We start from the raw sequence: 140,410 nt of genomic DNA on the forward strand, positions 1-140,410 counted from the left end.
TGGTTCATGGAGCATGAAACATAATTTTCACATATGGATTGGCCTCCACAGAGTTCAGACCTTAACCCCACTGAGAATCTTTGGGATGTGCTGGAGACTTTGCACAGCGGTCCGACTCTCCCATCATCAAAACAAGATCTTGGTGAAAAATTAATGCAACTCTGGACGAGAATAAATGTTGAGACACTGCAGAAGCTTATTGAAATGATGCCACAGTTCATTCTTCTTTGTAATACAGATGGTATATGCACTTTTTAGAGAAATAAGCATTGATCTTTACAAATCTAACCAGTAGACAGATTAGACCCCATCCTGTATAATGAAGAAACCATTTATGATCAGCACCTGTCTGTCATTCAACATTCTCCTATGAGCTGACGTCAAAAATGATCATCAGCATAGTTTTCTAATGCTGGAACAAACAAGACTGTGCTGGAAAGAACTGGCAGTTCTATAAAAGCTAATCTGGCACTGCTGCTATGCCATTGATCTTTTGGCTCCTTCAGACAAATGAGTCAATACATTATTCAGTGCATTGAGACTTCTACAAAACCTGTGACACTAGAGAAAACCAGAAGCTTCCACTGCCTTGTTACCTAAAAATATCTTAAAATGATCATGAAAGGAGCCACATACAGTATTTAGACTGGCCTCTATTTAAACTGTATTTTTGTTGTTTGTGGCTTTGCAGACGTGTTAGGAGTGCCTGTGGTGTAAATGCAGCTCCACGTGTTTGACGATTTAACACAAGGTTGCACTGCTAGTTAGAAGACGGGCTTATTGTATGATGACAACAAGACGTATAATGACAAAACTAGTTAATTGACACATTTATCAGTTTAACAGCTCTTATGTTCTCCACTAGTATTAATTTAAGCTTCTTTTGTGGTCACGGGGATCTTGTTTTTTTGCCTTTGTGGCCTGACAAAATTGTTACTGAAATGTTACTGAAGCGTGTCTGTGAAAAAGCTGCAACAAATGCTTGACAGGAAGTGTTTCAGGATTTGTTTGGTGTTGGAGCCCAATTAGGACTAACAATAAGTCCATTTGCACATTCAGAATTATTTTGAAACTGCCTGTCAAATGTGTGGGTTTATATATATATATATATAGATATATATATAAATATTTAAGAAGTCAAAATAAACCTTAGACTTCTTTAAAAGCACACCATACTGTATATTAAGGAGAAGAACTTTAAGTCAGTGTAAAAACTGAAAGCTGGTTCATTTAAGTGATGTGAGATATTATTAATCTAGTTTAGCTGAATTGCCTTTTATGTAGGTCCAGCAATTAATTTACACAATCCATCCTGTCCAACTGTGGACACAGAAAATACCACAATTAAGAAAATTTAAGCAAAGCTCACTTGACCAGGAAAAGCAGGCAACTGCCCTTGATCCAGACCTCCAGAAGCCTGAACCGCCCCAGGTTCAGAGTGTGTCCATTGTTTGCATATTTGTTTGGGAATTTGCAAGTATTATCTGGGTTTTGCATAAGTGATCTTGTGGCCTTGTCTTGTATACTGTAGGATATCAAAATCTAATTCCTAATAATTAGTTTTGGTTTATATTGGGCCCAAATGGTGCAGAGCCCATAGGAGTGTTACAGCGGTTGGTTTTGGGCTCTCTGTGCAAAGCATAACAAAGCTGCAGTATAGTATGTTCAGACAAGTTAATGCAGCTGTGCACATAAGACTGAACAGAGATTAACACTAATAATTTAATAGCGTTTATTGTTCTTTAATATTTATTGTGCTCCTGTGGTCATTTTGTAATCGACTGTTAATTATTACAACATTATGGTGTGAGAATGGACCTTTGTTATGTATATTTCATATAAAGTACTTATTCTTATTAAAGGTCTAATGAATATATCTGTATATACAGTGAGTAAAGGTGATCCATTGTTTGTTGTTGATCTTTTACCAAATTTGGTTGTTTAAATTAGCATTTAAAAATCATTAAAAATAAAAACAAGACTTCAGTGTTCAGTGTAGAGCATCCATTTATGTAGGAATCCACCTTTTCAGCGCTTCTCTTTCATGATTCAAGATGCCCCTTAACTGTAATGCCTTAAAGAATCAACAGGTGGTAGTCTCTCCTCCCCCATTTCCGAGTACTTCAAAGTACAAAAGCACCTCAGACTCCTGAAATGTGCTTTTGTTCTCACAGGTGATGTTTTTAATGTCGACACCAAAGTTGAAAAGTGAGCTGGTTGCTCATTTTGGGATTTAGCAGCACAGTTGGGGGCAGGTATAATAAAATCCAATAAGTGTATTTTTAGTTTGTGAGGTTGTCCATCCCAGCAGACCATGGAAAACAACTCTGTCTCAGCCTCTGAAGCAATGAGATGTACTCGACTCACATAAACTCTGGTATGACTGTGTGATTGCACCACTCGTTTTTGTAATTACTCTGACAGCAGCTGCATGATACACAGACAGTCCATCAGGTCTATTATTCAGATTTAAGTGGGTGGAGTGACACCACTTGTTCAAATAACGCACAAGGAGACTCCGTTTCCTATAGTATTATCACATGGCAACCACTCCCCACTCCAGGCAATTTGTCATCATATATACATAAATCCTATTAATAGTGTGATACCGTGTGATACTGTGTGATAAGTGCTGTGTAAATAGGTTTAATATGCAGAGAAATGTGTTTAGACTTTTTCCTGTTACTCACTTTAATGTTAGCTCCAATGTGGCACAGTGTAATGGTCATTTTCAACCACACATTGTTTTTTACTTCACCTGTGAGAAAGGTGGTATAGTGAGATGAGATATGTGTGGCTGTTGTGTCAGCACATGCCCACACTGTGAACCTTTGCAAGGTCTGTTCCTGTAAGGCACAGATTGCAATCTACTACTGTTTAATAGAGCATAGAGCACAGCTTTGAATTCAGAGTTGTGCTGCTTTTAGTGCTTTTGGAAAGGTTTCTTAGACAGACAAACATACTGATATTACTTAATGCATCAAACTACTCGAGCAAAATACACATAATGACGCTCAGAATGGGTTACTGGATAAAGTCAGAGTATGCAAACTGCTAAGATTCCTGACCATGAACTGGCTTTTTGCAGGATCATCATGGCAATTAACAGCAACAGTGGCAACAACCAGCAGTACAGGACTGAGCTACACTTTGAGTAAAAGCTTTACAAAACCCCTGAAGGGAAAATAAAGGAGGTGGGCAAGATGTGCCCGAGCAACGTACTGTTACGACGGAGAAGTCGCTCTCGGCAGGCTTGCTCCATCTTGTCTGCATTCCACAGCAAACTCAGGGAAGCGGTTCATGGAAAATTCCACCTTTGTGCCATTTAGAAGAAAAGATGGGAAGAAAAAGAGCAGGATCATAGTTTCTGTAAATGTGTTACTTTAGCATACGTTTTGGAAAACTAACACTTCGAATTTTATCATTACAGTAACACACTGATGTCACTGATATTCCTGCACAGTAAATATGAAGACAGCAGCGAGCGAGCTTAGCTTAGTGTAAAGGTAACAAAATCCATCTACTAGCGCCACTAAAGCTCACTGATTAACACATTATACCTGTTTTGGTTTATCCCTACCAAACCCAAAGCATTAATATGATAAGTGTGGTTTTGCAAGTGGTATAGTTGACTCCAGGAAGTCTCTGCACGTAGCTGAGTCCAGCAAACACACACACCCATTTTTGTACAGATTTCCTGATATAGTATGTTAAATTTCCAATAGTGTCCTATACACTACTGAGCTGTTTTTAGGTGAGAAACTATGTGTAGCTTTATGTCACACTGTTTGAATGTTGCATCATATTGTGAATATCACAGGGATTTTTTAACTGGGGGGGGTAGGAGTGCAGTTTTCCCTTTGGCACAACTCTCAGACAACTTATTCAAAATATAAAAAGAACCATTTGGAGCAGACACAGTTTCACTCTCATTCCTGAAGTTTTATTTAACTTTCAAACCCCCAGTATGAGCCCTGCTGTGTTAACTGCCTTTTAACCACAATCATTTAAAGAGATTAGCATCTGGGTGCTGGGCTTATCCATTCACACAGCACTCAGAGTGAATCAGCTTCCCTGAGGGACTCTGGGTTGGCTCATCAAAGGATAAATCTCTGCAAACTGACACGTCACCGAACCCCTTTCCTTCTTGATATACGTTTATTACTGTCTTGAAATGTATCTTTTATTTTGTAAAAAGAATTCTTGATCTCTGTAAGACTACCTGAATAAAGATAAATCAAAAACTAATTCCCCACTGAGTAATAAATTACGAGCTTGAAAGAATACTGATATATCACATGCTGATGGTTGGTTCACGTTAAGGCAGGTATGACAACGTTTCCACGCTTGTTCGTACAGTTTGCTTGTGCGAACTCAGCGACCCAACCTTTTGTAGTCCACTGTTTATTCTCTTCTATTCCTTGTTCATTACAGTGTGATATTCTGCTGGAGAGGAAGCAGTACATCTTGAATGTCTTTCAAGTCTCGGCACAGCAGTGCATATCTTACCTGAAGTTGCAGCAGGCTGCTGCCCCGGGGCCTCAGAGCCTGAACCCCACCCCCACCCTCTCTTCAGTGTGGTCCATGGACTCACTGATACACTGAAAACTGCCAAGATTATACTGAAATAGTAGTGGTACAGTCGTAGTTCTGCAGTACTATTCATGCTTATTTGCGATGTGAGTTCTCATCTCCGCCTTTATGTAATATTTACTTTCTTGCTGATTTTGACTTTACACTGAATTAAATTGCAGTTTATTCATAAATTAAACTGATTGCAGATTAGATCTATAGGAACAGTTTCATATTTTGCTCTTTGCTGTTGCAGGGCGTGCGTTAAGACGATTCACACCACTCTTATAACTTGGATAGTAATTATGAATTTACAGCCAGTTAGCTTAGCACAAAGGCTGGAAATAAGGCAAATCCTGGAAAGCCTGGCTTCGTCTCTCACATAACTACAACTTTTGTTTTTACAGTTTTACAGTTACAGGTTTTTGTAATAATCAAAGGAAAAATAAGTAGGACTGAGTTGAAGAGTGGAGATGACAAGTCTACTAGTGTTTACAAGTGTTTAGCTGCTCAGGTAATCTCTGCATATGCAGTGTCTGGTGTTTGCAAATTATCAACCAGCAGATATGGATATCACATTATTCTATCTACGTTTGCTTGATGCATGGCTGATTATACCCGTAGCAGTTTCCAACTCTCCAAACTTAGGGTATGTTTAGGCCTACCTGGACTCGGAGTGGTTTCATATCTGGCAACTTGTGGTGTCCACATGTTTCTGGGTAAATGTACGGTGGACAGGATCACACAGGTCCAAACAGAAACACACATTCCAGTCCGGCAACAAACAATTTGAACGAGAGTTGACAGCCTGTAGCTTTGTCTCAAAAGCTGGTATTTCCACTTAGCGTGCTTGTTTAATCTCAAATTACATGTAGTAGTTATTTTAATGTCTAGTATATTAAATATGTTACATGTTGTTCCTTTAAACAAAATATGACTTGTTAATTAGTGAGTGAGTTGTACCGATAGGTAAGCTGTTGTCAAAATATGCTAACTGGCTCCTCTTTTTTATGCTAAGCTAGGCTAACAAGGTGTAAGAGCTATAATTATATTACCCACATTAAAGTAGAATCAATCTTCTCATTTAACTCTCTACAAGAAGTAATTAAGCATATTTACCTAAATATCTCTTTATGTATTGAGTAAAATCTACATTTACAAATATTAAATCGGGCATCTCAGTCTTTTCTAGAAGATTAGTGATAATCTGCATAAATCACGTAGTATAGCTGCGTTCGTTGAGACAGAACATGCTAAACTTTCACCTCGGCTGCGTAAATTTTCTTCTCACCATCTCTGCTCTTTTCTTTCATGCAGCGCAGCATTCCAGGCGAGTTGAAACACGACTGTGTGTGTTCCCTGTCTCAAGGAATCAGTTAAACTGGGTGGATGCAAGGAAATGGGTCACACACATACAAGTCTGTAACTAAAGACTGCAAAAACTAAAGTATAAATTATATGAAACTCAGGTCACCTCCTGGCAGGTATTTTAAGGTTGAGTGTAGAGAGCAAGGCTTGTGCCTAATTTCAATATTTTCTTTATTTGAGCCCAGAAGAGCACCAAATGGGCGCTGCTCTGAATTAAATCTGCTTCTGAGATGGATTTTTCTGCAGCCATGCACTTTAAAAAGTACTAAATGAGTAGATTTACATAAAAGTACATTTTTATGGCATTCTCCATCAGCAGCTTCACTCAAACACGGAATAAATCCTCTAAACAACATGCCTAAAGAAACAGCCCTTTGAAGGAAATTCAAAGACGGTATCAGCGAACTTTAAAAGGGCTTATTACGTCTGTCATTTCCATAAAATTTGGGATTTGAAACTACCGCAGGATGCGTTTATTACGGAGTCATTTTTACCACAGTAATAAACCTTAAAGTTCCCGAATGCCATAGTCAGAACTCTTTTTACCTGATAAGAAAGATTTTCAAAGGTATAGTTTTATCCAGCTCATAAAATTCAAGGATACTGAAATAAATGGATTATTTAAAAGTACATAACGTGATGATGCTTTTGTTGTCAAATTACTTTGAATAATGTGTTGCTGAATTATGCTTGTTGCCACTTTTTTTTTTTTTACCATATTAGTCAGTTTGCACCTGCATCAGTTCACACAGGAACAAATTCCTGCATGTTGCGCACAGCGATTGTTGTGATTCAGATCCTGATGTTTGTGTAATTCAAGACGTTTTCTGCGGGGGAGGAGATGGCTGTGGTTTAACATTCATTTCCCCAAGTGAAAAAAGGCCTATATTAGGGTGTGGACTGACTTAAAAGGAGGTAAGGGGCAAGGTTTTCCTGTGCTCTTGCTTTGCCATTGGTGGACAGGGGGGACAAAAATGCCAGTACCTGCTGCAGGTAAACAGACTGACATCAGGCACAGCAGTGGTGGAACAGCTGGCAGGATTTACTGCAACCACTGGAAAACTTCACACTTTTTGTTTTTGAGCAGGTTTGTGTTGTGTACTTTGTGTAACTACAAACAAAGAAAGAATTAGCATTTGCAGCTTTATTTCTCTTTTTAAATCTACCATTACTCTGTGATATTTTTACAGATCGCTTGTGCATTTCACAAATCTTGACTTGTCAAGCAGGTTGAGTTGAGGCTTCAAGTACATTTATCAGCCATTGCAAGTTCAGTTCCATATGCAGAATTAAGTTTTGGTGGGGAAATGCATGAGCTGGAGGTTTTTGGTGACTTAAGAGAGAGGCACTAATGGGGGGTTTCATTTCTGTGGGTTTGGTCTCTACATGTTTAACAGCACCTTACATTCGCTAGGCTCAAAATACTCCAGAAGGATGGAAGACAGTGAAGGCAGGTCCTGTCTTGTGCAGGGAGAGGCCTGCCTGGCACACCCTTCACACACTCACACTCACACATAGCAGGAGACATGAGCTTACACACAGATGGAACCTGTTTTTCACGTGTTTGTTCCTTGTTTTAACCAATCTGCTACTTCTTTCCCAACAGAAACAGAGAGAATGACATCACTGGCAGCGCTGAGGGTAATCAGCCATGTCAACTGTTTTGGATGAGTCCTCAGGGGCGGCGAAGGCTCCAGCACTCTCCCCGTTCGAGTGTCATCCATGTATTTTATCCTTCATTCCACCGGAGTCTGTGTAAAGTGCCAATCAGATTTCAGTGGTTTGAAGAGTAAGACACATGGAATTTGTCATCTGGGGAGCGGAGACCAAAAATATAATCACATTAAGGAGATTTTTAATGGTTGCAACTTTTACAATAAATAGTGAATGCTGCTCTGTGACAATATATATATATATATGTGTGTGTGTGTGTGTGTGTGTGTGTGTGTGTGTGTGTGTGTGTGTGTGTGTGTGTGTGTGTGTGTGTGTGTGTGCGCCATTATCCTTTGATGTTAAACTGGTTTTGAAGGCAACAGTTGCACAAGCACAGAAGAAGGACGTCTCCTCTTCCACCTTACCTGCATTGTCACAGAAGTTGAATTGCACTGATTGCACTTTAGAGTTATTGCAGGATCACAGAGTGCTGGCAGCCCCACTTTATGTCTTTTAGACTGTCACTCACAGAGGTTGTTATGTCCCCACAGTGTCTCTTTGCCCTTGCTTCTCTGAGACATAGCAATTACATAATGAGTTCTAAATTCCCACGTTTCCTCATCCACGGCAAACCCTTCAGGGCTTCTGCCAAGACTTAGCTTTGTGCCCATAAAGTCTCTTCATCTTATAACTGCACTAGTAGAAGTCAGCCATACATTGTCAACACTGAATTGATTAATTCAGCATTGAGTAATAAACATCTTTTTTTTTTTTCCTTTCTAAAGATTAAAGTTTTCCCATCAGATTTTACCCTGTTCTCTATGGGATGATTACCTGTCTCTATTTAGAGTCTTAATTATGACTAAATGGATAGTTGACAGCTACACTGAGCCCTGTGTCACCCACCTATAATTCTTCCAACCAATTAAGACACAGGGAACATAACCGATAAACAAACAAAGCAACACGGGACCAGATAAGTGGAGATAACAGGGTTGTTATAGCACTTTCTCTCATTAATTTTAGACAGTAAGACAATAAGCTTCCCCTTCTCCAGGAACAGCATCTCATCCAAAAGACACAGGTGCCAAAATCCCCCAAACTATTTTACAGTATGACTGAAAAGTCTCATATTTTTATTCATACAAGAAAAAAAGCAACATTATTATGAATTCACAACAAGTGAAATTGCCACAGATGAAAGAATAGTCTAGCCTTGACACATCCTTACAAAGACAGAGTGGCCCATGCATGACTCAGACTCTACAGCTCGGCTTCTCCGCAGCGCTGTGAGTAACCAGCCATCGCAGCGGGCCTCACATAGTAGATAGACTCGTGACTTTCTCCTGAGCAGACTTCTTCTGCACTACACACCTCAGCCTGCTGTTCACCTTCCTGTTAGATGCAATGATGACCAAAGGGCTTACTGCTGCATAGAGTGAGGAGAAGAATACACGCAGATCAGTTACTAGCGGGGAACTCATTGTCTTCCTCACAGTGAGCGTGTACACCCAAAGCCCATTATCTACCCCGTAAAGGATCACATACAAAGTCACAAGCGCTACCACCGATTTGGCAGCTCGTTGCTCAGCCCCTCCAACACCTCCACTGCTACCACCACTACTACGGAGTCCCTTCACTCTCTGGCTGTTCTTGTGAAGAAAGACTAGGATGATTACACTTGCTAGGGTCATGAGGGCCATGGGCACCACATCTCTTGTCAATTGAACTGCCCCATTGATGTCTTTGGACAGTTTTGAGGGGTAGAGCACATAACAGAATTCTAAATTGAAGCCATCGTTTGTCAGGCTAGAGTTATTCTGGCTGCCAAAAGAGAACGTTATAGATGCTGAGCTCATGCATGTGTTAAGCACCCAAAGAAAGAGGAACACCAAGCCCAAATAGTGTGCCACCAAGGCACGGACAGAGGCCCAGCATGACCCAGGAGGCGCAATGCTCAGGCACTGGTAGGCACTCAGGATGAAGGTGAGCCAGATTGAAAAGCCACGGAAAGTTCTGTAGATGAAAATAACAGCTTTGCAGCTTATGTCCCCAAATATGTTTGCCAGACGAAATAAGGCCAGGGCCACCAGCAGACAGCGAACACCCACAACCAGCAGGTTGGTGCAAGCCAGGTGCAGGACAATGGCATCAGCTGGGAGGAGCCGGTTCTCCTGGTAAAGCAGGAGGAGGAGTGCCAGGATGACAGCAATGTTACTCGGGACTCCAACAACAGTGAGGGACAGGTAGAGAAACCCACGAGCTAACTCCTCTGATGGCATACCTGCAGCTGACAGAAGGAGTGTAAACTGTAAGAAATCAATCAAATCACCTGCATCGTAAAGATGTTCTTTGTAATGCTTTTCTGTGAAGCGTTTAAATTAAATCACTCAGAAAAATCGTTGTACAAGGTCACACTCCTACCTGAGAACAGTCAGACCTGAAGGTTTGAAGCGAATCTCGTCCCTCTCTCCTGAAGTAGTGGAGTTGTTTGTGGTCTTATACTTGCAAACAGGTTGTTGGGTCTGTTTTGCATGGTCCATTGACTTCTCTTCCCTCAGCCCCCAATTACTTGAGATCAATTCAGATGACTGCCTCTGTCCCCTCAATGGGTTTTAGACAGACACAATAACACAGGGAAAGCAGTGTTTGGATGCTACAAACATCTAACAAAGACAGAGAAAATGGTGTTAATGAAAGGATAATATCTACTAGCCTCATGTTTATACGCAAAAAGATTAAAATCATTTCTCACTGTCACAGTTTCACTGATTATTGAATACTGTTTTAATTACAGCTCCTATATTTAGATGTCCTTATTAGACCTTCCATTGTGCTTTTGTGTTTTTCTTTTCTGCAGTCAATTTTAAAACCTACTACTTCTAAAGGAGATCTTTCTCTTGTTGGTTAGTCACCAAGAGACTAACCAACACCACAGCATCCTCCAGTGGAGAAAGATGAAACAAAGTAAAAGCCAGAGGACGTTCCACTCAGTCTGCATGATGGATCACCGACAGTTTTATTTGTAGTCCGCGATCTATAGCATCCAATTTATGACTATGTGATTCATCCAAAGCAATAAAACATCTGAAAAACGAATTAAAGCCAAATTGTGAGGATGTTATAAGGGCAAATCAGTGTGAATGGGCTGCATAATTTAACTGCAACATGTCCCGCAGCAGGGAATTTAATAATGAATGTTAAACTTATTTCTCATAAGAACATGATGAGGCATGTCCTTGATTCAAATGAAAAGACATTACTATAAATATCAATCAAATTAATATTTTGATTACTACATACTGCATTGATATGAGCATTTGCTACTGACACTGATCTCAATTTACTTTCCCCTTATTTTGCACATTAAAAAGTAAAAACAACTAAATGATAATACGTTGTCTCAGTGTTGTGAAACAGTCGTGAAAGGTCACTGTTTTGCATCTTCCCCTTAAATGCAAACAAGCATTCAGAGCCCCATCTATATCAGTGAGAGGCTGCTATAAGCCAAAAGCTTCTTAAACCACAGTTTTGCTGTGGGACAGATTTAACTGGCACAGTGAGGAGTGTACTGAATGTTCCCTCCTCACCAGCTAAAGATGTTGCCCTCTCGAGCAGACTTACAGGAGCAAAAGGTTAAAAAAGTGAAATTTCTCTGAACTAACTTCAGTTGTTGTTAAAAAAAAACTAACTTAAAAGAAACATGGACTGTTTTATTCTGTTTGTATACAAGAGTTGAATCTGATCTCGCGTTTTCAACAGTACGCCAGGAAGTTTCAAGTAAGACGTATTATAAATGTCAACAGTTATTATGACACACACAAAATCAGTAACTCATATTTTACAGTGGCCACTTTATTAATTACACATGTCTACAGCTCTACTGGACATGAAGAAACCATCATGTCCACTGTATGAGTCCAGGCCAGCAGGCCTTTGTTGCATGTCATACACCTATAAAGAGATTGTGTTTATTAAATGTGTTTATCAAATTAAATATGTGTTTTTTACTAAGATCACTGAGAGATTTCCTTCCCAATGCGGTCTTGTGTCAAAAATTCAACATTACAATAATCATAAAAGAATATTATTGCATCCACTGATAAAATACTCCAGTATTCCAGGACAAACGTTGATTTAATAATTTCATAATAATAATATATATAATTTAATAATCTCACGTTACCTACATTACTCTAAATGTGAATGTCAACTCTAAGGGTATTATTTTAATTGCATCAGTTATTGTAGAATTACCAATTAAATTAGTGTAATGGGAAAAAACTATTTACATCAACCACAAACAAAAAACAATCAAAACTTGCTTTTAAAAACTTCGGTAAGGTACATGATGAAATCCCCTGAGAAGGACATGCTTGAACTTGCCATTTTAATTAGCTATCTGAACATGTAAACATGTTAAAAACACCCAGGGAAATAACACATCTTCTGATGCTTTCTTCCAAAGCCCACTCCCAGGGGGAAACATGCTTCTCAAACAGAACAGTTTCAGCACACAATATGAATTTAGCAGCTGAGGAAACAATGACACATAGCTGCAGAACAGACAAGAGCACTTTTAAGCTAAGAAACATCTTCCATTCACTGTTTAAATACAGTAGATAGTACTTGGATGCATATTACAGACTTCAGTTGTAGCATATGTCAGCATTGAGAGTTATAATCATAAATTAATAAGAGCTGGTTGTCCCTATGCCCCCAATTAGTACAGACATGAATTTTTATATGGCTAATTGTCTTGCTCCTCTGTGTCTTTTAACATGTTCCCAGGACATGAGGGAGGGAAGGTGCACGCACTGAAGCACCAGCTGTGCATGTAAAAGCCTCTTGATGGCTCATTCAAGGCATCATCAGGCTGCTTTTGCATCAACAATAACCACACAGTGTTGTCTCCGTGGGGGTTGTTTAACTCTATTCTTTAGCACCACAGGGAAGTACCGTTATAATATTTCAGAGGATAGACATGTAGTCTTTTTGAAACTGATGTGGAATTTAACAACAGGAAAATACATTGAATTTCAGAATCTATGTGACCTAAGGCAGCTCCGTTACATTTCATGACATTGAATAATTTCCCAACATTAAAGCCAGAATCTAATCTACAGTACTGTGCTGATGTACAGCCTGGAGCACCTCCATTCAATATAAAGGTGATCTGCAGTTTTATGCATGATTTGTGTGAAGTTAAATTTCACTTGAAACCTGCTATCTGCACTCATCTTTCCTGCTAATCTCTTTACAATAAAAGGGATGAGGATGTTGCAGTCAAATCTAAAAGATAAGTTCACATTTTTAAACAATAAGCACAGTCCCATATGTACAGTTTGTGCTGCAATGATTTATCTTGTTCATACAAGATAGACTGTTTGTAAGTAATGAGACACAAAGTCCATTCACTGCTCCATTTATGCAAAATACCTAAATATAACTAAATATTAATTAGTCACATTTACTTGAGAACTGTACTGATGTTTCGATGTACTTATATTATATATATATATTTACTTTGACTCCACTTCATTTCACAATTAAATGATGCATTATATGACAGCCATGGTTATTATTATTAATAGTAATTGTAATACTCTCACACCTACTGTAATTCTAACATTCCTACATAACAAATTTGGATTCATAATATAATAATTAAAATATGATCAACTAATAAATGATGTTCTTATGTTATCTTATCTTATAGGGTGAGATAAGATTGAATTATTTTCCCAGGGAAATTTCACAAACTACTAACTAAATATCATATAACCCAATAATTTAATATACATTATTCTCAACATTTGCCACTCTAATATGACACTGCAGCAGTCTGAATAGTCAGAAATATAAATATTGGCCGGCATTCAGCTCGAACATGATACGTGATATTTATGTGTGGGTGTATGTGTACACACAGGGGTGTGCGTGTCTGTATGCACATGTAAAAGCAATGCGTGTTTAAAATGCAAAATATACCAATGCATATATACATATATTTGTGTATGTTGTGTGTAGGTGGGTATGTGTGGAGTTTTATTATTGCATTGTTTATTTTTAGTTAAGATATATAGTTATTTTTATTCTTCCAAGTTTTAGGTGTATCTAGTTTATTTTATTTTATTTTAGTTGTGTGTGTGTGTTTGTGCTTCTTTATTTTGACAGCACATTGAGTTTCATTGTAATGAAATGTGCTCTACAAATACTTTTGCCTTGCCTCGATAGACAAACCTTTTTTATATAAAATTATCTTTTTATATCAGAGATTATTTCAACGTTCGTGTGACGTTAAGTATTGTTTTAAGTCAGATGTGAAAAAGAGTATCCCTCAGTGGTATTGTATTCTCATGCTGTGCTTTCCCTCTGAGACCATCTCAGATTTAGTTTGATGCTTTATTTGCCAAACTGTGCTCCTTTGCCAATGACGTCAGGGGCCACTGGCCAATATAAATTGTAATTACACGGGCGATTGAGCAACAGCTTAACTTGTCTCCTGAAACTTTAGGTGAGTATCTTTTTCTGCCTCAAAACATGAGGTTTTTATGTAACTTGTTATGAACAACTTGGAAGATGTTTGTTGTGTGTGTGCAGTCTAATTATAAGATATGTGTTATGTGTTTGCTTTGCTAATGATGACTCCTGCAGGCCTTGGTGTCATGGACCTATGTGTGACCATCAAAGGGGTCTCCTTCCTCTTGCAAACAGGTATGGGTATTCTGGGGAACACCTTGGTTCTGCTGGCTTACACCAACATCATTTTTACTGAGCCCAAGCTCCTTCCAGTGGACATGATCCTGTGTCACCTGGCCTTTGCCAACCTGATGCTGCTGTTGACCCGCTGCGTCCCCCAGACTATGACTGTGTTTGGGATGAGGGACCTGCTGAATGATGCTGGCTGTAAGGTGGTGATCTACACCTACCGAATCAGCCGAGCTTTGTCAGTCTGCATCACCTGCATGCTCAGTGTGTTTCAGGCAGTGACTATTGCCCCAGCTGGGCCCCATTTGTCAAGGCTGAAGCCTGCACTTCCCTCCTTGGTCTTCCCAGTCTTTGTAGGACTGTGGCTCCTCAACATGGCCATATGCATTGCAGCCCCCTTCTTCTCTATGGCTCCACGTAATGGCACTGTCCCTGCATTTACCCTTAACCTGGGCTTCTGTCACGTGGACTTCAGAGACAACCTTTCCTATGTGATTAATGGGGTGGCAGTCTCTGGCAGGGATTTCGCCTTTGTCGCCCTGATGGTGGGCTCCAGTGCTTACATCCTGCTGCTTCTCCACCGCCACAGCCGCCAAGTGAGACAGATCCGTCGCTCTCATGGTGGTGGAGCAGAGACCAAGGCTGCCAAAACAGTGGTCACCCTAGTGATTCTGTATGTGGCCTTCTTTGGGATTGATAACGTGATCTGGATCTACATGCTGACAGTAGAAAATGTGTCACCAGTGGTGGCTGATATGAGAGTGTTCTTCTCCTCTTGCTACGCGTCTCTCAGCCCCTTTTTTATCATGTCATCCAACAAGAAGGTCAAGGCAAAGATTGTGTGTGCAGCTGAGCAAGACCAACTGTCTGCAGACACTCAGGAGACAAATGACAAATGACTCTGTCTTTGTCTTGACAGGCTGTCGACTCACCTGCAAGACATCAAGAGTTGTTTTTCAGACCTTATGATTTTGACCATTTGTGCACAAATGACTGTCATTTAGCTAAGTAATGAGCACCCAGCACAATAGTTCCTGAGAATGGAGTCTTGCATTGGTGTTACAGGGTTTTCTTCCATATATATATATATATATATATATATACATACTTTGTTACAGTCTGAGTATGCAGGCGTCTGTACCTGCAGTACCTCTTGTCACATTTTTCTGAGCAAAAACACATTCATTAGAACTAAAATGCTAAAAGTCACTTGGTAAATGAATGCATCAGTTTTGTGAATTGATTATTTGATTTTTGTTTTTTTCAAGGAAATATTTTAAGCAGGTTTTTGTATCACTTGCTTCCTTGCCATTAAACAGTTGTCATGCCTGCAACTGGAAAAAAATACTACACATATAAATTTGAACTCAAAATTATATTAAAAATAATATTTGTTCTTTTTTGTAGTGGTTAGTCAATCATTTCATATGACAAGTGTGGTTGTGCTGGAGATATTTAGGCTTCTGTGGTCAGTATTTCTGAAATCCTGGCCAGAAAGGCGCCACCTTAGGATTTGAAATGTGATTTTTTTTTTATTATTTTTATACTTTTTCCAACACTGTGAAGATCAAATTATTATTTTACGATTATTTGACAACATATCCAGCACAATTATCGACGCTCGCATGTTGTGCTCATTTTCTTGCTGCGCCCTGATTGGCTCAAATGTTAGGAAGTGAAATTGAGTATTTTATCCTCAGTGTCGCTTTTCAGGCAGAACCATCATCTGTTAGAACCCGTCAAACTTTATCAGTCAAGTGTTTGTGTGTGATTCAACATACACATTGGTTATAGAAACATTCTGGTAATGTTATAAGTTTAAATAAAATTATTTTGGACGTCGCCTAAAAGCGCGCACATGGCGCCTGAGAGATTAGGTTCAGGGAAGACAAATCCCAAAGCAAACACAACAAACCCCGGAAAAGAGAAGCGGAAAATGAGGCAAATGTAGCAGGAGGAGTGAGTTAGACAGGTACAAAACACCGAGAGTAAACACATCCATAAACAGCTGTATGTACACGAAGAGGGGGATTTTTAAATCAACACTGAGAGGTCTTTAGTGCCGTGAAGTGGCAGTGGAAGCAAAGCGAACAGTATGCGTAACGGTAGCTACGTGGTAACGTTAGCTTAACGGCAGTTTGACAGTAAGACGCTGCAACAATCCTGAAACTGGGGACAAGAAAGTATTTAAACATCAGTTGTGATGTTTGCTGAAGGTTTCCTTCAATTTGTGCCGAACCTATCCTTGCCGTTTTGTTTCAGGTAAGTAACTTAAGCTACTTACAAGCGGGCGGCTACTGTTAGCTAGCGTTTACTTGCTCACTTGGGTTTAGCTAACGCTCGTTTAACAGATGATTAGCTTCACTAACTTACACGTTAACATTTTAGAGTTCGCTTTAATTTAATGTCTTGTTTTCTGTGCACAGTACTATTCTTACCAGTTCAATAGTGTTGTCTCGTTCAGTGAACACATCTGGATCGATGCCCAGCCCTCCTCTGTGCCCCTGTGCTCTCTGTGAAATGACCTGATGACAATGGCCAGAATAGCCTGGTACCAAGAGAAGGTAAGACCATCACATAATATTCACTACATTTATAAAACACAGAGACAAATGCCTGTGGTCAGGTTTCCAGTCATCCCTCACACCTGAAGGTTTGTGAAGTGTGGTTCATGGTTTGTCTCCTTTCAGGATTTCCCTGAACCCTGATGTTATATTTTGTCTGACAAATACTGCACTGTACAATTTAATGACATTAAAATTCTGCAACATATCGATATCTAAACTAACCAGAGGGATGTCACATTCCCTGTCCGGTTGATTTTGTATTATTGTGATAGTGTAAAGGGTTTAAAAATGAGACTTTGAGTCGAAGCATTGCAAGGTTTCTTTCATATCTTCCTGTCTGTGTATGAGTTTGTACAAACCAAACAAAGCTGTAAAAACTAAGAATGTCAGCAGGTTACCATTGGGCTAACATGTAGAGGCATATTTACAGGCATAAAACTGTCAACGGTGCAAAATTCAGTTCATCTTTTGAGTCTAGCCAGAGTTCATCTGAAGGGGTCAATAAGAATTGTTTAACATATGCGTTGACATGTCTGGAAAGAAGTGGAGATAAGAAAGTGTTTTGTGCTGTTGAACTTTAATCTTATACCAGTTGCAACAATATATATAGCATTGTTATATTAAGTCACACATTTTATAGCCAATTGGTAGTTCATGTAGATCTATTTTAAAACATCCTTTTCATACTCATCTGGATATTTGTGAGACTCTGTTGGTTGTCTTTAAGTACCACATGATCATTTTATTGGGTCATATTAATTTTTAAACGTGTTAATTGTAATTACACAGTTATACAGGTACAAACGATGTATTTATTGCGGCAGTCTGCTCAGCTTTGACTCAGTGTCTGCAAAATCGTGAAAAACTTTCCATTTCAGTATTAAAGTAGAGTCTTTGGCTCTATTGATACATTCTTATATTTTAACTTAGAAAAAGCCTTTAATGTTGTCCTTTAGTAAGTACGGAAACATCAATTGAGCCGATTTAGACTTGGAAAAGAGACAGAGACGGATTGTAAAGGTTCTGTTGTTTCTACAGATTGGGGCCTATGATCAACAAGTCTGGGAGAAATCTCTGGAGAAGGCGGATCTGAATGTAAGAACAATCTCATCTGTTTTTTTCCTTTTTTTTGTTGTGAATTACCACTAAATTAATGTAATGGGTGCCTTTGGTCTAGGATTTGGACAGCAAACCAAAGAAGACGTGTCACATCAAGCCAGACCTTATCGATGTTGACCTAGTAAGAGGTGAGCATCTGTGAAGAGTAGTCATTTAACTTTTGTGCGTTGTATTCTGTTAGAGACATATATTTACATAAACAAATTCAAGAACAACAAAAATGTGTTTGCTTGTGCATGAACTCATGCATAAACCAAATAAGCTGCACACTCTGTTTACCATCTGCAGTGCTCTGTTGTCTCCAGAGTTGGATGTTATCTTGTGTTTACCTCTGTTAAATCACCTCTTGTGCTGTTTATAGCCATATTAGTAAAATGTAGTTTAAATAGGCTGAGTTGGGCTCATTTGTACCTCCAGGATCCACGTTCAGCAAAGCTAAACCAGAGAGTCCATGGACAGCTCTGACTCGAAAGGGTCTGGTCAGAGTGTTGCTTTTCCCATTCTTCTTCCACTGGTGGATCCAGGTCACCTCCAAGTCCATCTCCTCATGTATCCTTGTGCTCTACTTCATGCAAGGTGAGGTGGTCATTGTGATCTAATTTCAGTTCATACTCGTAGTCGTGGTCCAAGTAAAAGACCACTCTGTGACTCTGTGTTGTCTTGATATTCATTTTCACAAAATATTTCAGATCATCTCATTCTTATTTTTTACTGATAATTCATTAAAATGTCAATTGGATCAGATGTTTTGAGGAATAGTAATAGTTTGTCTTTGCTAAAGCATGGAAATACTCTATGTAGTCATTCACTGACATAAATACAAGAATTAGTCTGTTCACATTCACTTTAACACATATTTAGTCAACTATTCCCGCTGCCTAAATTCAGTATATTCATTTGCGACAGTTTACACTCTATTATTTGCAACAGTAAATGTGTTACCCATCACACCTGTGCAACATAGAGAGACCTCATTAGTAAGCATGAATTCTGTTATAATGTCTCCCCTAAGAGACCATTTTGTTTGCTGTTGCCAAATGTTTTGCTCCCCTCAGTGGCAGCAGTGCTGCTGTACTCAGAGATCCCTGGGGCGAGTGCCAGCGAGGTGTTTGGGCCCATGTGTCTGATGCTGCTGCTGGGTACCGTGCACTGCCAGATTGTGTCGACTGAATCCAGCCGGTGGCCCTCGGGCAGTCCAGCTGCCAGCAGCCCTACACGCAGAAGGAGGTGGGTTTTCTCATTGTTAGGCATTGCACATTCATTTTCTTGTACTAACAAACTCTCACCTCTTGACTTATGCATGAACTTACACCTCATGCACACAGATGAGAACTTTTTTGGCCAAGTGTTCTTTCAAATACAAAGAATTTGACTGGTTTCTAGCAGCTTTTTTTATCAGGAAGCTACTCGTGAACAAACAACTATGAACAAAGCAGAACAAAGAAACTGAAAGCAAACACATGACCATTAACTGAGAAAGAACAAAACGTGTGAATGCTTATATAAATGATAGGGAGCTTAATAATTAACTTTATGTACTCACAGTATGACTTGTGTGTGAAATGGTGGTGCAATATATGCATTCTGCTTGTAAATAGGAACACTGCTCTCCATGTACCTTTCACATGCCTACAGATACAGTGCCTGCTGTGTATATACCCTGTCTTCTCATTTTATGTTATTTTAATTTTCTCCTTCAGGCCGAGGAAAGGCCGAGGGCTGAAAAAGTCTGAAGAAAAGAGTGACAGCAGGGACACGGAGCAGCAGGGGCCCTGGCAGTTTGAAGAAAGCCAGCGACTATACAGAAACAAGGAGAGGAGGGTACAGTCACTTATCTCTGTTGACAGTCTTTAGTCAACAACATTTTGCCAGTGACCTGTGGAAGTCAGAGGATTCTTATTCCTAGCTGTACATATGTCTAAATAACAAAACATTGAGTAAATACGAGTTGGCTCAAATTTACTGTAAACAGCATTTGACAGCTGACCAGTGTTAATGTTTAAATGCTAAACTGACTCGTAAGTATTTCCTATTTGCTGTTTCAATACTCTGTCTCTAGAGAGTTTTAGTTTTTTACCTTTTTGTCTTAATATTGACAGATTATATGGTAAAGATTTAAAAATAACTCATGTAGTGTAGCTTCAGTGTTATCAGTGACACTCCACGACCATAAGTAAAGCTCCTAATAAATATTAGATCCTTTTATTAATGTAGTATTAGTAGACTGTGTTGTTTTCTCACTCTAACTACATGTTTTCGAAAACGGACATTCAACTGTGTTCGTGTAGCAACAAATGCATTAAAATGAACATACAGTAAGTGTTCCTCTGTTAGTCTAATGTGTAATGGTTGGATGTATGTAATGTTACAGAAGAAAAGAAGATCAGGGTTTGGGGCATCCGATGAGCTCTCCAGTGAGGAAGAGGAGGGGGTGCAACCGATGGAAGTAATGCGCCCACCACTTCATCAAGACAGACACCACTACAGCACTGCTGCACCTTGTCCAACACCTGCATCTGTGCCTTCTGTTAGGAAGAGAAAGTCCAACCCCAAACCAACACTAAGACCTCAGGTAAAGGTATTATTTGATGCTAAGATGTTTTTAATGCATGCAGTTGATAAACATTTTAGTGCCAAAGGAATAAAACTGGAGTTTGAAAAAGAAGAAGTAGTTAGGATTGAGTAAAGTTAAAGTAAAACAAGTTCTTATATATTTTGTGTTTAATTTGAGAGCAGGAAGAGAGTGAGGCCTCCATCGTGATGAAGCGTCTCAGGCAGAGTGTTGGCTCTCGTCCAGCCTCCGACACGGACGACACGATGTGGGAAGAGCTTCTCCAAGGCCCTGACTCTGCCTCCACGGGTAGTAGTGACAGTGAGGGGAACGGGAGGTACAACGCTGGAATGACACTGCCACAAACCTCTAATCTGAGCAGTGATGATGAGAGCTTACAGCAAGGAATCACTGGAGTAAGATCAAAAGTCCTTATTACTGTGTTAAAATTGTGCTCCACGAATAGATCTAATATGTAATGTGAAAAATTACTAGTAATCCCAGGCATCTTTAAGCTACGGTGTGTGATATCTCCTTTTATCAGAATAAAGCTTTAGGACTGTTATTTTGATTACTGCAATAATATTATTACACATTGAAAATCACCATGTTATTTGCTGTGTTTCATTTTAGAGTCAGCTGTCGTGGCTTCAGGCCTGTCACCCATCCAAGGACCGTGTCAGTGCCATAATATGGGAGCAGGGAGAGTGTAAGAAAGCAGACATGTCGGTATTGGAGATTAGTGGGATCATCCTCACACGGGTACACATTTCCCTATTACATTTTTACACATTCAGTTTACACATTTACATTGCAGTACTATATTTAGTAGTGCAGTGCTGCTTTTGAATATTGAAGCCATTGTCTCTTGACTCTCATTAACAGGTGAAGTTAGTGGAGCAGGGGATGGGTTACCTTGTCCTTGGTGGGCTCATGACTGCCACCCTGGCTCTGCTCCCCTTCGCCTTCCGTTTGGCTCAGCGTCTGGACATGTCGAGCCTCAGCTCACTGTCCCTGAAGGAGCTTGTGAAAATGGCAGTGGGGCCTCCCAATGTGCTGACCTGCACCTTTTTCTTTATCACAACGGTGCAAAGAGTCTGCCTCACAGGACTGTTCTTCTTCATGATGTGTGTGGCTGAGCGAACGTACAAACAGGTGAGTAGTCGCTTTGTGTGTGTAGAGCTTCTTCTCATCACACTGGTCTGTATTTAAACTTTAAAAATCTCTTAAGGTTAAGTACTGGTCTTTAAAGTTATTATAGCTAAATTTAGTTGTTATTTTTTAATCATTGTACTTAAATTCATTCAGGTTGAGCACAACTCGTCTTTTTACTCGCTCATGTTAATCTTTCTCCCCTAGCGGCACTGGGTGGTTGCTACACACAACAGTAGCTGTAGCCTGTTTCTTTCATTGGATTCTAATTTCTGACATTCACAAGTGTATCTCCACATTTCCCTTACAGAGACTCTTATTTGCCAAGTTCTTCAGTCACCTCACTTCAGCTCGCAAGGCCAAGAAATCTGAGATCCCTCATTTCAGGCTGAAGAAAGTTCAGAACATAAAGATGTGGTTGTCACTACGCTCTTTTCTCAGGGTTTGTATTCATCTGCTATAACAACCTGCATGTTTGTTTATCTGTAGCATGTGTAACCTGACTTGCTCGTTCATTGCAGAGACGAGGTCCGCAGCGCTCTGTTGATGTCATCGTCTCCACTATCTTCCTTTTAGCACTTTCTATTTCATTCATCATTTGTGCCCAGGTCAGTTTATTTATTATTTATTTAATGATGTGAAAATATGCAGCCATCTAATCATATTATCTGAGTTCTTATGAGCTTTGAAGTCCAGATAAAAAAATACTTGAATGCTCTGTGTGATGCCAGAGGAATTTCTCAACAGCACAAGGCTGTGTCCTGCTAATATAAACTCTGTCGCTGTTGCTTGAACCCAGCTTCTGCACAGCCACAAGACATTCCTAGAGTCTATGACGAACTGGGAGCTGATGGTGTGGTGTTCCTCCCTCATCCTCTTTCTACTGCGACTGGCAACACTAGGTTCAGAGACCAACTGCAAATACAGCAACTCCTCAGTGCTGCTCACTGAGCAGGTAAAAAGGGATAGCATGTTGGTTCTTAGTGTTTGCAGCCTAGTTATTATGTTTTCATTGTACAATTTACAGTATGTAAACTTTTATTGGTTGCAGATCAATCTGTATCTCAAGATGGAGAAAAAGCCCAATAAGAAAGAAGCTCTTAGTATAGTGAACAACGTTTTAAAACTAGCTACAAAACTGATGAAGGTAAGCATGAAGTAGTTCTGTTTTAAAGCCAGAGTTTCCTATTCATATGAAATGGTTTCAGGATATAGAGATCAACCCCTGAGCCAAACATCTCTTGAACCAATATTTTACTATAACTAAAACTCCTTTGTGAGTATTTGCATGACAGCTGAATCATTTTTCATGCGGCTCACGGGCCAAAAGTCATGAACCTCAACAATACAGTTTAAGTTTGACTCAGGAGCTTTGTTGCATCTCTCATTTGCCGCCCTTTACTGTATCTACTGTTTATTTGCAACAACATAATCACATTTTATGTTAGATCACATTAGGACATCCCTAATAAGGTTTAAATGAGGTGTGAAACTCATTTAAACTTTTTTTAAGTGTTTTATTTCCAATGAAAACCCAGTGGAGCTCCTTTTGTGTCCTCTGATCCTTCACAAACTCTTTGAACCATTCTTTTGCTCAACGTACAGTATGGAGACTCATGTTGTCAGATTCAAATAAGATTGTTTCCCCTCTTGCCTCCACCAGGAGCTGGATACTCCATTCAGACTGCTTGGTCTGACTGTAAACCCTCTGATCTATAACATCACCAAAGTGGTCATCCTGTCTGCTGTGTCCGCTGTGGTCAGTGACCTGCTCGGCTTCAACATCAGAGTTAGTCTCTTTGCTAATTGTTAAAATTGCTGCTTCTTGCTTTCTGTGATAAACCTGGAAGAACACAGTAGATTAAAGCTGCACTCCATCAATCACACACATCAAGTTCAGTTTACTTACTATGAAGCTTGTAAAAAAAACTTTTTAATGTTGTCCATGACGGTATGTAACTTTACTTTCTAAAGTTAGAAGAAAAAACAACAACAACATGCCATAATAAATCACTGGAGTGGCCTTTAAATGCAAATGCACATAAACTGTAGGTGCTGGGGTTGTCATTAGCCTGCAGCAATATCTTCTTAACCATCTGGCATACAAGCTGGCATCGTGCATATTGAGACTTTCACAATGGGACTGACGAGCAGTGAGTGAAGAAAGTGAACTCAGAAGTGCTTTCAAGTGGTTGGAAGACAGTGCCTTAAATTACAAGTACTGAACACCATCAAGCCCTCGATACAGGCAGGAAGCACTTAAAGAAACACTTTGACATTTGGAAAAATACGCTTAATATGTACTGTAATTTATTCCGATGCGAGTTCATGTGTGTTGTTTTGTGAACTGGCTTTGTCTAATTAAAGTTGTTCCTCTTCTGTTTCATTTCCAGCTGTGGAAAATCAAGCCTTAACGTAAAAAACAGCAAACCACTAACAGTCGGACACTGGAGACCACAAAGCTCCTCATCTGCAGAAAGTGTGCGAAACCTACTGACAGTATCTTCATGGTCTGTGCCTTCCAGCTGGGTCTGACTTCCATCAGTCATTCACAAGCCCGAGATGCTCTGACTGCACCACTAACCCAGTGCCTAACGTTTGACCCTTGAATGTTCCTCAGTATGTGGTTAAATATAGTGGTGAGTTCAGGTCTGAGCTCATTCTGCAGCACCAAGCCGTCTAAATGTGTCATGTACAGACAAATGGACAGAAAGTGAACCGTAAATAAGAATCTGTCTATAGTTATTTAGTCTTACTCACTGCTGTTTCTCCTCGTGTTTCAGTATAATTAACTGTAAAAACTGTTTGTTCTTAAGAGAATCAAATCAAAACGGGCCAACCAGATGTATTAAATGAATTTGCATAGGACTGGACTTTGATTTGAGCCTTTTGTACTATTTAAGGAGGAAACGATGTGATTCTAAGTGGGCTTTATTTATTTGGGGTTTTATTTGAATGCTTAAGGTTCTAATGGTACCTGTAAATCATGACTTTGACCACTATCTGCCTTTTGTACTGAGAACTAGTGTTGAATAAAATACCTGCAGCGGGTGTAGTTACACTCTAAGAAACCGTTTAATGAATAAAAGGTTTTGCATCCACACGTTGACATCGTTTGTTGGCGCTTGTGCGCCACCTCCCTCTCCTGGTTCTCGTCCTCTGCACCGAGCTGCTGGGTTTGTTCTCACGGCTTTTGAATTAGTGATAATGGGATGTGCGTTGATACGTACGATCTATTATCAACGTTACGGTAGGAAAAAAAATGACGTAGAGGCACACCTCCAGCTTTGAAGGACACCAGCCGGCCGAGGAGGCACCTTAGCACCGAGGACGGGCCGAGCAGACTGGCTCCTTCGGACGCACACTCCCGGTGCGGCGGATTACGGTTTCTGCTTCATCTTATTTGCACCGAGCAGGTGAATAAAGCTCTGAATATGATGCCGGTAGAGATGCACCGCGTGTTGTTGATGTTCACTGTGGATTATGGTTTAAATGTGGATGTCAGATTTGGTGCAGTTTCCCCACAGCGGGAGCGCAGCGCTATGATCTCGATGCGTTTAGTGGATTTTGTTTAGTTTTTCCTGTGGACAGATGACGTGGCATCGCCTCTTCTCCTCTAGATCTGCTTGTTTCCAAGGATGCATAGATCCACGTCCATGACAGCCTTGTGTGCATGTGATTGTGCTCTGCGTGAGAGGCCGTGCAGATAACACGGTATATTTCTGATCCCTGTGTTTCAGACAGAGCTCCTCTCACAGAGGGAGAGCTGATTTTAGACCTGAGCACAAACCAGATTTCAACATGTCAAGCACTCAGAGAGACAGCAGCTCTACAAACTGTGCAGAAGCCAGAAAAACAGACCTGAAAAAATGCTGTAAGTTCAAGTTCCCCATAATTACATTTGAGCTCCTTTTGCATGAGTCCACAGATGCACTTGTAATAATAAGACCTGGTCCTGGTCCCTCTGGACTCAGTTCACTAATTGTTTCTGTGTCGCCTTCAGGCTCCAATCTACAAAAGTCTTCAACAGAGTGAATGTGAGGAGAAGAATGTGACTTATGAGCAGTGATATTAAAATAGTCTATTGTTCTTAGGAAAAGTACTTCTCTCTCTCTCAGGATGCTTCCTCCTCATTCTTCAGATCCTGCTCCTAATCCAAGTCCACAGATAATATTTGTGTCTGAAGAGACTATTATTTTTGTCCACTTGGCCTAGTTCTTCCACAGTCATAGTCCTAAATTTCTATTTTCATTGGTTATGCTGAAATACAGCCTCTTGTTAAACTGTTTTGTTTAGTTTTATATTTGAGATCATTATTAATGTTCTTTACAACATTGTACCTGTCTCCTCTGTAGCCTGGGCTTCCTACATGACAAATTCCCCAACGGTGATCGTAATGATCGGGCTGCCGGCCAGAGGGAAGACCTACATGTCAAAGAAACTCACACGTTACCTCAACTGGATCGGAGTTCCAACCAAAGGTAGTCTTTAAAATGAGACAAATAAACACTTTATTAATTATAATAGCAGATTATCCATCAGTTTTAAATCTGAATTTATCTGAAGGCCATTCTCAATATCTTGAGTTGTTATAATAAATACAAATTATAAAAAATATTAATTAATTAAACCTAAAGTCAGTGTTGCCAAAATCAAAAACTGACTTCGCTCAGTAGATAAAATCAAGTTAATTAACTAAATTATTAAGTATTCTAAAATCCACAGCATCTCAGAGTATTTTAGAAAGACACAAAGTATAGCATCAAGCCAGTTGTAGTAGCTGGAATTACTTAGAGAAATTACCTTATTGATGACGAGAAGAGCAAAAGAACACACAGTTAATGTCATTTGTCCGTTTTGCAGTGTTTAACCTGGGTGTGTACCGCAGGGAAGCAGTCAGAGCTTATAAATCATATGATTTCTTCCGCCACGACAATGAAGAAGCCATGAAAATCAGGAAGTAAGTTTCACTATTAGCAATGTGCTCATTATGGGCTCTTGCTCCATCGTTATACAGGAAATGAACAGTAAAGGAAGCTGAAGCATCTGGGTTGTCAGGGTATCACATTTCTCCCAGTCATGAGCCTGTTTGGTTTTCTGCAGCCTCACAGTGCTGCATCAGTGACTAAGCTGTTTTTTGGGCTCACAGTCAATATTCTGCTGGGGTCAGCACAGTGTTCGCTCTGCCTTAAACTGAAGATCTCTACTTAAATGTGCACAATTCTCCAACAAATGAATAGAGGATGAAAAGGTCCTGTTCCCTCCTGATCTTACCCAGTTGTAGTAATTGAAACGGGGATTGTGATGCATGACTGTCATGAAAATGTGACAGGCCCCTGACAGCGTCCCAGTGTTGAATTCTGACCTAGATATTAAACAAGCTGCTGCCGCTGTCACTCTGAAGCTGACACAAGCCCTTCGAGGTTTTATGTGGATAACCAACCTGGGTCAAACTGCTGCTGTAAATAATTCTTAGAGTTTGTCTGTTTCCTATTGGAAGTAGCAGCTGGCTGGGTTTAAAGGAGCAATCAGACATGATGTTAAATGAACTTAAATAAGATGAGAAACAGAAGGAAACAGCTACTGGTTCTGTATGAAAGTAACAGTAAATTTACCTGCACACTACTGAGGATGTACTGTTCCCGTGTTCACTCTCTCCCCTGCAGGCAGTGTGCTCTGGTCGCTCTGCAGGATGTGAAGGCGTACCTGACGGGGGAGGGAGGGCAGATCGCGGTGAGTCCTCTCTGCCTTTCTGTCCATCTTGGCTCAAAAAATTTAAAATACACTACAGAACAGAAACACATCTGGAATAAGTCTTAATCTTCCGCTGGCCCACAAACACCTACCGTAGAACATCCACAACATTGATGAGAAACCTCTTCCTTGTATGTTGTGTTAGGTTTTTGATGCGACAAACACAACGAGAGAACGACGAGACCTCATTCAAGCGTTTGTGAAAGAAAATTCATTCAAGGTGAATATTTTGATTCACACAAGGACACATAACATAACTGTTTCTAGTTTCATGCTGCTTCGTTCATTTTGCAGCAATGAACCATAAAATGTAGCCGTGTACCAGGAAATGAAGAGAAGATGAAGACTGACACTTAGCTAATATGGATGCAAATAGTTCAGGCTTTGCACGTGTTTTGTGAGTAAAATGCACTCGGCATGTTTATTAGGTGTTAAAATGCACACAGGGTGTTTCTGATTCCTCAGACACTATTAATCTAATCCAGGAACTGGACAATCATGTTTTGAAGGTGATTCAGTGGAAACTTTAGCACATGTTGATCTCTGAGCTGCTTTTTATTTTTCAAACAGGTGTTCTTTGTTGAGTCAGTGTGTGACGACCCAGAGGTCATTGCTGCTAATATTCTGGTATGTTCTAATGTCACACGTGACTCATTGTCTAGGTCAAACTCATAATCTATTAATACTCAGTGTACCGACAGCGTTAATAACTGCTCTGGTTTCTCTAATTGTTTCCAACCTGTAACAGGAAGTGAAAGTGTCCAGTCCAGACTACCCTGAGAGACACAGAGAGAGAGTAATGGATGACTTTCTTAAGAGAATCGAGTGTTACAAGGTCACTTACCAGCCATTGGATCCAGACGATTACGACAAGTAAATATTCATCTCAGTGAGCAGTTTGCAGTTCAGCAAATAAACACTAGATGGTGACAAACAAACATTTGAGTCACCTGCATGTTTCACCTGCAGGGACCTGTCGTTTATCAAGGTGATGAACGTGGGCCGACGTTTTCTGGTGAACCGGGTGCAGGACTACATCCAGAGTAAGATTGTCTACTACCTCATGAACATCGATGTGCACTCTCACTCCATCTACCTGTGTCGCCACGGAGAGAGCAACCACAACGTTGAAGGCCGCATCGGAGGAGACGCCGAGCTTTCTCCTCGAGGGAAACAGGTGTGATTGCCCTGCTGCTCCTTTTATGAACTGCAAAGCCATTGTCTTCTCAAAACCCTTTATCACATTTAATTTTCTCAGTTTCTCACCATCTTTTCACTGAACATGAATCTAAGAAGAAAAGTGAATTAATAAATGGTAAACAGGCGGATTATTGTAAACCTCTGCTTGTCTGTCCCAGTTCGCCCATGCCCTGCGAGATTTCATTGAGGAGCACAAGCTGTCAGATTTGAAGGTGTGGACGAGCCAGCTGAGAAGGACCATCCAGACCGCGGAGGAGCTGGGAGTGCCGTATGAACAGTGGAAGATACTCAACGAGATTGATGCTGTCAGTACTAAGTTATTAAACCTCTCACGTTTTAAAGAAAAACCAAAGCAAAGAAAGGTAGAAAGTAGACGGCTGTAAATAAAAAGCTGTTATTTAGATTAGTATTTTAATTAAAATACTAATCAACGGAGAGAGCTGTTGCTCTCTGACGTTTAAAGAAAAGAACACATAGGGAAGAGGAACATCTGGACTTGAATAACCTGTTGCCACCACAACTTGATAATGGATGGAAAAAAACAATCAGTGGTGTGGTCAATCTGTTTTTATCATTTCCACCTTGAGTAAAACCCTTTGTGGTACAAAACTAGGTCTGAAAACACTTTAGTTCAACTTTAAAGGCACCTTAAGCTCCTCTGAAATGTGACTGAGCTCTTGGTTTACTTCTGAGTGTCTTTATACAGTTTCTTTTTATTTATATCATGTGCACTTACTCATTACTTGAACCTTTGACATGAGAGCAGATGCTCTGTTGTCGTTCCCAGGGCGTATGTGAGGAGATGACCTATGAGATGATTCAGAATTCTTTCCCAGAGGAGTTTGCTTTGAGGGACCAGGACAAATACCACTACCGTTACCCAGGAGGAGAAGTAACTTCAATTTCATTCCAGCTACTTTATTACTATTCTTACAAATTGTTATTTAAAGATATTGAGTAACCAAACGTGTTTTCTCTAAATGTAGCTCTCTATATTCAGACTAAACTCGTGGTTTATTAGTCCTACCAGGATCTTGTTCAGCGATTGGAACCTGTTATCATGGAATTAGAGAGACAGGGCAACGTGTTGGTCATCTGCCACCAGGCTGTGATGCGCTGTCTGCTCGCTTACTTCCTCGACAAAAGTGCAGGTAAGAAACCCCGACACAGACGTCACTTCAGTACACACACATCACAGGGTTAAGGCTGCAGTGTGACTTTTTCCTCTTCCCTACAGAAGATCTACCATACATGAAGTGTCCGCTCCACACAGTGCTCAAACTTACCCCTGTTGCATATGGTCGGTCTCTTGGATGATGTTGAATTTACCCCTATGATGGTTGTCTGCTTGTTATCTAATTAAAATGTTTTCTGTCTCTTATCTCCCAGGTTGTAAAGTGGAAATGTTTTATCTTAACGTGGAGGCCGTAAACACACATCGAGACCGGCCCCTTGTAAGTCGCCCGGAATCGAGCTGCATCAAAGTGCACTCGGCATCGTCAAATTAAAACCTCACATGTGATCAAACGTGCAAAAAATATTTGTGTGTTGCTTACTTACACAGAAATTTTTGAAACTTAATTAGCTCATCACAGTGTCAGCATCTAATGGGCCCCTGTGTTTTACGCCTGCGACTTCAGTGTGACTGCATTCACACTTCATCCCCTGTATGTGAGACTTTGCTTCCTCGATTCCCTTTCGCATAGCGCTTTTTTGCTGCGTCCCATTTCTTTTTAACCTTAATTAATCAACCCGGCATGAGCTGTGAGCCAGTGAATGTTAAATAAGTTGTTTCTTTGTTACTGAGCCATGGCGAATCATGCTACTTGCTTGGCTGATCTTACTGCTCTGGCAGAGATTATGGACAGTTTTTATAAAGGCTGCTGTATTTGAGCTGTTGATCCCAACATTAAATCTTACTTTGTTTAATAGCTTTACTCTATTTATTAAAAAGGACGCTTGTATGTGTGGTTAGGGTTGTGCTGTGACTGTTCATGAATGTTTTGTGCTAAAATTATTGAAATATTCTGTCAATTAAAGCAGCTGCAGTTACCTGTTGCTGTGGATTCATCTGAAAACGACAGCTAGTTTGCTTGGCCGTGTCTGGTCAGTTGTCCCGTGGTGCTGTGTGTTCACCAGATATGTTCCCCTAACACCTGCGGTATCTCATCTTCTACCAGGGTAATATACCAAGGGACTCAGCTCTCATACATCGGCGGAATAGTTACACTCCCTTATCCAGTCACGACCAGGTCAAGCGTCCCAGGCTCTACAGTGCGGGCAACCAGCCCTGGCTACCGCTCGCCCCCACCCCATCCGCTCTGATGCCCGAGGGACGGCAAAGCCAAGTTAGTGCCATAGTTACCGGCTCCCCCTACAAACCAGTCACCGTTAAATGTAATCAGTCACTTCCCACCCCCAGTTGTAACCCTGTGTTTGGCATTCCCTCACCTCAGTTTTGGATCCTTCCAGTGATTTACTGTCTGTGTTGAAACTGAGGTTCATGGAACCCATCTCTCTATCGACCTTTCTCTCTCAGGGCATGTTTTTGCATCCTGAACAGGTTGCTCTCCTCTTTTATTGTCGTGGCTGTCAGATGTTTGTCTTGCATGACCTCTGCTTCACTACTGGGCTGTCTCTAGCTTTGAATATGCAGAATAGCATGCCTACTCTTTGATGAGGAAGGCTCTTTATGAGTTAGCCACAAAAAAATCTAAGACATTGGATCTGTGTTTGCTTCAAACCACCATAATGTGCACACATAGCACATCACAACACAAATTTAACAAGGTTAACACAAGCAAACATTAGTCTCAGTGTAATATAATACATCGATTCCCATTGAAAAGGAGGTGAAAAACATTAACCTCTTCTCACATAGAAAAAGTGTTGACATTTAAGGATACATATCCATACGTGTACACGTTGTGTATTTGTTGGCCTTGCCTTGTGGGTACAGTGCTTCAGCCCTTCTCCACATCTCTATCTATCTTTCTCTTTCTCCACTTTCTCCAACTGTCTTACAGCCACGGATAGGAAGCGGTTGTCTGTGAGTATTTCAGAGACTTGGTACATGTTGCCAACCTTTCATTTTCTTTCCCATGATTCAGCCGTGTCATTGTAACACCTGTCAATAAATGTTATCACAGTGGTGTGGGTTTTTTTTTATGGTTTTCAGCCTTTGGGTTTCTCTAACTTTCCATCACCTTTGCACAGTACATAGGCTTTGTTTCATCTCAGCGACCTTATCAAGAACACTGTCACTGATTAGTCATGGCTGCAACAATGAAAGCAGCTTTAGTTAAGCACTTTGGTAACAGTATTTACATACAATGAAGTACAGCAAATTATGATTTGGAAACAATTATACACAGTCTAAATGTGATTTATAATTATTAATTTCTTGTTACTGTGCTAGAGAAAGGTTTCCAGTAATGTGCATGTGTTTTACCACAGGAACAGACTGTAACGACCTAATTTTTCACATAGGAACCTAAAAAACAGAGTCACCTGTGAAGGATAGGATTTGAGGATTTGCTGCCCTAAGCTATTATTGTGTGAATGTCAGTGACATTTTCTCTTTCTTGAAGGAGTTCCTGTGTGAAGGAAACGACTTTGACAGCCCCGAAGAAGCTAGTGGCTGTGTCCGCTTCTGAGTGAAGATGAAAACCTGTCCTCTGTGGCACAATGTGGGAGTTTCTAGATTCAGCCATGAAGTAAAAGATGGACAGAAATGTTTTACTTTTTGGGTTCAAAGCCATTATTTTCTTATCTACTGCAACTTCTCTGTTTGCTGTTACTCTGCATGCTGAGGCTTTGAACTGGAGTTAGTATCATTAACACCTCTGCATGTGCACCAAAAATATCAACAAACCAACAGAATATACTGTGTTACACTAATGGCAACTAATCCTCAATGTCAAAAATGCAATGCCTTACTGAACCTTAAGTACTCTGAATGCCACAGAATCTAACAACAGCAAGTCGCAAATTATTGTGAAAATAATTTATGCAAATAGAACATGTTACAAAGCAGATGCAAGATATAAAAATATTTTTCTAATACAAATCCAATTATAGTTTCTGTGCTGCACGAACAATCGGTAGTTGTACTTCTTGTAGTTGTAGGAAATGTATTCCTAAGCTAATCTTCTTTTATGTTTTATGTTCTACATTTAACAGAATGTAATAGGAGCTAAATAAACTTATTTCACAAGCTTGCAGTTGCAAAACTAATGTATTTAGTTGTTGTTATGTCCTAAAACAACAACAACAAAAAAATCCATAGTTTTTTGTGCCTGTGTTCTCATATTATTATACTTGCCAAGAACTTCTTTTAATGGCTTAGTGCAAATGTATATTTCCTCCTTAAACTTTCTTTACATCAGCTGTTAATATTTAGAAATGAACAGTGCCACATCTTTCATTCTAACATTACACTATGCCATACTGTTAGAATTATTGCTCTGCTCACAGAAGCCTTCTTGTGCCTTTTCAGTAGACAATGAAGACACATTTTGTAGTAGTAACAAGTAACCTGTTTTTTTTTTTCCTAAATAAATTATGTAACCTATGCATTATATATTAGGGATGCATATTTGCTACAAGTAATGTATTTAAGAACTTCATTTAACTGTTCCTTGTTTATTGCAAAATTGAATTTACAGTATTGAAAAATTAAACAAAATGTAAAAAAAATGCCTTGGCTGGTAAATATTAGGCCTCAGAGATGAAAATGAAAGGTAGTACAGTTTGTGGTAAGGGCATTGTTTAACTTTCACACAAAAATAGTGAACTGAAAACTGACATACTTAAGTGTTTAAGTCTCTCGTAGCATTTGGAGAAAGCTCACTGTTGACTGTTTTACTTAATGTTTAATATTAAGATCCCACTATTAGAATTGTACATAAATATGTGATAAAGTCATTTCGATGACTATGATTTGATATGGGAGAAGTCTGTTAGCAGTTCCTCTTTAAACGTCTAGCACGGTTTGATTTAATCTAGATGTTTTAAGTTATATTTTGAGAATAATGTGAGATGTTCAAAACACGTTCGGGCACAGAGCATGCGCACATACTGTAAACATTACACCGCGCTGTTTCTTTTAGGCAATTTACGCTACAAGACAGCCTGCGTGATGACGCCATGCAGACGTAAAGTGACGTTCTACACACCAGTCTCTAACTGGATGTTTATTGTTTGAGGCAGGGCTGCAATCAACGGCAGGTAAGACAACTAAATAACTCAGCTCGTTGTCATGTTACTTAATGCACACTAGCATCTTTCTATTTGTTGTTAGTCAAGCAATGAATGTCCCAACTTTCACCCAGATGCGATGTGACAAAGCTGTTCAGTTAGCGCCAAGTTAGCATGCTAACATTAGCAGATGCTAACGTTATATGGTAAAGCTACCGTCGACTAGCTAACCTAACTAGCTAATTTGTGTCTGAGTTCGAGCAGGAATGTTTGTTTAACACATTTCAGGAAAGACTTTACGAATACTTTGACTATTTGAGTTACATGACGACCAACTGTACGTAATGCCGCCTTTGTGCTGCTGTAGTTTGGTCGTAGCTAAACCCGCTGTGTGTTTGAGTTGCTGTTGAGTGAACTCGTCAACGTCGACCACCAGAACAAAGGAGGTAAAACAAAGCAATGTCGTTGTCAGGTGTTTTACTCCTCTGCTGCTGCCCATCAGCAGTTTAATTGTTAGGCCAGGTCTGATGAGAAACCCGTGTGATAATATAACGCTAACTGGGTATTCGACATACTGATGATTGTTGTGCAGCACTAGCTAACAAGTAGTCAATGCGAGCTAACGTTAAAATAGCTTATCGCCAGGCTACATGATGAAGAAGTTAACTTAACATCAAATAAAAATCAGTTCTGAATGAAGTAAACTAGACATCACCAGCTCTACAAGGCTGCATTATGGAGTACAAGTGTGTTTCCTGAAAGAGTAAAATGTTAAAACCACCTCAGTATTGTTTTGGTTACAGACTTTTCAAATTGTAGCCAAAGCTAAAATGTTTGTGAGTCGTAGGTAACACTTATATGTAGAGTTATAGTGATTCTTCATGTCGTCTTTGTGCTTGTGTAAATGCATATTTAAATTTATAAATGAAGGCACTGTTTTGGTCAAAGAGAAAACCTTTTTATTTATTTATTTATTTATTTATTTATTTAACCATGTCCTTAGATGTTTTATAACACAGTTTAGAAAGTAGAAATACAGAAATCAGACAACTGTCTCTATTTTTTTAAGCATATAGCTTATAGTTAGCTCTGTTTTTGGTGATATATTTTTTTTAGGACTGTGACCATATTGTATGGTTCATGATATGCTTCGATCATTTCTCCCCATGATAAGAATGTCATATTGTCTATATAGATTCATGACAACTTGTTTGCATATGTTCGCCAATATCTGCATGGCACATGGTGCTAATTTAATTGGCTGACAAGGAGAGATTTAGACTAATGATAAAATATGCTGTGAAGGAAATACTGCATTCATATTTCATTGTTACCTAATTGGTTTCATTTGTTTAGTTTATTTGATGATCAAGGCTTGTTGTTTTTATCACCGATTGTGTTTGATAGGATGATGACTTAAAAATACAGCTGAATTGTACAATTTTCCCATTTTCACTTATCTTGTTACCACAAAACTACTGTAAAATATTATGATATAGTTTCAACTTTGTATCTCCAACCCCTAATATATTTCCGTTGTACTTCACTCTGAGATGTTTGCCCTTCTGAATGGGTTGAGTGGTTAATTGTACTGCACTGTCAACCTGTAGGTTGTAATGTGGTTCTTCACTGTGTTTAGCACTAGTTCATACCTCACACGCAATCATAATTTTATGGAAACATCATCAGGAGCAATAGGAGAAATTCGTAATATGTGGGGGATACTGATATGGCACGGCCCTAATTTATGTTGAATGCTTTAATGCAAATCCTATCAGCATTGAAACAACAGCACAAGTAAAAAGTTATTTTAAGACAGGTCTTAATTCTTTATTGTTCCAATAATTATAACAAAGTTTGGCTTTTCTGCTCTGAAACAAACAGTAAATAGCTTTATCTAGTCAAGACATAAGAGTTGTCATCAATCAAATGTGATTTAATATTCATCAAATATGATGTCCAGATTACTGTCCTCTTGATAGTTTATTACAGTCTCTAAAATTTACATTTGTTGTTGCATGTCTTTGTAGGCAGGATGTTGCGGCTTCGCTGTAAGACCAAAAATGGGAGCCACATTATGCAAGGTTTGACTCATCAGTCCTGTGTCCAAGAGCTGAAGAGTAAGGTGGAGGAACTGACTGGAATTCCTTGTGATGTGCAAAAAATTATGGTTGGTTACCCACCTTCCAGCCTCGATCTTCGAAATGGAGACGCTCACCTCAAGGATTACCCTATCAAATCAGGCAAGTTGTCCTTCTTTTTTTTTTTTTCCTTTTCTAAAAATGCTCTGAGCAACAAAGTGTGGACCTTCACTGTATTTAGATTTAGGTGGCAGCAGAATGATCTTAAAATTGGGCTTGATCACCGATATATGTCTTTCTCTACAGGAGACACACTCATTGTTGAGGAAGAAAAGAACAAGCCAAAGCCTCAGGATCATCCCACTGTTACTAAAGCGCCACGCTTAGAAGCCTCACCTGTACTAGCACGTCGAGTGGTCCCCGCTGACAACTCCTGCCTCTTCACTAGTGTGTATTATGTGGTGGAAGGTGGTGTATATGACCCTGCTTGTGTCCCTGAGATGCGAGGCCTCATCGCTCAGATTGTGTCAAGTGACCCTGCAGCATACTCCGAAGCGGTGCTGGGAAAGACCAATGAGGAGTACTGCTCCTGGATAAAACGTGAAGATACCTGGGGGGGAGCTATTGAGGTCTCAATCCTGTCCAAGTTTTACCAGTGTGAGATCTGTGTGGTGGACACTCAGACAGTCAGAGTGGATCGATTTGGGGAGGATGCTGGCTACCACAAACGCGTGCTGCTCATCTATGACGGTATCCATTACGACCCACTGCAGAAAGAGACCCCCGGCTCCGACACCCCGCCCCAGACTATTTTCTCCACCACAGATGACATAATCCTGGCCCAGGCCTTGGAGTTGGCAGATGAAGCTCGCCGCAAGCGGCAGTTCACAGACGTTAACCGCTTTGCATTGCGTTGCATGGTGTGCCAAACAGGCCTGGTGGGACAAAAGGAAGCTCGTGAGCATGCCAAGGAGACAGGCCACACCAATTTTGGCGAAGTGTGAACTTTTTTTTTTTTCTTTCACTCTTCTCACAAATACAACAAATACCAACCCCCTGCCCAATGTCTGACAACTGTCTGCTTGTGTGATCCTCTACCTCACGTTGTCCAGCGACATCTACGGCGAAGCTGCAGGCCTCTGACCTGTTCAGTATTACTTTTTAACTGCTGTTAGTTCTCAAAGTCAGAAACACTACTGCAGTGCTCCGATGTCATTAAACCATCGTTCAGTCTGTAAGGGATGGTTTCAGATCTGTTTAACTGGGTCAAATAAACTATGCAAATAATTCTTAGCACATGTTTTAACTAGTTTAAGATTCCTTGATGGGTGGGTTGTACTGAAACAAACCAAAATTTTCAGTTTTTGCCAGCCGGTACTTACTTACTTACTTACTGACTGCACTTCTGTGAAAAAACCCACTATCTGGTTCTATAAAGAGTTTGAAACAACCACTAAGAATTATTTGCACTATGCTGTAATCCTCCTCACTTTTGTCTTAAACACAGCACACCAAGTTTGACTGTTATTTGCCATGTTGGTTATGTAGCATGTTTTTTTTTATTATTATTATTTCTCTTGTAGACTGCCGTTTGTCAGAATAATTTCCAATACATAAAACTGGTAATTTGGTTAACTTTAGTAGTCTGAACTGTTCAACACGGTTCAACGTGGTCAGGCTGTATTAAAGTTAAGCTGCATTCAGTTAAATACAAAAACGCTATTTTGTGACATCTTTGAATTTACTGAGCAGTGGCTAGGGACAATGAATTTTGAGACTGAGGTTTTGCGTTTTGAAATACAATATATTGCTAGTGCCGATCCAAACCTACCTACCCTCTTTTGATGTTGCAACATTGTTTATTGGTGCGCCTATTTTAAATAGATTTAAAAAAATAAAGTCATGGTGCTGAAAAATACTTTCTTACAAGAGCTGTAGAGCTTTGTTTTTCTCCATCGCTATGATTTGCTATGATCTGGAGTGTACTTTTAGTTGTGTGTACTCATGTCATCATGCTGTTCGAAGTCATCCTTTTGAAAATACTTGATTAATATCGCTGAATATGTATTTCAGAACACAAATACTAGTGAGAGGGTACTGTGATAACTGATCTGAAATGAGTGTAAAGATATGTATGAGATCCTGAACACCCAATGCATTTACTGGTCAGGTACAGTCCCTGCATTATGTGCTTTGCTAATCAGGATTAACCATTTACCTCTCATTTTCATGCTAAGAGCAGCTCTAGTCAGGCTGTTTGACAACTAAAGGCTCATTTTGGTTTAATTTCTAGTGCTTGTCTGATAACTGCTACTTTATTCCACTGTATATTTATGCACAACTGGAATACGTTCTCACATTTTTAGCTATAGTCAGGCATTTTGCTTATTCGTTCGACACGAGCATGATCAAGCATCAAGTGTTTCGCATCCACATATCAGTGATGGCAATATTGATACTGATTTGTTGTCAAAATTCACATTTAACAACTGGGGCCTTTCAGAGTTTTTATTGGGAGCGCATCAAAAACTGACAGATTATTTGTTTGTGGGAATGTGAATTGCTACCTTTTCCTTCCCTTTTTGTTACATTAGCTACTTTATTTTAACAGCAATTATGCATAAAAGTGAAACTATGACAAGGCTTTGTTGTATTTTGTATTAACCAAGTTCTCATGACTCTTTAAGGACAATAACAATGAATGTTGCACACAAAGCACTACAGAATAACTGGATTTACTTGATTTTTTCAGTGTTGTGTCAATTAAAAGTTATAGCCGGTGTTGCTGTGTACGAGTCGTTCTGTATAAACAGTTAAATTTTTCTTATTTACAGTCAGACATTGTTACAGTTCAGCTACCTAACAATTATTATAGCATTAATGGTCCCCACATCACCCATTTCAGTAACTCCTATACAATCCAAGGCCACTGGAAATAAACCAAACACCGGAGTGGGATTACACTACTCGCGTCTTATTTTAAGGCACATCTACCCTTTCTTAATAGGATCTAAGATTTGCTCAGTGACTGTTTGGCCAATAGCTATAACTGCTACTACCAAGTAGTGAGGCCATGTGAAAGATAAACGTCAACATGCAGTTAGCGCTCAGGCATGATCTGATACAAAAAAAACATTTTAGAGGCAAAATTATGAATCAGTCAATTGAGAAAATAAAATTAGTTACTGATATAAGTTGTGAGAGATAATACCTTTTTGCCTTCTCTTTGGAGCTGTATTCCAGAGCAAAAGAAGAAGTAATAAGTAATTAACAAGTAAACAATGGTTTCTTCAGAAAGGTCTTAATGTACAGATTGAAATGTATTTCAGAGAATTTAATTTTAATACAAAATTTGAATTTATAAACTTACCAGACCTGCAGAAATAAATGTTCTTCTTAGTTTGGTTAGAAAGTTGAACCTCCCTCTGCTGCCTGGCTGTCACAACACTCCTCCACATAAATAAGGAAAAATATAATATAACAATATGACAAAATATAAAAATACATGGAGAAGTAATAATGAAAACAGGAGTTGTGATTTCGCATTTGCACCGTGAACTGCTATCTTTAAAAAGGCGATGTGAATATAATCCTTTAAATATAGATGAAAAATAATTAGTATGGTGTCGTAAGATTACTTAACAACTGTTACCATAGTAACGGTACACACGCAGCAGCGCAACAACATAGTAACTAAGGCAAGAAACGACAGTACTACGTAACGCAGCATGGGGGTAATCCAATGATCTCCTATCGAGTACAGTAAGTATTAACTTTACTCCCTCACATCAAAGTAACTTTTCCATCTCACCGATCACCGGATTACCGATCACTATGGCCGCCCGCTGCCATGGCGACGCGTCTTAAGGTGAACGCTGCTCTCTGATTGGCTGCAAGCTTAGGGCACAAAGTCCGTGGTGCAGGTAGGTGAGAGCTGCTGCAGGTAGGTGAGAGCTGCTGCAGGTGGGTGAGAGCTGCTGCAGGTGGGTGAGAGCTGCTGCAGGTGGGTGAGAGCTGCTGCAGGTGGGTGAGAGCTGCTGCAGGTGGGTGAGAGCTGCTGCAGGTGGGTGAGAGCTGCTGCAGGTGGGTGAGTCCAGTGAGTCTTCATTAGTCCAGGCAGCAGCATGACTCCGTAACCCGGACATTCAGCAGGTATGTGGTCGACTCAGTTAGTTTACACAAACTTTCATGTTATATATATTTAGTATTAGGCTGTTTCTGACTGTCTGAAGGGTAATTATATAATTGGGGGCTTTTATTTCCTAACAAATCCTGTTTTTAAATTGTTTACCGAACGTTTGATCTATATATATTTGTGTTTGATCTATATATATTTGTGTTTGATCTATATATTTGTGTTTGATCTATATATATATTTGTGTTTGATCTATACGTTTGTATTTTGTATTAAGACCGTATTTGGGTCATATGTTCTTTATTAAAACGGAGATCTAGCCAAATGAATGATTGGAGGTCAAGTTGTGAGGGTTGAAATAAACTGGCAAAAAAGAACAATGATAGTTTCACCTTCTTGCATAATCTCCCTCCAATAATGCATTAACAACAATAAAACCTAGGCAAGTGGCTCCTTTATAGCCACAATCAAAACAAACCTGTGACTGTGTTATTGTGTCAGAGATTAATGTTGTAGGGAGTGTAACATGTGACTTAGATTTATAGCCTCAGCTTCTGCATCACATGGTTTTGTAAGAGCTGAACTTATCCTGGGTCAATATTAAAATGCAATAAACGTTATCTCAGAGTTTCCTTTGGTCTGATTCATATCCTGACCTATATGCAGAGGGACAGTAGTGGTGCAGCAGTAGTAAAGCAGGCTTTACAATTTTACAGGGATGGGATAACATGGCAAACCACGAACAGTAGTGCTTTTGTGTCTCCCCTGGCCCCTCTAGTATAGCTTTCCTCAGGTTGCAACTTCCAAAAGTCAATTTATTTTTGCTAGGATCAGACTGGGGGTTCCTTTGTACTTCATGTCCAGCTCTATTTCTGCAATACTGGTTGATTTATTATAAATCTTTGTTTGGTTCAGTAGATAGCTCATGCTCAGTCAATCAACTATACCTTTAACATCTAAAAGCCATATACAGTAAATGGATGAAGACAAATATTTCACCACCTAAAATTGATGCTCTTTTCTGTGGAAAAACCTACTACAAAATTAAAAATACTCTAGTCGGTTACAAACTGGATATCACATAGCTTTCAGGAGATTGTTGCTGCTGCTCTCCACTCCCTGAAACTGATCCGGCTGAGGAAGATTAGGAGAGGCATATGTGCTGTAATCTGAGTCACATGCAGTAAGAGGACTAGTTCGATATCTGTCAGAAACACACTAAGCTATGACACCAGCACGGTTGTGCAGTCAACAGAAAGCAGGGGTTCATCTGAGACACACAGGATGGTGCAAGTGTAATAAATGAAACATGACTCGTCCATGTGCTGCAGCTTCTATGGCCTGTTGCAGTGGTATTAGCATATTAACTACAGGCTACATATATTTTACATTACTGTGAATCAGTTGCCAACCATACTTCAATCTTCTAGATGGATTTCTCAGAAGCCACAAGTTTAAGTCGTCCACCACGATTGATATTCATTTACCTTGATTGTTGTTTTCTCCACAGCTACATTATAATTGCAGGGTAATTTAGTTGGGAGTGTTGTTAGAGGCATTTGTCCACATTGTGCACTCTTGCTAGGGATATAAAAGTAATTTAGTCACCTGTTGACACAAGTTTTATTATCTTTACATGTTTCATTCTAAACCAATATACATGGATCAGTCTGACCTGGAGCTGTCCAGACCCCTGTGGTGCTGATTACTTTTCCCCACCCTCTATGTCAATGAAAGTTTAGCTCACTTGACTTAACAATATTTTGTTAATTTTGTTGGCGTGGGTTCACCTTGTTTATATTCTTTAATCGATTGATCAAAAATAGAGGAAGACAGTTTTATTGCCAGGAAGTAGCCATATTTCTAGGTTATGAAACCCAACACAGCAAAGGCTATTCTGCCCAATGTCTGCACACATTTCCTCCATTATCTGTTAACCATCTTTACTTGCCCTAGGTAACAAACATTATTGTCTGGTTAAATAAAATATTTTCTAGAAGAAATGAGTAACACAACAAGAAAATACAGACGTGTGTGCAAGTTGTCCACAGACACACAAATGATGACAAATTATTTGGAATTTACTTTAAATGCTGTATAATATAGCTGTAATATAGTGAGTACATTTGCAATTTAACCATTACATAAACTCTCCATGTATTTGTTTTTCACAGAGTGACACGCGACAAGTAGGGCACTAGGATGCCCAAAAGTGATACCTGGCCAGGTAGCGTTGGATTAGAGACGATGACAGGCATGGACAGTGCTGGCAGCTGTGACAGCGTTGTTAGTGCTAATTCTGGCTTTGTAAGAGACTGACCTCACGCACTTTGATCTGTGAGTGTATTGTTCTAAAGACTTCACAAATATGAAATACTCTCTTATGTATTATAGAGTGATGACAGTCTGGGGCATCTCTCTGCTGAAGAGAAGGCTTGTCTCATGTTTTTGGAGGAGACTATTGATTCTTTGGATACTGAGGAGGACAGTGGACTGTCCAATGACGAACCCGACCAACTGCCTGGTCCCGGTAACGTTGCTACCAAACTGGCTGACCTTTCAGCCTCCATGAACAAAACCAAGTTCAATGGTAAGTTAATTTCTGTGGTAGATTCAGAATTAGCTCTACAGTAATAAATTAAGTGAAGCACATTCTAGTGATAAACATGCTCTTGTTTGTCTTTTAGGTTCACTGAAACCTGTATCTACAGAACCCTTAAAGGAAAATGTTGACACCAAACCCATGTATAGCTACCTGGTTCCTACACCTCTAGTTTTGGCGGGTAGCCCTCCACGTTCTCTGCCCGGTACTAAACTGGACAATCCCCCAGACAAGAACCTACGCTGTAAGGCTCAGGTCACTCCATCAAGCAACAACGTTGGCCACAAAAACCAGAAACCTGTTGCTCCCCCAGTTCCTTTAGAGGTTAATGTGGTGATACCTCCTCCAACAAAACCAAGGGACTACTCATTCAGACCAGCTGAGGGTCCTTTACCTAGAGGACCTCTGTCCTATGATGCGCTCGTTCATCTGCGGAGGAATGCCTCAACAAAGAAGACCCCCTTGTGTCCCACAGTTGATCACACTATAGACGTGGCCAAGCATCATCCTGCCACAATGGAAGGTCAAAACCCTGGAAAACTACCAAGATCTGACGGATCCCATTTAGAAGCGTCCAAGTCTAAGAGTGGTCCTCCAGTTATGGCCCCTAAACCTAAAAGGATTCCTGCCAACATATCTGTGAAAACACAAAATGAAGTAATGTCGACCTCTGACTTGTCAGACAGTGTCAAGCATGCTTCAGATCCCCAGGTAGTGAGACTGGAAGCTTTGCAGAAACTTGGCCTCTTAAAGGAACAGGAGCAAGAAAACGAGACAGTAACTCCACCGTCTCCCACTAAATCCCACATCTCCTCGTTGGACCCACTACCCAATAGATTTATTAGAGGTCCACCAAATGTTAACCCATCAAGGTCCCCATCATTTAGTTATTCTCAAGTGGCCACAGAGCCCAAGAACAGGTCTCTACAGAGCAGTTCCAGTTTCCACCACTGTTCCAGACGTGACCATCAGCCTGTATCTACACCACATCCTGCTCAAGTCAATGGGTTGAGAGCAGCTGGTCTGGAACGCTCTGCTACGCTGGACAACCACAAAAACGGTGGAAATGGTCCTGAGCTGCGACACACAACAGCAGCTGGACAAAACAAAACCAACACCGCAGCTCAGCCCGTATCCCACAAGTCCTCAAACGCAGTTCCGTACACTGTGATGGTGGTGCCTGGGATGGGAACTGATCGAAAAGAAGCCCTCAGAAAGCTGGGACTGCTCAAACAATAAGATACGTAAACAGCAGCGGTAAATACAGTGCTCCATTCAAGAGCAGCATCAGCTTAAAGAGAGTTAGAGCATTAAATTAGATCTTGGCACACGGGCAAACTAAAGCAGAAGAGGATAAAGAAGAGGAATCATTTAAAGGGCAATACAAGCACTTTTAATTTGGGTCATGGTTGCATACTTATTTGAGGGCAGTTTTTTCCTATGACTACTGTTCATCTGTACTTAAATTACATAACAATGCAGCATTTCGAGTCCCTGAGGCTCTGGATTTGCTAAACATTATTTGTAATAATTCAGCAATAAAAATTTATATTGTAACAAGCCTTAATGTGAACAAAAAACACATTTTAGTATGGGGCTACGGTTGTGAAGCCTCATTAAGGGTTTTCCATTAATTTTGCTTCTTTTTCCTAACATTGTAGGAACTTTGTCACTGCCCTCAAATTCTACAGGAGACATTAGCTCAAATCAATGGAAATTTCAACTTATGTGCCTTTAAATGGACTGTTGAGCATTTTTTGGTTGTGCAGCTCATGATTTTAAAAACAAAACTTTGTAAGTATTTTGCTGTGATTTTTTAGTGTTTTCTAAGCTGCAGCAGCTATCTGCAATACATAAATAATACAATGTGATGTATCAATAGATCACCTATTTGTTTCTACTACTCTTTTATACAGTATAAATTGTTGGACGGTCTTAAAATATTTGACAAGCTCATCCAGAATGAATAAAATGATAATGTGATGATTTCTACCTACTCTTTATCTTAATAACAACATTTTTTTAAAAGCATATTTGAATGATGCAAGGTTACTGTTCTGTTTCGACAGTTTGCTCTGGGATTTCATATCTCATTTCCTCAAGCTCTTAATGGTTTTGCTTTTACAGACTCAAGGCACAAAGACACAAAGTTCCACTTAATTCAGTCAAACCTCTATCCCTGTGAACCAGCACAGTGACTTTACATCTCAGCATCATCCAACACCTCACTTACAGAATGTCTATCAGTCATACGACTCATCTTACACGCCTCTCGGGCAAAGAGAAAGCCTTCTCAGCAGCCTCCATTATCAGATTATCTTGAGCCCAACCTCTGTGTGAACTTAGCAGACCAGTGCTTTCCTTTCTCTGAATTCTTGGTATCGTTGCATGCAAGACTTTTAATTCCTACTCGTGACTTATCTGAATGGCTATTAGTGTGTTACGTAACAGTCCTGAAGCCTGAACTGAATTAGATTGGGTTGATTGTTACAAGAATCAATTACAGCTGCCTTTTGTACCGTTATCTCTCAGTAAGGCCAGAGGCTCCTGTACTGGCTAGTACCTCTGTCTAGTGTGTCTGCGCACAGGGTGTCAGATTTTGAAAGTGACACAGGTCTGTGTAGGTTAACAAATATAAAAAAATAGATGAAGAAATTTTAGCTATAGCCAGAACAGGAAATATAATAAATGGAAATACAATTTTTCTGATTTGGCAGGTGCTTTTATCACAAGCGTCTTACAACTAGGATACAAGGTACAAGGGTCTTGCCTAAGGACTCCTACTGGTGGTTGGCCACAGCCGGGATTCAAACCCTGGTCTCGAGCTGCAGAAAGAATTGTTTCCTTTCTACAATATATACAGTATACAGAGCACAGGAACATCAAAATATATCAAATAATATATTATTAAAATAAATCTGTGCAACCTTATATCAGGTTTTACTAATATCAAATATATATTATAGTTCAAACATTACAGGTTATTTAAACTTTATTAGACTTTAGTAAAGTCACACCAAAATCCACAATGCTGAGCCCAGAGGTCAGAGTTATAAATTAGCCTCTTGGCTAAAACACATTTACAGTAAATGCTAATTACTGTGCAATGTCCCTGAAATATAGAAAAATAAATAAAACATTTAATATGAGTTAAATGTCTACAACTAACTTTAAATTGCTTGAAAAAGTAAATTAACCATAAAGTGAAAGCATTAATTTATTTGATCTGTTCAGCAGCAAGTGCAGAATTTTAAGTGTTAGATAAGCAGCAGAAGAAAACTGGAAATTAGGAAAATACATTAGGAGTTGAAGTCTCACAGTGGACAAATGTAATTTAAGCACAGTGCAAAAATTAAAAGTTGCAATTATCGTACTGTAGGAAGCATTTTGTTCAAAAGTAACATTTAAAATATGATTTACTGTGCAACAACTGACACAACTGGACTGTACATATTCATTTCTGTTAAGCAGTGGTTATCAAAAATTCAACTTATAATCATTTAAAATCAATGTGTAAGTCAAAACCAGCTGACAATGAAATGCAATAGTGTAGGTAGGCCATGGGAAATTCCAGTCCTTTCATATCTCCTCATTATAGATGTGAGGTTTGCTTTTTTTGCGCTTCACCTTACCATTGGATACATGGACACCCAATGACTCCAGGCGGAAGGGACGAGGCAGCATGGCGTCCGAGCTGACAGGTGGGTTCATGATGGCACCGCTCACATTCAGGTGGGTCGCCCCATTAACCAGTGGAGGAGAGTGGATAGCTGTAGAGAGAGCAGCAACATAAGAAGCAAATATGACTGCTGCTGTATCTCTATTAAAAACTACAAACAATTTTTATTTTGAGAAATTTGTTTAATCATTAAAGGTCATTATTTTGCAACTATAATTTTTTTTATACATAAAAAAATTAAGTTTTCCAGAGGGTTCTCCAGTGTAAACTTCATTATTTTTGTTCAGGTTATTATGATCTTGGCTTTATTAAGTTGCTCCCACTAGAAGCACTGACCCTTCAGAAACCAAACACCAGAGTTGCACATAATGATGACATCATGCATATTTAACACGGTGAGAAAGATCTGACATCACTCTGTGATGGTTTAATTCAAAATTAACTGAACTACTATATGTCATTATTTGTAGTCTCTCTTATTTATTAAGTTAGTATCAGTGAGTTACTTTTGTGTCCCTTTGTAGCATCACTCCCGAGCAGCTGGCTGGCTCTCTTTGGTTTGAAGTAGTTGTTAACGATGTTCTCACTGTCACTGCGGTCCAGCATTTCCTTATATCGGTCCTCTTCCACCTGCTAAAACAGACAGGGGTGTCAGTTTTTGTGTGACTAGCGGGTTTGTATAGAACATAAATACATAAACGCACCATGAGCGGCTCTCCACTGTCTGCAGCTGAGCCTCTGTGAGGAGAATTATTTGGAGGAACTGCTATGAGAATTAAACAAACCAAAATCATTTACTCATGTATAGTCTTATTAGCTGCATCATTACTAAACACTTTCATACTATGTGCCGCCTTCATATGTTTCACCTGAAGGCAGCGTTGTTTTCTGCACTGTCACATCTGGTAGTCTCCAAATGCCGTTTTCCTCATCCCATACTGCTTCTTTCTTTAGACGGTCCAGGTTGCTGTAGTTGCAGTCACGTCGCACCAGAGGCACCATGCGCTCCAGCAGGCCATGCAGCAGTTGGCCCTCCCTCTCCAGGCGCCGAATAGTCGCCAAGTAGTCGTTCCTCTCCGCCTCAAATTCTGCCTGCAGGTCACGAATCTCCAGTTTGGCTGCTTTCAGCTGTCCCAACAGATTTATGTGATTTTATGGCTGGGTGGTAGAGCACATAACTCAGCTCTTAACAATTAACATTGCAAAAACTTTGCAATGTTAATTTAACACATAATCTATTATGAATTATTATGCACCTCTAGCTGCAGCCAAAATTTGTGTTTTTCTTGAGACGAAAAGAATCTGTTACTCTACATTTGTCCTATGTTTGCTGTGACCTACCTTGCTCTGCATCTTTAACAGCATTTGGCTTTTAGCATAGACTTCATCCTGGATGCAATTGTAGACATTCAACAGCACATTTTCACTCTCTTCATTGTTCTGTGACAGAGCCTGTACAAGCTGAACTTTCCTTAGGTGTGCAAGGTTCTTCCTCTGCCTGTGTTTCTGCTGCAATTCTTTGTTTCTGGCCTGCTCTCCTCCTACCACCTCCTGCTCCAGCTGCTGCAGCCTGTGGAGTAGACCGGACGAATAGGGATGATGCATGATGAGTAAGTAGTAAAATAATCTCAACAAACTATGTTAAAACTGGAAACAAATAATTAATCCCATTGACAAACCCTGATATAAATATGATATACTCATCACATTTTTCATCTAACATAAATAACATAAAATAAATTATTTCTGCACTGTCATTAGACATAACATGCAAGACACCATGATGATAACGTGTCACACTGTGCACGTATGTCTGTGTGGGTAGGTTTGCCATAGATGCCTACAAACCTTTCCAGGGCATGTTTCTGGTCCAAAGTCCCTTCTGTGTTTATACAAGGTGAGTCTAAGGGCCCATCCCTGCGTGGACTTTTCTGGACACCATCTTCTGCACTAAGCTCATCAGGCTGCCTCCCCAACATAAAGAATAACATCCGATTTTGAATAATGCACTGTTAAATCTTTGTTGTCAGTAATTATTTCAGATAGTTGTTCCCTCATTTAAGAAGTACAACATTTTGTGCATGTAGTGGTGTAGTTGTACTCTGGACTGTACCGTGGTCAAAGACATTTCTGCAGTTGTACTCTGGTGCTCTGGATCCGCACAGAGACAGAGCTCTTCTTCTGCAATCTGTGTTATACAGCTGGTGCTCACTAACATTGGGGAATAAAACAATATAAAGCAATGTCAGGATGTGCAAAACTACTAAAACTACATTGTAGTATTGTTTGTTGGTATGGTGATATTAAATTCTGATACCATTCTTTTGGACAGAGCTCCCTCTGCTGGCCTGAGTCTTCTCCAAGGGAGATAGCTTGGATTCATATGAGGAACGCAGGGCAGCAATATCCTCTTGTAGCTTTGCTTTGGATTCCTGCTGCGCATTGTAGTCAGCCTGCAACTTGGCCAGCTTTTCTTCGTACTCCTGTGGAGAGAGTTGTATACAGACCCATAAATCACAGGATTCTTATTCAATACATGTAGGGATAAGACGTGATTATGTGTTAGTGTGTGAATAGCCTTTAGTTGCCTCTTTAATCTTCTCCTTGTCGGCTTCTGTAGTGCTGGACTGTGGCCTTGAAGAAAGATCAGAGCACTGCTCAGACAACTGACTGGCCAGAGCTGCATGATAAACACAAAGACAACACAAGACCTTTATAGCACATAATAAAACTCATTTATTAAACAGTGAAACATCTCACAACTGCTACATTTAAATCATTCAGCAATATTTATATAAAACATGTTATCTAATCACAAAACACAGATCTTTCATTTACTTGAAAGGTTAGAAGAGCCCGGCTGGCCTGACAGGAGTGCCCGCAACTTCTTGATCTCTTCTTGATACTCTCGGAGCAGAGCGTCCTTGGGGTCCTCATTGACACGGGGTCTATTCTGGATGCTTTTAGCCCGGTTTGCATAGCGCAGAGTGCTCAAGCTTTCCTCATAGTTGTTATCTGCAGGGGAGAGACAGGCGATCATCAAGGTGCGTGTATTTCCTCCCAGAGAGTCCTGCAGTAGCCTCGTCAGCTTGGAGTCTCGATAGGGTATGTATTTGGAGCGTCCATCAACCAGGGCAGAGATGACGTTTCCCAGTGCCGACAGAGAGAGGTTGATCTTGGTGGCCTCACGTAGCCGCTCACCAGTCGCACCAGTTTTCGACTGACGCTCGCTTCCTGCCAGGTCAACAAGGTTGAGTTTACCTGCTCGTAGATGGTCTTGGCCAGCTTCATCTTAAAATATGTGGTGATAAAGAGAATGGAACTTTAACAGTTTGTCCTCTGGAATTTTCAATTATGCAATAAATTCAGGTGAATACTGTCAAACAAAACATCTGCAGGAAATACAGATATTTTCAATGCAAAGTCCCCAATATAAATAAATAAATTTGACAATTTTTGTACTCCATCTTAGAATATTGATCTCGCTCTTGATGACTTGTGTACACCATAGACTACAAGAGAAAACTGATCTTGAAAACACGCTGAGCATGTCTTAATGGTGAGGTAAATTTCACTTGAATGTTGCTGCGGGCATTATTAAACTCTACAACATGCCCCTACATGCAAGTATTTCTTTATCACACAGTAAACAGATGATAAATATGATTTAGTGTTAAAAGTACAGTATAATAGTTTGTGTTTACCAGTGCTGCAGATCTCCAGGTGGATGGAGAAGATTGAGTGGGAGCGGGAGGAGTCTTTGTTCATTAGCGTGTAGGCCACTGCCCGGTTTTTCCAGCCCTGCAGTATAATTCTCTCACACTCACCCACACTGTGCACAGTGTGCATGGAAAGGTACTGCACATAGACCCCGCGCTCTGGGTGCTCTTTCAACTAGTCATTCATCAGCCACACACACACAGAATCAGAATTTGTCACCCTGCTCAAACACATTGACCTTCAAGGACTCATGTAACTACTGTGCTTTTAAATCACCATAGCAACTCCTACAGTACTGTGCACAAAACATAGGCACTATGTTCACTGTCTGAGAAACAGGTTTCATAATCATTGACCTTAACTAAACAAAAAAACATGCTTGGCATGTGATGTTGCAGTGTAGTCTCTTTTATCAGGAAAATTGTGCTTCCTTACTTCCAATCTCTGTTTGGTGTTGTTTCCCAAAAGGTCTCTGATTTCTTCATTGTATATCTCCAAGTAGGAGGCCCTCACCAGGAATTTTGTATTTTCTGCACACTAGCTTGTACATACACATACATACATATATATATATTAAAAGATTCTGAGGACACAAGTTCAGGCAAGTCTGGACAAAGACAAAAGCATCAAACTGTAGAAGGTATGCACACGGCCCAAATGCAGCAAAAGCTACACACAGTAAAAGGCCTTTGCACTTTTGGCATGAACTACATATACATTTGTGAGATGGATGAATGTGGTAATATAATGCTAATTAAGGTTGCCGAACCTACCTGAATACTCTCAAAGATGTGCTCAAAGGCCCGTGGGATGACTCCCCTCTGCGATGCAGGGTCTGACAACCCCTGCATTGTGAAAGACTTACCACTTCCAGTTTGTCCATAGGCAAAAATCGTGCCATTGTAACCCTCAGTGACACCCTATATAGAAAAAGAAAGACCCTACTGACCTTTGGTAATGACAGCACACTGCAATATTTAGGCTACTTAAGATTGACTGAGGGTATCCAGTGACAACAATGCTACCTTTGTAATGGCTATGTGTCCATACTGCTGAGTGCAGGTATGGAAAGAAAAACACAAACTGTTTCCAGGTACTTACCTCGACCAAAGGATAGGCAATCTCATTGTACATCTGCTCAGTGGTTTGATCAATGAAATAGGTCCCATCAAAGGTGAATTGTTTGGGTGGCTCATCTGCTGCTCCGGGCTTCTCTATGAAGCACTGGCACCGGTGCAGGTCCATGGACAGCGCCATCTTCGAGCCCAGAGCCTTCTCCCTGTCATTCAGGGGCCTGCACCTGACCACCACCTTCACCGACTCTGACCCCATGTCTCACCATTCAAATGACAGATGATGGCAAAGAAAACACGCTCAATATGCTTTATAAATACATGTCTACAGAGCTGAGGTGTAGCAAGATCCGCTAACGCTAACCTGGATAGTGCAATGAAAAGGTCCGTCTACTAAACACTCACAAAGTCCAGAAAGAAAGGCAAATGACCAGTGTACACCACACACACTATATCTAAAAAACAAATACTACATCCGAGAGGAGGCAGAGATATATCCAGAGTGCTGTCTGCCTTTGTCAGGCAGCTTAGCTCCGTGTCGCAGCAGGTTTCAGCCACTGTGCTTCTAGTCTAAAGGCATCTGGAAGTTGCCTAGCAACCGCACACAACGGTCAGAAACGGCGGCCATTTTGGCGAAGAGGAAGTGAAGGCGAAGGGTGAGTGGTTAAAAATATTATAAAAACTTTTCTACATTTACATTGTACTACAAATCATAAATCAATAATTGTGAATTAAAAATGGTCACCTTCTAAATCATAGATCACTTTTATACAATTGTGAAGTAGAAATGTTCAACTTCTTAGCTGGAACGAGAACTCTGATGATGGGGTTTCTCCATCCATCAGTTAGCTACTTGCCATCCTTTTAAATGTAATAAATCTAAAATAATTAAACATTTAAATACCGACTAACATTTCAGCTACCCTTCCAACATTGTGCAGTATATTTATTTATTAGCCCAATGTGTGCATCAGTAATGACACCATAAAAACATTTTTCCAAACATTTAAGCTAAGCTAAACTTAGCACTAAATGCTAGGCAGCAAAAAGAGATCACAACAGCTGGTGTTTTATATACACAATAATTGATTAAAGAAATCAAAACGCATATCAAACCTATTTAACGTTTTTAAAATTATATTTGACAGATAATGGTATACACCTTGTTTGCTTGTATTAGCTAGTCTACACTTCCTACAATCCTCAAGAAGATCATTCAGATCATTGTTGGTCAACATGAACCAATCCAGTATTTCCACAAATAATTAAAATAAACTGCACACTAAACACAATAATTTGGACAGTCAGAAACACCTTTCAGTGTAAACAGTACATTTCAACAGCATGACAAACCACATCTAAAGTGATCACTTCATACAGTTACATCAACACCTCTCTAACTGTGGCGACCAAAGCTGAACATGACAATCTGATTAATATAACCGGATTATTTGGCCACTGAGTCTATAACATTTTTTATAAAGTAAGTGCACAAATTCACTGTGGGATATAAAATATAACTGATGTCATGGCCACATTGTCTTACACTACGACACATCACTGTGCATAGTATTTCAGCTTAGATTAAGATTAAAGATTAAAATTCAATTAAACCATAAAACTTGATCATATATATGAATGCAACGTGTTTACAATGCAAGAAAAAAAGAAAGACAAACAATTATGTCTTTGCCATCGGGTGCAACAATATGAGTGAGTTCAGGAATTTAGTTTCACATCTTAAAACACCAATGAACTCTGATGCCTTAGAGCAAGCACATAGAGATATAAAAATATTTTTGTAAAATTACATTTAAAAAAAACATAAGCAGCAAGCACAACATAATAAGTACCCTTTGATTAAATTACCTGTACAAGTGCCAAGACTTAATAGGTGCATTCTGTTTTACTGTTTGTGAAGACTCCCAATAACACCATGCGTGATAATATACAATATGTGCCAAAGAAAGAAAATTGTGTCACTTATTCTGGATCCCAGGCGTTTGCAGTACACCCATTCCAGTGTCCAGAGTTTAAACCCATTCCTTTTTGTGGATACTTTTAATTTTGGTTTTGTTCAGGCTCACGTGAAGCTTTACAGGCTGCTGTTTGCTCACATTTTCCTCCCACTCGTAACAGTGGTTTACCCGGGCACAGCTCAGCAGACAAGGCAGCTCATGCGGGGTCTCCATATAATATTCAATCAGCTCTGCTATGGAACTGAACTCAGTCTTGCATTTCTACAAATGAGATGAAGAAGCAAAAAACGTTATTACAAAACCACACAATACATAATAATTAAAACATACATTTATGTTATTCCTCTGAAGAAATATTAGTACAATATACTACCAAATGGATATGTGCATGTATAAAAATAATCGTAAAAATGTACTATATAACTATATATAATTAATGCTTTCCTTCTGAAATTTATAAAACGATCACTATAAATTTGCAATTTTCTTACAGTTTCCCTTAATGTTTATGATTTTGTGGGATAAAGTGTGATTTGAAAAAAATTTGTGAGATATAATTAGTAGGAACATTTGTGTTGCAACTGCAGCATTACAGATTTTATACTGAGATAATGTTGCAACTAAAAATATAATTGTCAATATCACTTTTTGCTTTTTATGCTTTCATATTATAGAAATAATCATACAGAAAAAAGTGGAGGTAAATGAACAATTGTCCTGCATAGAAGAGAGTACTACAATTAAATTCATTTTAATTACAGTTCAGGTTGTCCTAATGCTGTTCTATGGGATTCTGCACACGAATTCAATCCAAATAGATGCATGCATATCAATCAATCTATCCGGCTTGCTTTTTGCTCATAAAAATGTTTGAGATTCAGCTTTTTTAGAACTATTACCTCAAGGAAGAATTTCCCTTTACGAGTGTTTTCTATGAGGTGGGTGACCATACCAGAGGGGAAATGAACGATAAGAGAACCACATTTGGGTTTTTTAGGATGGGGGCACAGGAGGAAAGAACCCAAAACATCATCAGCAAGCAGAGAATAACTGCTATCACTGCAATATAGAGGAGATGTCATTACAAACACAGAGGAAAAAAAACATAAAGCCAACGAAAGCATCTATGGGAGGGTGTGAAGGAACACTCACGTTGCGATACCAGCCCAACACCACACTGCCTGAGCCAGTGCTTCTTCGGTTTCTGCCAGGCTTGGGGTGCTGGATTTTCTCCCCGGTGTTTTTGTTTGCTCTTTTTCTGTTTAAAAGATTAGAGGAGAAAACATTTGTTTGAATTCCAATAAGTTGAAAAGTGGAGATACTCCACCAGGCGTGTTTGTGTGGGAAAACATCCAATGTTATCTGAACTCAGTGGAGGGGGTGTTTGGTTTAAACATAACATAGCATGAACAAGATGAAGAAAGCAAGGTGGTGACGAAATAACCCACAAAACCAAAGCTGCTGTTTCAACATGTTGAATCTAAGAGTCAAATTACTATCAGTAAGAGAAACTAAACAGTGATTAGCTTTTTATTTGTACAGTTTGACTCGTGAGATAAGACCCAAGTAGTCTAGATCACAAAAACTACCCCCTGACACCACAACAGACAGTGAGTGACTACCCATCACCTAACACTGAGGGTTTGCTGCTTTACCTAATCAACTCTTTGATTCTTGTAAGCACACTGTGAACACTCGGCCCACCTTGTGACGCACTCAGTTGCTCCTGAACACTGCGCTGTTTGAGCGGTGTGAAAGTGAAGGAGCGGTAAGCACCCAGAACGCAGTATTTTGTTACGCATTGCTTCCTTGCGCGTCAAGGAAGGGGAGGACATAAGGCAGGCTTCATCTTGGTTGTTGTGCAGCTCTTCGGAAGGCTTTCGATTTTTCTGCAGATGAGAGAGAAGTTTATATTTACTGAATTTGATTATGAGGGTCGCAAGATTAAAATGGTTTTCATGGTAAATCTGTGTCAAATTATACATAATACATTAACCAGAATTTTTCGGCTAATGTAATGCTGCAGACATTAAAGATAATGTCTACTGTGGTAATGCTTACAACATTTTACACTAGGGTTAGACATAATTAAAAATTATTAAATCGCTGATCTTGGAGAAGGAGTGGGGATACATGCTTCTTGAGGGTTAGGGTTTAATTATTAAATCAATTAAAATTATTACAATCAATATTAATAAATCAAAACAGAATAGTTTTCAATTAATTTTCTTTCAATGTACTAGGCTAATGAATTCTGCACTGCCATAAAAAAATACAGCTTAGAGGATTATTATTTTTTTATTTAAATTGAGAACTTATCTTTAATAGAACAAGAGATAAGGTCCAAACCTTGGTGCCTGGCAGTAACCCTTGAAACGGGGCTCTTCTGAAGGACACCAGGGCACTGACACTGAGAGGGAAACCGTGGTTGAGCAGTGAAGGGTTACGACGAGGGGCTGAGCCACCAGACTCTTTTTGGGCCTCCTCTGGGTGCTTCTCTAGGTACGACAGTTGAAAACAGCGGCACAGCAGCAGGTTCAGAAACTGTGCCTGCAGAAGAGAAAGTGAACACAGAAAACTGAATTCAGTCAGTGTTGGAACAGTGTTACTGTTATAATGCAGGTTCTGCAATACCACAATGCTATTTGATTAGGTTCTTCTGTGAAAAATAAATTGATTTACATATTTAGACAACTTGCAAATTGGGGGAATAAGGCATCTAATATAAATATTTATTTAAGAAATTATATCACAATGCACGAATTGACCCAGTATAAAGTAAAACCTTAACTTTCCACCACTATAACTGTCTTTAACACAAAATGAACAGATGCTGTAGGAGTTAATGGGCTGGAGCCGTGTTACTTGGGTACCACACACCAGGATTATAAGGTTAAACTGTTTAATGCATTACAGATGGCTGGGTTAGAGCTTGTCTCTCTACCTATGATTGATGTGTGTGAGGGTCTCCTTCTTAGGTTACTGTCTCAGTGATATCAAAGTCTCTCCACACCCTCACTAATGGTGTCTGACAGACCTTTTTCAGGAATGTGGATGTTTCCAGACCAACTTGATCTACAGGACCCAACAAGGCCAGCAGGGCAACAACAACAAATTTGGCGTGGCTACACCTTCACTGTCATGCTTTGTTGGGTCCATTAGAGTGGGGAAACTTAATCTATTATCATTCTTATTGGTACATAATGAGGTGACACCGCATCTTTCCAACATACTGCTTTAACCCAAAACCAAAGGTATAATCAGCCAAAAGTGGAAACACCTGTGTGGGTGTGCTGGGCATTCAATAAAACAAATCTATATTAGAATCATTTGTTTTTCTTAAGATTAACAGTTTTAAGCCATTGCAGTTGTGTTGTTGTAATACTGTCACAATTTTCTGGACTGTGCTGGATGTAGGTGCAGAAATGTTCCTCTTATTTGCCAATGTCTTTAAGATACATTCACTTAAAAATTATTAATAATTTCAAAATCCCTGTTCTTTCTTTCTTTCTTTCTTTCTTTCTTTTTCCTCTCTTACCAGAATTATTTTCTTACCGCTCTCGCATGCCTAGCTTGAAAGACATGACAGTACAGTTGGGCATCAAAGCTGCCAGGGTTGTGGGACACAAAGGCAAATTGGGCATCACTAGGCCGAGCAGTGGACAGAGAGACTCTACGCAGGGCATGTGCCATTAGGAGGGTCTGAGGACAAGAAAAGGGTGACATGAGACGCGAGAACCAGAAGATGCATCAAGACTAAACTGTGGGTATGTATGGAGACAAAATCACCATCCTCACCGTTTCATCCTCATCATAGATTTTCACTCCTTTAATGGAGAATTTTAGGGACACAGGGCGTCTCTTCTTGCACATCTGAAACAACCCAATAAATATTAGCTAATGTATTCTGCATTAAACAGGTGTTAGCTGATGTTCAGGTGGATCAGGACTTACTTTAAAGAGCTTCATCTGAGTGTGCAGTTGCTCTATCTGCTCATCCAAACAGCAGTCATCCACAGTAAATGAGCCCACATACTTAACAGCAAAAACATTAGTTTGGATTTTAAAAAATAAATGTGCACACAAAAACAATTTATATAGATAGATATTAAAATAGCATTTCTGGAGTTACCTCTGCTGATCGTGTCACTGTATAATCTTCTGGGACTGGTGCCTCCCCCATACTGCTTGTTTATCTAAAACCAGACACAAGATTTAATTAAAGCCTGTGAAAACATACATATATTTACTTAATCCTAAACTTTAGTCAAACAATCACAGAAGTACAGCCACAGGGAATTAAAAACCACTCAACATAAACTATAGTCAACAGTGAAAATGTGGAACATACAGGAAGACAAGAAACCTGCTTTAAGACTTTTAACTTTCCCTTAAATAAATACTTCTGTAATGTTTTCGTATATTACTGAACCGTTTTACGGGACACTAACATTTTAACTATCCTTATCGCCTTATGCGTCGAAGTCGCATATAAGGGAAATGTTTGTGTATTAAGAGCTTATCAGTGCCGACATGCTCCGACCTGTGGGGGAAGTCCGACAAATCAGAAACACCGCAGTGGACTAAACCTTTGAGGCGTTTCCGAGTCCAACAGTGTCAAACTGACCCGGTCCACAGGTTACACCGAAACTTTTCTATCACACAAACTCACTTTTATCCGTCGCAGACAACCACCGCCGCCTCCGCCCTGTCTGTCTCCTCCTCACATGCACTGACTCCGGGCTCCTCACCTTTACCTGCCGTCCAGGTGCGCTGCTGCCGCTGGTCTGAGGCGGGGCTCAACGGAAGAGAAGCCGTGGAGCTCGGGGAGAAAGAGAAAATGTACCTGAACACTTCTCAGCGGAAGATCACTCGTTGATCCACCGTGTGTGCCTCCCTCTGCTGCTCCCCCTGCTGCTCCCCCTGCTGCTCCCTCTGCTGCTCCCTCTCACTCCCCACACATCTTTCCAGCTCCGCGCGTTCCCGGTGACCGCTCGTTGCGCCACTCGACCCAGTGACGTCACACGCCCCACGGCGTGAACTTCTTCAAGTACTGGTTTTATCATAAAGTACAAATACCACATTTACTCGATTGCCACTAGAGTATTTCTATTTTATTCTACTTTTAACTACGTTGTAGAAGGAAGGTTGTGCTTTGTATTCTGCTTCTTTTACCTGACTACTGTAGTAACTTTTCAGAGATGAATCACACAAAGTAGAATTAACAAATAAATCTCTTTATATGTTAACCTGACACACACATTTCTGATCCCTGTATATCAATACTACTAAACAGTGTATGAAGTAATAAAGATTAGATAAGATTAGGTAAACCTTCTGAAAATGAGTTCTTGTGTATAATCCGTAATTTAAGTATATTTTACATGACATATTTAACTTGTTATCAGAGTAGATCTACACTGTAATAAATAAAGTATTTAAATTGGGGCAGGTTAAGGTCTCAGGCGGTTTCCAGGAACCTAGATTGTCAGATCATGTTTGCAGTTGTGTACTGAAGTTTGGTCATCCCCAGGCAAATTCCATATTCTGTTGATTTTTGCAAACAGCTGTATACTTGATTGATGCAACTTATTGCCAGACACTTCAAATCAAATCCAGGTGGGGGTTGAGCTCCTCCAAACATTATATGGTTGACAGGGTAGAAAAGAAACATGTACCGACCCACAATTCTGTACTTTTTTTTTCCTTTTTTACTGTAAGTCTTTAAATTTAAATGATTCTGAAATGGTTAACAATATCATATAGTCAACACTTTCTAATGGAATCAGGAAAGAATGTTTTCATATTTTCCTCTGTGTATATAATTAAAAACGGCAAAGGTCTACAAATATAGCCATTTTATTAATGACTTGGGGGGGGAAAAAGCTTAACAACACAAGGAATACATGCATGCAGGGTATGTATGAGCTATTGTCCTCCTTTGTCTTATTCACAACACACATTTCTTATGGTTTGTACTGTGTTACAGCTGTGAAGCAATAAAATCAGTTTATGTATATGCCTGTTTACACATATTTAAAAAAACAACCCTTCATGTGACTTGTTTTGAAATTAATACTATCATAGTCTTTAATCCTCAACCCGGCAACTGCAGGACAAATCTCTCCCAATGGGATTTTTTGTTTGTTTGAAATAAACAAATAATAGTAATATAATTATATTAGGACAAATGTGGAGAAAAGTTCAGGTTGTGGTGAAGTGCTGCACGGCCAAAATATCATAAATTTTATCTCAGGACACAGGACAACAGCTTTAAAATCTGTCTTTTATAAAATATTAACATTAGTAACCATTTAAACTTTTCACCCCATGTTTTTAACTTAAAATGGTCATTTTCAAGCCTCCCAAACACTGATATCTGACTTTGTTTCATATTGAGAATGTGTGCTGCCGTCACCTACAGAGTGAACGAGGAAGAGATATAAAAACAGGAGTCACTACATGGCTCTAGTTACAGTTTGTCTGATCTGGCTAGGCTTTCCCAAGCTGGCAGCTGGTCACAAATGTGTTTAACGGTAACACTAACTGAGCTTTTCTACATATGGTGATTAAAAAGAAAATTCAGAAACTCTCAATGTACAGTAAACATAGGTGGTAGGATAACGTTCTTATTCTACAGTACAAATAAAAAAAAACTACTGCCCCATTAAAAAGGGAGAAAATGATAAAAAGAGAGAGAGAGCACTAGAACAAAGCGGCAGACTGCTGCATATTCAGAGTGGCCCAGTTCGTTGAAGGCGCTCTAGGACTCAGTACTTCCCTCTCTTTGATTTACGAGTCGACTGCTTGCTGCTCTTCACTCCTCTTTTGACTACGGGCTCCTCAGAGGACTCTTCAGGCTCGGGCCGTCTGGACCCACCCTTCGTCGCCGGCTTTTTCACTGCAGGCTCCTCAGGGGACGACTCTTCAGGCTTAGATCGCTTGGACCCACTCCTTGTTGTCTCCTTTATGGGTGCAGGCTTCTCAGAGGTTGACTCTGAGGACGCAGGTCGTTTGGACCCCCTTTTGGTCAGCTTTTTGACAGCTGGTGTTTTGGGCTTTTTAGCAGGAGCTCCTCTCTTGACAGGTGTTGCTTTAGACGGCGGTGTGGATTCCTTCTTGGAGACTGACTGTTTCTTTCCCGACCTCTTGGCAGAGGTCACTGCTTTCTTGGCCGGAGACTTCTTTGTGAGGACGTGTCCCCTGCCTTTAACTTTTGACTGGCTAGCACTTCTGGATTTCTTAGCTGGTGGAGGATGACGAGCCTTAGGTGGAGGCCTCTTCTGAGGTTTCCTGAAGGTAATTTGAACAGGCAGCAGTTACATACATAATGTTGCATTCTTAGCATAAAGTAAAACGTTGTCCATTCTAGACACTTTTACACCCACCTCTTAAGGACAGGAGCTTCATCCTCAGACTCTTCCTCTTCTTCTGACTCTTCCTCTTCCTCGTCAGAAGAATCGACTGTCCGCCTCCGCTTAGGTGGAGCTGGAGCGTTTTTCTTTGGAAGCTCTTTAAACTTGTCTGGGTACAGGATGGTGGGACTACAGAAAAGAATAAAATTTAAATATCTGACAAGACAAGTATGTAAACTGCATCACATACAAATAACCTAAAATGTGGTCACAAGAGTGTATGTAATCTGAGTAAATGTTAATTTTGTTCTCCTCCAGAGAATGCTACTACTTGATCAATACGGCATAAAACTGAAAACAAATAGTACTCTTTGTGGTTCTATGTACACAGGAATAGACTATAACTGTGAGTGCTGGTAAACAATACTTAAACAGACAGAATCTCATAAAGACATTTTATTTTGAGCATGAAACAGGTTAAATAGTATCTAGAAGTATCTAGGTAGAGTACCTTGGGTAAAAAGGGAACGAAAGCTGGTAGGTCCCTGTAAAGCCGTGACCGGTGATCTGCTCCATCCACCCAAGCACTTTACATTTTGTCAGGGTCCTCCTCAGATTGGCCACTAAAAAAAGAGAGATTTCCCATTTAGCAGTGCCAGTTTGGATACACAAACCTTTTTACACAGAGCTCACCAGGCAGAGATTTGGATTCACGTGACAAATGAAAAGACAACAAACATTAAAAAAAAAGTCTTTGAAGTGTGGAATTATGCTGATTAGTCACTATTGACACAGCTTCATGGTTCAAGGAAAAAAGAAGTATTAAAATATTTATATACGTTTTTAAAGTAATCCAACCAAATCGATTTCTTACGGTTCACTTTCTTTGTAAAAATAGAGTAGGTGTACATTCTGGTTAATGCATTTCAAAGGACTGATTTACAACACATTTTTACGACCACGTCACGGTTATTTCAGTGTTGCTGGAGGCAAAACAAAGGAAAACTGGAGGAAATCACGTTTTTTACTGACACTAGCAACTGGTATGAGATAAATTGTTAAGTTAGAGCCAGTACTCCTTCAATTCTGGAAACGAGCAACTTGGCAAGATGTCATTTTTGATAGCTGATGTATTCATAGATGTGTAATGTCATCGCTGAATAAATGAGTAGCGGTTGCAAAGTCTGGTCCCACTGGTTAATATTAACTTCCTAAACTAACACTTGGTCCCAGAAGCTCAATGTATATATTCAAATGTATTCAGCCACTGTTAATATGCAAGCTAACAAAACTTGCCAACTCCCAATAAGGAATATGATCAGAAGCTTATTTTGCCTCCAGCACTGTTCAGCCCATAAAAAATGTGTTTACTAAGTGTAAAGACATGTATATGGACATCTAAGAGGTTGGTCATAATGAAGGTATAGGAGGAATTAAACTAAAGCTTTTCTGAGTGAAGACTGAGGAAATCTTCCAACTTTAGACCATTAATTTAAAAATACCTTGTTATACCTCTGAGTGAAGCCCAGTTTGACATTACCCCAAAAAGAAGTCAGTTGTCAGCATAGAGAGGGCGTCTCACCTAACTGGTACTCTTTTCTGTCCTTGTTGGCATCTAGTAGGTATCTGCGTAGAGTGGTGGTGCTGCAGGTTTTAGGCTCATTCATGGCTGTGATGGCGGCTGTGATGGCGTCTTCCAAGGCACCCCCCTTCAGCAGGACCTGGTTCCCAGTTCGCTTCAGCTTGGACATTCAAATACATATATCTTTAGGAGACATGGTTTGGTTTGTGGTGTCAAAAATGTCAAAATTCTGGTTTCAGTTTCTTCTTTTTTAATGGTTTTATTAAGGTTCATATAATTGGGTTTTGGACTGTACTGGAACAAGACTGAAACAGGGAGTAAGAGAGAGAGATCATCATGTGTTTCCTAGGCCTTTAAACATTTTATTTCTTCCTGGTTTTAATGTTTAGATCACAGAGGACATAACCTAGCCATATCTTGTGGTATCTATAGTACTAAAACATAATTTCCAGGTATGATCTTCAGAATAGTATTGTATCTGATGCTGGATAGTATAGTGTAGTGTAGTGTAGTGGTAAGATCACCACCCTCCATGTTGGACACCAGGGTTTGAATCCTGGCCTACCTTACCCTGCCTACGCTTGTCTCACTTATAAGTTGCTTTATGATTAAATGTAAATGTAATCTGTCTAGTTTTGGGGCTTTTAAGTTCCAAGATGACCATGCAAGCGCTTAAGGCCTGGTGTTTTTTTACTTGTTTGCTTGTTATTTTAATGTTTACAAGAGCACAGATCATGGACTGCTCAAGACGGAAACATCTTTGTCCATCACAGTGGATTTAATTTTATCAGCAGTTGAACTATGTAATATTTGCTGAAAAAGTGCTTTTCACTTGATTCATGTGCTTCCAAGTCATTTATAAATTTACCTGGAAAGTCCCTCTGGCTCCTTTTCCTGTGATCTGCTCCAGTTGTCCTTTCTCCACTGCCTTCACCAAAGCTGTCTTTAGGACCTCTGGTCTAAGAAAGAGTCCGTCAACATAAGATTAATATATTCAATAAATCTATAACACAATTCCACACGATTCCAGTTTTAACAAAGGATAATTTTTTGTTGCTGTTTGTTTTAATCAAAGAAAAAATAAAGCAGGCTAAAATCTCACATCATGAATCGTTTAATATTTCATTTTGTCTTTACTGTCTTTATTGGCCAGATTAAGTGGTTGTTTTTTGGAAAATTATATATTAACTAATGAGGAAATATAAAATAACCAACAGGTTAAAATTACTGTAAAGCTCTGCACCTGCTTTCAATGTTGAGGCTGGGGAAGTGCTGCTCCAGGTATTTCTTGATCAGATTGTAGGAGGCCTCTTTGGGCTCACAGAGCCGAGTGATGATGAGGGGAAGCGCGTCTCCCAGTGACTCCTGCTTCTGAGCAGCTTTCTAAAACACCATCCATTTACAGACATGACGATTACAACCAAACACATCCCAGTCTCATAGGGAAAGATGAGAGAGGGAAACTGTTGACACTAAATCCTTAGATTAGATCTGTTAAATTTTATACTCTGTACCTGACAGCAAGAATTTCAAAATCATTCTATTCAAGTTTACTGTTCTGATTTACTGACGTTCAAAAATACACTAAAGTGAAAGTACTCAGTTCCCTTCCTAGCTCTGCTGTAACTTACCTTAGATGAAGGTAGCTGCTTCCCAATGGTGAAAGTTCCTGAAAGGCCTTTACCCTTCAACTGGGCCAGAGAAAAAACAAAACAAGAGTCAGCAAACCTGAGATATTTCCTGGCCATATTTTAGTCACATTCAAATATATAAATAAATATTTACTTTACCTGTTTAATAGTGCCCTTCTCCAAATGTTTCTTCATTGCTTTCTTGATTAGAAACTTCTTCTTGTCAAGCTCCATCCCTGGGTATTTCTTCACAATGTATTTCATGACAGACTGGTATGAAACCCCAGATTTGTCGTTACAAGACTGCAAAGAAAAACGACGAGAAATCGCTTTAAACCAAAAGTAAAAAGCACAGGTAACCGACTGTGCTGAGAGATGCAGTTATAAAGGTTGTACACACTGTAATAGCTTCAATGAGGATGTTATCAACTTTGTTCTGAGTTCCTGCAAAGTTGGTAACAGGAAGTTTTTTCCTGGCACTGACACTGGCCCACGCAGGAATCGTCCTTTTCACCTTCTTGACCTTGGATTTCTCGTACTTGTAGCCGTCCTTCAACCTGTCACCAAAAAGGAGCAAAGCACACGTTCAGTGAAGCGGCTCGTATCTTTAGAAGCGATATTTCACTGTGATGGTTACCACCCTTATCTTTATCACATCCTCACCTTAGTAGGAGAACAAAGCAGTGTGTTGCACACTGTCCAGCCGCGCAGTCCTTGCATTTGTCACTTTGTCCGTTTGTCACCGACGGGAAAAACAAAATTAAGTTTCAGAACATCTGTCTTAATGACCACCATAGTAATTTGACACTAACTGAACTTCTGTGCTAGTGACCTGTGTGCAGAAAGGTGAATGTGGGCTTTGTCTGGGAGAAGAAAAGGAGGAGAAATTACTATAATTACAAGTTATTAAGCCAGGAGTTATATCCCTAGTTCTCCATCACCTATAACTAAATTGAAGGTTAAGTTCCTGAGTTCCCATACATGTTTTAGACAACTGGTTTACAAAGATATCTTAGTTAATTAATTGTCCAAACAATCTATTACCTATCTATGATCTATTTAATCAAAATAAAATGGCGCAAGCATCCTCTCCTCCTGAACTCCTCCAAAACTGCGGACAAATGAGCTGGTACATCAATTCGATAACCATGTAAGGAGGGAATGAATGTGGCTGTGACAGGTCACGTCTTTTGGAAAAGCAACACTGCAGCCACGAGAGGTGCAGTCTGCTGTTATCCAGTAGTGGTAAGGATCACATAAACAGATAAAAGTGCTATCAGAGTGAAATATCGCAGTGTTCAGAGTTGCAGGCTAGCTCTCTGGTGAAACTCACTCTTTCTTCTCCGATCCCTCGCCTCCCTTCTCCGGCGCGGCTCCTTCGTCGGCCTTCTCTCCATTCTCTGTGGGCTGTGTCTCGCCCGCACTTGCGCTCTCCTCGACTTTGGCTGCTGCGGCTGAAGACGCCGCCTGCTCTTTGTCAGCAGAGGAAGACTCCTCTGAGGAGGCCTCAGGCTCTGAGAGGGGAAAACCATTGAAATTAAAGTACACAAAATATGTGCTGCTGATATTTTAAACATGAGTTACGTCTCTATGTCTGTGGACACACTAATATTTATTGATTTATTGGACTTTTGCAGGAGAGTTTCTTCTCTGACCCAAAGATCCAAGCTCATAAACGTGTAACTAACATTTTGTTTTGCACTTTAGTTAGTTCTGCTTTTGAAGAAATAAGATTCACACTGCATACATAATTTAGAGTGAGAACTGATAGTCACAGTTCAAATAGCAAATTAAAAAACAAACAATATGTACATAATTTTAAAATTCATGTCAGTTCAGGTCACAAAGGTCAATTCTGGGTTGGTTCTTTTTAAAAACACAGAAAAATAGGAAACATGCAACACAAATCTCAGGCTGGAATTGCTTTTATTTAATATGTGTTTTTAAAATTTCATGTTCCTTTAATTTCTCCTACAACTGGTAGTTAAAGGACTGTCAATACCTAAAGTCTCAGAGAGCGACTCTAACTGGCTACTACTGAGTAACCTGAACCAGATTGTCTGCACCATCACATCGATTATACTCACTGTGTGTTTTATTTTTCCTCCTAAGAGACGTATTCTAATTTGGAGAACACATGCACCTACATTATCAGTGAGGTCTACAGACTTCCTTCTGTGATGAGGGGTTGTATAAACAAACTTGGGGGGCGGTCACAGACCCATCTACACACTGCAGTGTGTGACTGTGTACTGTGATGGGAACTGAGTCCATAGTAATGTCTGTGTTACTGATTATGGTGCGTTCACGGGTCTTTAGCTCAGGTGATGGTCGACCCCGGCCTCACCTTTATCTGCTGCAGCGGAGGGGGCCTTCTCCTGGGTTGGAATCGCTGCTGCTCGGCGAATCGGCATTACAGCGGATTTATCTGGATGGAGGAAACAACACGCATCTGATCACCTGGAAAACACATGGGGACCACAGTGTTGTGAAGCCCCCTCTGTGCACTGAATGTGCGTGGGGAATAAAAGGGAGACACTGCCAAACCCACTTCATTCATTGAGGCCCATTCTCCCCAAACACAAGAAAAGGTGCGCTTATATTTGGATAAACGTGCGCCGCCTGGCTTATCCGTCTTTCTTTGCCAACGTATTTCGATCATTCACACGCGAGCCACAACAACAGTTGCGTGAATTTTTCAGCAATTTCGCCATTTTGTCCGTCGGTATATACACACACAGTGATGGCGTCGTACAAGGCTGATAAAATTCATTTCAGTTGCACGGAGTCAAAAGCCAATGATTTATTTCCAGCGACCGACCGTGCAACTGAATATTTAGCTCGTAACTTATCCCAGTGCGACTAAAACTCACCTTTTACTTGTGGAGGATCACTCAGATACTTTGGTGTAAATTTCTGCACGATCCTTTATTTAGATTTCTCTGTTTTCGAGCCCCGCCCCATTCAGACCGTTGGTGACGTCGCGGCGTCACGCACGACGTCGGAGAATTCCCACTGTCATGGCCGCCGGGGCTAACCGTCGCTAACCGGTTAGCTTCAGGGGGCAAACCTCCGTAAGGTTGTGAGGGACCTGAATTCCGTTTCCCACGTAAAATCGTCATACACGTTTTCTCTTACTTCCACCTGAACCCACATTTCAACCTAAAGGTCATGTCGTATGATCTTTAAACCGACTCAACCTATGTACAACTAGCTAGCAGCCCACTCCTGAACATTGGGAACTAACATACTGTAGCTCTGTCAAAAGAGAAACAACCGTTGGAAACCGGCTAACGTTAGGTTCCAATAGTCGGGAGTAGATTCTGACCCAACTACAGTATTTACATTTAGTAAATACATAAAAGTAAAGTGGTTTAATAGTCATTAATCTAATTAATGATTTACTAAATACATAAAAGTAAAGTGGTTTAATAGTCATTAATCTAATTAATGATTTACTAAATACATAAAAGTAAAGTGGTTTAATAGTCATTAATCTAATTAATGATTTACTAAATACATAAAAGTAAAGTGGTTTAATAGTCATTAATCTAATTAATGATTTACTAAATACATAAAAGTAAAGTGGTTTAATAGTCATTAATCTAATTAATGATTTACTAAATACATAAAAGTAAAGTGGTTTAATAGTCATTAATCTAATTAATGACTATTGAACCACTTTACTTTTATGTATTTACATTTAGTAAATATTTAGTAAATACATAAAAGTAAAGTGGTTTATTAGTCATTAATCTAATTAATGCTTAAAGGGAAGATCTCTACATGTCTATTCATTATTCTCATCCAAAGTGTTAATTACTTGTCCAGACAAACAATGGAAGTAGTTTAACTTGACAATTTCCAACCAATGAGTTCAATTTAAACTAAAACAAACATCTTATATATTAGATTATGACACCACATCCTACTCCAGTGGTGTAAATGTCTTACTGTACAAATTCTTCACTAGTTACCACTTAGATTCACGTATTCAACGCATTGAATTTTGAGATGTAGAGAAACAGAATTCACCTTGAAAAAACAAACAGGCTTTGTAGTCATCTAATGCCAATTAAAGAATAATTATATCTCAGTTAAAACTTTGAGGACTGCAGCTTTAACTTTCTATACTGTGGTAGGTGCATGTTTAGTGTATAGTAGAGCAAATACACACCTATAATAAATATAATAAATAACAAAATCAGCATCAAACCTGTATATTTAGAGATGCAGCTGTAACCTATTAAACCATTTCAATTATTTTGATAATCAGTTATGTGGATTTTTTTCTTTGTTATGTATTATGAACAGAATTTTCAGCCTGGAACCAATTCACGTGTTGCTATAAACAATTACCAGTTTATTTAACAGTTAATTCTTATGAGAAAATGTGTTTTCTGTTAATGTGATAAACGTGGCCACATACGCTGATCAGAACATAAACCCGATTCGAAGTGGACAGAAAAACAACAACACTGCACAACACTCGGCTGCAAAGATGAGTCCCACAGTTGATGCCTTAGCAGACAGGACGAGTGGCACCAAGAGCTGGATCCCAGTCAGACCCTCAGCTGCTTCTCCTGGTCAGATCAAACAGCTGCTTTGCTAAGTTGGTGACACACACACACACACACACACACACACACACACATACACACACATACACACACACACACACACACACACACCTCCGAACATGAAGCTTTAAAAGAACAAACCACGGGAATCTGCTTTTTTTAAATATCTTTTTTGTCTTTAATGTATTTACAAGCATTTAACCTGCTCTGAAGGTCTGAAGTATTACAAGCATTCGATGTTCAGTGACCCTGGCCATTTGCTTTTTAAAGTTGCATTTTTGCTCATTTCACTTGAACGTATTCGGTTTGTTCGTATGCATTTGCATCAAAGTTCTGTGGACTGACTTGCATCTTGAACTCTTACGGCCGCCTCTCACCAGGCATATGTACATATCAACGCAGAGCAAGCCGCGCCTGAGGGGATAACGTCACACACGAACAACGTTAACAGTTCCTTTTCTTCTCTGCCTCCCTTTCATCCCAAAATAATTTTGTTTTACCCTGTTTTATACCAAACAGTTTAGAATCCAGGGAGGCTATTTATTTCACAATTATTATTTTGTTATTATAATTAATTATATTGTTATTTCTGTTCTGTTTTGTTGTGAGCATCTGCAAATGTTAAATAACTTTCATATTTGCAGTCCTTAAAAAAATAATAAATTAAAGAGTCCAGAACCTATGTATCTTTTAAGTCTCTTCTTAAAAAGTAACAAAAGAAAAGTAAGTTAAAATTTAAAACAAAAATATTTTCTATGTATAATACAGGTATTTAGTGCTTCCGCCGTTGGAATCCAAACTCAAAATGGCGGCATGTTTCAGAACCGTACCGCAGAAAAAAATTCCAGCCGTAAACGTGTCGTCCTGCCCACACACCCATTTTGAACGTTTGTTTGTTCTGCTGTAATGATGCAGTTTTACTATGTCGTGTCCCCGGATGTCGCTCTCGTCAATTGTCTTCCGACTCCTCTTCCGCCTCCCGCAGCCAAGTGAAGAAGGCCGTGACAGACTTGAGAGCCACACCCTTTCCCTGCTGCTCCGCAGGGTCTTTGCTCGTCTCCCACTTGTAGAAGGCGTCCTCGGAGATTACGTCCTCATCGTACAGACAGTCAAAGAACATCCGGAGAAGGTCTGAGGACAGAGAGGAAACACATTTTAAGAAACTAGAAAATTAAATGTCTGCAGTTCACACAAAGTTCAGTTCACATGGAAAAACAAACATGTTTATAATGTCAACGTTTTAAGGCTTTTCTGTAAATTATCTTTTTTAATCTACAGAACGTGACATTTAATGAGTTGATCAGAGCGAACAGGTAAAGCAGTATCTTCTAGATTCTCCTGAACAGAAATAACTAAAAAGCCACACTTCGTACTAAAAGTTAATGAAAACAGAAAAATCACCTTATTAACTGGCGTAGCCTCTTTTATACTGCTCTTTAAAGGTGAGTTTACTGCACAGGTATGCAGCCTCACTGTTCTGTATGAAAGCTGTTAAATTACGTCTTAAATGTAAAAAACTAGCAGAAAATCCAGATTCATTCTGTTTTGAAAGTGACATGTATCCAATGTGTGTGTTATACGTCACGTTAAATGTCAGGGTGCTGGTACCTGTGTAAAATAAAGATTGGAGCGTCTTTATTTAGTTCAGTGTTAGGTAGTGGCCTGTGTGTTTGCTGGTTGTACCTACACAATGTACGTTTTTTTCCCAATTTTTGTCACATACCAAATGAAACTTGACTACATTTCAGACAAAGAGATGAACAACAAAGAAAAAACTTGCAAATGAATAATTTAGGACTTTTTAAACATGATTTTAATAATTTAAGATTTTTAAAAGTCTGCAGATTCCCTGATTGTTTTCCTTTGGCAATATTTTTTCTATGACTTGTTTTATTTCCATATAAAACTAGGGAGGGACTCAAAGTGTTTTATTGGGCATCAGGCTATACAGTACTTTCTTTAGTATTTATGTATTAGGTAACATACTTTTAATGATGCTTCTAAAAAGTTGGAAACTTGAGTATCTAATTTCCCCAGAACAGCTATTAAATGAACCCTGTGGTGACATTAGTAAAATATTGCTCTGAAACATCAACGTCATCTTCTCTGATAACAGAAGAAAAGAAAGTGTCACAGTGTCATTGTGGATAAACCTACTTGGAGGCTGATCGAGGGCGACGATCAGCGCCTGAAGTGCATAAAGTGCTTGCAGCTGTCGCTCAGTGTCTGAGTTAAGGTACTTGAGTAATACAGGCAATCTCCTCTGGATGATGGCGGTGTCCACTCGACAGTTGGTGTTATCATCTGTTCGGCAAAGCAGGAGGCAGAGTGAGTTTGGCCCAGTGTAAATATTGAAATTATTGGTGTGGAGATGGAGAATTGGAAGGTGTCCTACGGGTGGTGCAGTGCTTACCTTTCACTGCTGCCTTACACACAGCTGTCATCAAAGCCCTCAGGAAGGGAGACGAGCTCATCTGAGATTCATCTAGGTTTGCCTGAGTGATGGAGCACAGAGAAGAGGGCAACACACACAGTCAGTCAGTTTCAAAGGATTCAGGAACAGGAACCACTTGAACCTCATAACAACATACTGGAAGAAGCAGCATGTGTATGTCAGGGAGTGTGAGAGGGAACGTAGCGCAGTGACAGGTCGGCCTGAACTGTGCAGCTCATTTTGCTCCCATGTAGCATCTTTGGATGCTGTCACCTGCCTCTAATTATCCTGTGTTATCCACCACACCACTTAACAGCTACGTGTCCTGCTGCTCAGTATCGCTATTATCCAACTTCATGAGTCACCACCTGACGCAGTGCAGCCGTAAAACGGTAAATACACTTTAGAACCTACAGCACTTTATAATGGACAGGAGGAGCTGAGGATCTAAATACATTCACACTGCAGCTGACGTGGCCCTAATCTGAGTTTTCTTCTCCCAGGTGACTAAGATTATTTTTTCATCTCTGATCTGGGACATGTGTTGGACATTGACTGAGAAACATCTGTTTGTAGAAACTGATGAGTGATCTGACTCACACATCGGTATTCATTACACACTTGACTTCACATTTCAGTTTAATTTGTGCACTCATGTCAGTTTAGGACTAAAATAGCATAGTGTGTTTTCTCACATTAAGTGAGGACAATGTCTGGGAATAAACGTCAGCACGCCCACTTGTTCCCAATAAATTCTCCAGACAGTTACCGTACCTACTGTATTCACGCATGGGCTCAATCGGACAAAAAACAGACTTTGTACCAGGAGCTGTTCAGATAAAGACTTCTCACATACAGAACCTCCAGGTAATGAACTATCAACGTAAATAGATCAGCTCTGACAAAACACAGTAGAGTAAGAACTTTAGCTACTGCCCAGTATGAGAGATGTTTGTTTTGTGTTTTGTTTTCATACCTCCACCCAATCAAAGATCTGCTCGTCTGTTGCCATGTCTTCCAGAAGGAGTCTCTCCAGCTGTTGGCTCAGCTCCTCAGGAGACAAGATCCTTTTCGACTGAGCCGCCTCAGGGCTGGAACCGTCCGACATAACAAACTGGAGCTTCTGTTTGTGTCCAGACAATGTAAAAAATACCAAATAAGGAAAAGAAGGGAAACTTGTTAGATGAAGTATACACACAGCTGATGGAAGGCGACTGTAAGTTTTATTAAAACTGATATTTCTTAATTTGACTGAAGTCAGTTTGCACCAACCTGTTGTGAGATGAAAGCCTGAACCTCTTCTCCCTCTGGTAGAAAGTCGGTCCAGTTGAGGCCAGATTCCCTCCACAGAGAACCCACAGTCCTATGGCTCTGCAGAGACAAGACCAGACTAGATCACACCTCTCTCCTCGTACACATCTTGTTACTTGTGTTCAATTTACAGCAGTGAGATAAATAAAAAACACTGTGTCAGCTTTGTTAGAAATGAAAGACGGAAAAATAAACTTGTTTATTTCACTTTTCTCAAAGAATAATATCGATATTTAAGTTAATAATTGATCATCTGTTATTTCTCTATAGCCACTCAGCTATTGACTAAACTCCACTAGATTCACATGCAGTATAAATGTATGCAGAGGACGGCTGAAAGTATAAATAGAAAGTGTTGCTTACCATTTGTTTGCATAGTATGTGCAGTATTTCAGAAATTAAGATCCCAGCTCTTCCAACAGGAAGCAAAGGTTTGCTTAATTCACTGTTAACACAGGAGACAGAAATTAGAAAGACGTCTGAACCGTTTCCTTCATGCTGAGCTTAGTTTACAGCAACTGTGCAGGAGCTTAATGTGCCGCTTGGTTTCTGCTTAGTTAGGGGAAAATTTATACTCCACCATGTAAACAAGGGCGGGAAGCTGTAAACAACAGTTTTTCTTTCTTTTTTTTTTTTTTTTTTGCTGCTTCAGCCACAGAACCAAACGACCAGAGCAAAGTACATAAGATGCAACTTGTTACAAGATGCCATTTATTCCTGAACAAACACCAAACAATGTCGCTGTGTCTGTACCTAAAGAGCTCTCTCATAGAGAAGCCCCCGTCCCTCAGCACAGGGCTGAGCAGTTCGGCCAAGTACAGCCAGATATGGGGAATGTCGATGGCCATGTCGTCCGCCTGCTCCAGTGTGTCTGCAAACCTGAGGAAACACGAGAACACAGTGGTGGTGAGAACCAGAGCTGAACAAAAACAGACGAAAGATCATTTATACTGAAAACTGTTTGAACCAGAAAATGATAAAAATTATTTTACCAAAAAAGAAAATTTCTCTGAGAAGGACTTCTCAATATTTCTTTATACTGGGCGTCATTAAAAAATAATAATAATAGTTTTATAATAATAAAAAAATGGTCCCAGACAACTGACCCTTTGTAGAACTGGGGTTTGGGCAGGATTTCCTGCTGCACCAGCTGGAAGAGGAGCTGGCCCATGTGGTCCCGTGTTATCTGACTGCGCTCCAGGGTCGACTCCACCCCAACGCGCACAAATATGTGGAGCTGAGAGCCCAGCTCGAGCTCGTCCACACACTGGACAGCCTCCTGCAAAAGGCAGAGGAACATTGTTAAGACTGTGTGGGCTGGAAACTAGAGAGAGAAGTGTTACACTGAACACTACATGGTTTGGATTAGTGGTTATTATTAATTATTATTACGAAGCAGCACATCAGATAAAACTGAGACTTTCTTTGCTGCGTTGAGCTGACTGAGCTGCAGCTTCAGTGCAGTAACAGAAAATCCTAATGCACCAAATTATTTAGAGAAATACAACTGAGGGGTTTTATTAGTAAATTAGATATTTAAATACAAACAGACCGATGTAGTGTAATGACCAACAACCAAGTCTCAGTACCTTGTAATCGTTTATATGCAGGAACTCGTTGATGATGGCCTTTGACTTCCTCTCGATCTCCTCTTCAGACAGGGCAGGTCTGTCTGGGACCTGGACTACAGGCTCAGGTTTCACTGTCAATGTAAAAAAAAAGAAAAAGTTAAATAGCGTCTGTGCTAAGAGCTCCATTCAGACATCTGTATCATCACAGGACTCTCCACCCTTTTGACGTTGCCCCATAATGACTGTTTACTGTCCATGTTTTTTCACCCTCAATGGTTTTAGTACGATCACAAATTGCAGCTTTGTAAAGAATAAATCTCCGTGCGTCTATAAAACAGACAAAACGTGATTACTGTTCTAGTTTTAGTCTTTTGATACCCAACTAAATATTGGCTTCAAAAATATTAAAAGTTAAAATAAAAATCTCAAATTGGCCCCAATAATGAAGTATTGTTTCATGTTCTGTCCTGTTCCTCACCAGGTTCCCTGACTCTGCTGCGTTCAGGCTCCGTTTTGTCTTCTGTGACACTCGGTCTCCGGGGCTCGGCTCCTTCTCGCTCCCGGTCTCTTCGAGGCTCCTCGGGCGTTTGACTCTCCAGCAGCTCTTTAGAACTGCCTCCTCTGACGAACGGTCCGGGCCGTGATGACGGAGCGACAGAGATCAGCGGCTTCTCACTGCGCTCCCTTCCTGTACTGCTACGACTGCACGTAGGGAGAAAAAGAAAACTAAGTTTATGGGAAACACAATAGGCACAAACAAGCACACAGCACATAACGGCTCGTGTTATTCTTTACCTTCCCAGAGTTCTCCTGGAGTCAAAGTCCTGGTTCTGTGGAGTCGTGGTGGAGGGTTGAGGGGAAGGCGTGGACTGCAGCGCAGAGTAACGGTTGAGGCCAGCTGTCCGGGACAGTTCTGTTGAAGGAAATGATTAGAAGTTATTAAAGTTAAATCATTTTAAACCATTCACTTCCTCCGGTAGGACGTTTGGAACAACCATAAACAGTTTTGTCTTAGAGAGTCGGAAACCACAGGAACTAGTTCATTTTAAGACTGAAAATAACTGCACTGAGCAACATTTAGATTATCTGCAGCCACAACAGGATCATCAGGCATGACTTCGAATCACAAACATCAGGTTCACTACTTTGATCTCTTACGTCCTTATCAGGCTGGAGCTATCACAATAACCAGTTAAAGCATAAATAGTTTCACTTTGCTGTATCTCCAGGTCTCTACTCGCTCTGTCATCTTACCCGAGTCGCTTGCCTTGGCGCCCCCACTGCTGCCTTTCACCCAGGTGACCTGAGCCCGTGGGCCCAACTGGATCTTCTCATCCATCTGAGGCTGCAGAAAGAGAGTCGTGTAGGAACAAACTTTATTATTCCTGCTTAAAAAAAGGACATATCATACAGTTTAGATGTTCCAAATATCAATTTACTAAGCGCCCAGCAGGGGGAGCTTTAAAAGAGATCCTTTTTTTTTTACTCTGCAGTGGTTGGATCCAGCACAGAGAATATGTAGTACTGAGCATATAAACCACAATAATGTAGATATGACACCACAGGAACAGTTTGTGTAAACAGTCTAATTACGATGGTTCACAGGAAGGACTTCGGTTCTGTGTAAATACTTATGTAGCAGGGTCATTTTTTTAAAATGTATCTAAACCACAACACTGACACTGTATGTCTGTAACAGTCTGTACAGACATATAAAATATAAAATATCAGTGATCAGCCTTAATCAGAGACTATTCCTTTCACTTTTTTCGACTTCTGTTAATCCGGTTCTGGCGCTGATGGGAGGTGGCTGCTGGTAGAGGTTCTACGACAACTCTGAGATTGTCGAGTACAGAGGACTGACCATGACTTCAAGGACTGATGTCAGCACAACCACCTCCTCATCAACGCAGGGAAGACCAAGGAGATGGTTGTGGACTTCTGCAGACATTGGTCTACTCTCCCCTCATCAGTGAACATCCAGGGAATAGACATGGTTTCTACTAAGAACCTGGGAGTTTACCTGAACAACAAACGGGACTGGACTCATAACACAGATGCACTGTACTATGCTGGACCATGAGTCTCAGTCCTTGCAGGACGCCCTGTCTGCCCTGGAGAGCAGCTTCAGTTTCAGACTGATCCACCCTCTGTGCTGCAGTCAGACTGTAATCATGTGCAGCACTATCTTTAAGGTGAATCACCTCCAGTGCAATATACTGTAGTCACTTTACCTGGTATTTATTTATTTATCCATTGACATCCATATACTGTACTATACTGTACATACCCATAGGCACATATTGTACACACTTATAGTTCTTGTAGCTTTATAGTGTTATATTGGAACTTTCCTATAGTGGAACAAATCAAAGTTTTCTAAACTTAATTTGATGGTGTATTTAACTCAACTCCTGTCCGCTGCTGATATTCTGGTTTCTGGACACCCGCTGGTGCCGATTCAACCTAATTAAGCTTGTCACCACTTTTGACATTCTCATTTCATATAAAACATGTTCCTGTTTGTCTTGGAAGGAGAATCTCCTCAACTATGATCCAGTATTTACTTGAACCCCTTTTACCTTGAGTGCACACTTAGCCTGGATATTTTAGGAGGTCAAATCTTTTAAGGTATAAAGCTCCAAACTGAGGTTTGTTCTTCAGTGTGACTCCAGCAGACGAGTTACACCAGTATCTCAGTTTTCATCAAATGACTCTTTCTGATCAACTAGCTACTGATTAATAATGCTGTTGTACACATGGTCTACACAGTTATGTAAGAAAACAAACTGTGGGTCTCAAAATAAGCAGTAACCACCTGTTTCACATGATGACAGCATGTACACTCTGAAGTATAGTGAGCATGGAGAAGTCGGCTTAATGAAATGCATATTTTTAATCCCAGTCATGGACTTCAGAAAGCAGAGAGAAAATCTTCCTGATGTTCAGCACCTCTCCAGCTGGTGGCTCCCTAAGCTACATCCCAGCTCGCCTACTGTTCTACTACTGTACTTTCCTGGCAGCAAGCCTCACCTTGGAGATTTTTGGGATCTTTGTGGGGTCAATGGTCCTGCTGTTTTTTGTCATGGGCACAGTGTTCCAGGTCTCCTCTCTCTGCACACGCTGATCTCTCTGTTCTCTCTGTTCTCTTGGATCTGCGCAGCCACAGAGACACACCCACATGCAAAGAGGGAAAACACAGTTGAGACAAGTTCAGTGGAAATTCTGCAGTAAAAAAACCTGACAGAGTGACATTTATGACCATTTATGACAGTTTCTGTTGCCCACTGCTGTATACAAGGAAACATAATAGGTCAGCTAACAGATGACTTAAGATAGTGGGGGGGTTTCCTGTCTGCTGTGGGGCACAATAGCATTTCTGCAGGCTATAGGGACAGGAAGTCTGCCTGTATACTTGCAGGCTTCCTGAGTCGGCATAGCTGGGCCGCTGTGACTCTAAAGCCTTAAAGAGGATTTAGACTGCACGTCTGACCTGGTCGTCTCTTGCTGTCCTTGGAGAGCAGCTGCTGGTGCACTTTTCTCTGCTCTTCCTGCTCTTCAATCTTTGCCTCCTTGTGGATCTGCTCGATGGTTTTTGGGCCCTGGTCTGCTCTCCTGGACACCCAGTTGTGCTAGGAAAAACACACGATGAATGTAAAACTGAATCTAAGAGTAGTAACATATTCAAATTAAAGTAATTAAGATAATAATATTAATAATAAGTCGAGAGAGTGATGATTATTATTATTAAACGATCATCCCTGACCGAGAGATCAGTGGCCGTGTTCGTCAGCGTTACATTTCAAAACAACCCTTCATCCATCATTAATTTCTCTCCTGGATGCTGGTTGTTTTTAAACAAACGTGGATCCTGGGACTGCATAAGTAGCCTTGTTCATTTTAATTTCAAATTTAACAGCAGTAAAGCACAGCGGGGTTTCAATCTGCCTGCACTGACATTGATTCAAACAGCTCGTGTTAGGTGCGACTTGGGGAGGCAGTGAAAGATTAATCAGTGAACATGTCTCTCTATTGGAAACGCCTGAAATGTCACTTCATGTTAAAGCATCTGTTCCAGTTTATTTCTACTTATTCTACAATATAAAAGTTATTTTATTAGTTTCTCTCAGTGCCAGAAAACAGTTTGTGTTTATTTGTTAGTTTATCTGGGACAGTACAGATTAACATTGTTACGTAAGGAGAAACATCAGGTGTGATGTATGGAGGGAACGTAACTTTAAACTAGACGACGTTTAGATGTGAGAGTCGTCAGAGTCGATTAGTGTGTGTATATGTTAACATACAGGTGCAGATAACTTTAATGTATCTGCACAATTTATAAATTGTAAAAACAGATTAAAACTGTTATTTCCACACAAACAGAAATTATTAATCCATATTTTAGTTATAATAAATACACAGTGTGACTGATTGTAATTCTTTTAGATTTTTCTATATTGAAACTTCCTCTGATGTTTCTTCTCCTTTTTTTAAATTAAAGGGGTTTTCAGGGGAGTTTCTCCTCATTCAAATCTAGAGTCTAATTATAGAAGGTGTTGCACATATAAACACTTTTAAGTTGACACCTGCCAGTTTACGTTGCTGGCATGATGCAGCGAACAAAGCAGCAAACTTGTCTTCTCCAGTTTTTATATTGAGCTTATTTTCTTTTGTGTGTGTTGTTTTACAGCTGCTCTTTTAGTTTTAGAACCAGTGGCAAAACACTAAGAACAAGACATGCTTAAGTAATCACATTTAACTGTGCAGTGCCACATCTTGTTAGAATACACCACAGCTCAACAGACTCGTTTATGGTAGAATTAAAGGCAGATTAAAATGTTTTAGATGCATCATTTCAAAAACATGTCTACTGAGAGTGTTTTCTAGCTGTGTTCATAATATTCACATTATTAAATTGTTGCACATGCACGTACAGGTAGTGCACTGTAAGTCTACATCTGTCCCTGTGTCACAAAGTATTTTCACACAGGATTTTCTATAGTCCGTCTTCTCCAAATGGTTTAAAATCCAATGACAGGACGAGGAGTGGCAGATTCCCATTTACCAGAACGAGACAAGAAAACCCAGTGTCGTGTTCCAGGAGGTGAGAGAGATCAATGAAACCAACCTCTGTGAAAATGCAGCGTGAACCAGAGCTAGAGAGTTTGGACTCTCCACAGCAGTGCACATAAAACAGATACCACACAACCACATACTCACCAGCCTGAGGTCTATAACGTCTTGTAACATAAATCGTATCCGAGATGAAGTCTTTCTCTCCTTGACGATTTTTTCCATCTGATTGAAATACTGATCCATCCGAGGCTGCGAAGGGAGGGAGAGAGAGAGAGAAGGTTAATTTGAAACATGAAGGTTATATTCTCAGTGTCTCTATTCAGTCTAACAGACTGCAGCTTTCAGGCTGCACATCATTTCACTCAATCGTCTGATTGTTCAGTTTGGAGCAGGAGCTTTCCAGAACGCCCAAAAGTAAATTGAAACATTCTGGGAGAGAAAAAAAAAAATGTAATGGCTGAAAAAGAACAGACACAATTCACTTGAATGGCCCGACATTAAAACGGCCATGTTCAGGAAATTACCACATTAAACAGAATGAAATTTGTATGAAGAACAAGATGGGTGATTTATGACCACATTATGTTGGATGTAATGAAGAAAAACTGCACTTTTATGATGGTAAACAGTATAAATATCCTTCACAGGAAAAAGAAACTTTGGCTGAATTAAGTTGTTCTGCCGAGTTCACAGCCGTTTTCCTGCTGGACAGAGAGCTTTCCCCTTTTGCAAGAGACTGGTAGATGATGAAGAACCACACATCGCAGTGCAGCAGAGAGAGAGCAGAGAGAGAGCAGAAAGGCCCTCAGGTCAGTTGTGTCCCTCAAAGCATCTCGCAAAGGACTCTCGCTGTGTCCGGCTGGGAGTCACTCATGTCTACAGGAGAGCCAGTGAGACAGAACAAAGTGGGGTGGGGACACTGTGGGGATATTCCCGTTTCCTCATAACCTACATATTAAGTTTATCCTCTGCCTCAGGAACCGAATGTTGCCCAGTTGGTGTGGGGCTGAATCCCACCAGAACATTTTCTTTCATGTGTCAGCAATGGAGCGGGGGCTGTGGATGGAATAAATCCTGAAGGATGTTAATTAGGGCTGGACCCAAATGTTGTGGTTTTCAATTTTTAGATTTGTTTTCCCTTTTATTTTTTTATTTTTGGGATAAATGTAAGATACCAATAGCAATTTAATTTAAAATATGGAAATAAATTGTGGCTGCTAGCTTCATAGATCTGCTCCATTGCACCTACACCCACCTGGACAAGCATGGGGCCTCAGTGAGGATTATGTTGTTGTAATGTCTCCAGTGCATTTAACACCAGCCGGTCAACATGTGTTGTTGGATCTTACAGACCTTACAGAACGTCTCCAGTACATCCACCTGTAGAACTGTGTCTGACACTGTGGTTTGTAGCACAGGTGCTCCACAGAGAACAGTTCTGTCTACCTTCCTCTTTACCCTGTATACCTCACACTTCAGGTACAACTCAGAGTCCTGCCATCTTCAGAAGTTCTCTGATGACTCTGCAGTTGCAGGATGTATTCAGGGTGGATTCGTCACACCAGGGTACCAGGGAGTGGTGGACAGTTCTGTAGACTGGTGTGGACCAACTTTAACTCAATATCAGTAAAACAAAAGAAACTGGTGATGGACTTTAGCTGAACAAACTGATCAGGAGGGCTGGCTCTGTCTGAGCTGGACCCTCTACATGTTGTAGCTGAGAGGATGGTCAGGTTGTCATATATCTGTTGTCGTTCCACCCTGGACTATAGTTATTGACCTATTTTCATTAATCTTACATATTCTGTATGTATACCAAGTTTCCTGTATTGATGTTATTGTTACTCTGTATTTGTGTTGATGTGGTTTCTTTGTTTCTAGTTGTGGTTCCTTTTTTCTTTCTGTCTGAGTTGAGAGCAACTGTTACAGGGCAAAACAAGTTTTTTGAATCTTGAAACCTAATAATAACCTTCTTTAAGACCACATTATATAATCTTTATACTTTACGTTTCTGCTTTCTAAACGAGGTATGACCTGTTACCCTGTTAAGGTTTAGCTCGCTGTCTGTCTCAGACTCTAGGTTCTTCTATAATCACCTATCTCACTTATCAAATCGACTTCTTTCTTCAGCTCACCTTTGCTTTCTCAAAGTCCAGGTCCTTGCCGATAGTGGTGAGCAGTCTGCACAGACACTCCAGAGACTCCTCGTCGTGGTTCTTCAGCAGCTTCACCACACAGTCGTGCATGATGGCCTCCGTTAACATCTTGAGCTTGAAGAGCTCTCCAATGAACTTGATGTTGCCGATGGAACGTCGGCGGGCCTTGTCCTTTGCTTCCTCAAGCTCCTCCTGAAGACGCTCGCGCTCCGTCGCCTGTTGGGACCAAAGATGATAAATAAATGTAACAATACACTTGTCATGGAAGTTATTAATGTAAAGTGATAAAGCATGAAATCGCTGGATTATTTCACAGCCCACATACTGATGCAGCAGAGTCCAGCTCTTTCTGCTTCCTCTCGAACACCACATCGTCCACCTTGTCTTTCTCAAACTCCTTCTGGCAGCGGTTTAGCAGCAGTTTGCGAAAGTTCACTGTGGTGTTGGGTTTGTCACTCATGGGCACTTTGAGCTGCACATGAGAAGCAGACACAGCGGAAATATGAAGATAAGGGACAGACTGAACCTCTAATGGTGGAATCTAATTGTGGAAATACATATTTAATAAACTGTGACCTCTTTTATTCATACACTTCTGCCTGCAGGATTCACAGATTTAAACCATTAACTCGACAAACACGCGCCTGCTGCTCCTCTTCTAAAGCCTAAGCACTTCCTACCGTGGCGAGGCAGCGGCACATGTGTCCGTAGGCCACAGAGAAGCTGGGCTCGTCGATGGCCTTCTCAAAAACCAGGTCGATGACTCCTTTGAGCCTCTCCTCTGTGTCGATGGTCAGGTCCGTCACCTGCTTCATCAGCTGGTTGAACTTCTGAGGCGTCAGCTTGTTCAGGATGCTGCGAACCTTCCTGAAGAGCTCCTGAGGAGAATTGGTCAAAGAGGGAGTCAATTAAAACAATTAATCACTCGACTGGTGGTAGGTTAAATCATATTTAGTGCAGTGCTTGTAGCTGTAGTTTTTATTTAATATCTAGTCACTCGTGTGAGTATTTTGCGCTACCTGTGTTTTTTGCGCCTCAGGTTCTTCTGCAGGATTCTCCCTCTTCATTCCAGGGTTTCCATGCATTCTCCGATTTTTTCAGCTGAATGTCATCGTTCACCGACACGTTCATGATGATCTTCCTGGGTGGAGGCCGTCGTGTCCCAATGTTCATAAGCTGTGATGGAGAAGAACACAGCATGTCAATATCATCGATCACCGATCTCAGTACATGTCGTTCTTTATATAAGACAGAAGTGTGCACACTATATATGTCTGTATATACATATATCTACGTATCTATCTATCTATCTATCTATCTATCTATATCTAAAAGCCACTTAGCTGGGCTCAATAAGTGGAGCAGGGTCTATATGAACGTGAAAACTGTTTCCACTGTTTGAGCCAAGCTAATCTTGTTCTTACTCTAATCTCACTCTAGTCTGCTCTGATTTTCTCTTCACAGCAAATGAGCCAATTTTCCAAAATGTTGAACCATTTCTTTAATCCCAATTACCGTAATTTTGACCTTAATAAAAACAAAACTATGGAATTTCAGAAATGCAGCCATCTGTGTTTTTCTGTTTGATCAGCAATCAGCTGAATAAGCAGAATATCAAGTTATTTAACCTCCAACATGATTTTTTAAGTCATTCAGAGAATGTTTGAAAGCTTTTGTTTGTACTCGTTAACCCCCACATGATCAAATTAAAAACAGGCGGTAGAAACAGGAGTGTGTTTGACTTTATGAATGGCTGTGGCAGGTTGGGAGAGTGTGTGACTCACCGCAGCGCCTCGTCCTCCGGTCATCGGCCTGCCAAAATCTGCAAAGGCAGGTGTGAAATCAGGTCCCCTGGAAATCACCCTGGAGTCCACCACTCGTGACGGCAGCTTGTTTTGGTTCATCTGTAAAACATGCAACATGCACAATACATCAGCGTGCACACTAGAGAAGAGCTGAACAGCAGGGGGAGCAGTGATACGCTAATAATACTGGCAACAGGGCAAAAGGAGCCAGCCTGGTGAGAGAGACTTTGACTGTGTTTAAATTTCCAACCCAGTGGTCTCTTAAAGGTGACCCGCTGTAAATGACAGTTCTACCACATTACCAACTTGTGGTTTATGTACTTTTACTGTACTAATAATAAATTATGCTTGTCGGGTTTACTGGGACGTTCAGTGAGAGAAGTCAGAACCAGATGTGGACGGAGAGGAAGGAGGAGAACGTGATAGTTGTGGGGGAGGAGAGAAGAACAAATCCAGCTCTTTGTCTTTCAGCTGTCCTTGACTTTCTCTCTGCTCTTTTTTTCTTCCAGTGAGATTTCACTGTCTCCCACAGAGAATACAAGACCACAGGTTTTGCGCCAATCAGCCGTTCGCCGGTCTGGTTGTTCTTTTTGGAGAGGTGGGGGGAGGGGCAGGTACTCTTAAAACTGCCAAGTGTGACATAATAGCAATGTGATTTTAATCAAAACAGCATTGCAGCAGGGCATACGCTCCACCCAAACATATGTGTGTGGAGAAGAATGAACCAAACTCTCTGTGGTGTATCTTTGATCCACTGAACACAGTCTAAGTACAGCAAAGTACAGCCTGTTGCTACAAGCTCACACTGTTTAATAAAGATGTATTCAAAACTAATGCCGCAGCTAACAATAACTCACTTTTTATTAATCTTATTTATGATTTCACAGATTATTAAGTTACTCTAAGAAACATTTTAATAAATCCCATCACAATATCCCAAAGCCTGAGGTGAGTTTTTATAATTCTTAATTTTGTCGCTAACAGTATAAAACCCAATCACAATAAATTCACAATACTGTATAAAACATCAAACAATCAAATAAATCGCTCATTATTCTACTATTCTACTAATCTCTGTCAATACAACTTAAAGGTGGTTGTGCTATGTTCTACCTACAGACTAACACAGACTGATCAAACAGCAGAGATAAAACAGAGATGTCTAGTTAATGACAAATAAACTGATCAACAGCAATATATTGAATGCAGAAATGTCAGAAATGTCAAACGCACCAGACTTCAAGCGACTCACTTGTAATTAGATCAGAAAACTCTAATCAGATTAATTGATAATAAACAATTAAACTTATGTCCAGAAGTGATCCTAAGGATCTATATCAGTGAATATTTTACCATACGTACGGGGAGATTAAAATCTAAACGTTTCTTTAGTGAACTCTAACACAGTCTGCTGGTGCTGCAGAGCTGTTCTCCTTCACAGTTGAACTCTATCAAGCACGGGACGCCGAAAATTAGAGTGTGACAATCTGAGGAGTCATTTCACTGCAGCTTCCATCCTTCCTGGTCAGTGCTGAATGCAGTATTTACTGGTTAAAATAACAAACCTCGCTGGTGGCGTGTCGACTCATGATGAGTAATTTAGTGAGTAAATTGTGCTCTGTAGCCAGAGTCAGTCGAAGATCATTTGTGAAGGAAAATACTCAACTCTCAAACACCACTGTACAAGCTTAAGGGAATGTTTCTGAAGCGCTACAAAATCCAGTGGAGTGATGCATCTTCACTACAGAAGTTTTTCATGAATCCCATTTTTGGCTTTTGGTGGCCGACTCACAGAACCTTCAGTCTGTGAATTTATAAAATTACAGGACTGTGTGTAACTTACCTTGTCCAGTACCACGTCACTGATTGGTGGGAGGCCCTCAGGCTTCTGTATGCAGGCAGGCATGAACTGGAAGCTCAACAAGAAGTCTCTGCCATACTGACGCTTCCCACTTGACTCGGCCAGGTCTGAACCAACACGCAGGGTTTGAGAAGAAAAGAAAGAAGGACAGAGGATAAAGATGAAGCCGTCTTACACACTGGCAGCTCCATAAAGTGGAAACAGATGTTTTTGCCTTTTTACCTTCAATGTCCTGTGGAGCTCCTGTTGAGTTCTCCTTGTCTCCGGGAGCAGCACCACTGTCACTGCTCTCCGTCTCTGACGTGTGTCCTGCCCCATTTCTCATGGGCTCCAACTCAGCCTCACCATTCTCCTCCGGGGTCGCAGGTTTTCTGTCGGCCTCTGGGCTGCTGGCAGGAGCTGGAGCGATGGCTGAGGTGAAGACTGATGGTAGGGGAACAGGACTGCTCCTCGAGGGGGTTGACTGCAGGTCCTGGTCTCCAACAGGCTGATCTACTGGCCTCGGCTCAACCTGTGTGGAGGCCAGATTCAGATCAAACTAAGTATTTGTTGATAAGTCATATGCCCTGCCCAAAACATCTGCAGACTAACTTGTCAATCAAAATGTAATTATTCAATCAACCGCTTGTTGCAGCTCTCCTACAACCATTTAACTGTAAATGTCTCATTTAACTGTAAATGTCTCATTTAACTGTAAATGTCTCATTTAACTGTAAATGCTTCAGCACTGTTTCAGCTTGTTGGTGTTTTTCCACAGTTACATGCACACAACAAAACACTACAGGAAAGAACCAAGAGTAGTGACAGAGCTGATTTTACATACAGTGGAGATGATGGATAACTTCTTGGAAAACAACACCCCAAGTCATGTTTGCCTCCCCCACCACACATGTGGAAACTGTTTCCACTTGAACTGTTGCCCACATCGTGCCTTTACTCTTCTCTCTCACCCTCTCTGTCCCACTCCTGTGATATGCTGTAGTCATTTTAAAAAGCTCCAGATATCAACCACTTCAAAATGGCGACTAAATTATATAGAATGACCTGAAAAAACTAATATATTAGGCTGATTTAGATGATTTCTTGTCTAGCTTCAGCATCCTGTTTCCTGTCTCCTACCTCATCTGTCTTTTGAGGTACCTCTCCAGCAGAGATCCCTTCATTTGGTTTCATCCAGGTCTTTGGTATAGCAGAAGCCGTCTGATTCACTGCACACAAGGAAAACACACAAGCAGGATCATGCATTTAGCTGCAGCTAGTTGGCAAACATCCAAACCAAAATGGATTTAAAAGTAAAATTATTTTCTGAAACAAAACAATAGAAAGACAAACACACTGCTGCTTGTAGACTGAAAAGTAAAAATGTTAGATCCAGGGCTAAACCTGTGATAGATACCGCATGGTTATGATTGTAAGTATAAAATCCAGAAAGTGAATCCAGAAAATGCTCTGATAGATTCAATCAATTAAAAACAGCATAAATTAAATTATTATTACCCACATGTTGGGACATTTTTGACCAAGTAAGATTTTCATCATATCTTTAGTGGTTTATGGTTTGTATGGAACGCAGCTCACACCGTGTACAGCTTACAAATACCAGTTGTTCACATACCTTGGACATGTTTCTTATTATAAACTGACCTCACTATAATTTACACAAAATAAATACTAAACAGTAGTTGTACTATAGTAGTTTTCCTTTTAAAATACTAATCTTTTCAAAAGAAAAGGGAAAAAGTGACATTTCTCATGACTTTATGGTGAAACGTTAACCACAGATTCTGACATTGAACACAGAGGGAGAACAACTGTCTTAATGTTTAACATGTTCAGTTCACTGTGGATTTGTTCTCTTTTGTCCTGTTTCATTTGAACTTATAATTCACTTAGTGCTACCAGTCTGTTAGGTGCCCTCTGATCGTGTTTGCTTTGAGATTATGCGCAGTGCGTTCTCATAAACTACACTAATACAACACAGGTACACTAAATTTTGCTATTTAGACATAACACCATAGAAATATTCAAATGATAAAAATAAAACGCCCCAGCTTCAGGTTGCCCAGTCAACAGAAGAGGAATTACTTTTGTTTCAAAGATTAAAATATTTTTGCAGTTTACAGATCCAGTACCTGTAGAGGGACTCTTCCTGGTGAGTGCTTGTTGCTGAGACTCTGTTTTGCTCTCAGTAATGCCACCATGTGCCTCTGTCCCTACTCTGGAGACGAGGTCTTTAGTGTCTAAGGATTTGCTCAGCTCTTCTGCCTCTGTTGTGGCCTGCACTAGAGGCGGAAGGCCGGGCGGGACCATAACTGGCAAAGCTGGGGCGGGGCTTGAGGTCAAGGTGACTGGCACCACAGCCACAGGTGCTATAGGGGCAAGGGCAGCAGCAACGGGCACCTCTGGCCTCACGTCAGAGGGTAACATTTCAGAGGAGGAGGCCTCTCTGTAAGCAGGGTCAGAGGCCTGCGGCTGGAGTGCAGCAGCGGGCAAAAGTGAAGGCTCATGAGCTGCAGGGTCTGGCTCAGTCCCAGAGTCTGCAAGGCCATTCAAAGTCTTGGGGGCCAGTGAGGGCGAGGCAGCCAGAGTTCTCGGGGCATCTGAAAGAGGCTTGTCTGTATTGACAGTCTGAGGTGACGCCAAAGAGGTTTTCTGCTCCACAGCTGAGGAGGAGGGAGAAGAGGCTGAAGCAGCGGACTCCCTGGCAGAGGGACGTTCACTGGCATTGGCCACTGTGAGTGGAATAGCAATGGGGGTAGTCAGCGAGGCGGCGTAGGGAGGCTCGGGTTCAACAGCAGAAGAAGGCTCAGTTACAGGAGCGATGGCCTCCAGTCTCTCCACAGGGCCTTCAGGCTGCATGAGCCCAGGTGAGGAAGACTTCTGGACAACTGGCTCCAGTTTTGGCGTTTCATCTGGAAGGAGGAAGAACGCAGATAAATGCATGGCAAGTTAACATTTATATCACATACTGCACACGTGTAAACGTACTTAAGTAGCCAACTAACCAATAGTAAAAATTAAAGTAAAAAAAGTAAAAGTTAAAAGTAAAAATTAAGTAAAACAAATTTGATCATCTATAAACAAATCATCATCAAATCATCTCTTAACTCAGGCCCAGGGTAAAAAAAACAAAAAAACAAAGACAAAAAGACAAATATTCGACAAAATTGTGCAATATTTAGATGGAGATCAGAGATTTAAAACTGTAGTCATAACATTTTCGAGCTAATTACAGAAGAAAAAAAAGAAAGAAAACAAAACAAAACAAAACCAAAAAAAACAAACGCTGCTGACGAAAAACGAAAGTGAAAGCATATATGTGTTCTGTGGAAAACAAAAGTGATAAAACAACGTCTTGTTCACAGGTTACTGGGACTGGCAATAAAACCAAAAATTATATTGTCTAGGTAGTGAGAGCGTAGTAAAAGATAACTATTTCGTTTCATTTTCTTGGAGGCCAGATGTTGTGGTTTTACAATGTGAACATAAAGATCTGGTTTAAGTGATTAGGTAAGATCATTAATGGAGTTGTAATGAACAGAAATAGTGCAGGTGCAGACCTGGCCCTGGTTTGGTGTCTGAAGCCCCTGTTGTCAACGGCTGCTGAGGCTGTTGGGGCTGCGGAGGCTCCAGTGTGTAACCTCCAGGATGGGCCTGCTGTGTCTGAAGAGGCTGAGGCGGCGGCTGCTGCTGCTGATGCTGCTGCTGCTGCTGCTGCTGCTCTGGAGGCTGGCTGCTGTTCAGCTGCTGCTGTGATTTGAGGTAGAAAATGTGAGGATAATGAGGGTGCGGCCATAAAAACTAGCAACACAGAAAACCAGAAAGACGGGCACAAAGATGTAGACAAACGTGCACACAAACAGACAAACAAGCCCAAATGCAGGATTAAGCAGAAATAAGGAGTCCAATGGGAAATGGTTAGATTATATTAGGAGGGCAACAATGGAGGACAAGACACAAGAATAATAATGAATAATGAAAATTATTGCGTGAGGAATGGAGGGGGCAGCTCAGAAGAATACAGAGTAAAGAGAAAGAGACAGATAGATGAAGAAATAAAAGCAAAAGGGGACACAAAAAGACAGAAAAAGAGAGGAAAGACACTGTTAACATCCACAGAAGGACACAGGGAGGAAGAAGAAGTCACTACGTCCCCCTTCAGAATCCAGAATCCTGTTTTAGTTTTAGTTTTTCAAAATGTGCCAATGGCATCAGTACAGTGGTTTCCAGCTTCAACACCAGAGCACTGAGGTTTCTGTTCTATTTGTCTAAAAGGAGAATTTTTAGTGTTATTGATATTTTAGGACATAAAGACCACTGACTTCGCAGATTCAACTCCAGGCAAGGCACTTGGAAATAGAGCAAGTTACATTTTCAGTTTCTGTAAGTTGATCTAAGTGGATTCTGCAGAAGGAGCAGGAGTATACAGACAGTACATATGCAATCTACTGTAAAAAATAAGTGAGTGAACAGAAACAGTGACAGGAAGGAAGCAGGTGTAAGATTAAAACAGGTGTTAACGAGATTACAGCAAATTTATTACACCGCTGAGAAAATAAAGCATACAGTGGTTTCAGCAAGTCGTGCCCTCAGCTGCATCTAGAAATGCATATGTGGTTTGTTGTTTACTGTAATGTTCCTGGAAAAAACTACTAACAAAAGTGCTAATTGGAGGATGTCATTTATGTCCTGAACAATAAATAACATGGATGCAACAGTCTGGACTGAAAGCTATCATGAATTTCTAATAAGAGGATAAAATGGCTGAATAAACCACCAGAGACACACAAGGTGTAGAGTAGAGAGGATTAGAGCTCACACCGCTACCGAGCAACATGAGACGTCTCTACTCCCCTCAGCTAAAGCTCCAGACTAATCAGCCGCTCCTAATGCCACGCTACCTCAACTGTAACTACTACAGGTGAGAGAAAGGTGAGTGTGAGCGACCCATACCTGTGGTGGGGTGGGGGTAGAGGAGGGGGGACCGACAGGAGGCGTTGAATTCCTGCTCCCTGTACCCCCTGCCATAATCTCCTCTGTGATGTCCTTGCCACCCTGATTGGGGTCACGGATACGGATCTGGGAGAACAATGGCACAAACAAAAACAGACCTCACTAAAGCACCCAAGTGTTCGCACGGTTCTGGTTCTGCCATCAGCTGCTGCCCACTGATAAACTGATGAAGAATAACAAGAGCTGGGTCTAAAGTCATAAAACACCTCGTGTGATAGAAGGCAGCATCCTGAAGTGACAACAGTAGTCAAAATAAAACGATTCTGTGTTTCAAAAGCAAAATGAAAACACCGTCATTAGAAAGGCTAGCAAATGTACACACAGCCCTCCCAGTAATCTGACCTCGAGTAATGTCAGGTGACTGGTTTTTAGTCAGAGTTATACTGGTCTAGTGTCAGAATACTTGTGGTTTAGAGGTACGTTTTAGTTATATGTGTATCTGCTTCCACATTTTCTCATAAATGTTGAGTCACACTGCTCATATTTAACAAAAAGGTTAATTTATTTTATCCCAAAACAAACAAACAAAAGGTCACTGACACGTAAATATTGATTCTATTTCTATTTAAATGTTACTTTTATTGACTTTATCTGAATAAAACACATAAAGGCTGGAAATAATGAAATGTATTGTCAATGTCTTTTTCTTTATTAAGGTAACATGAAAGGAGTGTGCCCAGAGAAAGTGTAGACAGCTGAAAAAACAAATCACTATACTGTAATATTTTGTGTTGCTTCTACAAAAAAACAACGACAAAGAAACTTCTTTGGTACTCACTGTTTTCTTCTCACGTTTGGCTGGTGGAGGTTGCTGTGGTGTAGGCACTATGATGGGGGGTGAGGGGGGATACACAGTCTGTCCTGTGTAGTAGGGGGGGCCAGCTGTGGGAACGGGAGCAGGGACAGAGGGTGAGACCGGTGGGTGGTACCTGAGGGGATCTGAATGAATTGAATGAAGAAAAGGAAAAAGGAAAGAGAAGTGGAGAGATTTTAGTAAAACAGTCAGGCTCCGTGTGATATGTGATGAGGGCGTGGGAATACCACTGAATGTGTATGTGCTCATTTAATGACTCACGATATGGGGCAGCGTACTCCCCTGGCCCTGGACCAGGATAGAAGGTGCCAGATCCGGGGGGCTGCACAGAATACTGCTGAGGAGGTCCCACGTAGGGAGTACTACGATACTGCAAGTAAAGAGGACAGGGAGAGAAATCTTCAGTGAGGACAAGATATATACAGCACAAACTCCATTTTTTCAAAATGGAATTGAATCAAAAACTTTTGTTGACATTTTGGATAAGTGCTCTCTTAAATTCTGCCCGTTCGTGTAATGAGCTGTTTTACTCAAATCTAACTAGCACCAGACACAACCAGAGAGTAGTTTCTCTGTCCTCATGTAGCACAAGAAGAAAATAATTCAGTGGAGAAATGTAAAATTAACATATTTTGGCTTAACCCCTTTTCTGTTTCAAATCTGTGATTGTTTAATTATACAAAGAAGAACTGTTAAAATGCCTCTGATACATTAAAGGAGTAGTTCAACCTTTTGAGAAATACACTTAGTCACATTTTCCTGCTGCGAGTTAGATGAGTAGCTTGAAGCCAGTTGATACCTGCTGAATAAACAATTTAGTGAGCTTATTAAGTTTCCAGCTTGTCTAGCTCTGTCCAAAGATAACAAAATGTCCCTATCACCACCTCTAAATGTCACTGTTTAAGACACTGTCTTGTTTAACATCCACTCTCCACTCACTCACTTTGAAGCAAAACTGACACACTGACTATATACAAGCTTGCTCAAATAGGATTGTTGGATTTTCTATATTATTATTTTATACAATTATACTTTGTAAGGTCTTAAAACTTACCCTGTAAAGTGCCTTGAGATGACTTCTGTTGTGATTTGGCGCTATACAAATAAAACTGAATTTAATTGAATACGAATAAATATGGTGATTATGTTCCGGACTAATCCTTCACCAGGTACAGTAATTTTCTGGAGTCTAGCAAAGTCTGTTTCCCTTCTTTTAAGCTAACTGGAGACTGGCTCTGGCTTCATATTTAAATGAGAGTGTATTAATCTAAGTGGAAGTAGTCCTTTTCAATCACTTGATCTAATCAGTGCTAGCTGCAGAAGCACTTTTCCAAGTAAGACAAAGAATAATTTCTTGTACTTAGAAAACCGTGAACTCTATTATATCGAAGTGCAAAGTTAACTGTAATTTGATCCCATGCCGTGCGTTTCTCTCACCTGTGGGATGTAGTATGGTGCAGCCTGTGGGGAGGGGAAAGGCATGGGTGCCATAGTCATCATGATTGGTTGATTAGTTGGGTAGACAGCCGCTGTGGGAGTCTGCGAACCAGGCCGTATGGAGGGTGTGTTTGTGGGGATGGTGGGTCTCGCAGTCTGCATCTGAGTCCTCTGGAAAAACTGAAGGCAACATGTGTGAGAGAGAAAAAAAAACAAAAGACATTAAGTCCTATATCCCAGAGGCAGCAGTCTCATTTCAGCATGCTGCCATGCTTTACAAACAAGTACGGTTTTTCAGATGTCTTCACAGCTTGGCCTGCACATTTCTCATAGTGAGACAGCCCTGGGTTTTTATCAGCAGCTGAAAAAGAAAAAAGGCTCAGCACCATCACTCTCTGTGAACTCTCATCTCTGCTATAGACCATTCAGACCGTCACATTTCAACCACTCTTGGGGAAGAATAGCAGAATGATTTATAAGCAGACATGCACACTCTAATACTATTTTAGGGCACAATAAAACCCATAATCTTCATAAATTTGCTATACAGAGCGTCTATGAAATTTGGATTTATTATTGTAACTGGCGAGCAATATTATGATTTAGATGAATGACTTTGATCTATAAAGTAGGGGGCTCTACTGTGTTCAGCTCCTCCAGCGCACAATCAACTAATCAACTAAACAGAAGCCTTAAAAACATGATTAAGTAAATCATATTCAAAGAAAGTCATGCGCATAATAATACACATAATCAGTCCGCTATAGAGTGGACTCAAACATTTGCTATACCTCTTCTTATAATCGTTTTCATCAGTGTTCATGATCATATTAAGGTGTGAGGAATCATTTAAAACTTGTGTAGTTTGTAGAAGTTTCTTTAACCAACTTAAATCTAGTTGCATATCTGTGACTGTCAAAGGGCATTTGTGCTATTTTATTAATCACTATAACACTGGTGAACCTTCACTAACTGTAGTATTGTTAAAACATATCCTTTAGCTAATGAAACCTGATATCTGCTGATTAAAGGTTTTTCCCTGTGGATCACTGGGTGTAAAATTACTGCTCAATTTTTGTGACTGACTATTTGAAATTAACTGCTCGATATCTCTGAAATTATCCATATTTCCTCTGGTTGGCGAAGCAACAAAAGGGCCGTAGTGCACTTTAGAGCATTGAAAACCAAAGCAGATCAGACCTTCGAGGCTGAGACGAACCAATTACCATTTCCTGCAGACAGCCCTAGAAGCCAAAGAGCAAATTTCATTACTTGTTTCTCTTTTTGTTTAGTTTTTTTATTTTGGCCAGTCTGCCTACCTTGTAAATACGGTTTGCACCAGGCTCCATAAGCTGTAAAAAATAATTTTTCTTCGACTGCTAAATGGCTTCAAATACCTCATTTTGTGCCTGCTCGGCTTGGCCAACCTTTCACTTGCGGCGAATGTGTGACACATGGCGGGGCTCTGTTTTATCAGGCAGCAATATGGCTTTTTCTCATGCAGAGCACAGAAAATATAAAAAACAAATATACTGTAGTGGCTGAAGCTGTAATGCCATCTATATGCAACATGTCAAAATCAGTTAGAAGTTACATTTCTGACAAGCTTTTTGTTTGGACAGCTTCTAAAATTTAACGCAGAAATTGGTGTGCCAGACTTGAAGAAAGACCACTACCAACAGCTGTGACCGACTTCTAAACAACTAGGGCTCAAGCTGGGAAAACCCAACCACAGTCACAGTGTGCTCCAGTGAAGGAGAGCAGAATAAACAATGCTGTAAAATCATCTAAAAATACCCAGGAGGGAAATCGCTGTTAACATAATAAATCAGTTTCAATGGCTTTATTGTAAATAGCGCTATGGAAATCTGGGAAATAACCAGGAAAACGTTCATTATCAACTACCTGAAGACGGTCTCGGTTAAAATGCTGCCATTGCTGACAGAACAAGCCTTTAACGCTGTCCACAAAAATGGATTTTATAACTTAGGCTTAAAACAATAGGTTTACAAGTAACTCCAATGTGCATCTATAAAACAACATTAAACATTTGATTTCTAAGAGGTAGCAGACGCTTTATCACAGACAAAAAAGGAACCAAAAACACTTATCTCAGGGAGTAACACAGTGCTACCTCTTTCATTCCGCATGCTGCTCATTAAACTGTGCAAACTCATTAAGGATGAATGATGAATGGAGAAAAAAATGATAAAATTAAGAACTGAAACGTCCAGTAATGATCCTCAACAGGATAAAAGACAAGACAAAGGGATAAAATAATGAGAAAGGACCTCTCTACTGAGCATACACTGTAGTGAAGATGATGGAAGTGCAAAGGGTTAAATGTTAGGAGAGATGGGATCATTTAAGGATCCTCATCAAGTCATGCAGGTCTGCAGAGACTTTTGACACAGAGGTAAATTTTACCTGTATGGGCCTGAATCCTCCCTTGAGTATTGAAAGCAGGAAAGAGAGAAAAGTGAATGGGAGACTCCACTGTTGACACCGAAGCCTTAATGCAACAACACGCAATCATTCACCCACACACACACTTCAAGGAAGAAGGCTCCCCAATTATTTCCATCTACCTGACACAGTGACTGGTCCTGAGGCAGGAGGAAAATAACTTATGATTGAGAGTTGGTTTATCACTGAGTGGAAAAATCAAAATGTCACCAGGTCTGTATTTGACTTTTGCTCACCCTGATGTAACATGCACACATAACCAGACGCCTCTCTCACCCAAACACACATTCAAGGGGAGTTTCCTTGCTCAAATTATGTCGCCTGTGCCACTCGGTCTCTTGCCTTGCCCAGCTGGTGAGTCCCAGTCCCAACTAGACCTGGCTATCACCTGCGCTTCTGAATTAGCAGTAGAGATGAAGTCATGAGCTGAGCGCCAGAGGGAATTATAGACACCCCTCTGTCTTAAGCTGCTGCTGCTGGTATGGTAGGTCAGAAAAGTAAATCAGAGTGTTAGGGCGGAACCTTTTTTCCTCATTTTGTGAGTTGATTTTTTCCACTGTACAGGAGAAATCAGACTCAGTAAACCATTTACTCAATAAACCCTGTCAGTGAAAGGAACTGTGTCATCCTCATGCTGTTTACACTGCAAGTTAAGGTAAAAATGCTTACACAGTGTATACTTAGATCTTTATCAAAGTTTAAGGCCAACAAAGACCCACACATTCGGATAAAACTCAGATAAATACAGTAATTTATACTATAAAAGGCTCTCTGAAGCAAACAACACTTATTTGTTTTAGTGGTAAGTCTAATTTCCACTGGCTTTGACCTTTTGGGTCGAACACACAAAAGCTGTGTTTGAAATCCAAATAAGTCAGCTACACTGATAAATGTAGTAATAAAAATGAAATAATGATGATCCTTGTTTTAAAAACAGACTTATGTTTAACCAAATGAATTAATTTCCTGATCTCTATGTCCCCTTTACTGTGCATCGAGTGTGTTTCAGGGAGACAATGGCTGTTTTCTCCATTGGTATAAAAGGCCACTGTTTGAATTCATCTGCTTTCCGACTCCACTTCCGTGGTGGCACAAGAGATCCCAGCGCCGGTTTGTGACAGCCAGAGCGTGCACTTGTACGTGTGTGTATACGTGTGTACACAGTAAAGCCAGCAAACGCACCCGACACAGAGAAGCATCCAGGAGGTTGAGGATGTTTAACAACAAGTTACACAGGACACACAGGGTGTGAATAACACGTCAGTCTTGAAGTGGGCAGTCACATGAATCATTACAGCATGGTGCAACAAACACACAGATAACAGGAAACCACATGGACTGAGTGTCAACACCCTGACATGTCCAAGATTCTCAACAAGGTAATACACATTACTAATAGTGCACTACCAGACGTGAACATACTGACATGTCCTTCGCAATCTAATGACACCATTTCTCGAGGAGTCACCTGTCTAAGAGGATCCAGACTGTAACTTACACAAATATCAACCATGAAGAGACACTGAGACTCTTTTAGTGACTTATCACTTTGTTTTCTTTAAATCCTGAAAATGAATGATTATCCCCAGTTTAAGTTTTCAATACACAGTGTGAAAAAACAGCTTCTTAAGGGTTATTAAAAGCCATTTGTCTAGAATTAGGCTCATTGTTGTCAAGAATTCTAGACTAGAGAGCTTTCACCCAAACAGCAATAAAGAATAATACCTTATTTAGAGTACCGTGGTGTAATTACTGTAAAGAAAGAAAACCTTGGACTCATGACGGTGTTGTGATTGAAAAAGGTCTAACAGATTTAGCTACACAAGCATAGAAATAATGTCCCTGATTCGGTTTTCAGCCATAAAGCTAAAATACATGCTCCTTAAAACAAAGCCCCTAGAGTGCCAGAATAATCTATTTAGCATGGGCTCACACAACCAGTGCAATCAGACATATTCCTACTAAGACCTAAAACCGTACAGGATCATAAATAGATACATTATTTGAATTGATTTTGACTAGTTCCTGCGCTCGAAAACACAATTTACAACACTGATGAGCTTACATTCAGCTTTGTGTTGAAATGTGAGGCGACATGAAGCAACAGAGAGGTAAATTCAATCAAAGACAAGGCTACATCATGTAAAAACACTTTATCATCAATGGCACAAATAAAATCTATAGTAAGGCTGACAGTGTCACCACCATGAAGACACACCCTGAGGAAAAGCCTGTTCTTTGTTCCAATCACAGCCCAGGGCACAGATAAACTCTATTACCTTTAAACCTGATGAAGAATATCAAATACCTATTTAATTAACACTGACTGAACTAACCATCAACTAAATACTGATACGATCTCACCATAAACAGAAACAGTCAGCGAGCCTGCCTGGATATGTAGATTATGTGTCTGCACGCTCAGAAAAAGCCCACGATAATTAAAACCTCTTTAACTGTATCCATGATACTAGAAGGCCTTGGGAGCTGAGACTTTTTTAAGAAACAGCAGATGCCCCACAAACAGCCTTTTGCCAGCAGGTACCAGCAAACTGCTTTGATGATGATGATGATGCGAGTGAGGGAGCAGGAGGGGCGTTCAGCAGGGGTAAATTACCTGATGGTGGGTTGGTCGAGGGCCCGTAGCAAACTGGTGGGGGAGGAAGGAGAGGTCCAGCAAGGAGATTGAAGCAGTGATGGCAAAGCGGGGAGAAGAAAGAGCATAAGAGAGACACAGAGATAAGATGAGCGATGGAGGCAGATGATTGAAAATACAGTACCAAACCACAGAGGAACAAAGCTTTTAAAAGACGTGGCACACGAGGTAGTGCACAGGCCCAGGCCAAAGTGTGTATGCGCTAATAAATACTCATTTTATGTAGCAGATATGTTAACTGCATCAGGACAGTGTTGAGTTTTTTCAAATTGTCAAACACAGAAAAAAAGCACACTGTAATAGAAATAAATGTATCACATTAAAATATATGTAGTAAACCATTGTAACTACAGATTAAAACAAGAAGTGCTGTATGTTTAAATACAGTTTGAACAAAGTCTGGTTAATGTGTATGATTTCAAACCTGAACTGATTGTCCTGTGTGACTCAGGCCACGTTTTGCCACATGGGCTGTTGTTTGATGTTGTATTTCAGTAAGTCTCCCACTCCTCATTAACTGCCCAAACAGCTACTGATCTGACTGTTAGACAACCAGAAGGTACTTTGGCAAAAATCACTTCGTCTTCATTCCCACTACCCAGAGGACCAGTCTGAACTTGTTATTCAACAGCCAAATGCTATTTATGTTTGAGGCTATCACCTATTTTCACTTGGTTTAAACAAGTGTACTGGGGTTTTTTAGATGGTACTTACAGTAAATGACACGAGATAGATAGGGGAAAATTACAGCAGTGTCATGTCATGTACACCACCAGTGAAATAGTACCACCACCCACAACTAGCCTTTAAGGAAACAATGAAAAAGACTTCACTAAGGAAATATAACCTGCCGCCACGTTCAGACTGAGATCAATCCACCTGAGCAGCTCTATGTGACAACTAAACACCACTATCAATACCACACAATAAAACACACACTGTTTGGGTTCTCTGAAGCAGGAGAGCTTTGATCTAAGACCATAGGGAGACTCACCGGGCGACTCTGTGGCTGTGCATTCATTGGCTGCGTCTGGGCAGAATACACTAGAGGTGCAGAGCCAGCATTTTGCCCAGGGTTGTAAGGAGACTGGACAAGAGGAGGAGAGAGAAAGGAGAAGGTTTGTTACAGACATCACTCACTAGTGATTTCATTGCAACCTTAACAGTGCACTACATCACATTATCTCCAACTTACTTTGGATCTTCTAGGATTAAATGTTTTCAATTGGGGTTTATGTACTGTGAAAAGATAAGTGGTACCCTGAAGGAGTCCAAATCCTGTGTTCCTTTATTCTTCATCTAGTGTGCAGTGGAGCTATAAAGAGGTACGTTGAAGCAGATCTGCTAACGTTTTTCAAGCTGCTGCTGGTATGGTTGTGATAATTTAAGTTTGTGCTGGCTGACAAGGCTATTTATAGAAGTCTGGTGAGAGACTAGAGTTGCTTTACGGTGAGCCAGTGGGCCATTAGGCCATAATGGTAAAGAGGAACAACTAGATTCCTCACAAGCATATTCACATACTTCCAGAGAGGCTGAGTCACAGATCAACAGCGTCTCTGAGTCTGTCTTTATGATTAGCTGTTACACAGAGAGTTACCACTTATATTTATTCAGGGCTTTTACACAGAAGAAGTATAATCAGAAGGCATCCCTGATTCATTTATGTTCTGTTTCCAAGTAGTCCTGTGAATTTTGTTATTGCCCAGTCTTCATCACATGTTTATGTTTATACTGTTGCAGTTTACAGACAGAGAAGGAGTCATACCTCTCTCCCACCATTTAAAATCCTAATCAATCAATTAATCATGCCTGAATCACAGAGCTTCCGCCCTTAACACTGATGGGACCTAAGATTTTAAACCACAGCTCAATTATGTGGCACTGTTATTTTCAACAGAGCTGCTACTCAAAGACCACAGGTCTAAACATGACAAACAATCCTTTAAATATTAAATTAATAATGCTGAGGCTTTTACATTAAACCTCTTTAGCTAGCTCCATATATATTAAGTCTATGTTGTTTTAATTAAGGTTGGGAAAATCATCCATCATGATCTCATCAGAGAAATAACTGTGTACCAATAGCATCCCATGGGAATCCAACTATGACAACAATTACCAGCTGCACAAAGCTGAAAACAAGCCAGAGACTATTTAGTGACAGGTGGCTTGTCCTTGTGAACAGAATTAAATGAGAACAGCTATAGTTATTTTATTAAAAATACCTCTCACATTTTAGGTCATTATTTAAGTGCTACTGAATGAAAACATTCAGTCCTTGTGATTACTACCATGACCATTTTTCTACATGCTCATGTGGATTTCCTCCAACTTTCCTCCCTATGTCATGTTTTACAAAGACATTGTTTCAGGCATATATGCACTGAAGTGTATGTGCATATCTGTCTATAATTATAAAATCTGTTTTTGTCACACAGTGATTCCATTTTATCAAAACACAATCATGCACATGGTTCGAACAGAAAAAGACAAATAGGAAAATAAAACATGTAAGTAAGAAAAGACAAACAATAAAGGTAAGTAAAAACAAAATTAATATACTGCATACTACACACTTTTACAGCATTACCTCATATTACAATTACAACATACATTAACTAAAATCTAAACTCTAAATATTAAACTTAAGTAAAAAACTGTTTTTGTTATTCTAGTGAAGATTTTGGTTATTATATGACTATAACTGGGAAATAACAAATTATAATAATAAAATGATTCCCAGCCTGAGCACATGTCATAAGAAGCAAGCAGACAGACCGGCCAAACATGAAGACACAGAGAGGATGACGGTGGACACAGTTACAAACTCACCCCTCCGCCTGCCTCCCAGCCCTTAGGGTAGCGATATTGGGAGGCTGTGGGTACTGATACCTGAGAGAGCGCCGGGGAGTGGGCATGACCAGGCGGAGTGCCCGCCAAGTTAGGGTGTCCCTTTGTGATGTCGTGAGCAGTGTAAGGAGGGCCAGCGTGCCTGGGTACCTGCATCACATGAACAGGGGGGTTAGACGCATACAGAAATTGAAATACTACGTCACACTAATGCACACATGCAGACACACATTGATGTAGGGGAGGAAGAGCAGTGGCAGGATTCCACAGGTCATTAGTCCTCGCTCCTGCTGAGGAATGTAAATTAAGCGCTCAAGCTCCAGGATTAGCCCCTGTATGTGTGCAGAGGTGAAGACCTGAGCTGTGCACGGGTGTTGAAGCCTGCTGTGCTTGGCTTTTCTGCAGCATGCAGTGCCAGCCTATTCTATGCAAGGATGTCTGGGCCTCATATGGCAAAACTGGGTCAAGTAATCATATTACAATCCCACTCATCTGTGATAGATAGAGTGCACCTGGTAAAATAGATACAACTGAGTCACAGTAAACAAGCCTTGTTGATATGGGCCAATGGAGGGTTCTGGGTAGACACCAGCCAAGTAAGCAATATCAGGCAAGACGTGATTTGACTCAGCTCTTAGCCTGTGGAGTTGCAGGACAGGCCTTGGCTGCTACAGCTGCGCCCTGGCACCGCTGCGTGTTGCTGCAGCAGGCCTGACACACCAGGGAATGAAGCAGGATAGTGCAGAAGGAAAGCAGGAAGCTTTCCCAGCTGACTCTGAGAAAGCTAGGAAAGCCCAGCAACACACTTCTCTCTAGAGCCTTTTTTGTTTTTCTTTTACACAACCTGGCCATTAGGGCCTTAAAAGCTCCTTGCAGCAGCTACAGACTCTAAGGTTTAAAAACTAACATCTCAAAATTTCAAACAGCCTCTTCCAGCTACTACGTATATTATAATGTACAGTTTCTATAGTACCAATCCCTTCTGCATCTCTCTATCTTCTCTGTGTGGCCCACTTCCCTCAGATGACCTGGGATAAAGCAACTAATCTAGCTGCTGTTGCCAGGGGAGGAGCCTGCCCCGCTTCAGGCGAGTGACTGATTCTGGGAACATACAGAGTGATGGGATGGGGGAGGGGGAGACAAGCAAATATATAGAGGCTATACATGAGAGGATAAGGGGAAAAGAGAATGTAAACCATGCATCCACTGCAGAGAACAAGTGCTTCATGCCATGGGCACGGTTTATTTCCACCAGTGTCATCACTGTTGCAGCCCAACACTCTAAAACGAACTTTCAGAGCTAGAAAATCTCCTCAAACCTTTGATGTCTCCAGTACTTCTCTGTTACAGTGGATAAATAGGTTCAAAGCTAAATAGCTCGTGTTCAGCCATTCGACTTCCCCTGTGCAATGTGCAGCTACCTACTGCTACCTTCCACATTTCAGAAAATGTCATGATAGGAGACAATCAAAGGAGATAATCAAAGTGGCAATGCTAAAGTATACTGCTATGCTTTTAAAAGTATGAGACTGCAGAATTAAAAACACCATAAGGCTAATAAAAACACACATACAATACTTTCCCACAACACACCACTACTACATTAGTATTGTGCACTAAGGATGTTTCAGCAAGTGCCAAAAGTGTACTTATTTTATCAGCTCAGTTCATTTTTTGTGAGAAAACTGAATAAAATGTGAATTGATAATAAAAATGTTTGTTTCTTCTAATGTCTGTGATAACCGTATATTGCCTTTAGTGGCGGGGTCGTCTCTTATCACCACCTTAAATCTACCGAGCCCTCTAACAAAGCAGTGTCCCCAGATAAATGCACACATATCTTATCATAGGAAAACAGATAATGGCCAGCTGCAAAAGGTGATAGCCCTGTCCGGCCGACGTCGCCAGAGGAAGGGAGGATGCCACATTGTTTTTTTTGTTCTTTAAGGAGATATAGTAGGTATGGCTGGCCACTGAGAACAAGACAACAAACGGCCCAACACTTCAGCCAAGGATAGCGCACAAAAGTAAATTTGGATTTTGTTTCTGCGACCAAACCTAATTGTCTTACATCTCGATGCTCCAAAAAAACAAACAAAAAAAACAAAAGAATTATATAAATATTCTTATGACAAATATCTGATAATTAACTCCTGAAGGAGTCAGTGAATGGCATTGGTCCCCTGAGGGGATCCATTTCCACAACAGGCCTCCTGTGGTCAGATCACAGCATTATGTCTCAACAAGTATTCTGCCTTCTTCTGCATGTTTACAATGCCTGTAAACGCTATTCAACCTCATGCAGAGATTTGTTTGCACATTTACAATAAAGTATGTTTCTACTGCACAATGTTGAAAAAATAAAACAATTTAAAAAAGAATAGGTAGTTTTATTGCATATTATGAGATGGCTATTTGAACTGAACATACTTGACTGATTGGTCACACTCACTAAAAGAAATGATCCGAACCTAAAGGTTATCATCCTCTTAAAAAGACCCCGCTGGATTATGTCTGTCTTAAAAACTCCAATGTCAGTGGCACTCTAGCGGTCAAAGACAGCATAAAAAGCCCTTCACATGTTCAGTATGTGTTTTTTAGGGGGAGTTTGTTTCGTATTACTGTGTTATAATGTTTATATGTAATGTAAATAGACTTTCTGATATTTGGTCCACCATATTTATTAAACTGTTAAGGTGGACTAAACATTGAAATCATCTATCAGTAAGATACAGTTCTGTTTAGTGGTGCCAAAGCCGAATGAACAGGTTTATTTTTACCTGTTTCATTTGTGTCTATGTATTGTAACATCCATATAGGGGAATGTGTGTGTGTGTGACTTTGTGGAAGCATCAGTGTGCAGTGACTCACGCTGTAGACTGCAGCGACTCCAGGCTGTGTGGGGAAGATTCGGTCATCCAGTGATGCCTGAATTCGTGAGATTCTGGAAAAGGGTGCGTTAAAGGCAAACTCTAAACGTAACGGGAGAGTAGACCTAATAGTGTTGCACTAGATAAGAGTCGAACAGCTCAACAAGTAAGATTCCCACCATCTTTATGTGTTCGTGTAAGAGACATTGAGTCTAGATACTGCTGACAAAAACACATGAGGAACTTCACGTGTTTCAAAGTTTCCCAATGTGTAAACACTGAGATAACTGCAGAAACTGTTTCACTCCACACTTCTTTTTTTTTATGCAGTGCGCTCAGCTGATTCAGATCCACAGGGCTGTCCTCAAACCCTGACAGCTCAACTGGATCCCCCAACAACCCCACACCACCCAAAATGCTCCATCTTTGAGAGTACACTATGTACCTTCACCATTTTAAAAGAGTTAAAGGGAAAATCAGAAATGGATTTGTGGACTTCTTCAGGAAAGGGGCCAGACAGAGCACAAGATTAGACAACTGCTCAGCCCTTATATCGGCAAAGCAAAGGTACAAACTTCATTCTATATTAACTGTCTTTCCCTTGCCCTGAGGGAATAATAATAATAATAATAATAATAATAATAATAATAATAATAATAAGTCCAAGAAAAACCTGCCGTCACAAAACTTGTAAAACCCTATAACACTCTAGGCTTTATTAAGGCTTAGAGAATTGTTTGAACAGAAACCAGAACAGAGGATAACTTTCTTTAAAGCTTCTGAAACATGTAATAATGAGAATCACTTGGGAGACATCACTCAGATGTAAGAGGAGACAAAAGAGAGAATGTGTAAGGAGCCACAGAGAAGAGGGAAGCCCTGTGGATAGTAACCTGCTCAGGCAGTTGTTTGTGACAGTCGGACTCTCACGCTAGTGATCACATGATTTAAGGGAAACCGAATGTCTGGCTTTCTTCCTTTCACCCAAATCACGCCTCCCTTTCCCTAAACCCCCCCCCCCTTTCCTTTACTCTGCTCTTGCCTGCAGGGGCCCCGTCATCTCTCTTGGCCAACTGCCAGCACCTCTACTTGTAACCAGCAACATAAGAGAGAGAGAGGGAGCGAGACAAAGAGAGAAAAGAGAGAGAAAAGAATAATTTAAAGGGAGGACTGCAATTCAAAAAGCTGAAGCACAGCAGGAAGCATTATCTGTTTCATTGTTGGGGTATTTGGAAAAACAACACTCCCTTCCCCCTCCCACATACACACACTGTATACATACATAGAGAAATTAGGAGTAATTAGAAGCTGAGTCTCTTCACACTGATATGACAGGTGAGGAGGAGCACAATACAATTGTGCTATGGACTATAAAGTGTGTTGATAAAGTACTATAAAGTGTTATTTTTACTTTTGCTGCTGAAAGAGAAATATTCCCACGTAGTGAGAGCGTCACAAAGGCGGATTTGCTCACATGTTGTAATATTCTGAAAAGCCATTGGACTTGAGTTTCAAAGCAACAAAGCACAAAACAGGTGACAAAACTGAACGCTGTTATTACTTTTAAATATATAATAAAGAAACTAAATGCAAAAATGAACAGGTAAGATGAAATACATAAAGCTACCAGGGATTTTGGAGCTGATCTTCTTACAACTGCTGCCAAACTGTAAAAATGAGATTAATGTAAAAGGCTCAAAGCCAACGTGCAGATTTTTGTTATCTCACAAGGCAAACATCTGTAGTTGTTGCAGAATGATGTTATTCCACAAACTAGAGATACTTATAGAAGGGAAACGCTTTTTACCAATTGTGTTTTGAAGGAAATTCAAACAGCAGTATTTCACTACAAAGTGACATTTACAGAACACAGCAAAAGACTTGTATATCCAGTTCATGAATAATGAATACAGTTTTGTTTTCCCTTCTGCAAAATCATTCTATATGTAAAAGTGCTGATTTCAGGTGTTGGTATTTAAACCATTGCCAGTGAGTGTTTAAAACAGTTAGCTAGAATACATAGCCATGAAAGATACCCAAATACACTAAGGCTTTTGGCTTATTTTTGTAGTTTTTAGTTTGACTGCTTGTGGTAAACGTATTCCAGTCATATCCAGGGGATCACACTGAGAAAACAAAATGTTCTGAGGTAAAACATCATCGATGTCGAGCCCTACATTCAGGTGGCCAGGTAACCAGATGGATGCAGACACTTTGCAGTCGAGCTCTACTGCACGTATCAGGCGCACCCGTGAAAGTGGCTGACCGCACTAATTAGACATTAGGTCTCCATTAATTTTCTGCTTGAGGAGAGAGGGTAGGCACAATGTCAGCTTAGGCTTACAACAGGCATATTGCTTCCGAAAATGTGAGTCACTGTGGCAGAAAAATTACCTGCAACATCAAACTAGACTTGGAGAAGAAATGCAGCGTTCAGATGAGGGTACATAAATAAACCTTAATGCACTTCTAAAGACAGTAACCACAGATTTCTTATGAATGAATTGGTGCTCATGTTTATATTTTGAAGACCAGTTACATGTAAAACAAGGTTTCTACATCTTAAGAAAAGCTCAGGCTGCTTTTTAAACCATGTAGTTGTTTGCAAGGTTTACAAAAGTTTAAGACTAAAACCTGTCACCATCTGACACCCCTCCTCTGAAGAAATCATAAAGTAGCTTCAGCTTGTCCCCTGAACCCACACTGACCTGTAAACCTCATTTAGCAAGGAGAGGCTGCTGTGGCTCCTGCTTCATCATTAGCTTACTGTAAAGCCACTTAAGTGCTGAGTCTGAGAAGGCGAGAAAGGGGAAGACGAGAGGCGATACAGCCCTACAAATAGCATGGGTGTGATCAGGAAGCTGACACAGCTCAATAAACTATAATCTGCCATTTCTGAATAAATTCATGAATCACAGCTGTGTAATTATTACCTTCATCTTTGTGTAAAAACACAATTCCACAAATATAAAAAGACAGAATCTGAGGTGAGCCTGGTTTTTGGTGAGTTAGCTAGTGTCTAGACATATATTCTAAATCAAACAGTATTGTACAGTTGCATGCGTTTGCCACAGCTAACACTTACTATACACAAATATATATTAATAATGTGTTTCAATCAGACCTAAAAGAAACCTGCTATGTCTCAGCTGAATTATACAGGCTACCTGGAAATCTCAGTAGAGAGGGCTCAGAGGCACAGGAAGTGAGTGGAGACGGCCCAGATGGTGCAGACACAAACCCTCCTTCTCCCTGCTGGCCCACTGGCCACACACACACACGAACGAACACACACGAACGAACACACACACACACGAACACACACACACGAACACACACACACGAACACACACACACACACACACACACACAAAAGCAGAGCTCACAAAGCTCTCACTGCCTGCCTGCTGTTGCTGAACCTGCTCTTTCACTACAATATGAACAATAGATGGTAGGTTGGACAATTCTAATCTCGCAAATCAAATCTTAAACAGCGATGGATTGGAAATGCCTGTTTTAAGGAAATACAATCAGGAGATAAAAGGTAGATAAAATGCAAACACCAAAATATTAACGTTACTGCTGATGAACGGTGAAGCCACATTCAAGTTATTGCTATGATTTCAGTGAAGACGCTTTATTATGATAATGACATGATCGATATGAAGTAGCCTAAACATAAGGACCTTCACCTATTTATTAGGGAAGTGGTCCTAATATAATCCGTGGTGACACGTCTCTTCTTTAAATCCTAAGATATTGTACTGCCTTATGAGAGAAATGGGAACGATCAATTAAGCGTCTACACTGTATTTGTTGAAGGGCATTAGCAGCCATATCGCTGCACACTGTTGTTGTATATCTCTGAAACACTGCCAAGGTGCATCACAAAATGCGAGCCCTTCCTGTTATTTAGGCAGAATGCAGTAACAGTTATTTCCTGTGAATCTTTGGATACAACTACTTGAGAAAATATGAATTGGTTTAAAAGGCATATGTTGATGAATCATATGATTCAGTCACATTTTTAAATGAACAAAAGTCACAATAGTGGACAACACTGAAGCAGAAAAAGAAACACTGTCATCGGGTTATGGTTTATGTTTAAAACAACAGCAGCACCAACTATAACCAGCAGTAAAAAAAAAAAAAAAAAACAATAGAAGCAAACTGTGCTAACAAATAGTGCCCAATTATTCAGCAACATTGGTTCTTACTGTAAATTTTCAAATTCTCTTCTGCATAAAAAGAATCTGAAAACAGCAGAGAACTGAAACACCAAACCAGAGCCAAAACAAACATGAGGCCAGGGAGTAACAGACATGATTGAAACGAATCAGTAGTTGTTTACAACATACTGCAATTAATGCACTTACTAACCCTTCTCAACTGCATACAAAGGGAGCAAATGTTTGACTTCAGTATATTCTCACTGCACACGCAATATTTCATTTGTAAAGCAAATTCTGAACTCCACGATAAGCCTTACAGCATCACTGTGTGGGTGGGATGGATCTCGAAACAGAGAGTTCACTGTAAATACCAACTATTGTAAGAAGAGTTGACAGCAATGTGAGTGAAATCAGAAAACTTCACAAATCACATGTAAAAAATTTGTTTCTAGAGTAAATACAGACATTCATGCAAGATTAAGAAAACTATATCCACAATAATGTGTTAGTAACACTTGAGATAGAAACTAGACGTGCACTGGTGCGCAGGATGTCTTCTACAACAGGCCACTCCCTCTCTGGAAAGAACAGTTCTGCATGCTGGCTCATTACTACTCAGCAGTTTATTTATAACATCCTACAGTCAGTATGCTCATGAGAATATTTTCTCATGCAGGCCGCACACACCTGTCCTGAAGTACTGGACTACTGTGCTATGTGACCTACCAGCTGGGTACATACATTACATAGCTGCATCTCATGACTAACGCTGGCTGTGACAGCATGTCTGGCTTGCATTCAACTTCTCTGCTCTTTATTGGCAAATATGGTCCCTTTGTCAGAAAAAAAATATTTTGATAAAGAAAAAAAAAAAAAGGACTATAGACATGTTCAAAAAGAGATCAAACTACAGTACGGGGGGTTAGGAAGGTTCCCATGGAAAGGTGCAGGGGAAAATATGGAGAAGCCCTCAGTTTTCTCAGCTGGAGTAGCCATAGGGTTAGGGAGGGGTGGAAGGAAATGAGGGAGGGCTTAGGCAAGCTGGGTGACCTGGGCCTTTGTTGGCAGATGGTGGGAAGCGCCACCTTGGCCTCTCACTCTGAATGCTAAGCAGCAGTGCCATTGTTTGGCAAGTGTAGCAGCAGACGCATGCGCTGGGTGTTTCTCTGGCAACCAGGAACAGAAACAAACTGCCCCACCGCCATACAGACACCCCACCCTTACAGCACACATACACGTCCCCATCATGCCTGTAAACCCCTGTGCATCCCAGGACTCCACAAACATGCATGCCACTATCCTCCTAGTGGGAATTCTCATAGACGAGGAGCCCAGGCCACACAGAGTGTGGTCGGCTCCCACACTTCAGACCTCGAAGATCTGCGGAGAGTGAGAGGTCAGACAACTGGTGACACTCACAGGGGTAGCTCTTTATGTAGACAAAAACTGAATGCAGAGCAGCCTAGTGCAGTACGTGTTGTACAGGGGCCACCAAGGTGAGTGTGTGGGTTACAAAGATACACGGAGAAAGCACATTAATTAAACTTTCTTGTAATTCCCCTCATTTGCTACTCGTACAATTTATTAATACTATAAACGTGCCATCTACTGCACAGATAGTTATGTAATGTGAGAATAAATCATACTTTTTTACACTGCAAGATATTCCACATTCAATCTAATCCAAAACAATTCAACAGCACCACTTTAACACACTGTCAACAACAATCCTGATTTATTGCACTGCTGTAAAGCAGAATTGAATCACAAGTACATAGGTATACCTAATAAACTGTCTACTTTAAGTATTGCTAAGCATATCTAATCTCCTGATACACATGGAGACGTATTCACCTAAAAGATAATTGGACACTGAATGAATTTAGCTGAACAAGTCATGATATATAAACCTTATCTCCCCCTGAATGCCCTTTGTCAAACTATACTTAACCTGCTGTAATCATTCTGATCTCCCAATTATTTTAAAAGCCATCACCACAAGAATTTCCCTCTTGAATTAGCCACATATTTTGCGATATGGCAGTATGATGGCTGTGTGCAACAGGTTTGCACCTGCCCACAATTATAAAGGACACAGCATCAACAAAAGGTGTAAATTTGAAAAGGTTATATGAGCTGAAACAAATTCAACTCAATTACTGGTCAGTTGTTTAGATTGGGCAAAGAAATATTGATCAGATCAAATCAAACAGCCACATAAAAGAATTATGGTTTTATGGTTTTGCAGCTCTGTAGTCAACAGTCTAACTACTACTTACTATATAGCTGAAGGTGAGTTAAGCAAATATAACATTTATTTCAGAGAGTCATACAGGACATGACACAACAGATGAAGAGATAATTGTGTCTTGTGCTGTTATACTCATCCCACTCAGTCACAGACAACTCAACACACTGTAAACAAGAGAAGGTTTCATACTGCCACCTGCCATACCCAGCTACTCACTGCCCTTTACAGATGTCACTAACACAGGGCAGCTGTGATAGTGGCAGGAAATCAGGTTGAGACATCATACCCCAAAGCTAGGCCACAAGAGAAGCTGTCACACCAAAAAAGACACATCTTTATGCCACCAACAGGCAAGGTAAATCAACCTAATCCTCTCACACACTACTGCCATCACACTACTGCTGTAAATAAAGCAGGAGGTGACATAACTGCAGTGACTTCACTCCACCAAAAGTAGAGTAGAGTAACACCGGCCTACCTCTGTGTAAACTCAGAGGTTAGAGGAATACTTTGGGCCAGTCACAGCATAAACACTTCATCATTGGCAGTACTCTACGAGGCGTGTTAAACAAGAAAACAAATCACAAATAATCAGGAAAGTGTCATATCCGTGAATCATATTTATGAGCTTATGGTTTAACTACCTGTTTATACCACATCAAAAATGATTTCTGCTGCCAGGCTGTCAAGAGCTATGAAACTAGCTAGCTACTTTCTTTGCTGCTAATTTCTGAAGGCTGCCTTTCTGAGAGCTCACCGGCCCGTCAAGGTGCACCGTCAAACTCCTTCAAAAGCTAATGCGACATGGTAAAAAGGGGGGGGAGCAATTCTCACAAACTGGGCCTTGTTTTGGCTAACATTAGCCCCGTTATTAAGCCACAGGTCATCACCCTGAAATGAACGAAGCTTTATTGCTGTGCGACGTTGCATTCACTGGCTAGTGCACTTGCTAGCTTCACCTTAGCTGGCTGGTTGGGTAACCAGGCTAATGCACCTTGCTAGCCAACAACGGTAACTGAACAAAGCCGGTAACCGGTGTGGACACCCGGATAGCTTGCCGGTGATGGAGCTTTCCAATAACACATGATGCAGTCATTAATATAACTTGCAGTGACATAGCTGATTTGAAATGATACGTATATTTTCATCTAAAATGGACTTGGAAGCAGCAGCGTAGCGTCAACTTCCAAAAATCCAACTGACATTTCCGTTGGCTTTGACAACCGGCTTCGTAAGCTAACGTTAGCATGCTTAGCTAGCTAATTGTCCCCTCCCCTCCCACAAACGAAACCATCATCCCCGCATCCAACCTCTATTATGTACCACTAAGAAAACACCAATGTGTGATACTGTCATAATGTGTAGGTGAAATGTATAAAAGTATAATCATTTCCATGTTACCCAAGTCAAAGGATACTGAGGTGGCGGTACCGCGCCGGGCTGAGGAGCTGTTGGGGCTCCCGGCGGCAGAGACACGGAGGTCAGGGTAGCCCGCAGTTGGCTCGACGGAGAGGGGCCACTTCCAGGTCCGCTAACTGCGACAGCGGCTGGTTTGGGGACCACTTTCGGTGGCAAACTCATCGCAAAAAAATCAACAAATAAAAACAACACCTCAATAAATACTGATACAAACAGCGTCTAGCTTGCATACATAGAGCAAGCGTAGCAGATTCTTGAAGCAGGCCCCAAATCCCTTTAACGGAGCGGGATAACGAAGCTCGAATAGCAACACAAACGTCTTTTTTCATGGAAAGTCGCTGTTCGGATCAGCGGTGCTGTTCATGGGGACGGTGGGAGGTTTAGCCTCCCTCGCCCGTCCGGAACCAAAGCGGATCCGGCTCGGTTCGTTTCTTTTGAAAGAAATAATCGCCGCGATCTTCAGCCTCCCTCGGCGATCTACCCTTTCTTCTCGACAAGTATGTTTTTTATCATTTTCTTCTCGGAGAGATGAGAGACTTCGCCAACATGGCGTTGCGGCCGCTTCCAGCAGTCCGGGCAGGACAGATGATTCGGGAAGACTCGGCTAGTTACGGATTCGCTCGGCGAATCAACTAACCCACAATCAAGCACTGTTATTAGCAGAGTGCTTCATGTTCACAATATGTCCCAAAATACACATTTTTATCAGCTCGTTTGGCGTTTTAGTCGTTTTTTGAGGCTTTAACTAACTTAATATTAATTTGCCATTGACTCAAAACATTAAAATCTAAATAATGTAGACATATTAATTTATATCAAGCTGCACAATTGTTTATAGTTATTTAAGTGTATGCACAGCCCAAAAGCATTCACAGTCAGTAGACTAGTCATGTATTTACATAGCTTAGTTCATAGTTTGTACTCTGCAGCAGCATAACATACACTTGTGTGTTTTCAACGCCATCTACTGTTATTCTGGCTGCTTCGCATCTTCAAGTTTGCAACATTTTCCCATTAGATTTACTGTGTATTGGTTGAGTAATCTCATCAGAGACGGTTGTTATTATATCAATGTAATAAACCCGTCTCCACAAATTTAAAATGTGTTTGTGAGCATGTTGGAAACAACTGGAATAACTGGAGACATGAGGCAAAATGTTTTAGGTTTGGTTTTACTATACAAAATAATTTTGTGACAAACTCTTACTCATAAAAAGACGTATGACACATCATGGCTTAACTTACATGACCAAGTTCTGAACTGAATAAAAACAGCTGCTGCTTTAATTTATTGTGGCACATTTCTGAATTAATTCCTTCTGTTTCTGATCTGTATTTGTCTTCCGTTACAGAAATTGTGACAAACTTGACACCAGGTCAAAACATTACCTTATCATATCATTAAAGTCAAAATCTGTATCAAACGTAACATTGTACACAAAGAGTTTTTGAAATATTGCAGTGGTTTAAAGACAAATGTGCATTTCTGTATTAAACATATTTATACTAATTGTTGATTAACAGATTTAAAACTGTCCATGCGTGAACTAGAATTTCCATCAGAAAAAGAATCCTGTCGGGTTTTAGTTCATTGTCATTTAAACATTTGTGGCCATAAATAAAACATAATAAAAAAAGGAAAACTGGAACAAATCCAATCACACTGAATATTTACAAAAAATAGAAACATGACTTGGCAGTTTACAACATTTGAAAGTGGTTCCCCCAATTTTCTTTACCCTTCTATTGGATTTCCAGTGTTAAAAACAAGCACATTTATATCTACATCTAACGTCAGAGTTCAGTGAAAGCTGCTAATTCAAAGGTCTTTGTTTAGAAGCACTGAAGATTGTGATTGTCCATTCACAGCAGGCACGTTGTATCCTAACAAGGAGCTGGATAAGCATGAAGTGGGAAGCAATAGAGTTTCAGTGGTTCCTGCATTTCCCAGCCACAGAGGCTTCGTCGCTATCTATTTTCCCATTGTCCATAATAAAGAGCAACGCGGCATCACCACAACTCACACTTATGTTTAGGGTTCATGGGCGCATCTGCTTTGCAGCCAAAGTGCTTTGAGAATTCACGTGAGTTGGAGATGGTGCCGATGACTCTGAACCTCGATGGACTGTGAGAATCTGTGATTACGCCCTCGTGTGAGCTCTCGGGTGTCCTGACAGAGCACCATACCTGCAAAAGCAAGAACAGGAAATTCTTTGATAATTTCTAATAAGATATACAACAATATGTAACACATGGAGGATAGCTTTTATTTAAAATGTGACATATGGACAGGATTTTGTAACATCATGACTAGTTTGAAGCCAAAATCAATCACAGTCCAGTTTGGAAGCATTTTGAAGCCTTTAGCACAAACTGTACTGAGAGTGGACTTGGAAGACATTTTATATTCAGAAGTTATTCAGGACTTGAATAGAAGAAGAATTTTTAAACCACATGAGATACAAAGCAAAATGTCTCAAAACATATCTGAAGGGGAGTCTGAGACATACGGTGGAAACAGGAGCAGCAGAGGTGGTGAATAACAGAGTAATGTACAGAGGTACAATTATGACGTGCTTGTATTTCCATTTTATGTTAGTTACACTAGTACAATTGAAAATCAAATATAGTTTTTACATTCCTTTGACAGCTTTAGTCACTAGTTAAGTTTTTGCAAATGTAGAGTCTTAAAAAATCAACTGATAAATGATAAGGTATTAATGTGAATTCACCGCCTGTTAAAATCAACTCGACTCTTACCAGTTTGCTTCGCTCCACATGAAGTCTCTTGTGTAACAGAGACGTTAACCCTTGTTTTTTTCACCAATTATAATTTTACCTTCTATAGTTGTCAAAATAAGCTGTTCTACACTTGCACACGGTTTTCAATAAGTTCAATTCTGTGTTCTCTGAAGTGGTTCTACTTATAGTGGAGTATAAGTATTGCTTGCACTTTTAATGGAGTACTGAATTTGTGTTCTTCTACCTCCTGATGAAATCAAGACAAAGAATATACAGTGATTTATACAAACCTGGGCAAATCCTACAAAAAACAGCTGATGGTTGGTCATGCCCAGGGCCGGCAGTGTGGCCTCCTCACCGTTCTTTTTGATCCAGTTCACATAAGCCTTCAGAACGACAAATGATCATGTTACACACAGTTTTCTTCTGTACACAGTAAAGTATGCAGCAATATAGAAAAAATATAATGAATATATTAATATATTTATTATGAATATTTTCTTCCAGTTAGTAAACTGTTCAGTGCAGGGTGTTTATACTTCTCAGTGATTTGCACATCAGCTTTGTAGCCTATGACCTTTCACTACATGGAAAGAATGTGTGCATGTAAAGAAGTAACCAGAGGCCGCCAAGGCCACTCATAAGCACCTGTTGCATTTCCAGGCTTCCTTGTAAACCAGACAACCTGCTTTTTCCAATACAGATTAATAGATCCCACAACAGCTTCGGCAAATAAACTAATGCAGGGGACTAAGGTGAGACATGTCTGATAGTTTGCCAGCAGCATTTAACTATTTATTCACAGTAAGCCACATTTCAAAGTGAATCTATCAGACCTTGTATGCAGCATTAAGTCCACCGTTGTCAGCGATGTTCTCTCCCAGGGTGTGTCTACCATTCAGATGCTCCTGGTTGATGCTGTAATTTCCATATTGCTCCACCATGCACTGAGTGTGCTTCTTGAAGGCCTCTACGGACGAGTTCTGCCACCAGGAACGCAGGTTTCCATCTTTGTCGTATTCTCTTCCTTTAAATACAAATTTTAAACATGACCGTATTCTCTCCCGAATGGTGCTTCAGGACTATATATTAAACTTAGAGGTCACTCCAATGCTCATCTTCTGAAATGTGAATAGATAAAAGAATTGATTTTTACGAACCTTGGTCATCAAAAGCATGAGTCAGCTCATGTCCCATTACCACTCCGATTCCACCAAAGTTAAGAGCCCTGGAGAACATAAAAATACATTTTAAAATCTAAAGTCATGTTGGTAAATTGGTTTGGGCGACGTGGTGGTAGAGCAGTCGTCTAAGAACCCAATGGTGGCACATAACACCAATACGTACTCTCTAGCAGCTGTCTAACCACATTTCCCCAAGTGGATCAATAAAGTCTGTCATTACTATAAAACAGTGGTCGACATTTTCTTATTGCTCACTCAACAAGACTCACTGCTCAGCACAGAAATAGTGGAAACAGGGGGTTTGGTTCTGCTGTCTCTACAGCACGTATAAAGATGAATTATTAACATGTTTCTTTAACCTGTACAAAAACAAAACTGCTTTTCGGGACCCGTGCAATGACTTTTTTGAGACTCATTATCATTGTGACATAGTGACCCCTGAATCCCTGCTCAGATCTCAGATTAGTTTGGAATACATAATAAAAAGGATAAAACCAACAAAGAGAGCGAAACACAGTGACGGCTCAGTCTGAGGACACAAATGTTAAATTAAAAGCAAAACACATTTTCTGTGCATTATGCAGGATGTTTTTACATTAACCTTAATCAATAGATTAAATACATGTGTATTTAAAATGGTAAAATGCATCCAACATGATTTAGTAAACTTGAATTACAATTTAGGAGACCTACTTCGGCCAGGAACGACTATAAAATGGAGCCTGGAGGATTCCTGCTGGCAGAACCATCTCATTCTTGGTTGGGCTGTAATATGCATTCACAGTTGGAGGGGTCATGCTCCACCTGTACAAACAAGGACCACAGAGCCACCACATGAGGCTGACATCAAGGTCACAACAAATTGGGAATACTGATACCCGGTCTTCTGTGCCAGGCTGACTACAGATCAGTTTGTAAAGCATGGGAACCCTGATCTGTCCCCTCCCCCCAGTGCCCAATTAGAGGCAAGGATCAGTTCAGCAGAGAAAGGTTTCTTGCCTGGGAACATTTGTGGATGGCAGCAGTTTTTGCTTAGTCAGTATAATGGGAATGTGCTCCCAATGGAGCTCCCTCTGGCAAACAGCAGCAGTGGTATTGAGAGTTATAGGTAGAGACTCACTGGTTTCTGTTGGGAGTTTTTCTCAGCTGGTCTGCTGTTACTCTGGCAGAGAAGTTGTAGTACTGCATGACATTTTGGAAGTAGAGCTCTGACACCACCTCAAACTAAAAGAAACAAGAAAAATAGTGTCCAGTGTTTTAATTAGGCAAGAATGAGACCACACAGGAGAAATGAACAGTGCTAGGTTGTTGAAGACGTGATGCACTTCCCCATTTACCTACATCATTGAACACTTTGTCCAGCTTCTCAGGATTCATGATGAACTCTGGATATCCAACCATGTTGTATATTGCATCTGCCTGTGAAGGATAAGACTTTTAAAAAAACTGCATAAGACACATTCCCACACCAGGTGGCGCTGCTGTCTATCTCCACTTCAGCACAGAAACACCAAGAGAATCATTTCAGATGTCTCCTTTCAGAAGGAGTAGGAACATTTCTCACATGAAATACACAAAAACATCTCTCACCCACCTTTTCTTTTGCTGCTTTTCTTGTTTCCGAATCCATCCAGCTCGTGTACTTGAGGCTGTCCTCAAACGCCCATTTAATTTCTGCAACCATATCTTCAGCCTGAGGCACAGAACAGACACAGAAGCGTAAGAAGCACATCATCTCACACAGCTTTGAGAGGAAAAGACTTTGAAGCACCTACTATGGCCTTGCTGTCTTCAGCAAAGGTGGCTTTGACAAACATGGCTCCAAGAGCAAAGCCGAGGGCGCTGTCGGTGTCGCTGACACACAGCTTCCAGCGCGGAGTACAGCTCTGTAACATAATGTTAACACATCAATCAGTTCCTCACATCTTTTATATTGTCAGATATCATCAGCATCTTTGGAAAGTCATTTTATTCAGAGAAAGATTTTGGCCAAACATTTATGTCTGCTTCAATTAGTCATTTCCTTTATTTCCAAGAATGAACGTGGGAGGACTTATTAAATTCAGCTGTGGGCTCTTTTTGTAGGAAGACTGGAGTAAAAGCAAAACAGAAAGACTGTTTGTACTGGGATAAATACTACTAATATTACTATTTATTACTATTGTCATAGTTATGAAATCTGGGATATACAAAATAAACAACACATAAACCATTAGCTGTTAGTGCCAAAGTTAAAACCAATGTTGAGAGCTGAAAAATACAGGAGTCACTGCAGATTTCCAACAGAAACAATTAAATAGAAAATGAGAGAAAATGGCTTTGATCCTTTTAAGAAACGTGTGACCTCTGTAGTCTTCGGGAGGCAAAGCTGAGCTCTTATCTCTCTATGTGTTCAGAGACACGCTGTTCCCACTGAAGGACTGAGTGGTGCTTTTTTTTTTTTTACTCCAGGCAAAATAACAACAAAAGAACATCCCAAATGCCAGCTCTCAGAAGGTTTACGCTCATAGCTGAGTCAAATGCAAATGAGCTGACCACCAGAAAGGCAATGAAGCAGAAATGAACAGCACAAAGGAGTAATGCAATGTTGTCATCGCAGTTTATTCTTACGCTCACACTGTTATTAAGATTTAAACATAAAGTAAACATCTCTGTGTTCATATAGCTTCAAACACTTCTCGATAATTAGGATCTCACTACCTGCTCCTTTTTTGGCTTTCAGCTGCAAGTAAAAGAAACAGTCCCTATAGGACAAAGTTATCATCAGGTGAAAGGAAAGACAAGGACAAATGGAGCTGCATGTATATGTAGATAAAAAGGAACAAGGCCAAAGTGAGGAAATGAGGAGTGTTCTGAGCAAGGAAGGTTGTGAAATCTACTGAGGCACAGATGGAAAAAGAGACACAGCTGCAGTCTCACGTTAAACGGATGCACAAAGAGACACACAAAGAAGGTTTCGGGTTTGTTATTACAGTTTCCCCAGTGGAAATCAAGACTAATGGAACAGCATCTAAGAGCCGGGGTCACCGAGGCTTTCAAACAGTTCTCCACCAACGAGAAGTAACAGCGTGTTTGCCTGTAATATAATGGTTTTTAGCTGTGTGGAATGTGGTGGCTTGACTTTGGATGTACAGTGGCAAGAAAAAGTATGTGAACCCTTTTAATCTGTAATTCCTTTTCCCTTTTTGGAGGGTTCACATACTTTTTCCACAAGCACTATGATGTTTTTATGGTTGTTCTAAATAAAGACATAAACTATCAGATTTCTTTGTGTTATTATTTTAGGAACATTATATTTGTTAATACTCTCGACTTAGATGAAGACCAGATCATATTTTATGACCAATTAATGCAGAAAAACACAAAAGGTTCCCATGCTTTTTTTTTCGTTTCTTAGATTCTAGTGGAGCTGAATGGGATTTTTTTAGTGGTAATCTGAGCACTAAAAAACTACATGAAAGAAACTCAACATCTGCTCAGACACCATTCTCTAGTCCACTAGGACTATTTCCAAAGAAAACTGTTCACAGTGAGTTTGGTGAATTATTAGGATTATTGGGTCACTACACAGTGCTATTGTTTTTAAAACATCAAAACTCAAATTAAATTTCATTCACGTGTCCACTGCTAATTATTTAAACCAAGACAAAAGCAAAAAAAGCAGGGAAGCAGTGTGAAAACAGACACTTTCTCCTCACTCACCAAACATATTAAAAACACATTATCCTAATGTCAGCAGGCCAGAAGGTCAAACATGTATACTGCACTGTTCTGCACTGATGTTTTTATTTATTTATTTTTTACCTTTATCTGCTTAATCCGACCCCCTGTGTTTGAGTCTATCCCTGCCATGCCAGATTATACTGTAGGTATTTTAAAAGGATTACCTCTTACCTTTTTGGTACCATACATGACCTCAAAGAAGCGCTGCTCAGCATCCTGGAACTTCTGGTCCAAAATGGAAACCATCTTCCTCACCACCTTCATTATCATGTAATTGTTAAGTAGGCTGTAAAGAAGATATTGAAATAAGTGTTTTGTTGCTCTTTTAAATAATGTCTGAATTGTTCCTACTGAACTTTTCATGGTTTAAGTGTAAAAACCATTTAATAACTATTTTACTGCATTTTCAAACACACATGTCCATAAATACAAACAAGTTGTAGTTCACACATCCATGGAAAGTATTGATCTGACCTTTTATTTGTTTTAATAATGAGGTCAGAAACTTTCTGGAGGTACTCTTTGGCATAAACAACCACCGGTTCTGACTCGTTGAGCGGCACAGGAGCAAACACCTCTGTGAGGTACGGCATCCATTGCACTGCAGGAGCCAGAGTCTGCAATGAAAAAGATACAACACACCCAACAAACTCAGACAATGAACACAATTTGGTAAAGTCTCCTCACAGCCACACATTTGTTCACATTTCATACAGTATATTTAAATATATATATAAGTTCTCCCTTTGTTTAAAAGCACATGCAATGTAATAAAACTCTACTTACTGTAAGTTCCTTGGCCTCCATTTTATGGTAAATGAGTAATTCATCCCTTCTCTCCTCCTGGGGGATAGTGAGGTTGGCCAGAGTGGTTTCAAAGTCCACAATCTCCTGCATCAGCGTCCGAGACGTCTCCTCGGAGCCGCCCAGAAGAACCCCTAACTCCACCAAGAAGTTGAGGTATGCTGTCAAATACTGCGAAGCACAAGCAGACAACACAGTGAGGGGGAGGTAATAAAATTCAATTAGGGAAGTAATCCAAAAGTATGTAAATATAAGCTACCATGCAAAGTTTCTCCCTGAAGCTAAAATATTTCTAATATTGAATTAATATTGAATTTCTTGGAAACAACGAATGAGCCTTTGGGTGTTTTCCTGCTCTAAGTGACTACATATTTCTGTTCTCATTACAGGAAACACCAGATTTGGAGTTTCAACATTCACTGTCCACCTTTTTAACACATTATCAGTTTAACCTCTGTGAAAACAGTGTGATGGTGTTGTTAATAATACACCTACAGTACCTTTTCATTTGCTGTTTTGTTGAGGTAGTAATCACGTGAAGGTAGTCCCAGGCTGGACTGATCCACCTGTAGTCAGAAGAAGCACCCTTAACACACAGCCTTTTGTTTGAATACCTATGATATCAGCATGCAGAGTAAAAGCAGCTCACCAAAGATCATATCTCTACCATTTGTTTTGACCCCTAGAACTTTTATTTTAAGTTCTCCATACAAATCTGTAACGCTCGCACCTGGATGATGTTGCTGTTGGAGTTTTTGGAGTCAGGACTGACAAAGACAGTGAAGAAGGGGGATGTGCGATAACTGGCAGACACTGTTCGCAAAACTTCCTGGAAGTTGTTCTTGTCCCAGGGTCCAGTCAGGGCCCATCCTCCTATCTATGGGTCGAAACAGAGAGACTCACAGACTGCAGGATGCAGGGAAACGGTTCTTTTTACTATAAATAAAGAAAGTAAAAGTACAAGTGTTTGTTGGTGAACGTTAGGATGTTAAGCATACCTGGTTAATCAGCTCTTGTAATGGCTTCGCTCCTAACGCCTCAATCTTGGTCTCATTCATGCAGGCCTGATAATATCTCTGGGCCTTCTCTTCAGCATTACTCAGACCTTTCATCGTTGTGTTTTCTGCCAAAATAAGGAAATATGATAAGCTGAATGAGGGTAAGCTTGTTTCCCCAGGCCTAGAAAGTAGTAGACCTTCTCTGGTGTAAAGTCATCTGACGCTAAACAGAACGCAAACAAAGAAAGGACTCTACCTAATAAATGCTTCATTACAAGCATGTTGTGCTCCCAGAGGTTGCTGAAAGGTTCCCAGCGGGACTTGCCCTCAGGGAGAGGGTTGTTCTTTATCCATCCCCCACAAGCAAAGTTGTAGAAGTCCTGGCAGGGGTCCACTGATCGGTCCAGGGCACTCATGACAGCACTCGCCACAGTGATGCACGGCTCTGTCAGGCACAAGCCAGAATGAGCTGCACGAGAAAGAACAAGAACACGGTAAGTTCGTAGATATTTAACGCTCAACTTCGTCAGCTCATTTAAAGTGGGAAACAAGTTCTCCTAGTAGAAAGAGACTCGAGACCAGAGAATAACCTAAAAATATTACATGGTAGGACTGCTAGGGTTTTCAGACCATCTGGAAATTATTATTTTATCAAGCAACAGCCAAGATATACAACCTGGAGGGATTTTTCTTTTTCTACATGTACAAATTCTTGATGAATAATTTCCTGAAACGTGAGGAGGCCATTCTTGCCAACTGATTAGTAGAGAGTGAGACTGCAGATGAGAATGAAGCTGCCTGAAAGACTTTACCTAAATGTTTCAGGAGTTTAGGGTCAATCAATGTTTAACTGGCCGAACATATAAATGTCATTCCTCTCTGGCCTGTGTTAGCGTGAGGGTTGGATGTGAATTCATTTTCAATTGTGTAATGTGAACACTAAACACAACAGTTAACAGGAAACAGCTTCTGAATACTTTCAGTGTTTAGAGAAGTGTGAGTGTTTGACACTGGCGAAGGAACCGAGAGCGATTCCAGGAGCCAGCTCACCTCTAAGACTTGACAGACTTTCACCACCTGCACATATAAGGCTATGAGCAAGAGTCGGAGACAAAGTTACGAGCAGTGATGATGTTAGTACCCCGAGGAGAATTCATCCTTGTTCCTTTTATTATTTCAAAGCGTGATCTGACATGTGGTTCTGAATGGGAGGAAGTGGCTTTAAGTTTCCCATGGTAAATATGAGGAAACCGACGCAGATGAGACGCTGCCTGGATGTGATGGTAAATCCACAAGAACCTTTTCCACAATGAACAAGGTCAAGGGAGGGATTTAGAGTTGTTTTTAGGCAGCTAAGCCGAAGGTGTGGCTTTGGCTTAAAAACACATACTATGCTGTATTAAAAATGTAAGTACTGTCTTATAGTTGTGATAAATTAAGAGACATATGCTCATTGATGTTTGAAGTTACACTCTCAGGATCTTTACTGACCTGTACAGGGAAGCGGGCCTAAAAACTGATCACCACAACTGGAAACTAACAAACCACAAACAACCACTGTTGTACCTACAAAGAGCTGTTTTCTCTCCAGTTGAAGCTGAAGCCAGCAGCCAGTTAGTTTTTATCTTACATGTATTACAAGAGACATACGACAGCAAGTATGGCTCTCTTCAAATGCAACACAATCAGTGTGAGCGCCTCTAAAGCTCACTAAGCTCATTTACAATTAATTAACTATTCCATTGAGTCTTTGTCGTTTGGGGTTGTGTGTTTGGACAATAGTCACACTGTGTCACTGTGGCATCAAGTTTAAATAAAGCTTCAAACTCACGCTGTCTGTAGAAGACCCCGGCTGCGATGAGAGATATGAACAAGCCCACAGACAAGGCGCACACTAAAACCAGCAGCTTCTTCTCTCTTTGTGTCCTGTCCGGCCAGCATGTGGAACTACGGCCGGGCAAAAGAGTGACCTGCATCAGAAAAAACAGAAAAAACTAAACTTAATTTAATCAGCTTAATCAAATGCGACAGTTTAGATACAACAGAGTAGATGCAAACATATTTAAAGTAACATACACCGATAATAGGAGTGTGTTGTACGTATACAGTGTGGAAAATTTGGATGTTCAACTTCTCAGGAATCTGATGACTGATTATTTCAAAGCACAATGGCTTCTCTATCATGACCTACCCAGAAAACCATTCTTTAATTGTTCCCTCACTTTTAACTCAACATGCACTCGTAAAGGATATCTTCCTTTTGACCCATATTTGCAAACAGAAACCAGTCTTGTTGAACCATATCTGATGCTTTTGTGGTTCACTAGTAAATCATGAGGAAGTAGAACGAAAAGTATCAACCTCAGATAAGAAACTACACAGAAGTAACCAGTTTACTGATAATCACCACCTAAATGGAGCAAAATATCTCCATAAATCAACATATAAGAACTGATAAGTTGGAAGGAAGTGTGTGCTTCTTGAACAGTGCGGTGCATCTTAAACCAGCACTCTTTCTCGTGAATGCTTCTAGCGAGTGGAAGTTGAGTCATAGAAACTAGACTTCCTCCATGCTAGTCCAAAACACTTCACTAATCATCCAAGTAGCTATATCAGTCTGGGGAAAGTTGGTTAGAGACCATAAATTTATCCTCCAGGTTGGTTTCACTAGCCCTGAAATAGGCTCGTAGGTGAAAGGCTGCCAAGAGAGATGATTTCCTACAGGAACCAGTACAAGGGCCACTCACAAAACTTGAGTATCACCACTGTAAATAAATGCCTGATCTTGGAACCCACATGCATCCTGTGGAAGTCAATTACACCTGGACTGTATATATAAGGATCCAATTTACTGATATTAGCTCAGATGAGAGTTTAAAAGTCGAGCTAAATGTGACCAAAGCAAATGCCAAAGCCACAGTGGTTTTTTAAATCCCTGGAGTTCAGCATGTTGGGTTGTTTTCCACTTAAACTGTGTTTTAAAATGTAATTCTGAGAATCCCGCAGCCGAGCCTGTGAACTCTTCCTGTGTAGTTCATGGGATTCAAGCACTGTACTGAAAAATCTCAGTTCCTTCTTCTGAGGTTCAGAAATAGAAGAGACTGTTAGTACAAGAACAGAGTTACTGAATATGCAACAAGGTTGTTGATGATGTTTGATCAAATCCTCTTACGCCTGTATCCTCACAAACATAACACAAAGGATTTCAACTGTTGAGGTAATTAGTGTGTTTGTGATGACAGAACAGTCTTGTTAAGATGCTGTTTACATGTAATTGTCAGGTCTCCCTTTGCAAAAAAAGATCTTAGACTTAATACGAATTTAAAACAACACTTGTTGAAATTCTTGCAGTATGTAAAAGTTGTTCTTACAGTATGATAAAGGTGATGATGGGAGGACAAAAGAGGGGAGAGAAACAAGTAGTTTGCTGGGTGTCACTGCTGACACAATTAAATACAGTGTTAATCTGGATTGTGTTCACAAGCTCACAGCATGAGATTATTGTATAAACAAGGTCTGTAAATGTCTGTTTTACAAAAAAAACTGAGGACAAAATTATTTGTATTCCTTATGAATGTGCAGAGAACACCCATAATCATCCTGTAACTTATTATTCCTCCTCTATTTGATCCCAGTTAGATTTAGTTATTCGACAGATGCTTTTATCCAAAGCAACTTACACGGTATAAGGCAAATGCGGGTAAGTGGCCCACAGTAGGGGGTCCATAAGCCTGAGGTGGTAGGTAGGGAGGCTACAGCCGGGATTTAAACACATCTTCCACATGGAGGGCGTTAATGTTGTCTCTACACTATCCAGGCATCACTTAATGTGGCTTCATTAATGGTACGTTCTATAACGTACATTCAAACTTTTTGAACCAGCGCACATGAAAACACACAAATATTAAGTCTTAATATGCAAAGCACTCTTTAAAGGGAGGGTGTTACATGATATTAAGGCTGTTTTTCATAATGTGCAAAGGCGTACGCATGCAAAACGGGACAGATAAGAAGTTGTTTACTTTTACCACAGGGTATTTGCACATTTACCTGCATGGGTGAGGATGGGTAGATGTCGTCACCCGTGGAGTCCACGAGATCTTCCTCATCCAGCGTGGCTCTCTTGTACGTTGACATCTGAAAAGTCAAATGCAGAAAAGACTCTCTCAGTGTTTCCATGCTTGTTCTAGCCCCTCTTCTCTCTCTTCTCTCTCTCTCGCTCTCTGGTGTGTGCTAGAAAGTGGTTGTAAGTGGCATCTACGCCTCAGCAGCAGTCTCTGAGGCTTCAGGGCAGGGTTTCCCTCTAAAATCCATGAGGAGGAATCTGGTTTGTCTGGTTGTCTCTTGCCCTCATACACAGAGTTGACTTTCAATGAGAATGTCAGTCCTCTCCTTTTAAAAGCACTTTAATGCTCCCTACAGCCCCAACAACACCTCGCACAGCCCCCATGGTGTTTGCCAATTACCCCCTGGAGGCAAACGTCACAACACCAACAAAAACCTCCTCCTGTAAGTCCTTGTACACTCTCCTTGTGGTTTCTTTCTTTTTCCTCTTTGCCAGTTCGTACAACTTTTCCTTCTGCTGGACTTCCTCCTCGGCACAAGAGAATACGGAACGAGTGAAAAACAGGAAGGAGCACTGACTAGACCGACTGGCTGTGTGTGTGGAAGTGATTGTGTGTGTGTGTGTGTGTGTGTGTGTGTGTGTGTGTGTGTGTGTGTGTGTTAGTGCATTCACCAATGTGGTTTCACTTAGATTTGGGGAGGGAACCTCACAGTTGCAGTTCACACCCAGTGTCTTTACTAGAGGCCATGATACACTCGGGGGAGGAGCGCGGAAAAAATATCCTCCCACTACATGCCTGTCGTCGCTGCCTGTGGTAACCGTTACCTGATAGGCAGGACGGTCAGTGCCTCTCTTGTTTAACCCCTCACACACAGACACCAGCACATAATGCAAACACTACACTTTTTAACTGTTGAATAGTCTTTAGATAAAAAAAGAGTTAAACATATTGAAATGGTGTGTGGTTAAAAATGAACGGATTAATAAAGTAAACAACAACAGGATGCTGATTGAAAAATGCTAACAGTTAGCATGCTCTAATAAGTTAATTTAATGTCCAACTCACTATAAAGTCCATGTATGATAGAAAATCTATGTTAAGAATATGTACTTACGGCACTGTATGTTCAAACATCGTTAAGCTAATTTTAGATCATGTGAAACAATTAGAAAAACCACAAAAGTTTAATTGAATTAATGTGAACAAATCATTTTTATGTACCATTTTCTAAAATCATACACCAGCAATGGACAGTCAAGCATCCATATGAAAAAGTGTGTGTTGCATAAAGCATTCAATTCTTAGGGTACGACCTGTGATTAAAGTATAAACACAAGAGTCTTCACACCAATAAATTTCAAATAACGAGACAACAAAAAATAACACTAGACTAACACTAGAAAACTTAATCTACTTGATTAATGTGTTGGAGTCATCTTTATAAACAGAGAATTTGTGTTTTGATCATAACAATCAGTTGATAAATACAAAATTCTCATTAAAGTCCATCTTCATTTGTAAATTATAGAGAAGGATTCATTTGTATGACTGTAGGATTCAAGCAAATGTCCACTGTCCACAGTTTACCCACTGTCACTACACATACAGCTGGAATCAGTGTGACCAGTAAGACAAGCAAGCAACTCTCTGGACCTGCTGACCATATATTCCACATATTTCCACTGCTTGTTGACATTTTATAGACTAAATACATGAGATCGATTAGCAGAGATTATTTTTAGTTGCACTAACTTACAGTGATTGTGAAATAAACGTATTTACTCAAACTCCACAGGACGGCACTAACAAAGACCATGTAACTCAACGTGAGCTGCTACATACCCGTGTTTACGTCAGATTTCTGCTCTGCTGTGCCACTGAGAAGAGGGTAATGATTAACTCCAGCTGTCTGTCAGCCTGACAGAGACACAATTCACACCACATTGCTCAATGCAACAAAAAACAATGCAAAGCAACCAACCTGACGAAATCTTTGCCAGCTGAAATATTTATTCTTCACGTGTAGACAGACGCTATCAGTGCAATCTCACTGTCATTTACCTCCATGCTCTGGGTTGCCTCTTGTTAATATCCAGTGAACACAATCTAAATGTTTATCTTACAAGAAAGATTTGATTTATTGTGAACATAACCAGAGGGCGGTCCAGTCACGGATCCTGCTTTATTTTCTTACCCTTGTTTCACGTAAACAACCTACACAGAGAAATGGGGAAATCACATTCCCACCACAGACATTCCAGAAAATTCCAGGCAAACCGAGACACAGATTCCTGTTAAATCATGTTTTCTATTAGACTAGTTCCATACAACATATCAAGCCCAGTAACAACAGGACGAGGGAGGGAAGTGCTGGTAGCCGTATCTTAACCCTAAACTAACAATAACAAATCATATCACACAAATGTCCAGAGCCTTCCTTTTGCAGGTGTGTCTTTAAAAGCTGTTAAACCCAGCACTCAACCAGCCAAGTCATATTATCAGCTTTACAAAATGAGAGAGAGGGGACTAAATGATGAGAGATGCAGAGGGAGAAGTAAGAGGACACCACTTGTTTTTAGGACACTTTCAATTACATAAATGGTTTCAAGTGACCTACAGCTGAGAGCAAAAGGCCTAATGGGGATATTGATGTTTGACTTTTACTCTCCCTCTCGACACGCAAACCCTGCATTTTCTCTGTCTATATTTAACCTATAATGAATTTAATGATTGCAGTTGCTCCATTTGACAAGATATTTTTACTTTACTCATGTATTTGCGAGGCCTCAGATGTGAATACAGAGCAACAAACAGTATTAACCACTGGCACAAACCACGATGTTGTCACTCATGCACATTCCTGACCGTCCATTAACTGTTTCTGAACATGTTCTTGGCACCGGGGTCTGTGCAGATGTGCGTGCACATGTTGCCACACAGACTGGCCCCCTTGAGTAACATCACTGCTTTGGTGACAGCACTGACTTCCCTTTCCTGTTAAGGATATTTACTGACTAACATCAGTCGTTTTGTTAGGAAATCTGCTTATGAACTTTTGTACCTGATGCAACGAGTCACGACTTCCACCGTTAGATCCTGTTCTGCATAATCCTCAAACTTGGAATTACATATAAATATCTAAAGGCTGAGGTCATCCGCATGCCACAACTTGCTGCAATGGTAGCAGAGGGAAGACTTTGTCAACATCTGTAAAAGCTGTAAGCTAATCAGGAATTCCTGTTGTGGCAGTGCTGTACCTTAGTGCAAGTCACGCTAAGTGAAAACTGGGAGCCACTGACGCATAGAAAATGATGCAGCCTGGTTAGCTCTGCAGCAAATCTCTCATTGTGACACCGGAGGTGTGAAGATGTCTTCACAAATAAGGGCTGATACTATAAGGGGTTAGCATCCCATGACTCTTGGAAACGACGTGAGGCCACAGCCTTTGAGTGAAGCTGTAAACCACAAACATGCGTCAGTGGTTCGTCACTGATCCTTCAAACCAGACGATTATTTGTAGCGCGGGGTCATTCCTCCGAGAATAACTGGAGTATGTTTGTGTTTGGGATTAGGTGCTACACATACTGTAGCGTACTGTGTTTGGCAACAGTACAACGAGGACAGGGCACGAATTTATAGATGAAAAAAGGCGAGGAATGATGGAAAAAAGGAGTGGACGAGACATCAGCAGAGGAAGATTTACAGACGTGCTGTAAGAGGGCAGTTTATCATCCAAAGATAGGCGACACCGCAAACCACCTCCGATGTTCAGGCCACGAAAGATCAGTAATGAAACACTACACACTGTGACAAACCGAGTTACAGTCTGTGTCACAATCTGTGTGGCAAGTTGCTTTGTCTCTGTGAGTGACGGCGCCTTGTTGAAATCTGTCGTGTGTCAAATAGATATGATCCACAGCTTCATCACTCTTAAACTTAACCCTTTCTGTGAATCCCAGAGGAGAAGATGGAGGTCGGTCAGACGTTCCAGAAATACCACGATTCATCCGATTCGACATTATGTGACCTGAAGGCAAACCGGCTGCACACGCGCCGCTACTCTATCATGTGTGGCTGTTTACTGAAGTGACAGTATGTGAGGTCTGGACCCTGTGTCATGTACTGTATGTCCTTATAAGTGTAATTTGACTGTATCTGCACTGTACACAGTGATGACTCAACGTGTAAAGTTAAACTCTCTTACTCTTATCTCTCGTGTTTAGGCCCATGTGTTTCTGTCTGAAAGCCACAGATAAAGACAAAGTTGCCTCGGCCTTAAGCTCCTGACCTCTGACGTCAAGACACCACTGGAATTTTCTTTCTTTTCCCAGCACAAAGATGTTTCCTTTGGAAAAAAAAAAAAAAACTCTGATAATGTAGTCAAAGCTTCTTTCCCAGGCAATCAGCTTTTCTCTGCTATGAAGTAGGATGTTAAACTAAGCCGAGGGACTTTTACCACAATAACACTTTTGGTTTATTTTTAGTCATGCATGTGCACAGTTGCTTTGAGAAAATACATAACTAGCACTTTCTCTCGCTCATTAACATGCAGGCTGCGGCTCTAGTGGATGAGGGGAGTTTAAGTCATTCTTCTCTGCACCTTTCAGCTATTCTGATGTACGCATAATCAAATATCGTGTGACGCCATCACGCAGTGCAAGTGTTCTCTTCGACAGTACATTAGTAAAACATGAGCCAATGTGGTATATTTGCATATTTATATTTAATGATATACTCCAAAGTTGTCATTTTGTATTCTAAATGTGATTAAGTTTTTCAACATGTGAAGTGGGGAGTAAAGGAGTGGCACATGGAAGCTTGTTTATTAGACTTTCAGCCAAGACAGACACAGAGAACAGGAGATTACCTGTACCTGCTGTTGTTATGACGCCCTGCAGCAAACTCACTCACTCATAATGCTCCTAGTTAATGAATAACTACAAAGTAAACCCAATTCCCTGAGTGCAACAAATCCAGTGCTGTGTAACGTTATTAAACTAATCAATCACTGAGGTTTTTTTGCACAGTGATCCGAGCTGATCAACTGATTTGAGTTAGTAGCGCTGGTTTTGGCATTTTAACTGTTCCACGAACAAAAATAAAGCAGATCATGGCTTTAATTGGAGAAAAATGCAATCCACACTTTGGAAATAATCAGGCTTTTATTAAATTATGGTCTAAAAGCTGGATTCATGTGGTTTTTGCTTTAATAGGTTTAATCTGGTCTTCCTGGGAGGCAACTTCTGCTATAAAAATGAGTAAGACTGTAATGCTCGCTACCATTTTGTTCTTCATTTGTTCTTTAATTTGGGAGGAGGTGTTGCCATACATGACAGTTTAGTTATGAGAAACCTGTAGATGAAATGTTGCTTCTGCAATCGATCATGTAAAGCGGTGTATGTGCTGAGTTAGTGTTTGTTTAAAGCTCTTTTTAAATTGATGATCTCTTTTGTGTACTTGCTTATATTCTCCCTTCCAAGACTGATAAATGGGCTCACAGCAATCAAACCTAACATTTAGACAGTGAAAGTAAATATTAATTTTGGGCATCTGTGACCAATAGATCTGACTAAACAGCGGTTTTAGTTGCAGCTGGTGGGTTGATTCACTTCAGAGGCTAAAATGTCGTGTAAGTCGCTGAAAATGGGAGTAATTGGGGTAATTTGATGTTGGATGTGACACAGTAAAAAGTACCCCAAGCACATGCAAAGTTCTGCAAAATCAAATCAAAATTCACTCGAAAACAAAAGACAAGATATAAAAAATATACTTGATGACAATTTGATGTACAACAGATGAACTATCACGTCCCAAGTGGGACCCTGCCCTGACTTCATGGTTGACTGAAACATAATGAAGCCCCATAAGGGTCAAGTGGAGTTATATAACAACTAAAACTAAACAATTACATGGGTTTACTGGAAATTCGAGCCAGAAAACATTTGCTTAAATGTCTTTAGTGACAGTCGCACACAAACCCGCAGTGATCAGAATTGATTTGGTGGCAGCTCAAACACATGATTTAACATAATTAACAGTTGGATTATTATTTATTATTTATGTCTGAGCACAGTTTGCCGTCAGATAAAGGTTCTTACCCTGCTGTCAGATGGTCCTCCAGCTGTGCCGTGACTCCGGTGCGCTGTCTGACCCGGGACGGACGGACTGAGCCTCTGATACATCAACCAAAGAGGCTGCGCTTCACTGTCAAGATAGTTCCCGTCCCGCTGAAACCAACCCGGAAGTCATCGCGCCCTAAACGTTTCTTTAAACCAAACATAGAAAGTAACTCACGTGTTGTGTGAATTCACTGTAAATTGTACTGTGCTGTACTATAGATTAGACTTCTATAGACTACTAGATGTACTATAAATTATGGATTTAACATGAGTATTTTCATATAGATTCTTTTATTTATGCAAATACGTTGGACTTTTACTTAAACAGTTTAAATTTCTGAAAAAACACAAGGTACATTCATACACATCTATGTTTAAACACATTAGGTTCAATTGTGTTTTAAATACATTGTTTTTTGTCACAGATTTTTTCTTACTTACAGACTTTTTCCTTCTTCTTCTTCATCTAACAGCATATTTCTCACCTCGTTTGCTGCTCTGACTGAGGACGATGCATCCACCCTCCTCCTCTCAAACTATCCTACCACCTGTTCTCTTCATGCTATTCCCTCCACTCTCCTTCAAACAACTGCATCCACACTAATCCCAGCTACTACACAAATCATTAAGACCCTTAAATCAACTGACTGACTTCCTTTCTAGGAACGACCTCCTTGATGTCAACCAGTCCGACCGAGTGGTCACTCCGTAGAAACAGCACTCCTGAAGCAGCTGCATTGTATTTCTACTTGAACTATCTGGGGGTGATCACTGATGATCAACTGAGCTATACCGACCACGTCTCCACATCATGCAGATTTGCCATTTTCAACATCAGAAAGATCAGACCCTACCTCTCGGACTATACAACACAACTCATGACAATAAATGACAATAAAGGCTTCTTCTAACTCATTGTGCAGGCTCCCGACATCTCCTAGCTTGACAACTGCAGTATCTTACTAACGGGGTTACCAGCATGATCTATCAAACTCTCTAGTTGATTCAAAATGCAACAGCACATTTTTTGATCACTGCACTAGCTTCATGTTGCTGCCTCAGGTTCAAAGTCCTGACTGGTGCCTACAAAGTGGTCAACTCAACAGCACCGGCTTACCTGAACTCCCTCATCCTAGTCTACTGTATGTATATACAGTGGCCAAAAACAGTATGTGAACCTTTTGGAATTTCTGCAATAATTTACCTAAGTCAAGAGCATTAACAAATATAATGTGCCTAAAGTAATAACACAAAAGAAAATCAGATCTTTCATGTCTTTAATGAGAACAACCATAAAACCTCACAGTGCAAGTGGAAAAAGTATGTGAACACTTTAAATAATGACCTTAACGACAAAAAACACTTTTGCTCTGCACAAGAAGAATAAGCTTATGTTGGCCATACCTCGTCAAAAGGAGCTTTAAGAGGATCTACGTTGAAGAATAGTTGATTTACATAAAGCTGGAAAGATTAACAAGGTGACTTTATAAATTCACCAGTCTACAGTTAAACTACCTACAAATAGACACACCGGAAGTGTGTGGCCAGTAAAAATGACCATGAGAGCACATTGACACTCCACAGCAATATTGGCAACATGTTTTGTGGACTGATTGAACTGTAGAAGTTGAGTGATGCAACAGGACAATGACCCAAAACACCGGAACAAGTCCACAACAGAATCGCTTTAGAAAATCAAATATTCTTTGGAGAGGCCTATAAAGACTATGACCAACCTCAAGCAGTTCTCCCTGGAAGTTAAAATTCCTCCTGAACACTGTGCAGGTCTGATCCACAGCTACAGGAAGTGCCTGGTTGAGGTTACTGCTGCCAAGAGGAGGTCAACCAGCAACTCATTCCAAGGGCACCATGAGTTTTTTATGGTTGTTCTCTATAAACACATGAAAGATCTGATTGTTTTGTGTTATTATTTAACATTATATTTGTTAATACTCTTGACTCTTTATAAATCTAGTAGTTAGAGATGGCTCAGGTGACTCTTAGTTATGCTGCTACAGGTCAGTCTGCTGGGGGACCTCTGCTGAACTGAGCTTGAACATCTGCTTGTAGCTGAGTACTTCTTTAGGCAACTTTTACCTGAGTATTACTTCTGTACCGTCCTTTTTTGCCAACTTTGCATAGTAGCTATGATAACCCACTGTATCTATGTTCCTTTCCAGCCTCATCTGACAGAATTTCCTGCTATTTTTACATCTATACCTCACTTTAAAACACTTTAATCTATCTCACATTGATAAAACAACATAAAAGAAATATTTTACAAACTAACCTGCTTGTTTTAAATTCCACTGCATGTAATTCTTCCCTAACTAGTTTCAGTGTCACTAACCCAGGTCAAAGACCAAGGATTTGTCTAGGTGGTTGGTTGGTGAATGCACATTTTTACCAACAATAATAAGACTGGGGACATGTAAGAGGTAACAACTAATCAACAAGTGTTGCAGCCCGTTTATGTTTAAGTCACCAAACCTGTTTTATTGTTCAGGTCTTACAGTGACATCTAAAGGAGGCCACAGGAAACAGCAAGAAAACTTTTAAGCATTCACACTGAATCAACTAAGGTACAACCAACTAACATCTTATTATAGATTAAATCATCCACATTTAGCAAACTACAGTAAGTTTATGGTCTAATTCTCAAGTATTCAATGAAAGAAACCTAACTAGATTCTTTACCAGCAGCTACACCATGAAAGCTGTTTATTTGAACGTTAAACCCACATGTGTTTATATCTACTGGGTGTTTAGATTATGGTGGACAAAGGTAACCATGGTCCACAGTTAACTTCCTCAAGTACTGTAGTTCTTTTGAGTGATAAACTTCGTGCTACTTCATTTAAACCTTAAAAAAAAATCTACTTTACAGATTGTGATTTAACATTCAAAATAATAATAAAATCTCATGCACTGTTACGGATGATTAGTGCTTATAAATAAGCACTTTTTTTTAATTTGCTCTCCTTTATTTTTGTGTTTGTATTTCGTATCTTTGTCATTTCATTTAAATTTCCTGTAGAACTTTGTGATGTTGTGCTGCTGTGTACTTTCAATACCACCTTTTTTCCATGTTTCATGTTTTTACATCTCTGTATCCATATTCATGTGTTCACTCTGCTCTCCTGCACAGGCGCTCACACTTTTAATGGGACAATCCCTCTACACCCCCCTTGTTGTTCTTGTTGCAGTGCCTCGGTCGTCGATAGGCGGCGCTCTTGGTCCGTCCTGTCCTGCAGCAGCAGCGTTGCATCGTTATTTCTGAGGGTTTTTTTTTTTTGTTTTTTTCTAGTCGTGGGATAAAGGCCGCTATTCTCAGACCCCGGGAGCCGGAGTCGAACAGCCGTGGCCATATAAAAAGGGCCGTGAATGCAGCACTGAGGACAAACAAACATTTCTAGGTGAAGGACTGAATGAACTGCAAACACAGCTGGATGTAAATATCTGCACACGCCACTTGCAGTAAGTAAAAGTACGACTAACTTTTCTTTTTTTTTATTTATCTTGTTCTTTAAAACAGAACCAGTGCTTTGGAGGAAAACGTGCGGTGGTGAAATCTGGGTACAGGTTGTTAAACTCTGCTTTCATGTTTTTATTGTTTTGCATCCATCGTCTTTGCATCCGCTCGAAACACTGATGAGAGTTTAAAGCCTGTTCTGAAGAAATGAGATGATCTGGATCCTAACGGAGGGCTCTGGTCATCTGTTGCACCGTGAGCTGCTCCGCTTTTGTCTCGTCTTCCATTTGATTTAAGAGCTGTTCCCGATGCTTTTCATTCATATATATATTTTAACTCATTAAATGCTGTAATTGTTGAGAACAAAACCAAAGAGATTTAAAGGATTTTAACTCTTAGAAATAGATGCAGTGGATGAATGGGAATCTTTGCACCTTCCTCTATTGCCCAATTCATTTAATGCACAATAGGCTGCAATAAAAATGTCCTTTTCCCCCGATTTACATCTTATTTATGGATTTTATGGACGAAATCCCATCCGTGGAGTGGATTTTCATGTATATTTTGGGGGTTTTGGAGCATATAAAAGTTTGGTATGCTCTCCTCTATAACCCATTAAGTTCAAAACACTGATTATAAAACGAGTTTAATTATCATTTATTACCTATGTAGTAGTATTCGCACATATTGCAGTAGTACTTGAATGAACAACTCGCATGCTGCAGTCAGTGAGATATTCAGTGTGAACGTTACTTATTCTAGGAGCATACAGGAGGTTGGATGAGGCACAGCCCTGTGTGAGCCTGTTTACTAACTGGTAACAGGGTGTCCTTGCCAGTGAACTGAGACAGAGGAGATAACACAATCTTGAATGACTGGAAAGCACACACATCACTCATCTGCTTTGCCTTTCTAGAAGTGAAGCATGAAGCACAGAGAAATGTGGATTCTCTTTAAGATGCCAGCCTCTATTTGTCAGCTCCCTGCTTCTGAATATAATTAAAAGCCTAATCCAGGCTTTGAAGCCGCTACCTGCTGGATTGACACATTTACACGTCTGTGTGACTTGCTTCAGGGCTTTAACGGCAGCTCAGGGAAGAGCCTCGGAGGGGTGAAGCAATTGCAAAATGTGTCACTAGCTCAGTTTTGGATAAACTACAAGATCACCATCATGACAGAAGAAGGATTTCATATGATACTGACCGCTGCCCTGTCTGGGGTCCTGCTGGTGGCCGTGGTGGCACTGCTCTGCTTTTTTACCTGCAGACTGGCTGGTTCACTGCCTCTCGGTGGACCTGGAGGTTTTTGAGACCACCCTGGCCTCCTGCATCTGAGAAATGGTAAAAGCCGCTGGCTGCTTGCACGTCGCCTTGCATTAATCATGCGTCTTGTTGCCTGGTCGGTGCAGGATTGTTGCTTTTTGTGCCTGTTTATTTATTAAACCAGACAGAGCCTGACACAGTTTGTAGTCGGAGCTTGTTGAAGTTGTTGAGCTTTGCAAGCTGTTTGAAACATTATTATAGTCAATATGGAAAAGTGCAGCTCTATGGTGCATGTACAGCAGATAACATCAGATGAGGGCTTGATGTGAGCATGATTTAAGAGGATAAAGCTAAACTTGCAATTTAGAGGCTATGATTTTGTATTTGTTTACATGCACTTCTGTTCAAACTCAACATAAAGAATTAGAAACCTCATCCCACAGGTGAAAGATTTTTGGATTAAAGTATTAGCATCTTGAATTGTTTCTCTCTCTCTCTCTCTCTCTCTCTCTCAGAGGTGGATGTGTCCAGTCAATCATTTGGCATTAATCGGCTTTGTTATGCTTCTTAAACCTCTCTGTGCTATGAAGTTCAATCCCATTAAAATGACCTTGATCGTAAGCACAGGCAAGAAATGAGGAGGGTGTGGATAATTACAGATGAAAGCCTAACTGGTCTGGAGCCATAAGGGTTCCCGTTGTGACTCCTTAGATTCACAGTGAGGCTTCACCCAGCTCCACCTTTTGTTTCAACTGCCTGGAGATGTGGAGGATCTACTATTAACATGTGAGACCATCGGCACACAGCTTTGATGATGTGAAAACAGGCTGCTGGCTGTCTTTTGCCTCCTCACACAGCTTCATGTCGCCTGTTTCTTTCTTTGGAAAGCCTTTGTGAGAGTCGGGACTGAGTAATATCACCACGTTATCTCCACAGTTTTTGTTGGGGTCACTCCAAGCTAAGAACCAAAACTCCAGTGGGGTTGTCTCCTTAATAGGACAAGCCTGTGGTTGTGTTAGTCTCTTACAAAAAGGGCCACAGCGTGAGCAAGACGTATGTTATTTACCTGAAACGAGCACTTGGTCAAGTCATTGTGGAGTAAATAAGTATTAAACCTGTATGTCAGAGTCGGTGTGTGACGAACTGACACAGACTTAACGACCAGTGTGTGTCCTTTTCTTTCGTAGCTGTGAGGTGACTGCGGACAGGATTCCTCGGCTTCTCAAAGTGGCATTGTACGAGCGTCTGGAGTAACGCGTCAGCTGCACAGGGGACGACAACATGAAGGTGTCATCCCTGCTCATCATCTGCTTCTGTTTGATCTCGAGGGCTTTGGGGAAGCCGCGATTCCCTGGTGAGTGACTGTGTTGTTATTCTGGCGCCCCGGTTTTCCAGACGTTTATAAAAAGATGTTCATCACACAGTGGGCATTTTCAAGGTTGTGGGAGAGTGTTTGGAGCTGAATAAGGATGTTTATTATTCAGAAAATAACAGGAATTTGTTGTTTAAAATACATTTTTGAGACAATGACAAACCCAGTGCCCTGTAAGCAATGGAGGTTTGTGTGAAGTGTCTCTTTTAGATCATTTGTTCCAACTTATGAGGGATTAATCTGCTGATTGTTGTTTAATAGAATCATAATTTGGTCTCTAAATTATCAGAAAACATCGAAAAATCTCTGTGTGTCTTGTTTTATTTGCATGAGAGTCAAAAACACAAAGATATTCAGTTAACTATAAGAAAACTACCAAACACATAGTGAATTGTTGCCATTTAATAATAAATCAGTCCAGTTCAGTCTAGTCAGTACTAGTTAATAGAACTGAATAATAATCTGTGTCTATTCATTTCTGTAACCATCCAAATTGTGTTTATTGTTCCATACAGAGCAAGAAAAGGATCCTAAGTTTTGGACAGCATGGGCCCAGCGGACGCTGAAAAACGCCCTGACGCTGCAAACTCTCAACACAAACATAGCAAAGAATCTTATACTCTTCCTCGGAGACGGTAAACATTATTTTTATATCCTAAATTAAAGGCCAGAAATGGTGAAATTCCTCTCAAACTAGTGTGTGTGAAGCCACTTGAAGGTGGACGCTAACCTTTGCTGCAGAGGGATTTGATTTTCAGTTAATGCTTCACTAAACACCCAAATTGCCGGAGCAGACAGTTTGTCCACTTCGCCCTTGTCATGATTAATTATGGACAGTCCAGCTGAGCCAACAGTTTTCAGATTCAGTAATCCAGTGGAAAATAAATGAGATTTTTCACATATTCTTTTTTTTTTTACATGCAAGGTGAAGGAATCGCAGCAAACAAAACAACTATGCTGCCACCAGATCACTGGGCTTCTTCCTATGTTTGGTTTCTAAGTGGTCACACTTCTATCCTCCATCGGGCCTCTGCTCGCTCTGTAGCCACAACATGACATTCTTGCACCCTGCAGTACGTTTGGCCGTGTTAGCTGGGTTACAGGATAACAGGCATTAGCTTAATAATAACAGCTTTAACTAGAAATGATTGTCTTACTGGAATATAATTCCCCAGTAAGTGCCAAGTTTATGCCAGGAAATTACAGTGAGAAGATTCAGTTGCGTAATAAACTGTGTGGCGCTCGACGTCTCAGATTTATCACACTTCATTATGCAGGGCAGTCTTTCATGTCACTGTCTCTGGGACAAAAAGTAGTTTTCAAACAACTTGTTTCTCTTGTACAGTACTAGAAGGGAGTTGCTTACCTGCAGCGTTTGTTTACATTTAGCATGAACATGTGATTATGTTTCATTTCAGGCTTTCGACTTTGAAAACTAAACAGCAAACAGTCATGAACAATTCCATTCACCAAAGTCTGGCAGGTTACAGATTCACACATCTCTGTTTTTAATTTTAGGTGTTTACTGTAGACAACCAAACAAAAAAAAACATTCTCACATTTGAACTCCTGACTATCTCTGGAGGAGCAAGTCCGGAGATGTTGTGCAGAGTTTTGCGTTCGCACATGCAGCAGAACATAGTCTGGGCGACATATGTTCCCACTCAGGGGAATAATCCTTTTAATCACAAAAAGTACACGTGTTTTATTTACAGCACATCAGTAGAGAAAGTCACATGATTAGAAACTGCACTTTATGTGTATAACTCTGGTTTACTGAAGGAAAGAAGTGCGATGCAGCAACAGAGGCCTGGTTTTTAAGGTCAAGTGATAAATGATCACATGAGCTCACTCGAACTTTGTACTGGGGGGCTCACAGGAACGGATGTTTGAGTTCTCACATGCAGCTCAAGTTATGGAGACTTTTTTTTATGTGATTTTTCCTTCGACAGTATGTTTTTGAAGTAATTTGTGCCTAAGAATATGTTTTTCCTGGCAGCAGTCCTCTTGTTCTACAGTGTCAAAGAAAGCGAAACGAAGTATTTTATGAACAGATCACAGCAGTGAGTGAAACGTATTACTGTCTGTCACGTACGACCCTGTTTTATTCCCTGCCCTGAGGGTAAATGAAAGCAATCCTAACAGTCGACCTGCTTTTGGTGTGCAGGGATGGGCGTTCCCACAGTGACGGCTGCTCGAATACTGAAGGGTCAGCTGAGCGGACAGAGTGGAGAAGAGACGCTGCTGGAGATGGACAAGTTCCCTTTTGTGTCCCTGGCCAAGGTTTGATTGGTTATTATAACACACAGTGCAGAACAGCGTATTGATCTTTCTGCTTCCATAAATCGCCTCCTCCTCACAAGGCCTGTGACCGTAAACAAGGTCGTTCAGTGGGATGTGCCGCTGTATATTATGGTACAGATTTGATAAAAAGACAGAAATCTTAGATTATTTATTCATCAGGCTGCAAAGAAAAACAACAACAACAACTTCATGTGTTTAGAAGTCAAGGAACAAAACCCAAAGATGCAGTTTTTCTATTGCAACACAGAGTTCACAGTTTAATCTGAAATTAAAAACGTGATGCTTTATCACTCTCTAATATGTAATATAAAGAAGGTGGTATTAAATTAGTTCCATTGGAGGACACATTAACGTTTATTTTCTCCAAATGTTGAAGAAAATAATTGTATAAATAGACCTGATCTATGTTCCTTGTATTAAACAAGCTTCTGCACCCTGTCTCCACATACAAGTCCTTATTTCCCTGAATTTCTATTATGGACATAATGAATTCAAAGTGGTTTTGTATCACTCTGTATGTTTAAAGGGTGTGTTTTAACAAAGACATGAAAGATGTGTTTTATCAGCTTAGAAATATTGTATTTGTTGTCATTCGGTAGAGATTGGATCACACTTCATGATCTGTTTATGCGACTATTTTTTTATATCTTCAACAGAAACGCAGATGCCAAAAGTAGTGAAGGGAGATAAAGTGTTGAGAGACTGTTGGTTTTGCTCTTTTAATGGAATTTGTTGATTTGAAGTATTATCATCGCAGTTTTATCCTTGTCCACAAAACATTTTTTGACTTGTTGTTGTTGTAGGGATAAAAACAGTTATGTAGAGGTTCTACATGTATAAACAATCTGTCCATGGCCTGTGTCTCTGCAGACGTACAACACTAACGCACAGGTTCCAGACAGCGCCGGCACGGCCACAGCGTACCTCTGCGGGGTCAAGGCCAACGAGGGCACGGTCGGCGTGAACGCCGCTGCTGTCCGGTCCCAGTGTAACACGACAAAGGGCAACGAGGTCACCTCCATCCTCAGATGGGCTAAAGACGCAGGTAGAGTGGGATCAAAGAAACTTAACATAAAACCAGGCGTGTTCACAGGTGTTAACCTGAATTTAAACTTTTCAATTTGCAGTTATGTTGTGTTTCATGTCCATGGGAACGTATTCGCAGCGCTCACTGGGCTCACTTCATTGTTCAAAGTGCTGCCTTTGAAGTGTTTGAAGTGATGCTGTTAGTATATTATTTTTTCAATTCAGCTCTTTTCTCTATTTTAGCTGTTCATCCTTTCAACCTCTTTTAGCCTCAAAGCATTTTGTGAGTGACATTAACGTGACCCTGAGGGTAATTTTGTTCTGTATCTTCTCATTTAAAAACACAGGACTTTTACGAGTGTCTACACTGTGAAGTTCGTCAGGCTTTGGTCGACTTAGAAACAGACTTATTCAGTCCTCTACAGCACTCTTTGTGTTACTTTCACTGCACATAATGATCTCTCCTTTCGTCCAGCTGCTCACTACTTTCCCTGCCTGCATAGTTGTTTTTTTGTGAACATGTACACAGTTGTAAAAAGCTGTGTACCTGGGGAAAGCAGGTTTCTCTAATCACCTACCTCGAGTTTCTGTTTACATGACGGGGAAATTAGCTACAGGAGAAAGTCGACTGTAACTTGGCTACTTATCTCAACACTTGAGGCACAGTATTCAGATTCTGTAAGGTATGTACTTCTACCCTTGAAGGTTATGTCACTGTGTTAATCAGTCTACTTGAACGCATGTTGTGTAACACAACATTTAGCAACAGAAGAAGAAGAAGACAGATGTGGACACAGAGGGCATCGATATGTGAAGGTGCATGGGGGATAGGAATAAGAAATCGAATCTTGCCTCAGGCAACAGGCAGCAGCTGACCTCCTGCATGAATCAAACAGAAATAACACTTTTCAT

The 140,410-nt window shown here is 40.4% G+C and overlaps 12 protein-coding genes across 31 annotated transcripts in view; 6 read left to right on the plus strand and 6 right to left on the minus strand.

Annotated features, from left to right (window-relative positions):
• Nucleotides 1–8,909: 8,909 nt before the first annotated feature.
• Nucleotides 8,910–10,153, minus strand: LOC113154734 (olfactory receptor class A-like protein 1). Its single transcript, XM_026349087.1, has 2 exons — nt 10,018–10,153; nt 8,910–9,883 (listed from the first exon to the last, which is right to left on the minus strand). Exon 2 carries the CDS (start codon nt 9,873–9,875, stop codon nt 8,910–8,912), a length of 966 nt encoding a protein of 321 aa, XP_026204872.1. The 5' UTR covers nt 9,876–9,883; nt 10,018–10,153.
• Nucleotides 10,154–14,261: 4,108 nt separating this feature from the next.
• On the plus strand, nt 14,262–15,230 carry LOC113153885 (olfactory receptor class A-like protein 1). The gene has a single exon (XM_026347765.1). It carries the CDS (start codon nt 14,262–14,264, stop codon nt 15,201–15,203), a length of 942 nt encoding a protein of 313 aa, XP_026203550.1. The 3' UTR covers nt 15,204–15,230.
• Nucleotides 15,231–16,193: 963 nt separating this feature from the next.
• On the plus strand, nt 16,194–24,566 carry phtf1 (putative homeodomain transcription factor 1). 3 transcript variants are annotated; one of them, XM_026347758.1, is made up of 17 exons: nt 16,194–16,276; nt 16,769–16,868; nt 17,910–17,966; nt 18,049–18,118; nt 18,408–18,566; nt 19,046–19,217; nt 19,691–19,811; nt 20,362–20,562; nt 20,727–20,957; nt 21,175–21,303; nt 21,427–21,696; nt 22,004–22,135; nt 22,215–22,301; nt 22,493–22,648; nt 22,745–22,840; nt 23,357–23,482; nt 24,087–24,566. In XM_026347758.1, the coding sequence occupies exons 2-17, from the start codon at nt 16,833–16,835 to the stop codon at nt 24,105–24,107; spliced, it is 2,064 nt and encodes a 687-aa protein (XP_026203543.1). In that variant the 5' UTR covers nt 16,194–16,276; nt 16,769–16,832; the 3' UTR covers nt 24,108–24,566. The 3 variants fall into 3 exon arrangements, with proteins under 3 accessions (XP_026203543.1, XP_026203542.1, XP_026203541.1); XM_026347757.1 differs by having other exon boundaries at nt 16,205–16,566; nt 16,754–16,868; XM_026347756.1 differs by having other exon boundaries at nt 16,205–16,566.
• Nucleotides 24,567–24,849: 283 nt separating this feature from the next.
• Nucleotides 24,850–33,271, plus strand: pfkfb2b (6-phosphofructo-2-kinase/fructose-2,6-biphosphatase 2b). 5 transcript variants are annotated; one of them, XM_026347764.1, is made up of 17 exons: nt 24,850–25,109; nt 25,434–25,567; nt 26,049–26,174; nt 26,557–26,653; nt 27,360–27,426; nt 27,593–27,667; nt 28,018–28,074; nt 28,196–28,320; nt 28,417–28,624; nt 28,806–28,952; nt 29,435–29,539; nt 29,669–29,798; nt 29,885–29,947; nt 30,037–30,101; nt 30,828–30,995; nt 31,674–31,696; nt 32,238–32,307. In XM_026347764.1, exons 2-17 carry the CDS (start codon nt 25,495–25,497, stop codon nt 32,305–32,307), a joined length of 1,599 nt encoding a protein of 532 aa, XP_026203549.1. In that variant the 5' UTR covers nt 24,850–25,109; nt 25,434–25,494. The 5 variants fall into 5 exon arrangements, with proteins under 5 accessions (XP_026203549.1, XP_026203545.1, XP_026203546.1 ...); XM_026347761.1 differs by lacking the exon at nt 31,674–31,696 and having other exon boundaries at nt 24,852–25,109; nt 32,238–33,271; XM_026347760.1 differs by lacking the exon at nt 32,238–32,307 and having other exon boundaries at nt 30,828–32,217.
• A 516-nt stretch (nt 33,272–33,787) lies between these two features.
• On the plus strand, nt 33,788–38,709 carry yod1 (YOD1 deubiquitinase). Its single transcript, XM_026349651.1, is given in 4 exon segments — nt 33,788–33,823; nt 33,825–33,876; nt 35,877–36,089; nt 36,234–38,709. Coding segments are annotated over 4 exon segments (999 nt in total). The 3' UTR covers nt 36,932–38,709.
• Nucleotides 38,710–39,630: 921 nt separating this feature from the next.
• Nucleotides 39,631–44,147, plus strand: zgc:158258 (uncharacterized protein LOC791186 homolog). The gene is made up of 4 exons (XM_026349650.1): nt 39,631–39,689; nt 42,237–42,369; nt 42,457–42,652; nt 42,750–44,147. The coding sequence occupies exons 2-4, from the start codon at nt 42,265–42,267 to the stop codon at nt 43,901–43,903; spliced, it is 1,455 nt and encodes a 484-aa protein (XP_026205435.1). The 5' UTR covers nt 39,631–39,689; nt 42,237–42,264; the 3' UTR covers nt 43,904–44,147.
• A 66-nt stretch (nt 44,148–44,213) lies between these two features.
• Nucleotides 44,214–51,704, minus strand: kif17 (kinesin family member 17). Of its 7 annotated transcripts, XM_026348544.1 has the most exons (16): nt 51,542–51,704; nt 51,165–51,397; nt 50,837–50,983; nt 50,499–50,600; nt 50,048–50,237; nt 49,182–49,634; nt 48,932–49,023; nt 48,661–48,826; nt 48,457–48,554; nt 48,192–48,307; nt 47,685–47,913; nt 47,213–47,471; nt 47,048–47,109; nt 46,850–46,976; nt 46,297–46,434; nt 44,214–45,512 (listed from the first exon to the last, which is right to left on the minus strand). In XM_026348544.1, exons 2-16 carry the CDS (start codon nt 51,393–51,395, stop codon nt 45,472–45,474), a joined length of 2,451 nt encoding a protein of 816 aa, XP_026204329.1. In that variant the 5' UTR covers nt 51,396–51,397; nt 51,542–51,704; the 3' UTR covers nt 44,214–45,471. The 7 variants fall into 7 exon arrangements, with proteins under 7 accessions (XP_026204329.1, XP_026204323.1, XP_026204328.1 ...); XM_026348538.1 differs by lacking the exon at nt 44,214–45,512 and having other exon boundaries at nt 45,603–46,434; nt 51,501–51,704; XM_026348543.1 differs by lacking the exon at nt 44,214–45,512 and having other exon boundaries at nt 45,603–46,434; nt 46,850–46,973; nt 47,048–47,106; nt 51,542–51,703.
• Nucleotides 51,705–52,054: 350 nt separating this feature from the next.
• Nucleotides 52,055–58,115, minus strand: sh2d5 (SH2 domain containing 5). Its single transcript, XM_026348548.1, is given in 11 exon segments — nt 52,055–53,376; nt 54,015–54,174; nt 54,268–54,373; nt 54,820–54,892; nt 54,894–55,004; nt 55,465–55,665; nt 56,671–56,817; nt 56,914–56,988; nt 57,070–57,150; nt 57,248–57,311; nt 57,962–58,115. Coding segments are annotated over 10 exon segments (1,212 nt in total). The 5' UTR covers nt 57,299–57,311; nt 57,962–58,115; the 3' UTR covers nt 52,055–53,169.
• Nucleotides 58,116–58,958: 843 nt separating this feature from the next.
• Nucleotides 58,959–66,653, minus strand: hp1bp3 (heterochromatin protein 1, binding protein 3). 3 transcript variants are annotated; one of them, XM_026348545.1, is made up of 13 exons: nt 66,557–66,653; nt 66,031–66,111; nt 65,017–65,197; nt 64,347–64,409; nt 64,084–64,240; nt 63,843–63,986; nt 63,684–63,743; nt 63,296–63,435; nt 62,921–63,011; nt 62,053–62,212; nt 60,982–61,093; nt 60,504–60,659; nt 58,959–60,408 (listed from the first exon to the last, which is right to left on the minus strand). In XM_026348545.1, the coding sequence occupies exons 2-13, from the start codon at nt 66,095–66,097 to the stop codon at nt 59,886–59,888; spliced, it is 1,854 nt and encodes a 617-aa protein (XP_026204330.1). In that variant the 5' UTR covers nt 66,098–66,111; nt 66,557–66,653; the 3' UTR covers nt 58,959–59,885. The 3 variants fall into 3 exon arrangements, with proteins under 3 accessions (XP_026204330.1, XP_026204331.1, XP_026204332.1); XM_026348546.1 differs by having other exon boundaries at nt 66,031–66,143; nt 66,557–66,639; XM_026348547.1 differs by lacking the exon at nt 64,347–64,409.
• Nucleotides 66,654–68,419: 1,766 nt separating this feature from the next.
• eif4g3a (eukaryotic translation initiation factor 4 gamma, 3a) lies at nt 68,420–111,007 on the minus strand. The gene is given in 35 exon segments (XM_026348536.1): nt 68,420–69,394; nt 70,421–70,567; nt 70,677–70,758; nt 71,674–71,820; nt 71,970–72,068; nt 72,372–72,453; nt 72,762–72,887; nt 73,115–73,287; nt 73,598–73,710; nt 74,058–74,281; nt 74,375–74,492; nt 74,834–74,924; nt 76,613–76,734; nt 77,073–77,211; nt 78,800–78,904; nt 80,791–81,027; nt 81,137–81,283; nt 81,492–81,689; nt 81,831–81,873; nt 81,875–81,987; nt 82,596–82,715; nt 84,460–84,584; nt 84,700–84,988; nt 85,597–85,685; nt 86,610–87,389; nt 88,038–88,227; nt 89,431–89,556; nt 90,269–90,429; nt 90,566–90,674; nt 91,742–91,921; nt 96,825–96,857; nt 97,858–97,950; nt 99,696–99,863; nt 102,585–102,657; nt 110,424–111,007. Coding segments are annotated over 35 exon segments (5,388 nt in total). The 5' UTR covers nt 110,588–111,007; the 3' UTR covers nt 68,420–69,212.
• A 571-nt stretch (nt 111,008–111,578) lies between these two features.
• Nucleotides 111,579–130,148, minus strand: ece1 (endothelin converting enzyme 1). 3 transcript variants are annotated; one of them, XM_026347801.2, is made up of 20 exons: nt 130,042–130,140; nt 128,232–128,288; nt 123,927–124,013; nt 121,708–121,846; nt 120,133–120,345; nt 119,877–120,001; nt 119,609–119,755; nt 119,379–119,444; nt 118,861–119,049; nt 118,549–118,691; nt 118,246–118,360; nt 116,127–116,237; nt 115,946–116,044; nt 115,693–115,770; nt 115,472–115,575; nt 115,045–115,155; nt 114,328–114,395; nt 114,004–114,194; nt 113,458–113,553; nt 111,579–112,612 (listed from the first exon to the last, which is right to left on the minus strand). In XM_026347801.2, exons 1-20 carry the CDS (start codon nt 130,123–130,125, stop codon nt 112,436–112,438), a joined length of 2,400 nt encoding a protein of 799 aa, XP_026203586.1. In that variant the 5' UTR covers nt 130,126–130,140; the 3' UTR covers nt 111,579–112,435. The 3 variants fall into 3 exon arrangements, with proteins under 3 accessions (XP_026203586.1, XP_026203587.1, XP_026203588.1); XM_026347802.1 differs by lacking the exon at nt 128,232–128,288 and having other exon boundaries at nt 112,436–112,612; nt 130,042–130,148; XM_026347803.1 differs by lacking the exon at nt 130,042–130,140 and having other exon boundaries at nt 112,436–112,612; nt 128,148–128,241.
• Nucleotides 130,149–133,380: 3,232 nt separating this feature from the next.
• Nucleotides 133,381–140,410, plus strand: part of alpl (alkaline phosphatase, biomineralization associated) — an 11,662-nt gene continuing 4,632 nt past the window's right edge. Inside the window, exons 1-5 of one of the 4 annotated variants that reach the window (XM_026347805.1) lie at nt 133,381–133,549; nt 135,984–136,150; nt 136,684–136,803; nt 138,336–138,451; nt 139,343–139,517. In XM_026347805.1, coding sequence (XP_026203590.1) covers nt 136,078–136,150; nt 136,684–136,803; nt 138,336–138,451; nt 139,343–139,517 — 484 coding nt within the window. In that variant the 5' untranslated portion in view covers nt 133,381–133,549; nt 135,984–136,077. Of the gene's footprint in view, nt 133,550–134,436; nt 134,875–135,470; nt 135,583–135,983; nt 136,151–136,683; nt 136,804–138,335; nt 138,452–139,342; nt 139,518–140,410 lie in introns of those variants that run through there. The other 3 variants (XM_026347804.1, XM_026347806.1, XM_026347807.1) reach the window with 3 other exon arrangements.

This window comes from Anabas testudineus, chromosome 5 (genome assembly GCF_900324465.2).
Source record: "Anabas testudineus chromosome 5, fAnaTes1.2, whole genome shotgun sequence".
NCBI classification, from domain to species: Eukaryota; Metazoa; Chordata; class Actinopteri; order Anabantiformes; family Anabantidae; genus Anabas; species Anabas testudineus.

What these genes read in the sequence shown, in the direction of transcription:
- LOC113153885 (XM_026347765.1), top strand. Translation starts at nt 14,262, where the DNA reads ATGGACCTATGTGTGACCATCAAAGGGGTCTCCTTCCTCTTGCAAACA.
- kif17 (XM_026348538.1), bottom strand. Translation starts at nt 51,395, where the DNA reads ATGGGGTCAGAGTCGGTGAAGGTGGTGGTCAGGTGCAGGCCCCTGAAT. An exon ending in TTGCCTATCCTTTGGTCGAG is followed by an intron (nt 50,984 to 51,164) that starts GTAAGTACCTGG and finishes TTTTCTATATAG; the next exon opens with GGTGTCACTGAGGGTTACAA. An exon ending in ACAGTGGAGAGCCGCTCATG is followed by an intron (nt 46,977 to 47,047) that starts GTGCGTTTATGT and finishes TGTCTGTTTTAG; the next exon opens with CAGGTGGAAGAGGACCGATA.
- pfkfb2b (XM_026347760.1), top strand. Translation starts at nt 25,495, where the DNA reads ATGTCAAGCACTCAGAGAGACAGCAGCTCTACAAACTGTGCAGAAGCC. An exon ending in GGGAGGGAGGGCAGATCGCG is followed by an intron (nt 27,427 to 27,592) that starts GTGAGTCCTCTC and finishes ATGTTGTGTTAG; the next exon opens with GTTTTTGATGCGACAAACAC. An exon ending in TCATTGCTGCTAATATTCTG is followed by an intron (nt 28,075 to 28,195) that starts GTATGTTCTAAT and finishes AACCTGTAACAG; the next exon opens with GAAGTGAAAGTGTCCAGTCC.
- zgc:158258 (XM_026349650.1), top strand. Translation starts at nt 42,265, where the DNA reads ATGCCCAAAAGTGATACCTGGCCAGGTAGCGTTGGATTAGAGACGATG. An exon ending in TTAGTGCTAATTCTGGCTTT is followed by an intron (nt 42,370 to 42,456) that starts GTAAGAGACTGA and finishes TATGTATTATAG; the next exon opens with AGTGATGACAGTCTGGGGCA. An exon ending in GAACAAAACCAAGTTCAATG is followed by an intron (nt 42,653 to 42,749) that starts GTAAGTTAATTT and finishes TTTGTCTTTTAG; the next exon opens with GTTCACTGAAACCTGTATCT.
- phtf1 (XM_026347758.1), top strand. Translation starts at nt 16,833, where the DNA reads ATGACAATGGCCAGAATAGCCTGGTACCAAGAGAAG. An exon ending in TGTGCTCTACTTCATGCAAG is followed by an intron (nt 18,567 to 19,045) that starts GTGAGGTGGTCA and finishes TGCTCCCCTCAG; the next exon opens with TGGCAGCAGTGCTGCTGTAC. An exon ending in CACTACGCTCTTTTCTCAGG is followed by an intron (nt 22,136 to 22,214) that starts GTTTGTATTCAT and finishes CGTTCATTGCAG; the next exon opens with AGACGAGGTCCGCAGCGCTC.
- hp1bp3 (XM_026348545.1), bottom strand. Translation starts at nt 66,097, where the DNA reads ATGCCGATTCGCCGAGCAGCAGCGATTCCAACCCAGGAGAAGGCCCCC. An exon ending in TGCTTTGTTCTCCTACTAAG is followed by an intron (nt 64,241 to 64,346) that starts GTGAGGATGTGA and finishes TTTTGGTGACAG; the next exon opens with GTTGAAGGACGGCTACAAGT. An exon ending in GAGCCAGAGGGACTTTCCAG is followed by an intron (nt 62,213 to 62,920) that starts GTAAATTTATAA and finishes TGAATGTCCAAG; the next exon opens with CTGAAGCGAACTGGGAACCA.
- LOC113154734 (XM_026349087.1), bottom strand. Translation starts at nt 9,875, where the DNA reads ATGCCATCAGAGGAGTTAGCTCGTGGGTTTCTCTACCTGTCCCTCACT.
- ece1 (XM_026347801.2), bottom strand. Translation starts at nt 130,125, where the DNA reads ATGTATCAGAGGCTCAGTCCGTCCGTCCCGGGTCAGACAGCGCACCGG. An exon ending in ACCCATCCTCACCCATGCAG is followed by an intron (nt 121,847 to 123,926) that starts GTAAATGTGCAA and finishes TTTCTGATGCAG; the next exon opens with GTCACTCTTTTGCCCGGCCG. An exon ending in AAAACTCCCAACAGAAACCA is followed by an intron (nt 115,156 to 115,471) that starts GTGAGTCTCTAC and finishes TTGTTTGTACAG; the next exon opens with GTGGAGCATGACCCCTCCAA.